This window comes from Drosophila willistoni, assembly GCF_018902025.1.
Source record: "Drosophila willistoni isolate 14030-0811.24 chromosome 2R unlocalized genomic scaffold, UCI_dwil_1.1 Seg167, whole genome shotgun sequence".
Taxonomy (NCBI): domain Eukaryota; kingdom Metazoa; phylum Arthropoda; class Insecta; order Diptera; family Drosophilidae; genus Drosophila; species Drosophila willistoni.
The window spans coordinates 8071714-8215892 of record NW_025814050.1 but is presented as its reverse complement, the minus strand read 5'-3'; the positions used below and the strand labels follow the sequence as shown (position 1 = coordinate 8215892).

The 144179-nt window shown below is 34.6% G+C and overlaps 11 protein-coding genes and 2 long non-coding RNA genes across 23 annotated transcripts in view; 8 read left to right on the top strand and 5 right to left on the bottom strand.

The window, feature by feature from the left end:
• LOC6644161 (zinc finger protein sens) overlaps positions 1–13949 on the top strand; it is a 24977-nt gene extending 11028 nt beyond the window's left edge. The window contains exons 2-5 of the mRNA XM_002066994.4: positions 2710–3472; positions 4084–4473; positions 4769–4950; positions 13356–13949. Coding sequence (XP_002067030.1) covers positions 2710–3472; positions 4084–4473; positions 4769–4950; positions 13356–13795 — 1775 coding nt within the window. The 3' untranslated portion in view covers positions 13796–13949. The remainder of the gene's footprint in view (positions 1–2709; positions 3473–4083; positions 4474–4768; positions 4951–13355) is intronic.
• Positions 13950–20779: 6830 nt separating this feature from the next.
• Positions 20780–22267, bottom strand: LOC6644148 (ubiquitin carboxyl-terminal hydrolase 14-like). The gene has a single exon (XM_047010715.1). It carries the CDS (start codon positions 22222–22224, stop codon positions 20806–20808), a length of 1419 nt encoding a protein of 472 aa, XP_046866671.1. The 5' UTR covers positions 22225–22267; the 3' UTR covers positions 20780–20805.
• A 1551-nt stretch (positions 22268–23818) lies between these two features.
• On the top strand, positions 23819–37481 carry LOC124460236. Its single transcript, XR_006954167.1, has 5 exons — positions 23819–23891; positions 25226–25439; positions 25506–25691; positions 36991–37091; positions 37164–37481. It is a non-coding gene; the product is annotated as an uncharacterized LOC124460236 (long non-coding RNA).
• LOC124460235 lies at positions 27276–28540 on the bottom strand. The gene is made up of 3 exons (XR_006954166.1): positions 28446–28540; positions 28081–28388; positions 27276–28019 (listed from the first exon to the last, which is right to left on the bottom strand). It is a non-coding gene; the product is annotated as an uncharacterized LOC124460235 (long non-coding RNA).
• A 7925-nt stretch (positions 37482–45406) lies between the features above and the next one.
• On the bottom strand, positions 45407–47148 carry LOC6644146. Its single transcript, XM_002066991.4, has one exon. It carries the CDS (start codon positions 47039–47041, stop codon positions 45716–45718), a length of 1326 nt encoding a protein of 441 aa, XP_002067027.1. The 5' UTR covers positions 47042–47148; the 3' UTR covers positions 45407–45715.
• Positions 47149–47328: 180 nt separating this feature from the next.
• Positions 47329–54150, top strand: LOC6644145 (HEAT repeat-containing protein 1 homolog). The gene is made up of 4 exons (XM_002066990.3): positions 47329–48604; positions 48668–48945; positions 49013–52765; positions 52830–54150. The coding sequence occupies exons 1-4, from the start codon at positions 47433–47435 to the stop codon at positions 53975–53977; spliced, it is 6351 nt and encodes a 2116-aa protein (XP_002067026.1). The 5' UTR covers positions 47329–47432; the 3' UTR covers positions 53978–54150.
• A 48-nt stretch (positions 54151–54198) lies between these two features.
• LOC6644144 (sodium/hydrogen exchanger 9B2) lies at positions 54199–71167 on the bottom strand. Of its 3 annotated transcripts, none has more exons than XM_023176543.2 (6): positions 70986–71167; positions 59408–59668; positions 58964–59072; positions 56177–56425; positions 55944–56116; positions 54199–55741 (listed from the first exon to the last, which is right to left on the bottom strand). In XM_023176543.2, exons 2-6 carry the CDS (start codon positions 59654–59656, stop codon positions 54461–54463), a joined length of 2061 nt encoding a protein of 686 aa, XP_023032311.1. In that variant the 5' UTR covers positions 59657–59668; positions 70986–71167; the 3' UTR covers positions 54199–54460. The 3 variants fall into 3 exon arrangements, with proteins under 3 accessions (XP_023032311.1, XP_015033533.1, XP_002067025.2); XM_015178047.3 differs by having other exon boundaries at positions 70990–71167; XM_002066989.4 differs by lacking the exon at positions 70986–71167 and adding an exon at positions 59812–59884.
• Positions 71168–80749: 9582 nt separating this feature from the next.
• On the top strand, positions 80750–119173 carry LOC6644143. 2 transcript variants are annotated; one of them, XM_002066988.4, is made up of 13 exons: positions 80750–81435; positions 106210–107204; positions 112526–112758; positions 113132–113527; positions 113591–113786; positions 115449–115550; positions 115628–115823; positions 115884–116072; positions 116139–116281; positions 116354–116694; positions 116757–116912; positions 116979–117140; positions 117759–119173. In XM_002066988.4, exons 2-13 carry the CDS (start codon positions 106495–106497, stop codon positions 118769–118771), a joined length of 3837 nt encoding a protein of 1278 aa, XP_002067024.2. In that variant the 5' UTR covers positions 80750–81435; positions 106210–106494; the 3' UTR covers positions 118772–119173. The 2 variants fall into 2 exon arrangements, with proteins under 2 accessions (XP_002067024.2, XP_023032528.1); XM_023176760.2 differs by lacking the exon at positions 80750–81435 and adding an exon at positions 105760–105797.
• Positions 119174–119719: 546 nt separating this feature from the next.
• LOC6644409 (DNA-directed RNA polymerase I subunit RPA43) lies at positions 119720–121004 on the bottom strand. Its single transcript, XM_002066987.3, has 2 exons — positions 120386–121004; positions 119720–120324 (listed from the first exon to the last, which is right to left on the bottom strand). The coding sequence occupies exons 1-2, from the start codon at positions 120923–120925 to the stop codon at positions 120124–120126; spliced, it is 741 nt and encodes a 246-aa protein (XP_002067023.1). The 5' UTR covers positions 120926–121004; the 3' UTR covers positions 119720–120123.
• Positions 121005–121088: 84 nt separating this feature from the next.
• Positions 121089–122034, top strand: LOC6644408 (YEATS domain-containing protein 4). Its single transcript, XM_002066986.4, has 2 exons — positions 121089–121683; positions 121741–122034. The coding sequence occupies exons 1-2, from the start codon at positions 121158–121160 to the stop codon at positions 121896–121898; spliced, it is 684 nt and encodes a 227-aa protein (XP_002067022.2). The 5' UTR covers positions 121089–121157; the 3' UTR covers positions 121899–122034.
• A 388-nt stretch (positions 122035–122422) lies between these two features.
• On the top strand, positions 122423–126149 carry LOC6644407 (interference hedgehog). Its single transcript, XM_002066985.4, has 2 exons — positions 122423–122725; positions 122803–126149. The coding sequence occupies exon 2, from the start codon at positions 122823–122825 to the stop codon at positions 125466–125468; it is 2646 nt and encodes an 881-aa protein (XP_002067021.3). The 5' UTR covers positions 122423–122725; positions 122803–122822; the 3' UTR covers positions 125469–126149.
• A 446-nt stretch (positions 126150–126595) lies between these two features.
• On the top strand, positions 126596–128203 carry LOC6644406 (FGFR1 oncogene partner 2 homolog). 5 transcript variants are annotated; one of them, XM_047010704.1, is made up of 2 exons: positions 126596–126784; positions 126868–128203. In XM_047010704.1, the coding sequence occupies exon 2, from the start codon at positions 126909–126911 to the stop codon at positions 127857–127859; it is 951 nt and encodes a 316-aa protein (XP_046866660.1). In that variant the 5' UTR covers positions 126596–126784; positions 126868–126908; the 3' UTR covers positions 127860–128203. The 5 variants fall into 5 exon arrangements, with proteins under 5 accessions (XP_046866660.1, XP_046866662.1, XP_002067020.1 ...); XM_047010706.1 differs by having other exon boundaries at positions 126845–128203; XM_002066984.4 differs by having other exon boundaries at positions 126596–126791.
• A 1633-nt stretch (positions 128204–129836) lies between these two features.
• On the top strand, positions 129837–143733 carry LOC6644405 (myosin-4). Of its 4 annotated transcripts, none has more exons than XM_023176571.2 (15): positions 129837–130138; positions 133938–134152; positions 134218–134288; positions 135567–135742; positions 135807–135997; positions 136093–137059; positions 137119–137331; positions 137396–137714; positions 139723–141370; positions 141425–141527; positions 141594–142229; positions 142296–142808; positions 142864–143091; positions 143166–143405; positions 143470–143733. In XM_023176571.2, exons 2-15 carry the CDS (start codon positions 133971–133973, stop codon positions 143533–143535), a joined length of 5553 nt encoding a protein of 1850 aa, XP_023032339.1. In that variant the 5' UTR covers positions 129837–130138; positions 133938–133970; the 3' UTR covers positions 143536–143733. The 4 variants fall into 4 exon arrangements, with proteins under 4 accessions (XP_023032339.1, XP_023032338.1, XP_002067019.2 ...); XM_023176570.2 differs by having other exon boundaries at positions 135549–135742; XM_002066983.4 differs by lacking the exon at positions 137396–137714 and adding an exon at positions 139255–139345 and having other exon boundaries at positions 129838–130138.
• The last annotated feature ends 446 nt before the right edge of the window (positions 143734–144179 follow it).

The following is a 144179-nucleotide window of genomic DNA, read 5'->3' as shown; positions in this document are numbered from 1 at the left end:
ATGAGGGTGGACGACGGCTATGTCTAATGTGCACAAATTTATGACTTTACTACCGTCAGTCAAATGGATGGGGGTGGGGGGAGGGGAATGGGCGTTTTGTTGTTGTCTGTTTACTTTGTCAGCCTGCAGCCTCCAGTTGCCCGTTGCCAGTTGTGAGTTGCCACCCTGAAGCAGCCTACTCTCTTTGGGCCACATGCTTAAGCTCATTATTATCATTTAAAGAAGTCTAGTCTATGCCGAGGGTTACGTGAGCCACTGAGGCCACTTGTCCTTGTCTTCCGGCTGTTCTTCCGCACTTTCATCGTTATTATTTTGGGGTGGCTTTTTGTACCGTTAAACGATTTCAATTTCAAGATTTTATATATTTATATGCCCACACATAACAGTTGGCCTTCTGGTGGCTCTTGCTGGTGGTTCGTATACGATTCGAATTGCTAAAGGAAAATGGTAAATGCTCACGGGACAATTGTGTGCATAATTAGAATGCAAAAGGGTTCAGCATATCGACATTTGCTTTAACTGGGCATATAATTAAAATTGAGCAAACCAATTTCCAAATATCACAAAAACTTATGCAATGAAATTTCACTAGATTTCCAACACCTTGAATTGGCATAAACTAAAACTTAAGATTTCCAGAAACACTAAAAATTCTTATCATATTTTCAACGCTAAACCTAGTTGAGAATTACAACTAAAAAAGTGGAAAAAGAAAAGGACTCACCTTCCTGAGTAAGCAGAATCATTAATGTAATTGTTAATTTTAGTTTTGAAATTTCCAGTAATTGAAAATTTTCTAAAGTTTGAATTACTCAAGAAACCGACGACAATTTGTTTTTAGTAGAATTATAAATAAAAATTTAGAGCATCAACATATATCAAATTAATGACCACAATGTGGCTGCTAAGCATAGACTTTATTCTAGACTTTGTAGTGAAGCAGGGGGCAATCTGTATAATTCTAGAGTGCAATGTGGAAGAAATTCAACTTTTGTGAAGCACTTGAAAACCATAGAGAAAAGAACATAGTACACACAGAGGCAAACAACAGAAGCGCAATAAAAACACTTGACACTCTCACTAGTAAGATGCGACGGGGGGATGGAAAATTACCCTCCACACAGCAAAAGCAAAAATTTTCATCATAGAAAATTTAAGCAACTAAAATTGGTATGCCTGGGCCAATGTTTATATTTATTTGGCTTTGCGTTTGCCGCCTCAGTGACTACAAGAATCAAAGTTGTTACACCTTCACCACTACCCTAAACCTCCCTCACATACCGCTTTCCTTCCCCCGCACCCCCTTTTTCCTCACCATCATTGTCATCATCATCATCAAGCGGGTTTGTGCCTTTGCAGTTTACTTTTATCTGCGTGGCGAATTAGAATGTTGTCAAATTGTTATTCTTTTGTTGCGATGCGGATTCATTCATTCGATTTGCCTCAGGCCACCGTGGTTTCATTCCTCCGTCCGTCCGTCCGTCTGTCTGTATGTCTCTCTGTCCCTGTGTCTCTACCCCTTTTCCTACGTGATGTGCGCGCAAGATTTGCGCCTGCGTCAAAACCCACAGACAAAGAGAGAGTGTCGCCTGCCTGATTCCTATATATGTTTGTGTGTTTTCTGTTTTGTCATGCTCCATTTAGCCGAGTGTGGACCGAACAGATGTTCTATTTAAACGCACATTATTATTATTTCATTTCGACGGGCCAAGTCTGAGGATGTGCGTTTCGCGTCTTTTTGTGTTCACCCCACAAAAGTTTCCAAAACGATATCGAACATAATGGGAAATCAGCGAAAGGTAGACAAATTTTCAATGAGCAGAACTTCCGTTTGGGATCTCAAGAATGATTTGTTTAGGTCCTTAAAACTAACCAGTCTTAAAGTATAGGAGCTTATATTCGTAGACTTTCTTTCTTTTAATTGACTCTGGAATAATATAATATTCAAAATTCAGTCGCGAGAGTCCATTCTCATTTCTACATCTTCTTTATGAAGTTAGCAATTTAATTTTTAGTATGGTATTTCAATTAACTGTATATTCAATAAAGTTTGCAGACTTTAGTAAGTTTTTAAGCTTTGATGCCAAATTTCTACATTCCGAAGAGTTTAATCGTAAAGATACTGAATGAAATTTATAAATTACATAATTTTAATCATTAAGAAGTCTGCTAAGTTTTTTGAAATCGTTTCAATGAATCCCAAATGTCTATATTTTCAAATATCTGGAACGAGTCCGGTTCCCATCGATTCATTTAAAGTGGTTCTTCCTTACACTTTAGAAGAACACAATGATATTGCCTTTCTTTCGGTTTTTTGGTGCAAAATGTTGTTGAAACATTTGTTGGGTGTATTGATTGTTGACAGGGGCGTGCCCTAACCCTGAGCGCCGGCGCCTGGACCGGAGCCTTGGGTTCAGGGTGACGATATCGAATGATGATGATGATGATGCGTTGATGTCAAATGCGGAACGTTGTACGTTGATTAGGGTGAATTAATGGTCATGTAAGGTGGATTAGGCGATTCAATACGAAAATAATTACATTTGAAATTTGATATGCTGCCAACTGGCATATGTGCTGTGTATGTATGTATGTGTGTGTGTATGTATGTGTGTGAGACCTGTACAGGTGCATGTGTGAGTGAGTGATTAATGGTTATGCCCTGATTTAGCTAAACGTTTCCTCTGTCCTTCTTTTTCTCTGTTGTAGATTCTCTCGCCTTTAGTATAAGCAGACTGGTCAAGACTGAACACCTGACAGCCATTGCAGCAGCGGCTGGAATAAAGCCATTACCTTCCCTACCGACATTAACATCTCTACCGCCCACCACCGAGGAGGATAACAACAATTCCATTTCCATGTTGAGCAAAAATCATCATCAATTGCAGCAGCATTTGCAGCGTACCACCTCCATCATCAGTGTCAGTGAGCAATTGCGTCAATCGCGATCTCGTTCCCGCTCTCGTTCGCGTAGTCCTTCGCACAGTTCTTCCCAAATCGATATGGATGATGCCTCCGATTCTCATCACTCACATCGTTCGCTGCACTCCCGCTCCAGGTCGCATTCCCACTCGAGTAACTCATCCGTGGAACTTGAGGTGGACTCGCCACCAGGCAGTCCAAGTGCCAGCTCACCCAGTGCCGCCTCTGCCTCTGAGCTCCTGATCACAGCCACCAATAATGGCATAAGCTCGAAAAAATCAGATTTATTCTCTGTATCCGCACTATTAAGACGTGATGAGCCCACCCAGAGGAGGGTACCACAGCGGAGTCCCATTCTCTCCGGTTTGCCTACATCAAGTTCTGCTCTAACAATGCCCACTAATCCATTGGAGGCAATGAGACAAAGTTACCCGCCCAACTATGATGCCAACATGTTCCCCAGACAGCTCTTCCCACCCACTTTACCCTTCTTTGCCGCCATTGCCTTGGGACAACAGCAGCAACAGCATCAATCCGGATTGGCAGCTGGGTAAGCATTAACTAACCACAAACACATATGTTAAAATTGAATTCAAAGTAGGTTTAGTACTTGAAAGTTGCTTAAAACTAAAGAAAACTTGGGTCTAACTCCCTAATATACCCTCTTATATACAAAAATCCTTTTACAACTTCAATATCTTTTATCCGAATTTCGGTCTTTTAATTGGTTCCAAATTAGTAAAAAGTCTAGGATCCTATAGAAGCTGAAGTTTTGATTATCGTTTAGGTTAATCTTTTCAAAAATAATGAAAATTTGAAATCTGAAAGTTATGGAAAGTGTTGGCAAAGAAATAAGGATATTTTGGGGGGGTCACCTAAAAGCATTTTCCTATATGTATATAGGAAATTATTTTCCATTTCATGATACTCTCTTCTTTAAAATCTTGATAATATTTATAAAGTGGTTTTAAGTAAAGCAATGTTCATCCATAAAGCAACATTAAGGATACTCCAACATGGGAATAGAAGACTTTTTTCATTGTTAACTAAAAACAACATCTACCACAGACGGCAATGTCTGACCAAGTTTTAGTCCCTTTCTTAATTAGCACGCCTCAATTAAGTGAAACGCTCTTCTATTTTTCGTTCATATATCCCCAGCTACCATCCGGACTCGCAGGAAAATCTTTTCCGTTTACGTAGCCTCATGGTGCCGCTTCAGTCGGCTGGACAAAATGGCTCCACAGCGGCTGCGGCTGCTGCCGCCGCTGCTGCAGCTGCTGTGGGTGTGGGCGTCGGTGTGCCACCCAATGGTGGCGGGCATTTGGGTCTGCCGCATTCACCACACCTGCATTTTCATCACATAGCCGCTAGATATCAGGGACTGCATCAATTCAGTGACCTGTACTCGTGCATGAAGTGCGAGAAGATGTTCTCAACACCACACGGACTCGAGGTGCACTCCCGGCGCACCCATCACGGCAAGAAACCCTACGCCTGTGAGCTATGTAACAAGACCTTCGGCCATGAGGTCAGCCTCAGTCAGCACAGGTATGTAAAGCATTTGGGGATTTTGGTGGAAGCAATTTCTATGTCCGTTGTCGGTCGTGGTCGGTGGGTGGCTTTTTGCATGCCTAATGAGTGGACAAGGACCAGACCGGACCGGACCGGACTGGACTCCATACTTGGGACATTTGTGCATTACTTAATTTAGCTGAAATGGTGGGATTTGTCCTGCTGGGCAAATGTTTGCTTTGCGGTTAAGGGAATTGGAGCTTGGGCTTAATTACAGATGTCTCACCTACTGCATAACTATAGTTCCGTTTCTTTTTTCCCGTTTACACAGGGCGGTACACAATGTGGAAAAGGTCTTCGAGTGTAAACAGTGTGGCAAACGCTTTAAGCGCTCCAGCACTCTATCCACCCATCTGCTTATCCACAGCGATACGAGGCCTTATCCTTGCAGCTATTGCGGCAAACGATTCCATCAAAAGAGTGATATGAAGAAACACACCTACATACATACAGGTGAGTTTTTTTTTTTGCTAAATAAAAGAAGGATTAAGTTAAGCGGGCACTTTGCTTACTATAAACTAATTGCTAAAGGGAAGAAAATGAGACACACCCAACTTAAAATGACGACAACCGACTATAACTTTGCATTGCATTGGCATAAATTTATAAATTTATGCAGTTGCTTTTTCAATCTAGTACTAGAAAGGGCTTACATTTGAGTTACAACCACATAAAGACTAAAATTGATGTGTATAGATGGTCTAAGAGGGCTGGTTTTCAGTTTTTCTACGATTTGATCTATGTATACAGTCGTCGGTAGGTGAGTTGACTGAGTGGTTCAGTGATAAAGGCAACTGAAAAACAAGGATTCAACTTTGAACATTTAGGCTAGTGTATGAATGTTGTTTGTTACTTCTGGTCTAAGTTGCTAGTGCTTGTAAATAATAGTTGAATTGTTAGTATAAACTTCCTCATTCAAATCATGCGATATTTAACTTATACATAGTGAAGTGACTAACCTTCATTCTCCAGTAACGGATAGGGAGAAAGGGTTATAACTCTTTTAATGGCGGAATGGTAAGGCTGTTATGAATTTGGCTTTTTGGTGGGGTGGTTAGTAAACTTAATGTGAGCTATGGCTAACCTTAAAGTCTCTTCCTGAATACAAGGATGTCCATGCTTGCGTGGGGAAGTTGAGGGTTAGAGTTTGTTCTGAGCATAAATTTGTATTTTTCTACTAGCTACCAGGGCTCAATTATTATTAACTATATGGTGATGTGTGATTGGTGTGTGTTTAAATTTTTATGCAAGAAAAGTCAGCTAGTTTTTATTTTCATTTAATTTATAGACTTTGCAAAACTTATCAATGATTCTCAATTGTTCTTCAAAAAATATTTAAACAGGATTGTGTTTAAAAAGGTTTTTAATAAACATAAAATAGAAGTACATGTTTTTCGGGGTCCCTGGATTGCATATTTCAATTTTTAATACAAATCGTAGATATATGTAGGAATATTTTAGTTATGAAGTGGTTACAGGACCTACATTTGGGAAGAGAAAATGCATGGAATTTCGTTTCTCACGTTGCTAGTAAATTAACAAAACATTTAAAAAGAACTTATAAATCGTTTGTCTGATTTTACTGAACCCTTAATGGAAATTTCATTGAAATTCTTTAGACTTTATTACATAAATCACAAAACATATCTCTTTATAAGATTTGGGATAGAATCTATTCCTAACATTCCTAAATGTTCGTCTTTTGGAATAACACTCGAAGTGAATTCAAGGGTTTCAAGGGTTTTGAAAAGGTTTTGACTATACTTAATGCGAAATAAGTATATAGTGAGCCAAATCAAAGTACAAGGTTCTTTAAATGGTCCCCGAAAATGCTTTAAAGAATCACATCGCGTATTATATGACATTTAGTTGAATTTGAAATGGGGTAAGCACGTTATATCTACAGGAAAGGAGCCATTAAAGCTTTTTGGTATCACCAGCACCAAAAAGCCACAGTCGCAGTCACAGTTCCAATTACAGTTAGCTGGTATGAATGGTGGTGCTAGTCAAGGGGAAAAGGGGGCCTGATAACTATGACTGCGGGGAGACAAGTAAGAAAAATGGAGCAGACAGCTGGAAGAGCACACAGGAGTTACTCTCCCAAAACAGAAAAAAAAAACAAAAACAAAATAATAAAAATCAGAAACTAGAATGAGAGAGCAAGAAAGACAGACAACAGATATATGTATGTATATATATAGAGAGAGAGAGGAGGAGTACAGAGATTGCGTGAGAGAGAGAGCGAGATATTTGTAAGACTGATAAGAGTTCTATATACAAAAACTTTGGAGCGAGACTGGAAGGTCTGCACACACACACGCAGTTCACTCACTTATACAAAGACAAAAATGGCTGGCTATGAAACGCCTTTCGCGAGAGAGTGAGCAACGACAGAGCAAATCACAGCCGACCAATGAAAAATTTAGTCAAGAGATTTTGATTTTCTGTTTTATACGCGACGCACACACACAGACAAACACACACACACACACACATACTGATTCTCTATGTATTGGTATACACACCCCTATTGAAACAGGAAACAACTGCGCTGCCGCTTGGTACTACGTGGCGCAGTTTGGGTTCGCTCCGCCATTATGAAGCCCGACGCCTCAACGTCCAAGGGGGGTGAAAGAGGGGGCCAGGGGCCAACGGAGGGAAGTCAGCATCGATTTCAATTTCTTTATGTCTACGTGAAATTTCTAATCTCGTATGCGATTTGTTTTGCTTTCATATAGATACATATGTATGTACACACACACACATACGCATTCTATATAGTGTATTGTTCTTTTCATGATTTTTGTTTTTCTTCTTGCTTTTTTTTTTGTTGTGTTGTGATATTTAAGATTGGGGATTTGAAAATTGAATTTTTGTTTTCTTGAAATCTGCTTTATCAATGCCAGCACGTGTGCAGGCTATCAATGGCATTCGCAATTCACGTGTTTAACAATTATAAATTCAATAGAAGCAGCAAATAAATAAACGACAAGTGGTCAAATTTATGATAGACTGAGTAATAACATTTCATTGACAAAGCAATAATTAAATCATAGAAAATCATCTAATAGGTATTATTCAGAAATTTAAAGTAAATAATCTGCGAGATCTCCCTTTTGGAAAATAATTTAACGAAATTCTATAGCTAAAAACTAAGGAATCAACAAAAATTGTATACTAAAAGTATATTTTATGTGAAGGTTAAAAGAAAGGAGTTTTTCCTTCTCAATATGTCGTTCATTTAACCCTTTTCCAATTTAAAGGGTATTTTTCATAGTGCAGCATACGAAAACGATTTCAAGAGTTTTTAAATATACACTATTTCATTATTTGCATATATTTTCGTTTTATTTTTTCCTTCAAAATGATTTATTGTATGTATGTAGTAAGACTTCTATCATGGTCGAATTCAGTGGGTAGTCGGCTCTTTATGCCTTCTACTCACTAGTCTTCGAAAAAGTGAAGCAATCCCGATAAATCCTCATACTGACAAAATGCGTTCGCCGCAAATTACTGAGCCGAAAATGTCGAATTTTTTATCGAACCATACCCAAACATATTTAAAATATATGTTCATACATATATCTTTCCATGATTTCTATAATAAATAATAAAAACTAAGTTAAAAGAGTCCAACTCATTTATTTTTATAAAATATAACTCAAGCATAGTCAATTCAAGTCAAAAAATTCAATTGAATCTCTGATTCATTTTCATTCTGATTATTTCATGAGATTTTCTTCAGATTTCGTAATGGACCATTTAGCATAAGTATAAATGAGTGAAATTCCCATTTATCCTGGCAAATCAGTTTTGTAAATGGCAAGGATAATAACCTCTAATAAGCAAAACTTCCCCTCGTCAGACATATTTAGCGCGCGTCTGGTTAAATCAGTTGAAAAGAGAAAAAGAGCTCTTGGCACACACACACACACACATACACACAGATAGAGAAATATTCCAGACATTTTTATCGTTTGCCGCCTTCGATTTAGGACGTGAACAAGACCCCACCCAACTGCAGTCCTAACCTCTCCACCTCATACCACAACCCGCTCCCATTCATATCCTCCTTCTCCTTATTGCCTGTCCGCACATGTGGCTATGGAAAAGCTTCGACGTTTCAAGATTTTGGTTTTGCTTTCACTCCAGTTTTGCTCAGACTACTTCTTCTTGTTTTTTATGACTATCCTTAATTTTCTTTCTCTTACTGCCTTTTTCCTGATTTCTTTCTTTTTTCTTGGTTTTTTTCTTACTGCTTGAGACGTGTTTTCATCTCCGACAAGCAGATTTTCCCCATTGATGTGATTTGCCTTAAGAATTTTTGTGTATTTTTTTCGTCTTTTCTTTCATTTTCGTTTTCTCTTTTAAGCCAAGGTTTTATAACCTTTTTTTGTGCGCCAAGTTGTTTTTTTTTTTGGCATCAGATTTGGCCTTTTTAAATTTATGCAACATGAGGCTAGAAGGGATAGCAATATATCCAAGTACTATATATATGTACATACATACACACCTCTATGTATATGTATGTATATGTCTGTATGTATATTTTTAGATGAACAATCTTTCATGATTTTTGTTTGGCAACGGATTGAGATTTACTTGTTTAAGACGCCTAAGAATACATCAATTACCTTTTAACTTGAATAAGGATTACTTGTTTTACTCGTTATATTAAAGTTTTGAGTTTACTATCTATTAAAAACTTACTAAAAGGTATTACAATTCAACACTAAACCTTGTTATTTATTTAAACAAGAATAAAATTAAACGCAGCAAAGAAAGGCTTAAAAATTACTTAGTTTCGTATTTCCAAAAAATGTCTAACTTTGGAATCAATTTCTTTCGATAATACATTATAGATAGTGAAGGTTTTAAAGGCAAAAACAAAACACTTTTCAGATAAATTTTGAAATATATAAGTGCAATATTTATACTGCGAATCCGCAAAAGGGGCCATCTTTTATATTGTATTGGGTCCATTGACTGCTCATTATCCAGGACTTCAACCATATATACGTTAAATTCTTTAATAATTTTAGAATTCGAGCAATTTATTTATATTTTAAACTGATCCCAATAGAACCTTAAAGTAATGTAAGATTAAAGCTTACCAAAAGAGCAAACCAAAAGAAGTTCAATGAACTTTCTACTAAACATAGGCTAACTTTATTAAAGATATTCCTTTTAGTACTAAATTTTAGAATGGTTATACATTTAGATTGTACTAAATTTACTATGTTTTTTTATATATTTTACATACTTTATCAACTAGTCTTAAATGTTTCGAAATATGCAGTAAATTCATGTTTTTTGCACATTTTGTCTGAACTATTTGTGGTTTTCATTTTGTTATCTATGGCACTTCTGTCTATATAGGAGAGATAATGTTCATAGACTTGGTTACATTTTATTTATATGTTTGTATGTGTGTACATACATACATACATACATACATGAATACACAGACATACAGACAGAGAAAAACGAGTAAGAGAGATAGATATAGAGATTTGGTTGGCTTGAGGGGGAGGGAGCTGACGGCAACAAAATAACGACAACATGCTAAACCATAGTGAACTGTGACTGTTACATACACTCACACACAGACACACACACAATACACCCACCCACACACATATATATATGTATGTATATACATAGATTCATTTATATATAAGCATGTAAAAAAAGGAAAAACGGCAGCTTTCTGTTCTGTATATAATGGAATTGCAGCGACGTGATTGTGAAACATTCGACCGTTGGGATGTGCTCTGATTCAAGTTTCAGGCTCCCAGGCACTGCTTGTGCCTTAAGTAGGAGCAGGAGACTGGAGTGGGTGATGGCGATGTAGATGGAAATGGGAGTGGAGTGGGTGTACCAACAGTAAAATTGAGTAGTCAGGCTAAAAGTTGGCTCTCAGCGCTCCTCACGGAGCATGCCTTGTGATGATGCTGCTGCTGCCGCTGCTGAAGGGTTTTCCGTTTTGGAGCATATAGCTCGGGGCACGTTCGTGCACTATCGGCACAAATAACGTCACGTAGTCGCAGAGATTATAGAGCAGCTTTTATTATTTATCACGGCAACAACGAGCAACGAACACTAACGAGAATCCCAACCAACTGAGAATCCCGTCGGCCGTCGGCAATTCTTGTTGGGCTTGCTTGGGTTGCTTGGGTTGCTTCACATGCAGGAGTGAGACGAAAAAAAGGACGACAAGGATATACTTTTGTTGGGGTGCTCTTGGGTTCGTATGTAACCCTGACCGGCTCGACTTTATATTCACAATATTCTAACGAGAGGAAAAACTTTTACTTGCTCAGCTTCCTCAGTGTTTCGTTGGCAGATTTCAAGGATTTTTATTGCATCACATTGTGGAAATTCTTTTAAATCTTTGCTTGCTTCTGACTTGCTTTCTTTTTCCCCTTTTACTTCTTCTAATATTTTATGCTTTAGTTTCGTTCAAGTGTTGAGTAAACTCAAGCAAATTATATATATACAAGCAGAAAAACATATCTAAGTATAAGTAAAGTATATACATATACAAATACATATATCTGTATACATATATGTATGCATAAAAAATGCCAAGAGATTTTTACAATTTTTTATCTCAAGGATTTCTTCTTTGATTTGTTGATGACATCAGAACAGAATGAAATCAAACATTGGTTTTTCGTATACTTGAAACATTTTTGTTATATTGTCTTAAATTTTTTATGGATTTCATAAGATTATGAATCAATTTAATCGCAGTTCAGCATATATGTATTTTAAAATGGTATCGATTGATGCATTCGAAAAGTTATTTTTTGGAATTTAAAAAGTTGAATTTCTGATCAATCCCAAGCAATCCTTTCAAATTTGGCCTCTTTCTAATCGAAGCTTTAAAAAAGTAGAGCAATTAATGCTTTTTATAGTAATAACCATTAAGTTAGCTTAGATACCACTTAGCTAGGTATCAATATTATGAAAAATACTATTGAATAAACTCGACTTGAATGATTTTTATAAGTGAAAATGTTTTTGATTTGCTTACAGTTAAAAAATTGTATCCATTAAACCTTTTAAAAAATTTTTTTGCAAAATATGAAGAAAATTAAAAAATTAAAATAAATATCTAGAAGATTCTCTTATTACTTTGAATTATTTACATATAGTTTTATTAATCTCTTCATGTTTTGAGCAATGTTCTTTTAATTATACGTCGTTTTTATACCCTTGCAGAGGGTATTATAAAATTGGTCAGATGTTTGTAACGCACAGAAGGAGACGTTTCTGACCCCATAAAGTATATATATTCTTGATCAGCATGAGAAGCTGAGTCGATATAGACATGTCTGTCTGTCCGGCACTGCCGAAGTTAGCTTCTTTGAAATTTTTTATCTAAAAAATCAATAATCTACATATACATATGTATGTATGATAAACCCATCTGAATTAGTAAATTTCTTAATAACTTACTAACATAAGGTCACTTTGTATGTCTGTAAATAATATAGGAAGATTAGTTATCATAAATATGGCTTTTTTTAAAGAAAACAGTCCAATCTTTCTAAATCTTAAGGGGTTTTTGGCTTTTAAATATGATTGTAATCACTTTAATAATAGTTTATATTTTTAAGCTATATACACTTCGGAGTTTAGACTTAATATATATCTTTTCAGCCGATATATTAGGTATTATTAGGAATTATGCTGTACCATGAGTTATGTATGTATATTTACAATGCAAAGGAAAAATTAAATAGAAATACCTTTTTTCATCGTACATATTGTTTTAACAACACACACAAATTAAATTTTGCTTCTTCTTCAGACTTTTGCTTGTGTTTTTTAAATAAATCTCTTAATAGATTATTTCTATAAAAACTGAAACTATTGATTTTTACCATCAGTTTGAGCTTAGACGCTTTAAATTCTGAATTTCATCGATTTGAATATTGAAATAGAGACCTTATACATAAAATCGAATTACTCGAATTACTGTATAACAAATGCTTAAAGAACTTTTCTAATTCCACAAACATTTTGAAATTTCAGATATTTCATATCTTCTTTAACATTATTTCATTTTCTCAATCATTACTCAGTCATCCACATGCCATTTGCTGAAATTTCTCCCCCTTAATATCTGAGATTTCATTACGAATCAAAATGTTGATAACTTTTTTGGCGTCATCATTTCATCACAAAAAAAAAAGAAGGAAACGAAATAAAAGATGGAGGAAAAATCCAATTAAAAAAAGCTTTCTGTCTACCAAAATCTCTAATCAAATATTTAACGCAACGAAAATGAGCTACAAAATGGTAGATGAAAATGTGAGAAACCAAAGAACAAGCCAAAGTAAAAATTCCTTTAATGACTTTAAGTTGTAAACCGCAAAGCACCACACAGATGAACCAAAAAGTTGAAATTTAAAAACTCTGCATACAGGAACATGAAGAAGAGGAAGAAGAAGAAGCAGTTTGGGTGTGGGTGGGTGTTGGGGTTGGGGTAGTTGGTTTTGTGAATGGAGAATGGCGATAAAACGGCTGAGATGGCTTACATGAGAGTTTCTGGCCAGGGAAGGTTAGTCGGCTGAGGTTGGGGGTAGAGTGGAGAGTGCGAGCATTGTGGTGCGGTGGAGTTTGTGTGTCTGGGATAAAAACAAAATTTTTTGGGGGATGACGACACCGACTATGACGATGAGTGAGAGCTTTTGCATGTGTGTGTGTGTGTGTGTCTAAAATGGCGAACTTTGGTTGAAGAAGAATATTACGATGGGATGTGAGGGTCTTATCGATTTTTAGATTTTTGCAACTTGCCTAATATCTCTTACTGACTCTTTCTTTCTCTCTTTCTCTTGTTGTTGCAGGTGAAAAACCGCACAAGTGTCAGGTGTGTGGCAAGGCATTCAGTCAGAGTTCGAACCTGATTACACACTCCCGCAAACACACCGGCTACAAGCCCTTCTCCTGCAAACTTTGTCACAAATCTTTCCAAAGGAAGGTGGACCTACGTCGCCACAAGGAGACCCAACACACAGATCTTCGTGTCCATTTGGGTAAAGTTGATTTCATGTCAGCGGCAGCAGCAGCAGCTGCAGTCGAACTCGGAGGAGCAGCAGCAGCGGCGGCGGCAGCAGCGGCGTCTACAGGACCAGGACAAGGAGCTGTGGTCAATGCTAGTGGCTTGCCACCACCACCAACGTCAACGGCGGCAAGTCATCAACTGCAGGCCTCCTCGTCCACGGTTGGTGGTCAACCGCAGTTGACCTCACAGATGAATTGCCAGAAGGTCTCATTGCTGGTATAACATCAGCAAGAATTCCAATTTCAATTCCCCAACCAAATTCAACGCAATCATTGTGCAATAGAAGGCCTTGGGAATTCTCAGTCGATAATTTCCATGGCCACCTCAAAAATTTAACATTTTAAATATTATAAATCACAAAGAAGACAAAGAAAAAACCAAAACCAAAAAATATAAACCTAAAACTTTCCAACGTTGCCAAAAAAATAAGAAATTAAAATAAAACAAGTTTAAAGAAAACATACCAAAGAATTAACCAGAAGCCCACAAAAGAAAAAAAAATCAATTTTATAGTCTTAAATTCTCATAGCACATTTCCAAAAAGAGAAATATTTCACCCATTAATTCTCTCCCGAAAAAAATTACACAAAATTCATTTATCTGTGTCTGTGCATAAATTATAAAAATAAAAAACAAACAATTTGAACAAAATAAAACAAAAACAAAGATTAAACTAATATTAAATAATAAAACAAAATCAAAAAATTCAACAGGTATAAAAAATCGTGCGTGTCGTAAGATTGTAAAATGTCAAAATGTTCCAACTTTTTTGTCGCTTCTCTAGATAGTTGTGAAATTAAAAATCGAAACCCAAAAACCATTTAACAAAAAAAAAAAAACAACAACAACGCTGTATTATGCAAATATTTTGATATTATATCATTCCAATGAATTTAGTCTAATTAATAAATTTTTAACTTATTTATACATATTATGTGTATGTATGTAAAAACTAAAAACCAAAAGAAACAAAAAAAAGAAAATGAAACCAAAACCAAACTAAAAGAAAAAATCAAACAACCAAAAATGCTAAATAAATATATTTTCATTTTAATGTTCCACACAAAAAACGGATAAAAATCTAATCTAAGTTATAAGTATTTTTATGTTTTCAAATAAATTAAATTTATTAAGCAAATTATAAAGCAAATTGTTTTAATTATTTCAAATGGAAATTTCATTTATGATATAGAACTCAAAACCCTTTCATGACCACAAAGTCGATCCAAATTTAAAAGAAAATGTGGAACATGGCATCTATCAAAACATCTTTTGAGTAAAAAGTTTTGACCTTATATTGATTGGATACTCTTATATATGTTAATTAACAATGAAATTAATAATACATTTCCTGGAATCTGCTGGAAATTGCAAATGTAGTAATCAGTCCAACTAGATTTCAAACCAATGTCGATTTGATAGGAGGAACTTGGGAAAAGATTCGCCCATCCCCAAAAAGGTTTGTAAAGAAACAAAGTGCAAGTTCTTCTATTCCACAAAGTTATCACCCATCAGAATCTTCTCTTTCATACATACAGCTTTCTCAAGTTATTGTGCTTTGATATTTTAATGAATTTGCTTTGATATTTTAATGAATTTTTCTATGGGAAACATTTGTCTACAATGAATAAATTCGTTAGCTCAAAATTTCTTTTCTTCCTTTCATTTCCTTATTATAGTTTTACGTTTATGTTTACATTTATGAACAATTTGAAAAATTTTTAAACTTATTTTGGCTATGTTCTCCGGAATAATTTCATTTGCTGCTTGTAGTATTACGTATATGTTTACATATATATTTCTGCTAGGGGTTCCCCGGAATAATTTCATTTCCTTATTATTGTTTTAAGTATAAAAAATCGGTACATAAAAACAAACAAATTTCGATTAGGGGTTCTACGAATTAATTTTTCCCAAGCGTTTGGAAAAATTTGTTTATATAATTTTCCAAAAACGAATAATTTCTTAATAAGAATGATATCAGTTTGGTTCTGTGAGTAAGCACATATGTACATAACATTTGATTAATCCAGATTAACAATATCTTTATTATACCATACACCCATAGGGTGAAATGGTATATTAAAGTCGCCAAAATGTATGTAACAGGCAGAAGGAAGCATCTCCGACCCCACAAAGTATATATATTCTTGATCAGGATCAACAACCGAGTCGATCTAGCCATGTCCGTCTGTCCGTCCGTCCGTCTGTCCGTCTGTCCGTATGAACACCTAGATCTCGGAGACTGTAAGAGCTAGAGCCACCAAATTTGGTATGTTGACTCGTGTAGTATGTAGAGTGATCAAGTTTATTTCAAATTGTTGCCACGCCCCTTTCCGCCCCCGCAATTTAAAAAAAGCGTTTATCTCAAAAACTATTCCAGCTAGAGACACCACATTTGGTATGTATATTCGCTTAGTAAATGCACACATTTTGTATGTATAAAAATTTTGCCACGCCCTTTTCCGCCCCCGTAATTTGAAAAACTTGATTATCTCCCGTATTTTTTTACCTTATGCAATCAAATTTGGCACACTTAAATTTGATACTAATATGTAGCAAAATACAAAATCGAGTTATGCATATAAACGTTTTTCTATAAGGCCGGAGTTGGCCGTTGGCTGGTGGGGGCGCTAGGGTGCTCGTATGATTGAGCGAGTTACTAAGATATGCTTGTAAAAAGCATGTGAAAATGCATTTGTTGAATAAAGTTGAAATATTTGCTTTACTGGTGTATGGTATACCTAAGTCGGCGAGACGACTTACTTACTTCATTTAGGATACGTAATGGTTGAAAATGTCTTACTTAAGTATGACATATGAAACCGAAGAATTTTCAATAGGAACGGTTTCATTTGGATCCGTCTCTGAATCTCCGTCTCTGATTCCCACAAACAAAAAAACAAAAATTGATCTAATAAATTGATGTATCCTGGCTGTAAACGTTATTTTTATGTAATTTTTTAGCTACTGGACATCAAAAATATATATATATTTAGAAAACAATGAATTTATCGTCATTCTTTTTTATAATTCTGCGGAACTTAATCCTTTTTGCAATCCATATGTTCGCCTTTGACTTAATGTACCTTATATACCTTTAGCAAGACACTTTAGTTTTCCAGACATCTTTTCTTTAATATGTACACATGTATTTATATATTTTAAAATACAAGTTTAACTTTCTTGTATTAGACAAACTAATTTTCTTTTTCCATATAAATATTACTTTTGTTTATTTTTCAATGATTACTAAGAATTTTACTTAGGTGCAGCTGAAAACATTTGTGTAGATTACACTTTATGGACTAGACTCAAATCAATTCTATCTATATCTTGACAACCACAAAATGAGAACCGTAAATATTTTATAAAGAAATAAATATAAAAATGTCAGTGAAAGACTGCAAACCCTTTTACATCCACCCAAAGCACTTGTCTATAACCCTGATCCAAAACTATGACAAGACATGGAATCATGGAATATGCATATATGTATGTACATACATTCGTATGTATGTTAGTATATACAAACACTTTTGATTAACCGCTTTTGCTCACTTTTCTGTTGCTGTTTATACCCTTTTGCAGAGAGTATATTGGGTCTAGTTTCAAGTTTGTCAGGAAATTGAACGTCATTAAATAATAAAAACTAATTTTTAAGAAGATGAAAAAATGGAGGTATGGATAATTATATATTATATACATATATATATATATGTATAGATAAAAATTGTACACCTCTTCTAAAATTAACTTTTTCTATGATGTGCTAAGTAGATGTTTCCTTTACAGATTCTAAAACGGTATTTGGGCAAAACTTGTTTTAAAATCATAAGACAATAGAACTTATATGAATATATTGAAATTCACATGTTTATGATATATGGTACATTCTGTAAAGCATTTATTCTAATATGAAAGAGTAGTGAAGCAACGTCATACTTTAGTGTATCGCGGTCTTCTAGTTTCTCTTCATTTTTTCTTTTTTTGGTGTCGCTTTTTTCCCCAATGTGTCCAGCCACGAAGAAGGATATCAAATATCACGTACGAGACAAGGGTCTAACACCGTCTACAACATTCCAGTGACTCGTGTCGCCTTCGCTCTAAACAAATTTGACAATAAAAATAATAATGTTGAAGTAGAGGAAGAAAAGCATACGGATACGGCTTTTCGCTATTCAGAATTCAATTCCCAGGTTTGCAATTTGGCGAGAAGCAACTTGCAAATGGACGTTGAAGTCAAAACCAATTTCATCAATAAAAAATATTTGTCTGCCCTGCAAATTATTTTTTTTTTGTTAACTCTTTACATTTTTGCATATGACAATATGAGTTTTGGCGATTGCTTTAAAACTAAAAGGAGTATTCTGAGTTGATTGTAAGTATTCACAAATAGTATGTAAAACACTTACAAAATTAAATGAAAGGAGCAAAAAACTGTTAAGGGATGGACATAAAGTTTAATATAAACTAAAGTTATTTTTGTCATTCGATGCCTGAAATAAAGTTTGTTTCTATTGATTTGTTTAGTAGGGTCACAGTACCTTACAATTTTTATTTTAAAAACTAGAAATTATTTTTGCAAAGTTACCCTTTAAAACATAGAAATATCTTCCCGGAGAGTTTGAATAGAAATTTGTTAAATATCGCTATACATTTTGAAGATTTTTTGAGAGATTTTTAACAACTTAAAGTTCGTAGAACATTCAAAATACCTTTTAATATCTACTTTCTTGCAAACTAATAAAATCAATTTTGTATATATAAAAAACCAAATCTTCTTAATGCTAAAAAAATGTTATTAACTTTACGATCATTGTTAATGAATCTTACCCTTGCCTTACCATCACAGCATAATTAACTGACATTGTCTTATAGAAACTGTGCACATAGCCAGCATAATTATTGAGAAAAGACAATGAAAGGGTATAAAAGTTGTTGAAAACTCTTGAGTCATCGTCATTGAATCGACGATTTTCTGTTTCATGACACGAAACCATTTAATAATGATGCCGGCCATAAATTCGCATTAAGAGTCGATGATGAAGTTACCACATTCACGCAGCTGTTGTTGTTATTTCTACATGATCTCTGACAATGACTTTAAAATCCAGATCCTGCTAAAAATTTCCCAGCTCCCCTAGTGGCGCCCTTTCTTCGCCTCAGTTTTCTGTCTTGTACCTTCGCTAATTGCGTTTAATTCGTTCAAAGAACCCGCATCCCAAGTCCATTAGCCTTTGTCTTTCTTTTATATACATGTACATTTATTTTTTGTTTGCTTTGTTTTATAGAATATACATACATATACGTACGTGTAATCATAAAACATATGTATGTACATAAATTTATTTGCTTTATAGTCGTAGATCTGTCTTTGCCATTGATCAAGTCGTGGACGGAAGTTGCTGATTTTCTGACTTCTCGATCGTTTAAAGATTGATTGATCAATATTTTTATGATCACCTACGTTTACCCGGTCATCGACTTGGGATACAATTACTAGCTTTGCTTTCGAGAAGGGCGGCAAAATATGTTTGTTGATTAAATCGCAGGATGTTATCGATCATTGCATAAATTAACATACGACTCTCGATTGGTAAATGCTCTATTCGTTGTCAAGTTTCTATTAATTTTTATTGCCTCTGTGGTAATTGTTGATAATCAGTTGACATACACATGATGGAAATGTAATTTGTACATAAGTATGCACATATATAATTCTGTCAGGGCTATGGGAGTTATAGGACTGATTACCAGTATAAGACAGGCATGCTTAAGATTTCATTAGGCGCGCTTTTTGTTAGACTGTACTAAATGTGGGAATAAAATAGAATTGGGAACTTATTTGTTACCGAGTGAATGGGCTTCTTCCCTATTTGCATTCTAATTTTTTCACTTCGAATTCCAGGTTAAATTTTTTGAATAATGTATGATATCTTTTTCTTTTTTTCTGTTTCATTATACATATATTTTTAACCCATGATAATACTGATCAAACTGCCACCGAAAACTTTTTCAGAAATGTCATCGATGACTTTTATAGAAATGTCAAAGGTATAAATGCTCATCGATGACTTTTATAGAAATGTCATCGATGCCTTTTGTAGGAATGTCATCGATGACTTTTATAGGAATGTCATCGATGTCTTTTTGAGAATTGTCATCGATGACTTTTACAGAAATGTCATCGATGACTTTTATAGGAATGTCATCGATGACTTTTTCAGAATTGTCATTGATGACTTTTTCAGAATTGTCATCGATGACTTTTACAGAAATGTCATTGATGACTTTTTCAGAATTGTCATCGACGACTTTTATAGGAATGTCATCGATGACTTTTTCAGAATTGTCATCAATTACTTTTATAGGAATATACGAACTTTCGATGACTTTTATAGAAATGTCATCGATGTCGTTTTGAGAATTGTCATCGATGACTTTTACAGAAATGTCATCGATGACTTTTATAGGAATGTCATCGATGACTTTTTCAGAATTGTCATTGATGACTTTTTCAGAATTGTCATCGACGACTTTTATAGGAATGTCATCGATGACTTTTTCAGAATTGTCATCGATTACTTTTATAGGAATATACGAACTTTCGATGACTTTTATAGAAATGTCATCGATGACTTTTACAGAAATGTCATCGATGACTTTTTCAGAATTATCATCGATGACTTTTACAGAAATGTCATCGATGACTTTTATAGGAATGATAATACTGATAAAACTGCCACCGAAAACTTTTTCAGAAATGTCATCGACGACTTTTATAGGAATGTCATCGATGACTTTTTCAGAATTGTCATCGATTACTTTTATAGGAATATACGAACTTTCGATGACTTTTATAGAAATGTCATCGATGACTTTTATAGGAATGTCATCGATGACTTTTTCAGAATTGTCATCGATGACTTTTACAGAAATGTCATTGATGACTTTTATAGGAATGTCATCGATGACTTTTTTAGGAATATACGAACTTCACAGGAATGACGTTTTCAGAAATTTTATCGGTGACTTTTCTAGAAATGTCAAAGGTATATAAATAAACTTTATCATAAATATCATCGATGACTTTTATAGAAATGTCAAAGGTATAAATGCTCATCGATGACTTTTGTAGGAATGTCATCGATGACTTTCAAATCAATATATTTATTTAAATTTTTGTTGCAAACACGAATTCCATTTCTTATATAAAACACAAAAAATTTCTAAATCTTTTGCAAACGTTTAGGTCCATAAAGCAAAACATATGCACAATGCCAGTCTCCTCCTCCAGAAAGACGTAAAATTTCATCTGTAGTCACGGAAGTAACATCGTCGTCGTCGAATTTAAACCAAACATCTTCACAGGAACGAACCCATGCCACGTAATGACCAGAGGAACTAGATCGCCCTTTGTGAGTTAAAACTGCTTGTAAAGTGTAGTAAGCAGAGTTGTTGCTTCCCAAGTCATCGTCAAACCAAAATTGTTCATAGTTCTTTTCTTCATTAACTTTTGATTCCATTAGACTAAAATCAATCTCCGTCTGTTTGTTATCATAGTCGTCAAACTTGGAGCGCATCAGACAAAGCTTGTTTTGTAACTCGGGAGTACACAATTCAAATGCGTCAAAATCAATTGGAAATTTTATATCTTTTAGTACTTTAGCATTTATACCTTTCTTTCCCTTATATTGAAATCGCACAAATTGAACGGTTAGATAGGCTGGAAGCCGACTTACTAAATACGTTCTGATGTAATGTGCTTCTCGCCCCAACGTCTCAGAGTACTTCACTAACTGCTCTTTCATTTTCGATTTTAGGCCACTTTGCATATACTTGACTTCCATGGAAATAAAACAACTAAGTTGCAAAAAGTTTTCGGTTGTCACAGAAGCTGGTTCATCAGAGACCTCATTTGAACTCATCGTAACATCAAATGTTCCACCGAAGAATTGTTCAATAAAAGAGGTATGTTTTTTTTTAACAAGATCTTCTGATGACCCTTCAATTATGGGCCGAAGTTTTTGTTGTAACATTTTAAGAATCTCAGACCAACACTCATTAGCATCCTGTTGTCTATAAGTACCGTTATTACCAGTCTGTGCAAATTGTGGCGATGCTCGATGCAAAGCTTGAAGTAAAATAATCGGAGTGATTGTTCCACCTTTTTCCATTTGAGCAAATACAACTTTCATGGCGGACGCAATCGAAAAAGCAGTCGAGTTACTATCAGGTTCATCATGGCTAAAATTACTTAGGGCTGCGCAGAGCTCAGGTACTGCTCTTAGACATTGAACAGTAGCGTTCATGTAGCACGTATTCCCTAAGTTCGTTAACCCTGCCGGAAACACTGTTGCTGCTTCAGATTCGTTCATGTCTTCGATAAATTTAATTGGCGTTATGGGAACCTCCGGAACTTCTTCTCTGCTGCCTAATAGCAGAACTACAATATCATCCTTCAGTTGCAAATTCCATTCATCATCTTTTAGTATGCCACCTTTCCACATAATCTTCTGACGTTCTGGATGAACACCAGTAAGAGCAAAAAGTTGCGCTTTAAATAGTATTGGCCTTTCATCCGTATTAACAACAACATCATGGTACAGTTCCCGTGCCCATTTTACTTTCACTGTATACGTCGGCATGTTGTAGTTGTCAGTGAATGATTTAGTTTGTTTTAAGTACTTTATTTTAAACAGAGAGTAATCCAACATCGATAAATGAATAATATTTCATTTATAGAAATGTCATCAATGACTTTTATAGAAATGTTATCGATGACTTTTGCAAAAAAGATTCTAAATATTGGAAGATTTTAATTTCTAAAAGTTTTCATTTCCAACAAGTATGGCTCGATTCGAGAACAGAAAAATCTGACGTCACATTTTTAGCCCATTTTTCAGAAACTTGTAAATCCAAAGAGCTTATGATTCATTTCTACAAGAGAGACCAATAAAAGACAAATCGATTGGGTAAATCAAAAGGGCCTTGTGATGATGTCTAAGAACTGGGGAGTTCTATAAATCCCAACCCCCTACATGTTGACCTCATCTTCAACTTTTAGCCAGGCAATACATTTAAGGCATACTCTATCTCTAGCTCAGTTTGTCACAGTTGTAGCACATTTAACTGTCCCTGCCCCCTCTCCCTCTGCACTAGATATATTCACTTAATGACAATTGCATTTTTATTACACAAACAGTGGACGGAAATGTTTATTAATGGGCCCAAACAGAGACACAGATACACACACGCAAAAATATATGTACATATAGAAGGGGATTATGGCCATCATGTGTTGCAGTTAAATTGATTTCGATTCCAATAACTGTAACTGTGACTGCGACTATAACTGTAAATATTGTTACAATGCATACGGAGCACCTGCTGACAATTTCAAGTGCAACTGTAAGTAAAGAACAACACGAACAACTGGAGTGATTTGCTCATGCCTACACCAACGGCTCATCCTCCCTTTAGATCCTTGGTAACCGCAATACCAACATCCGGACAGCTTCCCAAACTAATCGCTCTCTCAGCGGGCGGTGGTTGTTGCTATTGCTCATGCTCCCGCCCTTGCCCTTGCTCCTGCTCCTTCTGATTGTTTTTGGTGGTTGTTGCCAATTGAATATCTCAATTGTTGCAATTGTTGTTGGACGCCGCCGAGTCTTGCTGCGTGATTACACAAGAACAAAAACAACACATGCCCCGCTCACCCCTCTGTTCGATATAAGTCCGCCTCTAGTTGTCCCAATGGACTAATTCAACTGTAACCCCTTGTTATCCCCTCCGGCGATCCATGGCATGGAAAGCGCAAAGCCTGAAAATTGAGCAGTTAAATATTTTGGTGTCATAAGTCGACATTAGGGTGAGATCGAAGAACCATAGTCAGCCAGCATCTGTTTCCCAGAACGGTCAAATTTGTTTCAAAAAACCCACAATTTCAGACATTAAGTCAATGAGTAAATAGTCAACCAGTTAAGAAAACTCTATCCAAAATAAAAACTTTTAAAGAAAGCAAACACTTGAGATATCTACTTTTTAGAACAAGAAATAATCTCTGAATTAAATTTCACAATTTATAAAATTGTGCTACGGTTTATTTCTAAGTCTGTAGAAACTTTTTTGTTTTACAACTTTACAAAAGTTAATTTATTTTGGTGAGAAATCCAACCTATGAAAGGAAGGATTTTTTTTATTTTAAGTTTATATTATGCATATATTTTTATTAAATCTACAACAAGTTCTGAGATTTGACCCGAGATAAAGATATTTTATTCCATATTATTATTACCATTTGAACAGTACCAATGTAAGTTCAAAAACTTTGAAAAATTTTCAAAACTCTTAAAAGACTTTAGCAATTCTTAACCCAAATTTAAGATTTTAGTAAGTGATATTTTTTTTAAATATTTCTATATTTTTGAACACCGGTTTAAATTTAAATATAAGTCACGCTAATTATTAAGTTCTCTTGTCAAGCGGGACAAAGAATGTTAAAGAAGAACAAAGTGTATCAATAAAACTTAGTTCAATACAGCTTTTATTTAGTCAATTGTTTGGGGATTTGAACAATTCATGTCTTGAAAATCTAGTATAACTTAAAAATTATAAGACTTCTTTCAATCTTCAATATTGTTTCAAATTTCCAAGAAATTAATTTATTTTTTCAAATATCCAAGTATTTGATGATTGTGTTTTAAAATATACGAAGTGCCATTCAATTAAAATATATCTTTTTAATATTTGTCTAGATTTCGACCTTATTGAAGTTAATCAAAAACTGGGTTTTAGCGGGGCTTCAGGTCAATAAATCTTACTAATTTATTTGTAAGATTTTAAATCATAGGCAGCACAAAAGGTGAGCAGGTTGGTTAGAAATTGGCAAAAATACAGAGAAATAGGTCGAATTACCAAAAATTTTTAACAATTTTTATTCATGTCTTAACTTCCGCATTGGAAATCTTCTAATTTGGACTCAAGCTTTTATTTGGTTTCTTTGATTGCTCTTACCAAATAAAAGTTATTGTGTTTCAACTAAAGTTTAACAATTTAGCAAACTAAAGTAAATTTTTTTGTGAACCGTACTTTGCAAAAAAAAAAATCAATTAATTCGTTATTTCTGTTTTTTTTTTTAAATTTGATTATTTCTTTGTTTTGAAAAGATATACTTTTTACAACATTTAAAAAAAATGTACATTTTTCTCTGAAGATGCTAAAATAATTTGCATTTTATGATTTTAATAAAAATTAAAACCTACTATTTACATTTGATAATTTTCCAGACCATACCTTGGGGAAATTTTCAACTCTTTTAATCAATAATTGAGTTCGAAAAATATTATATACATATTATTATTACATTTGCTTCCCTGTTATCACAAGGCTTAAGTAAAAAGTGAACAACTGTCCGAGTTTGCAAAAATATAATTTGTAATTCAATGCGACTGTGTTCCTCGTCTGATTCTCTCTTCTTACAAATTATGACCATTTGTGCTAATAGATGACAATTTTCGAAACTCACCGCATAATCGGATTCACAATTTGTGGAGCTTCAGATTTCAGAGAGAATTGTTTTGTTTGCAACACTTTCCAATCGCAGCGCACAGAAACTAAAGTGAACTGATTTATGCACTTCGCTTTCAGCTGGAAATGTCAGCAACAATTCAAAGCAACAGAGCATAAATTAACTTCAATGCGAATCCTGAGACCTACTTGGTGAGTTCTAGCCGCATGAAAGCCGAGACGTGTTCCGTAATTCAATATATCTAACTATGTATGTACATATATCCCAACGAAAACCAAGAGACAAAGTTGCAGTGACTGTGGCACAGAGGTCACATTTGGCAGCCCATGGATGGTAAGTATTCCCCGAGGAACCGAATAATTTCCTACCCCAAAAGCACTAAGTATTATTGTGCATTAGAGGACTAATAAACAGGTTCACAGGCGCAGGCACAGCACAGCTTCCCTTATCGTCTTCCTCACCCGGAGTGTTTCATCCGGCTCGTCGTGAATTCATAGTTTGTCTGCCGGGTTTATACCCACTACGTGATTTACGGCAATAACTCATTGTGCCAAGCAACCAAACACAGGACGCAAATCAAGAGACGTATGTATAAATCAGGAATACCAAATTAATTTACTTTTCTTTTGTTTTTTTTTTTAATTAAAGCCCCAGAAATGGATATGTATCATACATACATACCTACCTATGTATATATATAAAGCAACTTGACTAGATTAATTGTTAAATATGAGAAATGCCTAGCTACAAAATTGCTGTTAAATATTGGCTAAGGGAATTATAATATGGCAATGGTCTTTAACCTTTGGAATATTTTATAAAAACGGCCGACATAAAAAAATTGTATGAACATTTAAATTATTAGATTCACTTCAAGTGGCAGTTAAAATGATGGTTAATAATTATTTGCCAAGTTTTTGTAATCTTAGTTTTCTTTTTAGGGGGCTAAACAACCTCCTGACAACCTCCCCCATGACAATTTATTCCAAAATTGAATAAATTCTCTGTTGGGCTTATTAGAAAGTTTCAGTGAATGTCACAAACAGAACCAAGAAGGCATGTACAGTTTCATAAGTACCTACATATATGAAATGTAAATCCAAAGCCAAGAGGAGGAGGCAGAGTTAGGAGATCCTCTCGTTCTACGTCCACATGTCTTGAATCGGGCGTCCCACAGGGATGGCACCTTTTTATCTTTACCATTTTCAAAAATGATCTCCCCACCGCACTTATAAATTCCTAACTTCTTGTGTTTGCCGATGATATGAAAATCGTAAGTAGCATCGAAGAAACAGAAGTTCTCTCCAATTTACTAGTTACTTTTTGGACAATTTCCCTCTAGAAAGAATTAATGCAACTTATTTGGTTGTCAAAGATTTAAGGATCATGATAGACCACACTCTACTTTTTTAAAAAGACACCATTCTTAGACATGTCTATCTTATCCTAGATCTTCATATGCTCCGGTACCTAGTTCTACTTTTGAGGTGGTCACTTGGCCGTAGAAGTGGCGAGTTTTTAATTGAACAACGTATATTCTTTTAACCAAAACTAAATAGAAGAAACCACTTCAATTAACAACTATATGTTTATAAATCATGATTTTCAATTCCCAAAATGCAATGACAATGCAATTTACTCGTTTTACACGGATACCCAGAGACAGTCAGATACTTTATGCAATAGAAAAATCTCGTTAATTTCGACGGGTTGAACAAGTGTCTTCCATTAACGGCGTTATGCCGGCTAGAAATCAAACAAAGTCATAAAAATTTGACACTCGCAAAGCTTCCCACAAAATCCACACGCGTCAAGTGTATCTCACCCATCTCTGTCCCTCTCCCTCTCTCTTTCTCTGGAAAAATATTCTGCAATCCGATATTTGTGCAACCGAGTTGTCTAATCCGTAACTGCCGCCCTCACTACCAGTTGAAACTGGTGATGGCTAATGGCTCATGGTGGTGGCTGGTGCAGAAGTTTGGGGTTGCTTTACCAGCGATGATAACCGGATGAATATGAAAATGGTATTGTGTGGACCAAAACCTCTCCGGCCTAATCAAACTGCGTTCGTCCGTATGGTCACGTGCCACTATGAAAGAAAAAGGCAACTGGCATGGCAAAACGGAGAAAATTCCCATGAAAATGATTGCAAAGATTTTTTTTTATACATAAGTGTTATTATGATTAGTATATTATTTTTGAACAAGTGCAGAGAGACAGAAAAATTGAAATCATAGGGTAAGCAGCTAAATACGAATGAGATTTTGAAACATATGCAAGGGGATTTGAATTGACAAAGGACTGATTGCAGGGATAACAGAAAATTTTTGAATTTAATGAACTTTTTTCATCTCACTTGACTAAAAATGTCAAGTGTCTGTGGCTGGCACTTAGTTTTAAGTGAATTTTCTGTCATAATTTGATAAATTTAATTAAAACTATTTGGTAGTTAAAATTTACGTACGGACATTTGCGGCCGTTGAAAACTTTAAATGTGCCTGCGGCAATTGTTGAAAAACTTTTTACACTAATTGTATTAAATTAGTTGTTAGTTGTTGTCCAGGCCCTTAACTTATCCTTTCGATGGCCATCCAACCCAAACCGACTCGAACCGCAGGCCAAACAAATGTAAAGTGCCAACAAAACCAGACGAAAAGTTGTCAACCGAAAACAAACCATTAAGTGGGTACAAAATACTGTGTCTCTTTGGAAATTAGCAATGGGAAAATTTGGTATGGAGAACATAATGTTTTGGGTCATATTGTCAAGTGTTTAGTGTTGGCCCTCCCATACCATTCGAAAACTGTGTCATCTGCATGTTGTTAAAGAGAATGTTTAAATGGTCCAGAAACTTGAAGAAAAAAGAGCAATTCCAGTTCCAAAATTAGAGTTCCGGGTAATATTCGAACACGTCTATAAAGAGATGAAAATGTGATATTCATTACCCATCTTGTCATAGTCTAATCCATCTTACCTAATGCCCCTTGATAACTAAAACTATTTAACTAGTTTTTAGGGATTATAATTACTTATTTATGTACATATTTTAGTCAGCTTTACAATTTGCCAAAGTTCTTTTCAATTGAACTGAGGCTCGTCATCAGTGTCCACTACGATGACATCCTCGTTTTCGGAATTCTTTTCGGCACGTTCTTCCTTAGCAAAATGTGTGATATAATCTTGAATGTCACTTTGCAGCTGCTTGATCATTAGCTCCAAGTAATCCAGTTTTTGGTCAAAAGTAAGATTGCCCAGATAAAAGGAATGTACGTAAGATGGATTCTGCAAGAAATTCCAAGATTTAGTCTATAGATTTAATTAATATAATTAGTTACTTACCATTTTTCGTAGCGCAAAAGAAAACTTGATAAAACCACGAGGTATTAAAAAGAAGGGTTTCTTTTCTTTGCAACACTCAGCGTGCAAAAGTTTTGAGTTGTGCAACACTTTTTGATGTCAAAAGCTATCGAAAAGGGTTGGGTAACGGAAACGGAAAGCCGTCATTTATTCATTTTAATAGTTTTTTAATAAAAATGAAAGATTGTTGAGTTTTTGTTAATTTTATATTATTTCTATCTTCATCGGCAAATATTTAGATGAAAACTATAACTTAAACTTACAGTTTTCTTAAAAGGAAAAAGACAGCTGATAAGAAAATCTCCAACTTTGCAACATCTGCAAAACTTTTATGGAAATCTAAATAAACCAATTTTTTTTTTTAATTTTCAGTTATTTGAATACTATTTGGATGAACACTTCTAGCAAACGAATGTATGAAAACTTAAAGTACTCTAAATGTTTAATCATTTGCATTAATATTACCTATGAATAAACAAACCATTAAATATGTGTTTGTAATAACTTATAGTTTAAATAATCTACATAATTCACATTTTGAATTTAGTATAATAGTCTCCTCCAAAAAGCATCCCGACCAACAATTACATATGTACATACAAGAAAGATTAGTCATCAATTAGGACTAGTTATTGTTTTTCATAAGAACTATTTAAAATATTAAATACTCAGTTACAACTAATTAAGATTGATTTTTGAATAAGCCATAAGTCTTCGTCACCTTAACCTCATTGCTCTCCTCACCTCTTTTCTTGTGTGTGGGTTGGGGGAGGGGATAAATGTTACGTGAATGTGTGAATCCCTTCTTAATACCATTAATGGCTTTTCCATTGCGTATAATTACGAGGGTTGTGTCTACACAATTAGAGTCAGAAGTTTTGCCTTTAAATTTGCATTCACACCCAAACGCCACACCTAAAATACGTACCCCACATCCGTCCAAGGAACACCGCAACCAAGCAACATCACCAACACCCAAAACCACCACCATCACCAGGAACAGAAACAACCAGGTCGTCTGAGTCTAGAGTCTTCAACCCCATCCCTAATCCTTTGAAGCCTAGAGAGAGTAAATCATGATGATGCCAGAGGAGTTGACAGCAACAACGGGGCGAATGGAGTCAAGTCGAAGAGTTGCGCTCGCTTTAGGAAGATTCGTCAGATTCGCATAATTAATTGCAAAAGAGCTTACAACCTGGTTCAAGCTGTGGAATTTTGATTGTGTATGTGTGTGTGTGTGTGAGCCATGTGGGGGGCTAGTAGAGAGAGGTGCGGCTATTGGGAGTGGAGTGGAGTGGAGTAGTAGGAGCACAGGTAGTTGTTGTAGCGATTTGTGAACGTAATCAGAAATGGTGGATCATCACCCCTTTTGGGCAGACAATTCCCTGGCATTTGCCAGGCGGCACACACAAAATTAATTGCTTTTGTCATTATACAGAATCTTGACGACGAGAACGACGTTGGAGACGATGGCAATGCCTCGTTTCTAAATTAATGTAGTGCAATGGGCATCACCTGAGTGAGTTTACCTTATACAAATTCTGGTTCATTGCTCGTCGTCGTCGTCTGTCTTCGTTGATGTTGATATGTGATTTATGAAGATTAATTTATTGCTAAATAGTTCAAGATAATTTATTTTACATTGATTTTAAATGCGATTAGACGTTGAACTTAAACTTTAATATTTGAGTATGAGACAAGTTTCTAGGGAAATGTAATAAATTACAGAAATGGAAATAACTTCAACCTATTGTTAGCCAATTTTGTTACTTACTAACGTTAGCTAGTTTTTAAAACACAATCTTTTGGATGAATCATTTTCTCAATCTACTGAATATTCTTAAAGCCGCAATGTTCTAATTAAAAAAAACAACTACCTAGCAGAGTATCTTATAGGTAAATATTAAATATTGTCAGATATTGTTAGATGTGTTAGAAGGAAAAATTAATTTGAACCGTTTTCGAGGATTCCAACTCGTACCAAAGTTATTAATAGCAATACTTTTTTCTTCTTACTCGCTGCTTTTATTTAGAATTTTTTTTTACTTCGATATTTATTTGGCAAATATCTTAAAGTGTTTTTTGTTTAGCACAAACTAAAAAGTTATTAGCAGCAAAGCTTTTACGCATAAAGTAAGTATGTAAATCCTTCATTGCCTTTTTTCCTTTTGATTGATTTGAAGAACATCTTAATTAAACTATGTAACAGAATTGTTTTAAATTGTCTATAGGACCAGTGAATCTTTAAGTCAGAATTGTTTGAAATTGTCTCGAGTACGAGTCGATCTTCAAGGCATTGTTAAATTAAATTAAATTTAAACCGGACTCCAAAAATTTTCAGGACAACGTAAAATTGGTTTAATGAAAAACAGCAAATGTAGACTTTGTTACAAAATATAACAAATTTTTTAATGTTTTTTACAGAAAAGACCAACCACATCCTAAAACTGTTTTGAGTGCTTCTTTTAATAAATGTCTTTTCTGTTTTATTAGATATTAGTAAAATAGAGTATCTAATTAGTTTTATAAATTACTTCAGAAAAATAACTTTTCATTATATACCTTAAACAAATTTTTTTAGGTTCGACAGAAAATTAGATAATTCATTTGTGAAAAATACTGTACATAAAAAGACCGCCAATGATTTAAACAGTTTCAGAAATTCTTTTTTATGTGTCTGTAACCTAAATTTGACAAGAACAATTGTTTTTTAATAATTTTTATTGACTATTTTTATTTTTTGGGTTTAAATTTTTCAATATACATGTATGTATGTATGTATTTAAAATTGATTTCAGTTCACAACAAAATGCAGAAACCAAAGGCGATTTAGTAGAAATGCCATCTAAAATTTTCTAAAACAAAAAATTACAAATTGTTCTGTTACGATTGACAAATAAATGTATCTTTAATTTGAGTTTCTCTGTTTTTTCAGATTTCTACAATTAATTTTTAAACTTTTTGCCATTTTAAACAAATCTGGAGGAGGGTTTTTTTATAACTGTTAATTTTCCCGTTATATATACCTACATATCTAAATGTAAATCTCGGCAGAGAATTACAAAATCTCGACAGCTCCGTCTTACTGGTCTTACCGTCGTTGAAATATCCAAAAGCATTATACTTTTCCCACCTATCAATCAGATCGTTCCATTCCTAAAGGATGTACTATTTAGTATCTTTTTTATGTGCCTATGTATATATTTATTAAAGTACAACTTCCCGATATAACTAATGAATTAACTAACTATGCATATTAATCAAATTTGAAATGGAAATTATATCGAATGCAATTACTTTTGGCCATGTGATTTAACTCCTTGCCTGCAGATGTCTTGGAAAGTGTTGTAGACATTTTCTTATACAAATGTTTATTCATGAAATCTGTAATTTAATGGAAAATTAAATGACCTCAAGAGCAAACAAAACAAAATGCAAGTGTTTCCATATGGTCAAAAGATGTAACGACTTAAGACTTCATTCCAAATTCAAATCTCCAAGTTGTGTTCATAATGGGAGCCATTTTCTTGTAAATGACAATTGGATTTGTCACTGGCCAAGCAGGAAGATAGAATTATGCATTCATTGAGATTGGGACAGATATGCAAATTTATTTGCCAAGTAGTCACTCCAAACAAAGTAAATTGCAAGAGAAAACATTAAGAATTATGCATAAATGGATTGCACTTTGCAACCGGGGGCCATGTGTGTGTAAAATTTTCTTACATGAAAATTACTTTTCAGTTCGATTTGCTGTTGCACTTGTCTGATGTCTGCCTACAGAGATTTCCAATTGCTAGCACAAACAACCGAATGGAAGGGTAACAAAACAATCAAATGGCTCTTGCCATTTGTTGGGATGGAATAAATTTAGAGACATACACACACAAACACACATATAAAGTACTATAGGCACTTGAAAGTAGGCTCCTCTGCAACACTTTTAAAACTTTTAATTGAAAAACCAACTAAAGATGCGAATACTTTACACAATCCCTACCAAGACACATTCCTTGGGGTTAAAAGGGCTGGCATTTAATTTATCACACACACAATTAAATGTAAGCATTTTGTCAAGGTAATATTAGAACAAGTCTTGGTTAGCGCACAACAATGTCAGATTGGCCCACATCACATTCTTAGGAGTGGAAAGAAAGGCAAATTGAAACATTTTTAATATAGGATTGTAGCAAACTTAGGATGGGTTTTTCTTATTGGCTGTAATATTCGAATGTGAGGTGGAGGATAAGATTTCCTTCTTTCAGTTGAAATTGGCAATCGAATTATTTTCTTAAGTCTTTCGAATATAGAAACAAACTTTAAAACAAAGATCTCAAGCTCCTCCAATAGAGTCCTATCTTTTAAAATTCCCCTACTTAATTATACTTTAGAAACTTTGCGCTAAAGCAGAAAGGTTAAACTTATTATTTTCTGAGCTATTGTCGTGAATGTTAGTGAGTTTCTTACGCCTATGAACGACTGTGCCAAATTTGATCAAGATCGGGTGACTATATCATATAGCTTCCATAGGAACGATCGATCGAAAACAGTGTCTTTAACTTCGTTATTAGCCTTTTTAGATAAAATGTTTTTTTTATGGCTATATGTAAGGAAAGAGTTTCCAATATAGTTGCAAGGGTATACAAACTTTGACGCGGTCAAAATTAGCCCCGGCCCTCTGGTTTTTAAAAAATTTGAGTACATAGTGATTTCTTTTTTTTAAAAAGATTTATATCCTACTTCAACTATTTTATTTACCAATTACTTTTCAGCCTTTTCGCTGTCAGTAACAAAAATATTCCTTCCAAACTTTTTTTTTAACTTTTATAAACATTAAGAAATTTTCACTTTTTGTTGTTTTAAAGATTTTCAAGCATCCAATATAAAAAACTAATACCCAAAATTTTATAAGGCCATAGCTCTGTCTTTGACTGAGTTGACAAATACATGTATATTCACTTTATTTATTTCAAAAATATTCATGTGTATCTCATAAAATCGTTATAAGGATTTTATTACCAAATGGAAACATGTATGCATAAGGGTTAAAACTCCATTTTTTTTTTTTTATGGAGAGTTACAAAATTATTTGTTTCATTGAAATTTTCAAACATAATTCTATAAGAAACAAATTCTATTTCCAAGCATTATTTAAAAATAAACAAATTTGTATGGTTTTGCTACTAAACTTTCAAAATCTTTTGACCTTAAATATATTTATCTGTATTTTCTCAGATCCCTTTTAGTTTCCAGCTAACAATTTCAATTAAGAAAATGCTTTTAACCAGCATAACTGTAACCGGATATTATAATCGTCTATAAGAGTGGATTACCTCATCCATATTCGCATAGAGACTGATCCTTGTGATGGGAATTTCATGTATTTGTTTGCTTGTCTGATTGATAAACGCCCTTTTTTCTCCTCATTGTCGCAGTCGCCGGGGATTGTCGGGGTCTCACCTTAACACCTACCGAAGGGTCTGTCCTTCCCTCTCTTTTAGTTTGTTCCCAGAGTGTGAATTAAGTGTTTTCCTTTTTTTATTCATTTAATCAATTAAGTCATCAACACAATATTTGTATTTATTTTTGTATTGTTTTTTGCCTGGGTCAGAGCGATGATGATGTCGATGATGATGGTGGTTATTCTGGTGGTGGCTTTGGTGGTGCCACCTCATATTGACTTTCCAATGACAGTCGTTCTATTGTCACACTATCTTCTTACTTAGGTTCCCATACTTATTGGGTATGGGGCGTGTTTTTTGTGTTGTCTTCCTTTCTGCTTCAAAAGCAGCACGTGTCTTGGCTGGCAGAGAGTGTCTCAGGGAACTCTGTTTTTTTGGACAGCCAAGCACTTAATTAAGATGAAAATGCCGCTGTTTTATTATTAGTACGGTAAATATGCCCATAAATTTTCCTAATAAAAACACTTAACGGACACACGTCACACAAAAAACAATGCGGGAATTCAATTTTTATTTACCCAAAATGATTATATACATAAGTATGAGGGGTTACATAATTCAGCAAATAGGTAGATACTTAAGTTAAGTTTATGAATATTAAAAAGGAATTGTAATTAGAAATTTTCGAAGAAAGGACCTAAAAATAAACAATCTCATTAGTTTGATTATAATTGATATAACTTGAAGTTAACATTTAGAAAAGAGATTTATTTTTATAGAAAAAACTTTACTAGAGTATACATAAATTAGGATTTTTAAATACTGTTGAAATCCTAGAAAAACTACATTGCGATGGACCAAAAGAAACCGCTCGTCCCGGCTTAGTAAGCTAATCCATATAATATGAAAATAATGGGTATTAATTTTAAAAATGCCACAATAAAATTGAGGTAACTGTGGCAACGGCTTTGATTAAACTTAAGCCATACTACTTGAATTTGTAGTCATAATAAATTTCGGCTGTTAATCGGACTGTTTTATCCAAAACTACATCGACAATCTCTTTTGAGATATCTCAAAAGAACATATGTTCGTAAGTAAAAAATTATTATTATCCTACTTGATAAAATCACTAAAATGACTCTTCTAATGTCAAAATCTCAGTTATATAAAGTACATATTGCTATTATACATATGTATATATGTAAGTATGATTTAAAATATGTTTCTAAAAAGAGTCGAAGTTGATTAAAATAAGATATCATCATATCCAACTCATCAAGGGTAACTACATATGTTATTCAGAACAAGGTTTCAAAAGATTAGTAAAGATTCGAAATTTTATAAAATGCTAAATGAGATATAACTGGTATAGAAACTATTGATTTAAGAATCTTAATCTACTGTAAAACGGGGGAAAAAAGCTGCTTAATGTATGCAATAGGAAGTGTTCAATATTTGCAAAAAGTTTATAACTTTTTGTATGCCTTGTAACATAAAAATGATGTACAAGCAATGGTCGATTTTAGAATTTTTTTCATCGTCAGAATTTTTAAAAACTTCTTTATTTGTTTCAAAAATCGTATTCTTGGTCCCTCATTTCCCCCGCCTACATCCGCCTATGACTGATATAAGTATCTTACAGTGCACATCTAAATCAAAATCTTGTTAAAGTAGACTTATTGAAAAAGTAATCAAAATATAACAAAATCTTATGACAAACAATTAAATTTAAAAACCCAAAACGTTTCCCAAGAATCCTTATTTTCCAATCCTTTTAAAAGAAATTAGTTATTTGGAGAATACAATACAAAATAACAAATATTTTAAAAATAATAAATTTTCATTTTACAATTGAATTAAAGTCTACAATAAACTTACATTTGTTAAATGAACGAACTTGATAGAGTCATCCGTTTATGTTTCTTAACCACCGTTTTCGAGATATTCGTGAATGGCTTGTTCATAGACATGTATTATTCAAATATTTGTAAAAACTTTGTAAATAAGCCATACTGTGTAGACTCATATGTATTTACACATATGTGTTATGTGTAAATCATGGGCAAACTTGATTAAAGTGGAAAAATTATACGATTTTAATAATAATATTTTATTTTAATGTAAGTAGTTATTAATTCGCCAACTATTCTATCAACTGAAAGGCAGGCCTGGAAGAATGCCTTTGGGTCAAAATTGTCTCTATAAAACGGCACGCTCGGTTAATAATGAAAATATTGAAATAATACATTTTTTAAAATGTAAAATGACACAGAATTTTAAATTGAATAAAAATTGATTAAAAGAAAATAAAACTATCACAAAACTACTAAATTACTTACATCATAAATTTCATTAAACCTTTTGAATCGATCATAACTGCAAGAAAAACAGAAAGATATTAGAAAATCAGCTCCCACTTGAAGAACTTTAATATTTGCGAAAAATGTTGTATGTTCTAAAAAATTCGCGAAAAGTGATTGATTTGCAATTGCAAAAGCATCAATCAATAAAATTATAAATTTTTTTTTTTTTTTGCCAATTGAAAGACACGTGCGACACCCATGACAAATGACAGAACTCAGATGTACAAAAAAAAAAAGAAAGTTGATATTTTTAATTTCAATTAGCATATTAGACACCATTTTCAGGCAAGACTTTATACATTTTTGTTTTTTCTTATTAGGTACTCGTTTTTAATTTCACATCTTGAGGCATACAAGTACAATTTGTCAAAGGTCGTAGGCAAGAGGAGAGAAAGGGTCAACGTTTTTTTGGTCATGTGAATTAATCATGGGCATAACAATTTCAATTTCACTTAAAAAATGCGAAAAGTACACTCAAAAACGGTTTCAATTTGAATAATATGACAAAAAGGGTAAACCCAAAAAAAAGGGTTAAAGGTGTCCATGTCCACTTCGAGAAGGTGGGTGGGGGGAAACTGTCACCCAGCTGCGTCTCATTTGGCATTCACGGCATGCACGATTCCTTCTTGCCAATTTCATTTAGCGGCTTCATTTCTTGTCGTGCCTCTGTCATTTTTTTTTGTTTTTTCATCTCAGCACTGGCAATGGGAAAAACAAGATAAATGATTTTAAAACTTGACTTTTCATTTTGTATATTAGCAGCGAACGTGTCTCTCTTCCTACACACATATGTATGTAAATGCAACCATGAAAACTATTTCAAAGGGAGCCAAGCAGAACAAAAAGCAAAAAAAAAAAAGGTAATTGATTTCTATTTATTTAACAAGGCCTCGATTTGTTTCATGACTTTAACACATTTCTGGTTTGATCAGCAAATATCACCCTCTATTAGAGGTCGACCACTTTCTGGACATATGTTGCGCCCTGCTGCCTGTCTGACTGCCTGCCTTGTGTGATGATATATGACCCTTGCCCCCCACTCTCCGTTCTCTCTCTCTCACTATATAACCCTGTACAATTCTTGATTATGGTGGCTACAAATGCCTCGAAGCATGAAGCAGAATGGTTGCATTTGCTGGTATGTTAAGACTTCTGTTTGCATATAAGCTCAAAACACATAATTAATTGAAAGATATGCATCGACATCGACTTTTTGGGGCAGTATTTGGAATATTTGGCTAGTATTTTGTTCAGAGCCTGTGAATTTCTAAATTAAGTTTTTACTTTAGTTATTGACATATTTTGTTAAATTTATTCTGAAATAAATTAGTTCAAATTGTCATTCTGTAACTCAACTAAAATCTATATATTTCTTCTTTATTCTCCTATACAAAAATATTATTATTAAAAACCAAGGTTAAACAAATGCAAATATGACGATAGGGTAAGCCCTCGAAAAAAATAAGATACTTACTGAAAGCTTACTGGACAATTCTATTTCTAAAGTATATTTTCTTTTTAAATTGCATTCTTCAAAAAGTTAACTAATTTAATAATTATGCAGTAAATCAGTTTGGTTATCTAATAATAATCCTATTAAAAATTGAAAATTAAAAGCAATTTATATTTTATTATTTATTAACAATAAATCTATATTTATTTAAAAAAACCAAAAATATTTTTTTTATCATTTTTCTTTATTAGTTTTTAAAAAGAAATCAATAATTAAAAATTTATATTTTTTTGATTTATTATCGAAACAATTATTTTTGTTATACTAGTTCGAAATGAAAACATTCCAAATGAACTATTTAGTTTAATAAGGGATTTTCGAAAATTGATTTTGATTTTCTTGAGTACCAAGTCACTTAGTAAACAATAATTTATAGTTATTTAGTTATTTTATACCTAAAAAGCTTTTCTTTAAATTTTGTGATCCAAGCTCTTATATTTGCTTATATCTATATTTAATTTATATTTTTAACACAAAATGACCCCATTAGAAAAAGTCAATTTATACCTAATTCTTGTTTCCAAATTATGACTTCCCATGGGCTTGGCGTCATTTTTTGGTATTGTCTTATTATTATTTCTTTGAAATACAGACGATAGGACGATAAGGAATTATTTCCCCCAACCAATAAGATATCTTTAAATTAAGTCCGCTAATTGACTTAGATAGACTTCATCATTATCCAAGAAGGAAAATATATGTTTATTTATATTCAGAAGTATTGTCAAATATTTTATAAGTATATTTAATATAGTGTTCTTTTAAAATATATTTCACTCCCTATTGATAGTTTTCACTACTTTTAATCAGATTTCAGCTAGAAATTTAGACCCTTTTTAAATTTGAGAATTGACTTTAGAAAAATGTCGTGTCTTTATAAAATCATAAATTTGTAGAAAGATCAATTATGGATTATAAAAGATCCCTGACATATACTCTCTTTTCGAACTAAATGTTTCATAAATTTTTAAGTTAGGTATATATACCTACATATGTACATATTTAGTGTAAGAAAACATAAAAGCATTGATAAAAGTTAAAAATTAAAATATGTGTGACCAACTTACAAAATGATGAATCTCCAGAGACAAGCAAATATCTTTTATAGTTTCTAAGTTTTAACTAAACTAGTTAAATAACCAAAAAATCGTTTCTTATGCAACCAATTCATTGGCATTAACCAAAACTTATCATAAAAGTAGTGCAAGCACACATCCTTACATATGTTTCTAGCAAAATATTTAGCTAGATATTACCATCAAACTGATTAATTTCACTTTTGTCGACTCGTAGGAAATATTTCAAAAAAATGACGAATGAAGGGCAAACGACAAACAAAATAAACGGGGGAAAAAGAAAAATGAGCGTCAATATTTGCACACAATCCGTACATATGCTCTAATTATTATCCTTTTAGCTAAGGGCAGTGGTCAGTATCCCCGAATACGTGGTGCTAGCCCCCTGATCAAACAAGTTCCAGTATCGTTTCGTAGCCAACTAATTATGGTAATTTCCAGGCGGAATGTCAACAAATATTTTCTAGTCCTGTTATTATATTGCACGGCCGGTCCGACCACGTAAAAAGGATTCTCAGTATCTATGTATGTATGAATGTTTGTGGTTGGAGTCGGTTACACGTCCAACCTCTTGACAAACGATGTTTACCTGAGGTGCTTGTTGGTTGCCTGTAATATAAAATGGTCTAGTTATTTTTAACCAAACAGGACATCAAAACCAGGACACTTCTGGGTGTGCAACCAAAAAGAGTGTAACTCGAACTCTGAACCCAATTCGCTTGATTGTGTTTGATTTTGGCCGCATGTTTTGTTAGCATTCTTTTTTTTTATGCCCTTTTGCCCAGTAATTCATTTTTAGCCAATAAATCGTTGGTTGGTTGCTTGGCTGGTTGGCTCGTTGGTTTCTTGTCTGGCTGATACCTATGTAGGTGCGGCTCCCAACTGATTACGGTATTAATTTGAAGGTAATAAGGAAATAATCGCTCTCATTTATCATTTTTATGCTTTGTCGTTTTTTATTCTTTTCTTTTGTATTATTTCTGCAACAACTCGGGCAAGTCAAAAGAGAAAGTTAAGTTAAATGTTATTTTAAAATTTACCTATGAGTGGCAAAAAGTATATCTATATATTTATATAAAAGAAAGTCGTGTTAACTCGAGATCTGCTGAACCAATCTTCATGGTTATTGATCCCTTTGGATTTCTTTGCCCCCGAATAGTAGAATACATCTTAAAAACAATAAATAATTGCCGGAAAACCCCTTAAAACAGCCAATTTCTTTTCCCATTACAAACGTTTTCTAACAGTCAATTTAAATAAAGTCAACTTTTGTTTTAATGTCATTGTAGTGCTCTGTAATATACAATGTGAAAACTAAAGGAAAAATTGGTATATTGTGTTTTGTGTAGTGTTTAGTAACCCATATTATCAAACGAAACACATTATCAATCTACGCATATTATTCGCTATAATAATTTCGAGATGTTTTCCATCAAACCCATGTAACCTGTGGCACAAATACAAGGATAGTATGTCAGAAGATATTTTACATCAAAGTCGTGTCAGTTCCAGAAATCACGATATGGAGATGAATGAGGAGATACATAATCGTGCTTTACTCTTGATCGAAGATATGTGTTACCTCATGTGCGGTCTATTATCTATTAATCTATCTATCTATTAATCAGGTTAGGAATGCCAGCGCCAAATCGTGAAATGAATGACGCGTTTAATCGAGAATTGGAACGGGAACGTGAATATGATCACCAGGAATTAGATTTAGTAGTTCAAAGGAATGTACCCCTGTTGAATTACCAACAAAAATAAGTTTATGATACTTAAATGAAGGCAATCGCTGATGAAAATTGTGGTTTATATTTCCTAGATGCCCCTGGTGGAACTGGCAAGACATTCCTTATGTCATTAGTTTTAGCAACTGTTCGGGCGAGATCCAAATAGCGGTTGCAGTTGCTTCTTCTGGTAAAGCAGCCACATTGTTAGAAGGATGCCGTACGGCTCATTCAGCATTCAAATTACCGTTAAATCTTCAAACTATTGAAGAACCAACGTGTAATATTGTAAAACATTCAGCAATGGCCAAAGTTTTAGCGGCATCAAAAATCATCATCTGGGACGAATGCACAATGGCGCGTAAACGTGCATTAGAAGCACTTAACAGAACATTAAAAGATTTACGCAATGACTCTAGATGTTTTGGAGGAGCAAGGATTTTACTGTCTGGCGATTTCCGCTAAATACTGCCAGTAATTCCAAGATCTACGGCTGCCGATGAAATAAACGCTTGCCTTAAATCGTCAAATCTATGGCGCTATGTGAAGAAACAGCTGACAACAAACATGAGAGTTACATTGCTTAATGATACATCTGCTGAAGATTTCTCGGAGCAATTGCTGACTATCGGTAATTTTGTCTCATCAAAATACGAACTTATCAACAATGTATTTCCAAATATTATTTCTAACTACAAAAATAATGAATGGTTGAGTGAGCGAGAATTTGTTTATATTACACTTAGTGCTTCAGCCGTCTCGAGGTTAATCCTTAAAACGCAATGTTTAATTTCCAACTTGATATTAATAATCACTAAAGCACTATACTTAAAACTTCATAGAAACAAAATCAATAGATAAAGTACCATATGTACAGTAGAGTTTCATTTATACAATGAAAGAAATACTTAAATGCATAATAGATAGAAAGTATTAACCCTCTATTTAGTAAATTTATTTCAAGATCATCAAATACTTTTTGGTAAGCAAGTAGGGTTAGTATATAAGAATCAAGTCCACAACGATTTGATGAAAACATTGCTTCTAAAAGTTACTCATAATAACAACCACAATTGTTGCCTTGGAATTTTCCAACATCTCTGAACATCATCTTTTAAACATAAATGATATTAGAACAAGATATTCACATTGTCTTTCCCTCAAATCATATACCACACAATTAAGTGTGAACCAATGAACCACAAATGAGTCCCTGTTCTCTCCTAGCAATTAATATGCCAGTTTCCTGCCGCGAAAGATGGAAAAAGAGCAGAGGGTATAGCGAGGGATTAGGACAAATCAAATGACTTTAAATTAAGCCGCAGCGGCGGCGACTGTCGATTTAATTAAAATCAAAACAAAATCTTTACCCACGTCTGGCTGGCCATCCCCTCACCCAGTCGTCGAGCGAGGTTAAGAACCATCTTCATGTCTATGAAAATAGACAAATAATAAAGGCATAAATAATGCAAAACAATAAATGAGCAAATATTCATAAATTATTAACGCCGACTTCTGGCTCTTGTACTTGCTTCTATTGCGGCGCCGACAGGACAAAAGACTGCACAAATACCCAAAATATTTTGCCAAAGCATTTAAAAGGACAATAAAGCACGAACACAGGGCCAGATGACAGCAAAATGGTGAATGTGGTGGGTAAGGGAGGGTGTGGAGGGTGTAGAGAAAGGAAAACCAAATCCCCGCAACAAATAATTGAGCCTCATAAAGGAAATATCATTCATTGATTTTCCTTTTCCAACAGTACCCAGCACTCACTCCCATTTCTCTCCCTCACTCCCTGTTCATTGGACGAGTTTCTGCAAGTGGATGAAGTTGTAGCCGTAGTGGAGGCTGTCACCACACACACACAGGGAAACCATAAAGACAGCTGATGAAACTATCTTTGGGGTGGCAGATTTTCACATGAATTCGAAATCTATGCTCTGGCCCTGGCCATGATTTGCAGAAAGAAAAAAAAGGAAGGAAGGAAGGAAGAAAAATATGAACTTGAGCTGGCAAATTTGTCAGCGCCAGGATTGGAACAGCAGGCGATACTCAGAATCGAGTCAAGTTTGTGAAGGACTGAACCTGAAACTCAGAACAAATGATAAATTATTAAGGGATTTCTGTTAATTTGATGACATTGATGCCATGACCAGATTATCCCAAAATGTTGTAGGTTAGGCGAATCATTATGATTTTGTGTGTGAAAGAAAGATGGCCCGCAAAGCTGTGTGGGGATATGTATGTCCTGTATCAATCTCTATGATTTGCACCTTTCAAATACTTTTTAATGTTTTCGTTCGAATTTAAAATAGCCTAAAGATAAACCATAGAAAAGAGGTAAATAGTAGAGATATTTGTGACTAAGTTATTAACTAACTTTGGCTAATTAGAAAATTATTAACCATCGAACTAACATTTTTTCTTACTTAAGCCACAAATTAATATAAAATTTCTTTGAAAAATTTTAATATTTTTTTTCGTTTGATTTGTCGTGTTTAACTCATCTAAGCGGTTGTTAGTTTAAAATTTTGATAATAATAAATAATAAATTTAAAGTTAATTTTATTAGTCAAAACTAGGGAATACAAAAACATGATTCCCTGCAGACTCAGTTTCTTTTCATTTTGAACTAAATGAAAATTTATTAAGACGCTTGATCAAAAATCAATACAATTTAGTTATACCCTTACGGTTATCACAAAATTAGTTTGTAACGTAGAGAAGACTAGAGATGTAGACGTTTCCGACCCCATAAAGTATATATGTATATTCTTGATCCGTCTGTACGTCCGTCCGTCGATGCAATTCAACTTTACACCTCCAATTTTAAAGCCATTAAGATGAAAATTGGTATTTAAGCCATTTATTACATCGGTGAGAAAAAGTATGAACATCATCCGCATCGCTAATTAGTAATAGGCGAAGGACTATTTTTTGTTTAGCTAACTAATTAGCGATGCGGATGATTTTCTGGATTTTTTTGAGTATTTTTATGAAATTTACTAATGAGATAGTTTTTAATGTAAAACATCAGATCTACAAAATTCAAGAAGAAAAATATTTTATTCAAGAATTGCAAGGGTATATAAAGGTTACCCTAAAGTTAGCTTTATTGATATTTCTTATCCCTTTCCAGAGGGTGTTAGTCAGGGGTTTGTAACGCCAAAACGGAGACATTTCCCGACCCCATGATCAATCTGACAAGCCGATTCGTTATGTATTCGTTACGTTATTCGATATGTGCAAGAGTATGATAACTTTGATGTGTCCAAAGTTACCTTCTTTGATATATATTTTATGTAATTTAATCAATTATTCAACAAAGAATAACAGTTGCTTTAAAAGTTTTTTTATTTTATTGAGTGAGCCTTCTTATTGGAAGCCTCTTGTTCTCCTTTTTTCCTTGGTACTGGGGCTGTTTAAAAAGTTCGTGGTCTTAAAAGTTAGCAGAAGATGTTGCATCCGGGAATGTTTTTTTTTTCTAAGTTAGTATAAAAAAATCCCAAAATTTCCCAACTCCCGATCGCATTTGTTCTCATGAAAATCGGTTCAAAATTACGGGATGTATATTTGCAGCCAGTTCGCGATAAATAAGTTTAAAGTTTGCTTAACATGACATAGGTATTCTAAAAAAAAAAAAAATATTTTAGCCAAGAAGACTTACTCAAAAAGATGCTTTACATATAAACTTAAACAAGATTAGTATATCAATAAATATTGAAATGGACTTGCGATAGTTATGGCAAATGCTATTCACTCATAGATTTTTTAATTTTTATATATGTAATAGTGGTAGAAAACTACTTTTTACATATGTACATTTCAATATAATTCGGTAAGAAAAACAAAACAATGGAAATTCATTTGTTTGATATTTGATAGACAACATATGTAAAATATATGCCTTAAAACCCCAAGTCGGTTGATCAATAGAGAACTACTAATTGTAAAAATAAATATAAATCTGTTGTTTTCGAACGCCACTTAAGTGACATTTTTTTCATCCCTATTAAGCAATACTGAAAGGTAGTTCATCCACTATAATGGAAGGATTGTGGTTTAACGAAATCTTATATTTATATAGAATGCCCATAATGAGTGGAAAACAAAATTACTAATATAAATTGCTTATTTGAACATAATTTGCAGCACACGTTCTTAAATAAAATAAAATGATAAAACAATTCTCAAGACGATCAACACATTTTCTAAATCAATTCCAAACTTCTGCATTGATTTCAAAATAAAGTGGTTAAGTTGGATTGCAAAGATACATAGAGGTGAGATCGATTAGTTTTGGGATTCTAAAAAAACACCGACTGATACTGCAAAAGTTTTCAAAACCACGAAAAACATCTGAGCCTAAAATAATCTCAACATCTCAAGCCGATCTCCTATTTAGACCGCCACCAGAAAATAAAGCTGTCCCATAAGAAGGGTCTAGTTTTGTAGGTTTAAAACTAACGAAAGATTTCAAATATAAATTAATCTAATGTAAGCAAAAACAAAAATGAAAGCACAATGTTTTTTGAACAAAGATAAGTACGCCACAGAGGATACAAAATGTTTAAAAATTTGTTATAGAAATTTCTTATTAAATAAAACTCAAAACTGCCATCTTTTAGATAAGTCAAAATCATTATTGTATTACTTTTAAGCTTGCAACAAATGCTTATTGTACATTAGACCGGAAGCGGTACGAACCCAAAAAAAAAAATGTTTTAAAGCTTTATCATCGTTCGTTCATTCATTTCGACTCTTATCAAAGTTTTTCTCTAAAAAAATGAATGAATAAATTTCTTGTAAAAACCTAAATATGCAAAAGTTTATAAAATACAATTATTACATGATTATAGTATAAAAGTTCGATTTGTTTATTTTAATAAAATTGTAAAAAATACTTAGGTGTCTACTTAATCTCACAGAGGTACAGAATTTTCGTTTAACATTTATAGAATGTGTGTGTGTGTGTGTGTTTGGTGTGGTGTGTGATAAACAGTGATTTAAAATTGTTGACAAAATGGAATATGAAACAGAACGAAATTCGAACATAGTTATAAAATAATACATCAATGAGATTTATATAAATTGTTGTTGTTGATGATGATTTAGTTTGTTCTCTTTCTTGGCGTGTAATACTAAAACGACAATTAATAAATTTAAAAACACAAACGTTTCAATGAGTTCTTTCGACTCAGCTTGGAATTGTAGTTCTGTGGCCGCTGCTTGGGCGGTGTGAATCTCTCACTGGGCATCATGACTTTGGATGGCGTACCGAGCTCGGTGACCAGGCATTTCTCGCCCGGATGAGGCTGAGAATAGCAATGTACGCAGAAACGGAATCTGCATAGGAAATTCGTGCATTCACCAAATTTATATGTCGACGATGATGAGGGCTGTGCATCCTCCTCCTTTGCCTCCTCTAGATCCAGCGAGAGAAAGCGCGCAAGTGGTGGAGCAGTCGATGAAGAAGCAAATCTATCTCTAAAATTGGGTAATGTTTGTGAAAGCAGGCTTCGATCTCCGCCACCTCCAGGTGAAGGCACATCTCTGAGATACACTTTGCTGCCTTTGCCGCAACGTGGACACTTGATCCTTTGCTTCTGTTCCACCAAGTGACAATTCTCCTCCTCTTTGTCCTGTGGCCGCTTGGCAATTGGATTCTCATAGGCTAGCGCTTTGTCATGGGTATTACTGATAGTTGATGTATGTAATGGCACAATTGTATTACTTCTGGACAAGATGCGTCCCCTTTTTGCTACATAAGGATTTTCTTTGGTTAAGTTCATTTTAAAGCGATGATTATGCAAACGCTCCACAGCAGCGGGAATCTTATAGAGCGCCTGTTCCCAGCGCTTGGATACACGAGTCATTACGTCCAGCGTTTGGGAATTGACATTGCTCAAAATGCACTGCATGGCGGGTAAAGTGTTGCTCAGCATGCCAATAATATCCAACTGTTCCATGCCATTGTAGTAGCGTGTTCGTCGTATACGATCCGGCTCCAGGGGAGGAGGAAAGAGTTGTTTTTTCGATTTCTTGGGACTTGTGTGCGATGCTTGAAAGTGCAGCTTCCTTCTTTTGCTTGCCTGATGCACCTGCTGGCAGTTCGGTGACTTGCAGGTCTCGTCTTCTCGTGCCTCGCCTGTTGAAAATTCACTTTCTAAGGCGCAGTTGAGATTCTTATCATGTTCAATGACCATGGGACAACTTTTAATTTTGTTCCACAAGTGTGACGAACTGCCGACCATTGGCCCACTTCCTGGCGTCTGATATTGTGTGGAAGATAAGCCCAAGCCCCTATTGGACACATTTTGACAATTCTCCAACTCTTCCTGGTCTATTAAAAATGGCGCCTCCACGGTTGAATTGTGCGTCGCTCGAAAGGACAAGTAACCAGATTCGTCCTCCATTTCCATGTCACTGTCCAGCTGTCCGAGGCTCATTTTTTTCAGCATCTGCATCTTTCGATTGTAGGCACTCATTTTGAATGAATACTGCTAAAATTTTCCTGGCTTTTTACGCATTTGTTAATTTTTTTTTTCGTTTTGCTTGGTCAAAAATTTAATTTATGTTTCTTTTTTGTTGGAATGATGCTAGAGATGAGCGGAATTATGTTTAGAGTTGTCGCAATCTAATTTGCCACAGTGGCGCCAGTATTTTAGTGCGGATAAAAAACAGTTCGTGTCGGATAAAAGTAGAGATGGGCAGTGGGATCGCTTGATAAAAGCGATGAAAAATATCGATTTATCGCACCACATCGATGGACTTGCAGCTCTATTCACAAGCACGTGGCGCGCAACAAGCAAGAACAAAAAAAGAGAATTAAATTAATATATTCCCGTTTAATTAAGGTTTTTAAAAGCTCGGCCAACGATGAGTACATCTTTGGCACAGCAGCTGCAGAAGTTGGCAGCGCCGCAGACGGCGGGAACACTAGCGGATGCTCACAGCAGAGCATCAATATTGTTTGACCCCAAAGAGGCGGCCACCAAAGACCGGCGAGCCATCTATGAAATTGGTTTAACTGGCCTACAGGAGCTTACAGAGTTTAATCCCGCCTTTAAGGAGTTTCAGTTGACCCTCTACGATGAGGCCACCTTGACATTGGAGCGTTCCGTAGAGCTGCCGGAGGTCAACAAAATGCTGGATGCAGCCATTGCCAAGTTCCTGCGTCTGCTTTCACCCTATATACTACTTCGTCCTGCACATATGGCCTTTGAATGGCTGCTAAGAAGATTTCAGGTGCATGAGTATAATCGCGACGATGTGATGGCTCTTATCCTGCCCTATCATGAAACAAAAATCTTTGTTCAAGTGCTCCAGACCATGCGACTGCGACAGTCGGATAACAATTGGGTATGGCTGCGCCCGTTGCAGCGTCCCGGTGTGACCCTGGCTAAAAGTGCCATCATCAATCGCGCAGCGACTAGTCCAGCCTTTTTGGGTTTCATTTGCAAAAGCACACGCAAAGCGGTCAAAGAGTTGGGTCCACGTGCTCACCAGCTGCAAACACAAATCAATTTCTACTCCACAGTCGTGGTAGGTGCCCTGCAGGCAGCGAAACCTGTTGAGGATTGGCATATAACCACAATACTAGAGCCACTGCTAAAAGGATTAGCCTCCGAGACTGTGGATTTCATGGCTGCGGCATATGTGATAGTTGCCCAGTTGGTGTCCCGCACCAAATTAAAGAGCAAAGTTTGCAATGCCCTGTTAGAGAGGATAGCCAATTGTCCCTTCGAGCGTCTGCATACCACATCGTTGCTTCTTCTCATTTGGATTAATGATAAGCAAAAAAGTGCCAACCCAGAATTCAAATCGGAAACCATTCTGAATTTGGTGCGCCAGAAGTGGCTTATTATATGCCTCGCCTCGCTGGCTAAGGATAATATAGCAATTCAACCAATTTGCATACCTCTGATACGAGGTTCCGTTGCCGCCATCAGGGAAAAGGACGAGGATTCTTCGCTTACATTTAAACAATTTTTGGATAGTCTCATTGGCGATGTACCCTTCTCTAAGGCCGGTGCTCAACAGTTGATCAAGTATGTTATACCATTTAAGCCCAACTAAAATGCTATCCTATTAAATTTCTCCTTTATCCTCAGCTGCTTTCTTGACACATATGTAGAGACTGAGATAGCCAATGCCACACCATCTATAGAAACCCCATCCAACTCCAATGAAGATGACGAAGACACAATTGTCATTGATTCTGATGATGAGGAAATGCCGCAAGAGAAGACCAATTTTCAGGCTTGGTATTCCGCATTTATGGAGAAATTGGAACGACGATTCCCCGAAGCTTTTGACTTGAGCGTCAAGGAAGCGTTGAGGGCTACATCAAAGACAAGCAATCGTGAAAAGGCTTTGAAGTTGGCTCTTGGTAATCCTTATTGTTATTCTAAATGACCTGAAAGTTTTTTACAATAATTGATTTTCTTTCTTTTTAGGTTTCCGTTTAAATACAACCGATGAAAAGGCCAAATTGGCCTATGAGAAACTCTATCATTATAGTGCCGATTGGCGTTTGAAAGGAGTGAAACAATTGTTACGCAACTTAAAAATTCCCTCTAAGCGGGAAAGAAGCTTAAATCTATTGGAAGAATGTCTATCAGATCGATTGCAAGATGATAGTGGAGATATTGTAGCCGCCTTGCTAACGCTTGATACCAATGACTTGATTGGCATGTTAAAGTCCCCAGCTACATTTGCTCAAATACTCTGTCGTCTCCTGCAACGTGCCCATAGAGAGACACAAGATTGGATTGCTGTAATACCGAAAGCCGTGCAACATTTGACCACAGCTAATGTGAGCGACCACTATGATAAAAATCTAGTGCTATTGGCCTTGATGCCCTTACTATTTCCAAGCGATGAATTTCGAAAGCAACATCATCAGGCTCTGGTTGCATTGCTAGAAAGTGAATTTGTGTTGAATCGTGTTCCATTTTTGAAACCACTGAAGGTGGAACGTGAATTCAGTAACTTCAATTTGGTAGCACATCGTCAGAACTTTTTGGATGTGATTGCGAGCAGCTCAGGAGATAAAGTAAACCTGGACAAGGGACTTCTTGAGAGTTTGGAACAGCATGGAGGAGTTAATTATCTAAAAGAAGCATCTCAATTTACACATTTACTGCTCCTGCTGACAGCCTATGCCAAGAGGCAGCTAAAGCCAGAAGAGAGTTTGCAAATGCTTGAGAAAATTAATCAATATAGTAAACGATTTAGTTTCAAATGGGCCGCAAAGCATAAAACACCTCATGTCAGGCTTCAATTATTTTTGGATTTCCTATTAACCTTGGCGAGTAATACAAGTTGGTCATCCAAAAAATTAGCAGCCCAATCGTGGACAGAACAATCCGCTGATTTAAAACTTTGCCTTCTCTTGATTGAGATCTTGGCTGGACATGTGTATGCAGAGAACTCCCATTCTGATCACAACGACCTAAGAGAGTGGTCAAATGCCTTGATGCAGTGCCTTAATTGTATATTCCACAAGCCTCAACAGAAATTTAATTTCCTAAGCAATTTCTTTATCTATGAAAGATTGCCGCAGGTGTGGCCCAAAGACGCGGATTATGCAATGATTCGATTGCAAGGATTTTGTTTGCTTCAGGCAGTTGTCAGGGGCAGAGATCCCACACTGAATTGCACCTTAATGCATGTGCTACGCGTGGCCAATGCCTGTGCTTCGCCCTTGCAGACTTTACGTCTCTTGGCCTTGGATTCGTTGAAGTTAATGAAACATCTTGTTAAGGAAAAACATGTTATACACCTGGTAGAACAATTGCTGCAAAGATCAAGCGAATTGGGAATAGATCAAGATCAATATGCCTTGATATTGTATACCATTTTGGTTTCGAGACACTCTAGTACAGAGACATTAGCCCAGGATAAATTAAATCAAGCCAAATTGCGTCGCTGCTTTGTGGAACTCGCAACGGATGAAAAGCAGCCTCCAGTTTTCACAATTGCCTTGCTCTCTGCCCTCAAACATGTGAATAACGAGGAATTGTTGACATCACTTTTGCCTTTGGGACTTTCGGCTCTGGAAAGGATTAGTTCCGGCGATTCTGTCAATCAATCGCAATTGAAACAACTTCCCTGGCCTTATAGTCAAATCTATAGATCAGTTGTGGAACGTTTTGAGGGTAGCATTGCCCTTAAAGTTTTATCGCACAAACCTCTGGCCTGGGATCTGTTTACGAAGAGTTTTGAATATCAGGATTCGTACATTCAATTGGAGCAGAAACTCCAGCCCATACCATGCTTGCTGCTCAATACTCTCACACCCGAAACCTTTGAGAAATTGCAGTCGAAGCATAAGGTGGAACTAATAAAGCTTTTAGTAGATGCAGCCACAAAATCTGATAATGATAGCATCTTTCTGGCCGGTCACAGACTTTTGAAACGTTGCAATTTGGAATGCCAGCCATTGGTGGCCATGCTACTGGAGATGGCAACCAAGGGACAACGGCAAACGGAAACAAAGCCAACAAAGCGACGCGTAACTGGAGCCACTCAATTGGATTTGACAAGTTCCGCTTGGAAACAGGGCATGACTCTCCTCGAGCTATTGGAGCATAAGAAACAGCTGAAAGGAGCTGAATTACTTATTCCCCCACTCTTTGAACTGCTTCAGGCTTGCCTCAGTTTGGAGGAACACAGCGCGGCCGAGTATCCCAAACAATTGATTCTGTCCAGTTTGTTGCATTGCTGTCAGACTGCCGAAGCAGCAGGAGTACAATTGGCCAAAGCATTGCCCGAATCTTGTTTCCGCATCGAACAGGTCGTACAGTGTCTGAGAAATACACAAAATCCTCAGACCCAGCAGCAAGCTTTGCTTTTCCTCACCCACTGTGCTGGGCTATATCCACAGCAAGTGCTGCACAAAATTGTGGAAATCTTCACCTTTGTGGGCTCATCTGTGGCCAGACATGATGATGCCTTCAGCTTGCATATTATTCACAATGTGGTCGAGTCAATTGTACCCATATTGCTAACTAAAGCTGGCCAACGGGAACAATTGGTCATTCCGGTGCTAAAGGTCTTCTCTGATATATGCACAGATGTGCCAGTCCATCGAAGATTACCTCTCTATGCCACATTGTTTAGGGTTCTCGAACCCAAGGAGCATCTTTGGCAGTTTTTGTGCATTGTTTTTGAGTCACAAGTCTTGATGGAGGAGAAAATTTCAACAGACAAATCTCGTTTAGAGTTTGCTCGCGAATTGACAATGATGTTTGAAAACTCTTCCGTGATATTGGAGACTTTTATCAAATTGCTTGACTATCTAAGCAAGTTACCTGTTCATATTGGCAAATCCCAGTCCAGTGCCAGCAAAGGAGTTGCTTCATATCTCTCCACAGAACATCAACTCTTTGATGTACGCACAAGAACGTTCAAACAACTCCGTCACTACAAATATCTTATAATGGATCATCTATCAACGTTGAGCAGCAGCCAGGAGTTCCAAACGAAAATGAGCACTGTATCAAATCCCAGTGAACTTTTGCCTCACTATCAGGATCTGATTTTAAAGACTTTGGCTTATGTTACGGTGGTTAATGATGCCATGCTTGGAGCAGCGGGAACACCGTCTCTGGAGAAATATTGGCGTGTCTTGTCCAATCATGTACACGATGTTTTGGACAATGCCATTGGACTCCTCTCTCCGCAATACTTCATCAGCGTCATTACAGAACTCCTGCAACATGATCTAATCTATGTGAGGATTAAAGTTTTGGAATTGCTCGTTCAAAAGTTGAACTCGACCAGCAATTACTTTGAGGCCTGCGAAGTTTCACATTTTGGAGTACTCTTCAGTCCTCTGGATGCCATAGTCAATGGTATTCTAGAGTCAGAGGGATCGAGTACTCCGCAACAGGCACAACTGCAGCAAACAGCCCTTCAAGCTTTGCAGCTTCTAGCCCATCGTTATGGACGTACTTACCTAGAGGAATGCCGCACCCTGTTGGCCACTTTGACTAGAATCACTAAGAGACGTTCGAATGTGCCCAAGGCCGTCGTGGGCAATGTAGTACTCACTCTGGTAGAGATTTGTGCAGCTCTCAAGGCCCATGCTTTGGCCCAACTGCCGAAATTCGCTCCACAATTGGTGGAATTGCTTAAAGAGCAAGTACAGCAAATGAATACGTTAAAGCAAGGTCCCGACTATCTATGCTCCACCTTGGTTACCGGTGAGTACAACAAATTTTCCATTTCTTGTTTTATTTGTTATTAATTCCAATACTTTTTTTGCAGCTTTCCATAAGCTATTCCTAGCTTTGCCTCTCTTTTTGGGTCCTTATTTGGTGGACATTATTTCGGGCCTCGTTCGTCTCTCTGTTCAATTGGAAAACCCGGAGTTGGAACGGGATAAACGAGCTCAGGCATTGAAGTTGCGGCTGAAAGATGTATGGACTGCTTTGGTTAACGGTGTGGAGGTGCGCATTTTGGTGCCCAGTTGTGCCAAGAGCTATAGAAGTCTTTTGGAGGCCCAAGCCTATGATGAACTGGGTCATCTCATGCAACATTTACTGCTGCAGTGCATTAAAATTAACACAAACGCTCAATTGGAACCAGTGCGGGATATATTGAGTGAACTGTTCCTACAGGCTTTGGAATTCCGGCTACAAGTTCGTGGTCGTTCCTTAGCCCGTCCACAATTGTCAGCCATTGAGGCCAATATTGGTGAAACCTTTGTCACTTGGATACTTAAGTTGTCTGAAACCAGTTTCCGTCCCATGTACTCCAAGCTGCACAAGTGGGCGCTGGAAAAGGATGAGCCGGAGACACGATTGACATATTTCCTTCTAACGCAACGCATTGCCGAGGCCCTGAAGTCGCTCTTTGTGCTCTTTGCTAGCGAATGTGTAGAGGAATCGTCCAAGCTGGTGCATGAACACAACTCTCTAAGAAGGCAATTTGTCGCCAAACAGGTCGAAGATGATGTTGAGCTATTGAAGGCTGTCCTCACCACCCTCCATCATGTATTCCTGCACTGCAATGACGATTTTATTAATGACCATCGTTTCAATGCGCTGATGCAACCTCTGGTCGATCAACTCGAGAATGAATTGGTTCTGCAAAGCGAACCCCTTCAGCAATCTCTTACTGATTGCATTGCTCAATTGGCTGTGGCCACCAACGATGTTATGTGGAAGCAACTGAATGCCCAAGTGCTACTTAAGACACGCACTCAAACGCCTGAGGTGCGGATTTTGTCGTTCAACACGTGTGTGGCCATAGCCCGCAAGTTGGGTGATAGTTTTGCTCCTTTGTTGCCCGAGACGGTGCCATTTATAGCTGAACTTCTGGAGGATGAGCACGAGCGAGTGGAGAAGAGTACACGATCTGCTGTTCAGGAATTGGAAACTATTCTAGGTGAACCTGTCCAGAAATATCTTTAAAAGTTAAATTGATTGGCTTTGTAAATAGAAATTGATTCTTTTTACAATTTAAAGTTTAACCTGAGTAATTTTTAAATTTAAAACTATCTTTTATTACCTAAAATTTATATTTTAATGCACATTAGTTTTATGTTCATAAATATAAAAGCAAATATGTTTCTACAAGTTTTAAATTTTGAAATTATAATTTGGAAGGACGGCTAAGGATCTACAAGGTGAAAGGCTAGATCTTATATATTTATATTAAAGCTTCTTAAATAAAAGAAGATGCAGCAAAATTGGTTTCCCATTCGCATTAGATGCCTTTTTTGTTTCAAAATTAAAACTTCAAACGTTGTCAATTTAACTTAAATTATATTTTGGAATGTAATGCGCCATAAAACTAAATATTAACAAATTTTCTTTATGCAACATACAACAGGCTGATCAACAGGTTAGGAGTAAGTTGGGGAAGTTGTAAGCATTATTTCCCCTGTTCTATTACTACTTATTGTAGGAATAGGATATGGTAGGAATATGCGCATTGTTATGCGTATTATCCTGCGTCTCCTTATCTTCGGGTATTTCGGGATCTTCACGTTCTTCTTCCTCGTCAATGATGCTAATATCACGAATGGACGGGCGATGACTGCGACGCCAGCCGGTCAGATCCTGTGGCTGTTTCGTCTTGGTGAGTAATTTAGTGCCCGTCACGGATATCAAAATGGCACCCAATGGAGCAGTGAGAACAATACTAAAGACGCAAATTGTCTGAACAATTGCGGCATAATTGCGTTCTTCGTCCGTGGAATTCTCGTCGAGATGCTTCAGGGCTACTGGTCCGAGAGCAGCCTGAACTGTGGCCTTGGCCATCCATGAGAGACCCACAAAGAATTTCTCTTTGACATTCAAGCGATCACCGAATGCGATGCCGGCTGTGGTCAGAATACGAAGAATAGAGCCTGTGAAGATGCAAGCGGCTCCAATGGAAACCGTATGCGAGTCCAGCTCGCGTATTTTGATGGTGGCTCCCGTGATGCCAAACAGAATGGGTTCAAAGATCATCCAGAAAATCTCAAAGGCGGTGGACACTGGATTATCCTCCACATCCCAGCCGTCTTTGCACCAGAAAAGATTCGACACAAAAGCTGAAAAGACCACAGCCAACGGGCCGGCTCCCTCGAATCCAACCTCCTCGCTGCCGTAGATGGCCATCAAGCCACCAGTAAAAAGTAGCAGGGTCCTTAGCGGCACCACAAAAGCATCGCCCTTTTCGGGAAAGATGCGAGCTAACATGCCCCAGACGACACCGAAACCTAATCCACCAATAATGCAAACTGGCGCCTGAGCAATCTGATAGCCGAGTCCCTTGTCCGAGAACATCACAGTGCTTATAATTCCAAAAATGGCCACCGATAGAGCATCATCCACACCGGCAACGGCCACCACCAGAGTGGGTATACCCTTGGCCACACCATATCCCTTGGTCCTCAAACGGAACAGGCAAGGAACCACTACTGCCGGCGATACAGCAGCTATTATGGTACCCAACAAAAGGGCCCAAATCCATGGCAAGTCCAGCAGAAAATGCGACATAACAGCCATTACCATTGCCTCCACTATCCATGGCACAATGCCCAATTTTAGAATTGTCTTGTAGACTTTCTTAAATGCTTTCGGCTCCATTTCGAGACCAGCTCTTGTTAGGATAATGGTTAAAGCAAATTTACGCAAATGTCCTGTGACTTTGGAGAAATCACCATCGAGATCCACCCAGCCAACGTTCTGCAAAAAAATTTAGAAAATTACTAAATTTTAAAATACCTTTTCCATTTCCCAAAAGAAGGTTTAATTTAAATAAGGGCAGAGAACTAAATTGATCTCTTTCGAGTAGATCAATTTATGAGTTTAAGCTAAATATGTATGCTCTAAATTAACTTTTTTTTAGAAATCCGGAGAGAAAGGTCTAGTAGAATAATTGTCTTACCTGAAATAATATGCCCACCATGAGCATACCAATTAATCTTGGTAATGTGGTCAATGATATCAAATAGCCACCGAAATTGGCTGCCACAGTCAGCACAACAAGACCAAAAAGCTGTCCACCAGGGGCAGCTGAGTCTCCAATGATCACAAAGGCCGTGACCCATATTAGGACACCTACAAACAAAGTTTTGCCAATTATTAAAGATAATTATCAGAATTTCGCTTTTAACTCACCAATAAGAATTAGGGAAATCAAACGTGATACAGTCCTAAAGGTAGGACACAAGGGATAGGGGAATACTTTTTGCCAGAATGGTGGTTCCCATGATGCTGATGGCTCTTCGCCGCGACACTTCAGACAGAATGTGTACATCCATGACTCTTCCACATAGTTGGCTCCATTGCTGCCTTGTTGTGAACTCTGACCCATCTGATGACCATTGTATTTTGCATTCAGAATATCCAATGCATTGCCTCTATAGTCTAGAAGGGAATATGAAATCGAAAAAAATGATTGATAAGCATATTGTTTACCAACAACAAAAATTATATCATCAACTCTAATTAGGTGATAAAATATGGGCAAATATTCGATCCGATCGATTTTTAGTATACGCCCAAGACCTGCGCAATAAGATCAGAAAGTCAGTGGACTTCTCCGGTGCCTTTGACTGTGCTAATTGATAATGTTAACCGTGTGGGCCTGCTCGATGATTGCAAATTGAATTGAAATAGACAAAGTTGATGTATTTGCCTTTCTGCTAAACATATATTGATTTAATTTTGACGTGGGCGGGCTTGAAAATTTGCCCAACAAAAAATTGATATTAAATCAAAAATTTTGGTAAACTAATTCACCCTGAACTAAGCCTAACGGCTATGCCAATTATCAACTAAATAACAGTTAGTTAACGCTAAATACCTTGTTGTTTGGTTATTAGGTAAATAGTTGGTATTTACCTTGAAAAATGCTTCGAATCATTATGGAATTTTCTCATATTCTACGTCATTTGGATCTCTGTTTACATCAGGTATAAATATTTTATTGTAAATTTCCACAACAAAAAAAAATGTATGTTTAAAAATAATTTGTGCTAATTTTAATGGGACTTAAGTACTTTGCCTGTTCAATTGCTTAGACTTGAAATATCTAAACGTTAGGGAGCACGATAAAATGTTTCATTAATCTTTTAAATGTTTTGCAGGATCCAAATAAATGTGACTAGTAAACATTTCTAAAGGATAAACATCACCCTGACTTTATTTACTGTATACACTTATCGAAACATTGTTATCGACCTTTTGGAAAGCACAAAACAATTGTCAAGTTCTAGTCCTTTGTAGAAATTTAAGATTTTTTTACAAGGAACATTTTCCAAAACTGTGTGAAGAATTATGCATAAAGTTTCTAGTTTCTTAAAATTTCTTCTTTTCAATTGTCGCATACTTTTTTTTGATTCGTTATATAGGACAAAAAATTGCAGAATTCAAATGAGAGTTTTGAAATGCTAATCATTTAGATAAGCTTTAGAGTTACCATAAATAAGTCAATGTTTTTGACTGTAAACTCTTATTTTCTTGACGCCCAAATAACTTAAATTTGTTGGTTTTCGTATTGAGATTATGAACCGAAAATGTGATTATCTTAGCTTTTGTCATTTTATTTTCTATTATAAAAATCGCTGATCAAACGTTAAGCACTCTTTTCTAAAATCTTGAATATTAAAAATACACCTACATATATGTTTGTACGCTTTAACAAAGTTTGTAAATCTAGGAAAACTAAGATAAAGTGCATACCATAAGGTTTTTAATAAAGCTTAAGCATATTTTTTGGAGCCAATTGAAAATATAAACTTTGCATGTAATATTTGACTCTTTTGATCTAAGTCTTATATGTTTAACGACTCTAATTTTTACTATAGAATAAATATGAATAATGACATCTAATTACTATACGAATTACATTTATATTTTTCATTAAATTCGGATAAATCTTATATAGTTTTTATTGGCCCAAAAAGACCTGTTTTGAACAATACATCCTGTATCTGAGAATTGCCATTATTTTTCTTTAAAAAGTGTTTTTATTCTATGTACATATAGATATGTACATACATACAGTGGTGCTCATAAACTTAAACCACAAGACTTCAACCAAGAATTTAAACGAAAATTAAGAAAAGTTTTTATTTCACAGCTCCAATTTTTTGTGCCACATTAGTTCTATATATCAGTGTTCTAATAGAAGAAAAGCCAAGTTATAAAAATATATATTCAACGACAAACTTGAAAATTCTGTACATAAAGTACGCATACCTAAAAAAACCAAGAAAATAATTTAAGAACGTTAATTTTTAGCGTGGTCAGGGTGGCATTTCCCTAACTTGATTCCAAAATGTCTAGACACTCGTTGGAACGCAATTTTTAATAAAAATGTTGTCCCCAAATTGTTAATTTTCACACATATGTATGTACATATGTTTAAATGTATATATATCTTTTATTTTATTTCGAACGTGCTTTTTGTTGATTGATGTAGAACTATTTAATTTTTGCACAAAAATGAAAAATTAAAACAATTTGGACAGAATTCTGTTGGCACTCAAAATTGCTTTATCAGTCTGAAACTTATGGAAAATCAAAGTTTGTTTAAGCGTTATTTCAAGTGTCGATATGGTGTATGGGCCTTTAGGTACTCAGTTTTAATCCTCATAAATCCTTTGGCACATTGTTCATGTAGAGGAAACTATTTCATTGAAAAAACTGTTTTTGCTTTCAATCAGGGCATTAGGAAAAATGGAAACTATTTTTTGTTTCTTGACTAAATAAATAGTATTTGTTATACATATCTGAAATTTTTACACCAAAGATTTACACTCACTATTTTAAAAGCATTTTTCACGATGAATAAATTTTCTAATCAACTTTTTTATTTGAGGTCTTTCACTTAAAGCACTCGAAGTATCTATTTTTCACTTTGAACTAAAGGGTCTGAGTCTTAAGACTCATATCACTTACCATAGCTATGTGTTGAGGCTCGATCGCTTTCATTATCATGAATGGGAGTGTCCTTGAGTATGCTTTTTCGTCGCGCCGGACCGATTTCTGTGTGCGAATGTTGGGAGCACTTTGGAAAGAAAGTAAAAAAATACAAATTATGAGTACTGTCACATACATTGGGCATTATCAAAACACGTGCGTCATGCGATAATCAATATATATATAGTTTTTCTGTGTTTTATAGAGTTTTGTCATTAAATCGTATATATATGTGGGCATATAGGCGAATGCGACTAAATCCAAATTTATGGGGGACCCCAACGAGCAAGTTAATTATAATAGCAATAGCAGCCAGTTACCGAAGCAGCGCCATGCACATGGATGGGGGCAATTGACTGAAATGTGGGTACGCCACAAGTCTAGTCCACTTAAAATCCTTCTCTGTCCCGCCAACCATCTCACCTGTGAAATTTTTCGACGCGGATTTTGCTCATAGGCAATATTGTCATAGCCGCCACCGATGACACCGCCGCCAGCGATCATGGGTGGATCCGAGATAATGCTGACACGTCGTTTGGGTTGATTCTCAATGACTATGGTGCTCTTGTGATTGCCATTGCCATTGGGCAAGGGTACATCGCTAGTTACGGGCGGATGAACGGGATTGCTGTTGCTTTCATCGCTGGTTGCTGGCTCACCGTGGGCCGTCATCGTTTTATGGCTCTACGAAAAACAAAAACGGAATAAAAAAGATTGTTTATTATCACAAATAACCGAAACGGATTTTATTTAAGGGGGCAAAAAGGGGTTTATGATGGTGGGCAAGGGAATTTTCGAGTGTATCTGTGTGTGTGTGTGTGCCTTACAATAAACATTGGTTCGAAACAATGCGCCGCGAATCGTAGTCAATGTCTCGATACGACGAAACGATTTTTACAACTATCTCGTTCGGCGTTTAGCAATGAAATAAATTCATTAGGCTACACCTGTCGCCGGTACAGCTGGTGTACCAATCCGTAAAATTTCAGTTGCCGTTTGTGGGGAACTTGTGAAAACGTTAAAGATTAACACAAATATTTATTTATCCCCAGCAACAGCAACAAAAAATATCAGACAAACTTCTATAAAAATTAACAATAATTAGCTTCAATTATATCACCAAATCGCCCAGTCGTCGACATATGTAAAAACTTTGTCAATGATTATCCCATCGGTTTCTCGCTTTGATGACCAAGATGGAAAAAAATATAAAACATATCAGCAAGATCTTAACGAATTCGTCATACTCTATATAGTAAACAACAAAAAAAAACACTGATTCTTATCAGAGTAGAGAAAACTCTAACAGGTTTTAGCTCATTCATACTAAAAAGCAGAGACTAAGAGCAAATTTTTGAATATATAAAGCTTTCAAATTCTAATTCTAATTCTCTGCTATTTCAAACTGCTTATGTGTCTTTGCATTATGAGTTCTATATAAATTTTAGCTTGGACTATCCCTTAAATAAGAAATCATATATCCCAATTCCTGAATCATTATTTAAATTTATTGAAACCAATAAAGTTATCACTTAAATATAAATTGCCTATAATAATTCTGTTTTACTTTGATCGTGGATTAGTTTTGAAATAGTTAAATTTCAATTTTAATAAACTTATTTTATTTCTGCTTCATTTTCATTAAAGAAAACTTGTGTTTTAAAGTGAATATGTATTTTTTTACTATTCCAAAGACAATAAATCTGCTTTATCAGCTTCTATTTGGATAAACCTAACTAAATAGATAACCAATCGAATAAACTCTTTTAGGCGATTAATAGAGTATTCATATTAAAGGAAATGTGTGTGTGTGTGTGAGTTTGTACCTTTTTTTGTCCCCTCTCACCTATCATTATGACGCATTTTATCTAAATAAATTCACGTGAGTTTTGTGTCTCGAAATAATGAGGCTGAATTGATTATTGTTATTGTTTTCTTTACCATTTTTTCCCTCCTCGTATATTTGTTTTTTCTTTTTGGCTATATTTATATATGTATATTATATCAAATTCAGAACAAAATGTGACATTTAGTCATGTGGTTCGTTAGTTGCAATCAAACAAATATCCATCCAGGGGAATGTTGATTTTGTGTGTGTGTGTTTTTTTCCAGCTACCAGTAAAAAGTTTTATATTTGTTTTTTAAAAAAAAAAACTTCTAAGGGTTAGCTTAGCGGTAAATACTACTACTTATATTAGAAATCTTGCTCTCTTTATTTATATAAATAATTAACAATTGTATTTTATATGCCACTATTATAATTCACAAATGTATTTAGGTGTGTATTATATTATTTAAGCAAATATTTACTTAAGTACAATGTATGAAAATACATTCCAGAAAACACTTTAGAAAGTCTTAAGTGTTAAGTTTGCACTATTCTTATGAACTCTATCTAGATTACGACGTTTTTGAAATTTTAAATCAAACCTTGCATTAAAGCCATATCTTTAATGCTAAAACTAGTTGAGAATTACAACTAAATGTAGCTAAAACAGATTGGCAAGAGTTCAAATTAGTAGGCATACCCTTAATCACTAGGATTATTAATGTAAGAGCTTTGCTTTTAACTGAATGAATTGCAAATTGTCGATATAATATTGAAACTGTATGTTTTCGATAGCAAAAAACATGAGTTAATGTTTCAAAAATCGTCTAAGAATTTAATGAAATAATACAAAAATGACTTACAAGTTATTATGTATTATTATTAAGTAAATTTAGGTATATCGGAGAAGAAAAAGTTTAAATTTAACATTGGACTAGTTGCTTAGTTTTACCCAAATCAATAAACAAATTTAAACTTATAATTCACCCAACATGTAACATATCAGGAAAAGTACTTAGACCTCAATTAAATCATGTTAAATTAAATCATATTAAAAAAACTGAATCATCACATCAAAACAAACAGACACAAAAAATTGAACTGAAATCGATTATGAGACATTCTTTATTATTTCATTCCTGGATTCTATACATAGAATTCCTAATCAAGATCAGCATTTGTGTTATAGTTTTTCCAATAAACCTTTTTTTAAAGTTCACATTTCAAACGTTATAATTGCGTATACCATCAACCCAACTTCATAAGTTCGGTGCCATGTTCCTATGGTCTTTAAATGTGATCCTACTATAGGTACATACTTATGTCCTTATTTTTAAAAAAGTTTCCAGATTTTCAAAGAACACTTAAATTAGGATTGTTTACCATATTAGCATATAGAATAAATATTAGTTTGAACTAAAATAACATTAAATTAACGATAAATTTCCATTCACATCTTTTGCTTTGCTCAGTTTTAGAACTTAACTTTGTAACTACTATTTGCAAGTGCTATACAAATACCAACAAGTGAGAGCTTCGAAGACTCGTTAAATGCAAAATCCCTCAATTATATATTCCTATTTATTTAATTTCACCGAATAATGTGTACAAAGAAGATCCATTTATTTACTGTTGAATTGAAATTCAATGCTAAATGAATTTGCATTGGCTGTTAAACAATTATTTGATATCCAATCAATCACTTGGACATTAAACAATGTGCAACAACTTGTTGTTGACTTTATTCACGCTCTGATTGAGACACTAAATATAGACATAGTCCTCGGTCAGAGTAAGAGAGTGGTCTACTAAGTATACACACATATATATACATACGTATCGGTATCAAAAGAAGGGGCAATAATGTCTATTTGCAATCACAACTGCATAATTGACCAGACACGCTCAATGTTTTCAATTTTCGCCTTTAATTAGCGCTCCATTTCAACGCCTTTTTTTCTCCCTTTTTTTTTGAGATATTGATATGAGTAATTTGCAAAAAGAGAAAGAAAAAAAAAACGAAGCGATGAAAATACACATCAAAAATTGCTATAGACAATATTTATGTACATACAAACACAGTCAGATGTCTGCAGATCAGGTGGTAGTAGTAACCGAGCCATAGACTAACTGACTTGTCTGTCTTGCCAGACCTGGCCAAAATCCACGCGTGTCTGGTCTGAACTTGGTCTTGGTGACAAAAAATAAATTCAACTTGCCTTGCCATCACGTGTGAATGGCAAACAAAGCTGATTAATTAGCATTCACGTATCATTTATTACTGTTTTTTTACTCACACACATAAATTATACATATCTACCTATATATAGTTAGTATATACATATATGTACTTGTATTTGCATTTGTATCCCGAGTTAAGAGTTGGAGTTTTTGGGGTATATGCAGTTAATGGAATATAGTAACTCTATTAACTATGTATGTATGTATATATGCAACAGGCGCTTGCTTTCAATTTAATAAATTTTGCAATTTAAATGTTACTGTTTTTTTCGCATGTATGTAAATTCATTTAATTTGCTACTACTGAGCACTTTAATTAATAAATCCATTATATAGGTACTTAATTTGAATTAATGTCCTTTATTCATATTTTTATGGTTTTTTTTTATGTTTTATTGAAAACCACACAATTGACCTGATTTTTATTTGTTATCTAAAATGAAGCAGATGGGTAAGTAAAAAAAGTATATACAAAATAAAACAAATATACAAATAAACCAAATTACAATAAAAATTATATAAAAAAGAACCTTTTGAATTAATTTACTAAAGTAATAATTAAAAAGAAAAATGAAAAATATGCTGTAGCAAAATGTAAAATAATAAATTTTTCAAACAATTTTCTAACAGGTTTGAATTTAAATTAAGAATATGAAAGTGATTGTTTTAAAAAAAGGAGAATAATCTTTAAATATTCACTGCTTAAGCATCAGTTGTTTTTATAAAAGAATTCCTTTATTTTTAATTTTAACTTATAGTTTGTTTTAAATTTAAGTATAAAATATGTTTCTTTTTTTTAATTTTTATAGTTAACTTTCGTTGCAAAAGCTGTCTGAAGCTGAGACAACACAAATGAAAATAAAAAAAAAAATAGTTAACTCTTAATGAAATCCCATTTTGTATATTTAAATATACATTGAACCGCAGAAAAGAAAGAAAGAGATTTAATTGCTTATTCAGATATCAATACGAATTTGTAGGGTTAAAAGTAAGTACTTATGTGCATACATATTTAAGTAGACAAAGTGAATGAATTAATGCGAGTCAACAAAACGAATAAAATTGCAAGACTTGAATTTAAATATACGTAATGGATATTTAATTGTTGTATTGTGTTACGTTTCAGTTTTTGGCGGGGATTTTTGATTTACATAATGTGTTTGACTAATTTTCATTTAACTTAACTTTCGCTGTTGTACACTTTTCAAAAGAAAGGGTATAGCCAAATTGATTGGAAATTTGCGACAAAGTAGGCAAAAGGGAACATACTTAAAATAAAAGAGGTATATAAAATATGAAGTTCATAGTGTTTGACAAATTAAGGCTGTCTCTTTCACTCTTTTAATTACACAAACTTTACTCTGTTATCTTTCTGTTCATTTAATGTTGGTCTAATACATTTGTACGTATAACTTGACTATTTTATATCAATTTTTTTCTGAAATTTGCTTATTTGTTGGATATTGATAACATATATTAGTGTACCAAATTTTATAATGATACGTAAAATATAAAGTGTGAAAGCTAGTGGACCTTGATAGAACCTTTAGTTCTTATCGACTCTAAGATCTAGATATTCATACAGACGGACATGGCTAGATCGACTTGGCTATGTAAGCTAATAAGGCAAATATATATAGGTTCCTGTACTTTATGGGGTAGAAAAAGTTTCCATACTTTCTTAAATGCATCTCAGTTAATCAGCTAGTTTTTTAAGAGTATAAAAGATTGCCCTCTGCTTTTGCTTTTTTTGTTTTTTGTTTCGTTTTACATTTACTTGACAGCTGTGACCTTGCTGGAGGTTGCCCATCACCAAAAAGCATTTTGCATTGGCACCGAAACAAAATGTAAAAAAAAAGAGAAACAAAAACAAACCAAGAACAGAAACGGATTCTACGTGACATGATTTTTGATCGGAATTGGCATAGGCGTAAGCAAATTTAATAGTTAACTTGGGTCAGTTAGGCACTGACCCACTCACCCACTCACCCACTCGCTCGCTTACTCAGTTATCACGACCCTTGCAAAACCATTTTCGACTGAAAAGGTTTTTCTCTTACTCTGTGTAGTACTTTATAAGCCTCGTTTCACAACTCAATGAGCGGCTAAGCATTAATTTTTGACACGGATTTTTAAAAAAAGAAAAAAAGTTACTCTGGCTAATTATAAATGGGCGGCGGGATGGTGAGGGGGCCAAACAGCTTTTGGTGACGTGATTCATTGACCTGGAGCCGTCGTCTAGAGCATTATTGTTATTTATTTGTTTTGTTTTTGTAATTAGTTTTCCAGACATTAAAATTCAAGTAGATTGTTGTTATATTAATCTAATCTGCTTTTAAGAACCCAAAACAATTCATTGTCTAACATATTTGATATAATACCCAAGTACATACATACATATGTATATATATAAATAAATTCTTAGAGTTACAATACTTGGGTTAATATCAACTTAAAGCACATGCCTCTATGTGCTAGTCCATTGACTAAAGAATTTGAATGGTTTTTGTTCTGAGAAGTCAGGTGTGTATATTCGTTCTTATCGCGTGCGTTTGTCACATGTTTCAATTAATAAAACAACAAAGTCCAGTTCAAAAAAAAAGGGAAAATTCCAAATTAAGCGAATCATGCTCGTGATGTTAACTGATTTGAGTTGGTTTTTCTTTCTTTTTGTTTTGTTTTTGGTTTCTCGATTTACAGCTAAAGTAAGTTGTTATCTAATAACATATGTATCTAAACTAATAAAATTAATAACGTAAAAACCTATAAAAACCTCTATCAAATTATCAATGACTATTGGTGCCTTCTGCTCATGAAGGTAACGAATCCAAAGGCATATTCAATTAGGGAAAATTTTGAAGTTTGTCCCCTTCAGCAGTTAGCAGATGCGTAACTTTAAAGTCGTCAAAATAACCGTCTACCGAAATCGCTGTTTAAACTGAGATCTCGACCTTCTAGTCCAATTTGATATGTTTGACTATGCTTTAATTTATGCACTTGAAACAGCTTTTACATTGCTGTTTCATCAATTGATGATTTATAACGAATTACACTAGAACTGATTTCGGTTTAAAGCCTTTTGCAATCAATTTCACTATCAAATAAACCTCTGTTAATTAAATTATCAAATAAATTTGACGTAATTGATATACGTTTTCGCATCCCATTTTCCCAATGAAATTGCATATTTGACTGGCTGTTTAATCATTTGTCTGTTGTTTAATGTATTTATTTTAATTTTTAAGTGCAACTTGATACTAAAATTAAACCAAATTTTTTTTGCAAGATACTTGGAATCAAAAGAAACAAACAGTTGAAATATTTTGTTCTTCGTGTTTACAAAATTACTCATTAATAACAATTTGATCTAACTGAAAATAAAACATGACGAAATTCTACAAATTTTAGAGTATTTGGATGCAGTCCTGGACTTAGCCAAAAGCTAAATACATATACATTTGACGGTATTATAGTGTAAATTAGAAAATTACTTTCTAAATTACAATTTTTAACTTGAATAAAAAGCGGTCAAAAACGATTTCCTAAGATAATGTTTTATTTTGAAACATATATTTTTAGTAAATCAGCCTTTTTTCAGACTGTATTTTAGCCAATTTCTAACTGATTTCCAAAAGTTTTTTAAATGTAATTAAAAATAGCATATAATACTTTTAGAAAAAAACTAATTTCGATATAATAAAATTGATTTCGATAAAAAAAACATTTTTTTCGATATATTTTATAAACAACTAATACGGAATATCGAAGGACATGTATCCCATCATCTTGGACTATTTAAAACACTAAATAACACTTATAGTTTAAGTAAATACAAAAGATCACCGATAATTCTAGGTAATATTCAGTATTTGCTTACTAAAAGTAGTAGACTATAATATGTCCATTGAAAATTTTTTTATTTATGGCACTGTGAAATTCCAAAGGAAAATTTTGTGTTCCCACATGACTAATCTTGGTTCACATTGTATTATTTTTAGTTTCATTGACCATTGAGCTTAAATTAAATTTCCCGTATAATTGTGACTACCTTTAAATTTAAGATAGCTGTTAACAAACTTTATTAAAGGGACAAACAACCATCTTTTTGTTTTTTAAATGATAAGTGCAGTAAGACCTGGACATAAAGACCATGTGCACCACGTGCCACACACCTGTTCTGCCTTGAAAACTTTCTTTATTTACCGACTACCTTCGGGTCAAGCTACAGTGTTTGTATTAGAGATTAAACAAAAGGGGGGAGAAGAGAATTTTTTAGTTTTTACCGACTCGCTTCAAGTTACTATATAAGAAGATGCCACAGCTCAGTTGCTGCAGAGTTGCCTTAAGCGACAGTTAGTAAGCGAACAAACCGGCAAAACATTTGGTAAGAACGATCGTCATAATCTCTCGTGGCTCTTTGTCTAACAATAAGATGAAGTAACTTTTTAAAGTGAAGTAATACCGTTTAATCGGTCAATCGTTTGAACTGTCAGTTGACGATGTTAAAAAGGCATTTGCAGAAAAGGAAAAGATACCGCTAACTAGGGCATTGCTTTGCATCAATCTCGTAGATAATTGGAAACGTTAACCAATTTATTGATTTGCTTTTTTTTTCCAACACCATGTGCTCTGCCTTTTATAACTTCAAAGTTTGACGTCAAAGCAAAAGTACTCCGCGATGGCAAAAAAAAAAAAAAACTGTTCAATTGATCACAATCAGATGGAGCTCAATTGAAACCGTTTATAACTCGTATTCGCATTTAAATGACTTTAGCAAATGAAGCGAAATACAAATTTATAATAAAGGAAATTATCTATAACTGGCTGGTTGGTGTTAACAATTGGCCGATTGAGACGCCAATTTTTATGGGCCTCAAAAATCTTTCACAATTTTATCAGAAGCCATATATTTGCAATAATTTATAACATACATAAAAGGCTTTAAATGATTGATCGCCCTACATATAATACATATGTATGTGTATATATAAATATATTTATTTATAATAATTTTATTGACTTGAAGCTTATCTCATGAAATTTAAGTTTAAAACTTGATAAGAAATCTTTGCCCTTAACGGCTATAGAAAAGATTTAACCATATATGTATGTATGGTATATAAAAACGAATCCATAAACTACTTGAACATAACCCATATAAAATTGTCGTTGTCGTTGACAATGAGCGATCGCCATGGACTGGCTATCGGAAATTGGGGCTCTCTTATCGGGGTCTAAAGAAACAGTTAATTGACTTGTATTGCCCTACTACTGTTTGCTGTTATTAGCATTGTGATTGATTTCGAATGCTGAATAGCCGATCAAGATCTCGAAATAATATTGTGATTACTCCACTTACGAGTGTTTCATTAAACAAAAGAAACCTATCCTCCACTTGAATACCAATCAGCCATGATCGGTAGAAACACTAAAAAAAAAACGCCCCTTCGTCCGGTTGGCCATTCAAGTGGTTATCTCTAGCAAAAAAAAAAAAAAAAACACAATCACCGAAAAAAACAAAAACCAAAAAACATTATCAATTTCGAGTAATCCGAATTGCCTATTTTTTTCTAGTTTTGCCAGTTTTGATTCATTGAACATACACTAATGGTAGTAACTGTTAATTGTACAATTCTTCAAGACGACTCCAACTAGATAACATTTTCACTTTTAATTATGTGTGTTTGTAAAATTTTGTCGTTTGGGGGTTTTGCCTCTTGAGTCTTGAGAATGACATCTAACCAGTTAATAGCCATTATCTGATTTGGTTTTGGTTCTCCATTGTTATTGGCGGAAGATTTTAAATTTAGTTCATGACACAATCTATCTTTTTACATATCTTTATGTCATTATGAAATATCTAATGATATGTAACTAACCTAATGTAAAGCAATGACTTGCATTTTTGATTAACCTATTATTGCTTCACTAGGAGATTTTCTTATTATAAAAAACTTATCAGTTTATCGATAAGAAGTTAACTCAAATCTGTGATATATAAGCGAAATAAAATTGACACCATTTTCTAGGCATTAATTATCACACTCGATTTATTTAAAGACAAACGAAAAATATGACTCTTAACATATTTATTGACATATTTATTGAAAATATGATACTCTTAGGTATCCACTGAGTATACAAATATATCAAATAATTCCCACTGAAATATGTGAATTGTTGAAAATAAAGCATATAAGCAAATGAAAGGCCCGGTCAACAAAAAACGAATAAAAATTTAATTCAATGCCTAATTCAATAAAAACTTCTTTGAAGTTTGATCGGCCTTTCTATATGTAAATTTATTAATTTCAAATAAATTTGTAATAAAAAAAAAATAGTAACGGAAACTGCTAGCAACATAATACAATGTGGCAGAATTGCTGGATAGTCGGCTCTGGGGAATTTAGTCTAGAAGAATACGTATACGCACCGCACGCCAGCTAAACTAATAACATTCTGAATAACAAATGTATGAATGTTATAATGAAAAAAAATGGTAATTAAACTTATTAAAAGTAAAATTAATTTAATGCTTTAAGAATTTTTGGGCTATTGATAATCAAAAGTTTTCTTATTCAGTAAAAAGGCAAAAATCTCAAAAGTTAGTTTATCAAAATTAAATTTTGACTATTGTTTCTTTTATATTCCCTATTTTTGCCCCCAAATCTGTTCCCAATGACTGAATAATCTTTCGATTAATGTTTTTAAAATTTTATAATTTTGGCTTTGGTCGAAATCATGTAAAAAATACTATCGTATTGTTTTACTCAAAAGTACCTAGTTCGTTACTCATTTCTAAGATTCGAACATGAATAAACGTATTAGCAATACTTGTTGTTTTTATTTATAATTTTTTAAGCTTTGCGATTTATGTGGCAAATATCTAAAAATATTTTTTTTTTTTTAGCCTAAGCCACGTAATTTAAAAGTGCATAATTTTAATGGCTCACTTGGGAGATTCTCAGACAATTGTATATATTGCGATTATTAAATGAATCAATATGTGTATAGTATTTAATCCACTACTAAAATATTTATTAAATAATTCTCTACACTTTCACTTTGACTTCGTTTTGACTCTCTAATTTATTTTACATCTTTTATTTACAGTCAACCAATATTCCTCCTCAAAAACATTTTTATCTACAACAAAAGAGAAACAAAGTTTTTCTCTTACATTTGAAATTAATTAAAAATGTTAACGAACTTTAGCTAGAAATATTAAAATTAAAAAACATTTAGAACAAAAAAAATGTACATAGAGAGAGAGAGAGATAATAAATGTATCGACACAATTATTCAATAACAAAAACAATAATTAATTGTTTCTTTTTCGTCTTTATAAAAATCTAACAATAAACATATTCATTTATTGTAATCTTTTGCGACAATGTTTTTAATGAAAGCATTTAATTATTATTATTTGTTTTTACTTTTTTTTTTGTAATAATTTATAAAAATATGTTAATAAAGTAATCAGCATTTTAATCAATAAATTGCCTCTCCCCTCTCCGTTTCTTTAAGCCATTTTTCATATTAATTGTTGAACTTTTTTGATAAGTTCATGCCATAAATTAAAAATTATATTCGGTGGCACTTGGCAAATTATCTTCCTGTTTTTATGCAAGTTTACGATTGAGTAGTATATATAAAATATAAAAAAAATATTCATATATATTTTTTTGTTTTTACAACACATCATTTGAATAAGAAACAAAAAACAGCATTAAGAAATCATTCACTTTCCGTTCATTTGCGGTACCTGCACTTGGTATGCAAATACACAACAATAACAACAATTTGTTATTGTTTATTAACATAAACCAAAAATTTTAATTTGCATTTTTTTTTAAATTTGCTTTGCTAACCAAAAAGTCACCAAAAAAGATGCATTCATTTGATGTAATGTTTAAGATTAAGGAAACCTACATACTTTGAGTTGAGCACACTCCAATCAAGAATTTAAACAATGTCACTAATGTATATCTCTCTATATATATATATAAGTTTTTATGATGTTCTTAAAACGATTCAAATTGCTTGCAATTAATAAGCGGAAACTTTTACTTTCATATTTCACGTAACGAGCGCGAAGACTGGAATATGACTGAGACGATCCGCGATTCACGGCCCGCTTTAATAAGACTAAATCGGTGCAAATTCTTGCCAGCAATTTATATAGACACGGGGCGCACACTTGTGCATCCGTGTATGTGTGTCTGTGTGTGTGTAAGTGGGTTATGCCAGTGACTGACTACATACATACATATATATATATTGAAAGGGGAAAAAGAATCGAAATTTGTTGACAATTTTTTACTCTCTCGCCCACTCGCTGGGCCCACGAAGAAGACCCGAAGTTGTTTTGAGTTAGTAAGTTTCATTTAATCTGATTGTGAGCACATAAAGGCATCAAGTCATAAGCGATTGAACATCGATCGATTTCACTCTGTAATATAAATCAAATATTGGTGGCAAAAAAAAAGGAAAAAAAACGAAAAATAAAGGTTTAAACAGAATTGAGTACTTAAGACTCAACTTGTCAATATTGAATCGCTGCGATTATTTCTTGAAAGAGGTTTTATATCAAATTCTATTTCTATATAACAATATATAATAATTATATATATGTAGGCGGTTTGCTTTAAATTCATAAGCAAATATTTCATATTAGACGCATTCAAGCCACTTGACTTTTAACTTTGCCATAAATTCAGTCTATCACGTAGAGGAATTTATTGACCCTAAATGCAATGTCACAACTTTACTTCATGCCACAATGCCTACATACAATACAATACAATAGAAAATTATCGTTATTTCTTACCTGTATACCCTGTAAATATATGGCACTAACGACTCTATATATTTAATGTCAAAAACTAAAACCAATTCCATAAGAGCATTAAATTTAACTAACACAAAAGTGTCTGTCGATTTAAAGTTATTGTTAGATTATTAATATATATTAGCATTTCCTTAAAAAAGTCAACCACGAAATCCAACTAAAAAACACCAAAAATATTGCTGTTTTTAATGAAAAATTTAATGATATATTAACTGAAAGTGTAAAAAATTTAATATTTTTGTGGAGAAGTAGAGTGAAGGAAAGTTCATACATATATAAAAAATAATAAAAAGTGAATTTGTTTTTGTTTGTATCTTGAACTTTGTACCTTTTATAGGCTTATTTCGTTAAAATATTGATCACCCTTAGAGTTTTCCTATCGTAGAGATTCTTTTCTAAATTTGTCGCTTAAGTTAGTTATTTGCATCTCATGGATATCTCCTTATTGTTTTGGCTAATGTAATAACTAAAATTGTAATTTTGGCAAAATCGAAGAATCCTTTTAAAAAAGAATACAGAAGAAATTTTTAAAAATCAGAAGTCTAATTTTAAAGATATGAGTTCAAAACTATAGTTTTAACCATATAAAATGTTATATGTTAATTAATATTAAGCGAAATAATTTTTTTAGAATTTTTTTAGTATTTTGGGAGTACTATAATATCTATCAGAGTATTATATGAATACATTCTTAATGCATTCATATTCATTCATAGAATACATGCTCTGTTATTTATGGCTAAATATGTACATACTTTTGGAAATTACTATCACTAATGATAAAAACATGACTAAAACATAGCACATCTGATGTAAATTCTTATTCTTATAATCTCAGATATACTAAGTATTACTGAGAAAAAACCCGTTTACTAACAATTAAAGTAGATTCCATTAGTTCACCTAACTTAGAGGGTATCTTTAAGTAAGTTGACCAATTTGGATTAACGAAAATTTCCTAACTCAAGTTGATCGAAACATGAATTGACTGATTTCTGTGACATTAATGAATATATTTAACAATATATGACTCGGAAAAGTATGCAATCGAAATGATTGATAGCTTTAGATTAAGATTATTTCTGTTCAATTCTAGCCAGTACTCAATTAGTCTGAGTTTAAAGCATTCAATCAATTGAATAAATGGATTAATTTATTACGGCGCTAATCGCAAATTATTGATAAGGTCTTAGAGCCATGTTCTTTGAATTGGTAAGTGGTAAGTTCTTGGGGATTTCTACACTTTTTTTCATTGGTACATATGTTTAAAAAAGTACCGGTAAAATTCTTTACTTACTTATAACGTAATACTATAAAATCTTAATACTTCGCAACAAAGTGATCGATTATCAAGGTATTAATGCAAATTCATAGAAATTTATTTTCATTCAAAAATTAAATGTTAACGAGTATTAAATCTTATTTATGAGTTTGTTTTTCTTCTAGACATTCTGTCTGGTAGTTTAATTTAGTCACTTGGCAAACATTTGCTAAATTAAAGTCATTTAATTCCTCTTTCAAACTAGAATGATATGGCAATCAATTACTGACAAATCATGACGAATCTAAATGATAAGAAAATATTTCCACTTGGATTTTTGGTAATATCATTTTGGTCTGATATCGGTTTAATTACATTAATAAAGTTTTTAAAGATATCTCCACATGAATTTGAAGAGTAAACAAATCATTTATGTAATTATACAATAAATATTCAACTTGATATAAGATCATATATTTTTGTTTTGTTGGGGGACATGATAATATCTCTCATACTCACGAGACTTGATATCTCCATTGAATCAACTTGGAAGTACCCGGTTTCAAAATTTACTTACAGTGTGTCTTTTTTTGAGGTTCCAAACCTCTTTGCCTTTGTTTCGGCCTTGACTTATGAGGCCAGCTAATTAGACAGAATCAGAAACAATATTTCTTGGCGGACCTAATGTTTCGTCACACTCTTGCAAAGTGTCTCGCCATAATCTTTTCTTCTACTTTTACTTTTAGCAAATGGTTTCTTTTTTCCCTTTTAAATTTTTAACATTTTGCCAAACATTTTCTTCAAGGCGAACATTCTGATTGGTTGTTTGCTTTTATACCAGATAGCCAAGAGTTTTTACTATCAATCAGCTTAAGTATTTGCGCTGATAAAGAATATTGTATGTATAATAAATTTAACTAACAAATGTCACTTTATATTGCTTGAGGTGAAATTAAATAATTTTTTAATAGCCTCTGCAAACATTTGTTATGAAAACATTCTGTTGGCAACAGTATATTTTGTGTTTAAGAGTCGCTTAACAAATTAAATACATTAAAAGCGATGCAAAAATTATTAAAACTCACTCCTTGTCTGGTTGTGGGTTGGGTTTTGTTTTTGACCATATAAAAGATAGACAGCTAAACCAAATGTTGAAAAGAATTTGTCATTGAAAAGCTAGATTCATTACCCAACAATTTTGCAAAAGAAAGCATATTTATTTTCAACGCATTTTGTAAAGACAATTTTTTTTGCCAAAATAAAAAAGGGGAGGAACATTTTAAAACTACTACTACTTTTTAGTATAAGCCTTTTCTTTTCAATTAATACAATGAATTAATTAATTAATAATTTGCCAACAGCCACTTAGAATGAATTCCTTGGTTTTTTTAAAGCTGCTATTTTATTGGAATTTTCAATGGTCTCCCTAGAAATTCTTTTGACATTTTAACGGTGTCAGTTTGCAATATAATAAAAAATAAAAAGTCTTTAAGAATTTGTGTGTTAAAAAGCATAGAATGGCTCAATGGCCCAAAGCCAGACCTACGATACCCAGCTGGATGGTACATATGTATGTACATATGTACATATCTAGTGAAAGTAATCGACTCCATAATCTAAAAGTATGTAAGTTCAGAATAATTGCTTGCCTTAAGTGGGGAACCCTAAGTAGTTGTTAGACATGAAAATTTTAATATTTTTATTATCATTAATTTTGTAAAATAAAAGTTTATATATTTTTGGGATATATTTTTTAAAGATACTTTGTAATTTTACAAAATTTGTCTAACATAAAATAAGCGATTAACTGAACTGCTGCCTTGACTTGATAAAATCAATAGTTAAAGCTAAACATAATCACTGCAAATATATATATTTTATATTAAAAGGCGTTTCATACAACAATGTTAATTATAATATGGATATGGATGGATAAATTGTTAACGATCCTCGTAATAAATATGGAAATGGATGTTCGAAGTACTTAATAAATATCCTCTTAAAAAATATGGAAATGGATGTTAATTAAGAGGATCGTTAACAAATCACTACTATAAAACAGATACTAGCTGCCAGGGCTTTTGGCTCATAAAATTTTATTTCACCTGTTTTACATGGTGGTTTTTACTGCTTTTATTAACCAAAACTTAATTCTAATGTATTTATTTTCATAATTATGTATTATTAATTCCCTTTTTGCAAATTCCAGGTCAATTTCGTTAATGATTTTTGAGTTTGTAGTAGGATAACTAGTTTAAACTATAACGAACACCGATAAGTATGTTGGAATTGCCAACACTGTTGTGGCAGAACAGTATGCACGTTAATTAACACTAAGCAATGACAAGAGAGACAGACAGACGAACGGAGAGTAAGAGTCATTCAAGGGGCTACGATCAGAGAGGACAGACGTATAATAAAAAGCTGTTAATAAGCCTGTGATTTAAAATATAGATACAAATTAAATAAAGAACATACATATTTGCTACTACAAGTTAAAATTTTAAAAATATTATTTTGACGTAGAGATTTTTTTTTTTAGATGGTTGCTATTAAATAAATATAAAAGATAATCCTTTAAACATTTACAAAAAAATATTTATAGTGTAAGCTTGAACCAATTAGAACACAATAGGTTTATATTTGTTTTCCTTAAAAATAGTTTAAATAATTTCGGTAGACTCCTTAAATTACACTTATTTTTAATTGCAAATTAACTAGGTACTCATTTAAAAAAAAGAAGCGCCTAACCTTAAATGTCAGAAATTTCATACCAACGAATGAATTTGATATAAATTTGCATATCTAAAACTGTTTTTTCATTTTAAAACTCTTTTTAATTTAATGAAATTTTTTTTTACACATTTATTGGTCTATCTAATTTCCGGTAACATACGCATTTAGTTTTCCTGTCTCTTTTGCATAACGCAAATCAATTTAATTTAGTTAATCTAAAAATCTAGATTTAAATGTAAACAAACACACACAAAAAATTAAATCAAATTCGAAAATCGTTTGCCTGTTTTTAATTAATGGGGGTCAGCTTCTCTAATTATTCCAAATTCAAAAGTGCAAAGCAAAAAAACAAAAAACCAACGACAAACAAATCTCCAATTGGGACACAGGACACGCTTGAGAATGGAATTTGGAGGACTAGTTTTTGGCGTGTCGGTAGGGTCACCATAAATTAACTTTGGCAAAATTACAAAACATTGTGCACATTAAAATCCAAATCACGACGCAGGACACAGGACCCCATACGCAGGACACGGCCGCTGAAATGGGGGAAAGGAGCAATTTCAATTAAAGCTAATTACAACCAATATCGACTGCCAACAATGTCAAGCGTCGAATTGCGACGAAGCCACCAAACGTGGACAAACGATGGAAATGGATGACACACAAGGACAAAAACCATCACCCACAGACACACACACACGCACACACACGCACACACACACACACACACACACACACACGCACACACACACACACACACAGATAACCAAAGTGAAGCAGAACGGATGGGTCCAGATAATGGCATGTCTAGAGATACACTGTGAGAAAAATAATATGTATATATATGTATAAGTTCAGTGAGACAAGGACGCTTAAAGTGGTGACACTTGTGGGTGCAAAAATCCGCTCCGGGGCGCATGCATAAAATAAATGTTGTTGTCACCCACCGTCGTTGAGTCGTAGCGGCAAGCAACTTATGGGTTGGACTCACTGGTTGGGTACATAGGACCCAAGTGGCGACCAAGTCTGATGCAGATGCACGGAATAATTAAAGCAAATTTGCACTTCAGACAGAGTCACCCGTGGAAAAACAACAAGCAAACAGCTTCAGCCCGCAACGCTGGCGACCCACAACAAGAGAAGCGACGCCACGCCAGGCCAGGCCAAGCCACGCCAAGCCAAGCCAACCCAAGCCAACTCAGGTACACGAGTTGGCGGCAGGGTGGTAACTGTGTGTGGCGACAGCAACTCGAGTAGATGGAGTCGCCACAACCACCATGCACCATGTTGAAGGAGGAGAATAACAACGTCAGTCAGTCAGCCGGGAAAGTATGCGAAAAATATATATATGTATGTATATATATATATAATATGGAACAGAGCCAACAATACGAGAAACAATGCCAGTGAGTGCCATACAAGAGAGTGTGGCGGCCACACACTTTTCCCAGTAGCGAATTAGTTCAAGAAATGGCCCAAGTTTTTAATCTTCAAATTTGAATGTCGAAAGTTCATTAATTTGTCAGAAATTTAATATGTGTAACTCGGAAGTTAGAACTTTCACAAGTTTGTACTATGGTACACAGTACATTTCAATTCTCATTCTCAAAAATAATCATGAAGTGCAATTATGAATAAAATAAATTATATATGTAATTTTCACCATATAACTAATTAAATATAATTGCGGTTCATGACATTACTACTTAAACCCTTATCAAATTCCAAATTATACTTTTAAGTCTACATATTTCTAATCGTAGTCGAATTAAGTTTTGTAAGCTTTATATAAAATAATGTCTTTTAATATAATAAATCACTGTCAAAATCAATTCCCTAATTTTTGGTTCTAATTAATAACATTTTTCGATAATGAAGTCTTCCTCTCTCGTTCGAGTTGGATTTAAAACACAGTTAATGTCAAATGATTTACCAATTTCATAACCCATTTAAATTAAACAAATCAAACAGTTGACTTAATCCAGTTATCTTAATTTTAGTATTTTTTGAATTTTTTTAATTCATTGATTTAATTGTTAACATTTTTTAATTAACAACATTTTTTAATTTTTTTAATTAAAGTGTTTACCTGACATTCTCTCGATATTTACAAATTTTCTGGAAATATCATAGGTAAGTTTACATTAGATTCGGTTTTCATTATTTTTAAATTTATTTAAATTAACAGCAATGCCCCAAAAACTTGTTAGCTTTAAAACTCTAAATGTTCTTAGTATTAAAACAATACTTTTGTCTTACCAACTTTATTCATACGCTTCTAATTTTAGAAGCTCAAACTTAGCTCAAACTAGTAATTAAATAATAATACAAATATATTATTAATTAATTATATTATATAAATATATTATTAATTAATTACTAGTTTATGCTAAGGCATACAAAATTTTATTCTTTTTTACCGACAAAATGTAAAATAAGAGTATTTTAAAAATAATTCTAATTAAATCAAAACAAAAATTCAAATAAGGAAATGACCTTTATTTAATAGTGTTAATAATCAAGTAAGTATAAGTGTTAAATACAAAATATTATTCAGTATTTAAAAAAAAAGAGTCATTATATCAACGTTTTCTTACTTTGACTAATCTAAATTTAAAAATTATTTTGAAAAGATAACGCTAGTTTGATTTCATGAGCAGTATGAGTTTATCTACTATTGTTATTTTTTTAAAATTTTATCTAATGCTACTTGAGTGATTATTATTTCTAGTTTAGTTCATTATTACGAAAAGGGAACTTACTAATTTTTTAATGTTTTAACCAAGCTTTGGAAACTATTTGTATCAATCTAATAAATCTCGCAAATCACGATTTCAATTTTCAGTTCAGATTTTGTGTTAAAGAACTATAAACCTGACGTTCATATGTAAAATAGGTTTAATATACAATTTTCAACTCTAGAGCTTGGGGTAATAAAATTTAATTTTTAACTTTAATTACGATTAATTTAAACTTTTAAGCACAACATAAAAGTAGGAAAAAACAATTTCGAAATTAAAAATATGGCCAACCGAAAAAACCGGTTAAAAAACATGCAAAACAGAAACCGCCAAATAAACAAAAAGTTCATTTTATGCTCTGATGAAAACTCAACAAATTTTCAATAAAGTTTTGCCGAGTTAATTTTTGCCCCAAAGGCGCCTAAAAACATGCTTCAACAAAAACGCTCGCGGACCCTGCCTAAACGTGCTGATAAAGAGAATGTGAGCGAGTGAGAGAGAGACAGACAGAGAGAGAGAGTGAGAGTGAGAAGGAGAATGGAAGAGAGAGCAAATTTAACACCACACAAAAAGCCGAAACGAAAGCAAAGCGAACCTACACACAGTGAGCACTCGTGAATGCTGCTGAGCGCAACAAGGACCAGCAACAAAAATGCCAACACAGCAGCCATCAGAAGCTGCGGCAACAACAATAAACGAATCGCAACAATAAACTGAGTTTGCGCCAAATAACGGACAATTCTTCGGGGCAAAGAGAGATAGAGAGCGAGAGCGAGAGACAATAGTAAGTGCGAGGCACAGTGAAAACGATTAAATAAAATAAACAAAAAAACTGCAATTGTTTATATTGAATAAAAAATGTTTTCTGCAGATTGTATTTCAACAAGAAAAAATAATACTATTATGCAGTATTCATTTCAAGCTGAAATTGGATATTCAATAAAGAAAGGAAAAAAAACTCGACAAAGGGATAAATCGCGAGCCAAGTTAATGAAATTTATATTTGTTTAAAGAAATTGTTTACTATTGCAGTTGATTTAATAGTAAACAATAGAAAATATTTTTTTGGTTTTAAATATTAAAATAAATTAATTTAATTGTATTTTATAAAACTTATAACTTCTTTTTGAGTTGATAAAAGATCATAAAAAGGAAAAGTAGATGGGAAATTTTATGAGCAAGTCATATTTTGACTTCATTTATTTTGTAAGTTTCTTTCTATGTGAAGTAAAAATGAAAGTTTATCAAAAGCTTATCGGGCAACATATATTTCGCTTCAAATGGTTGTAATTCACAACTAGTTTAAGCGTTGTAGTGAGCATAAAGCGGTGAAAAATTAGCCGCCCAAAAAAGACGTAAGAAGCAAAAAAAAGTAGTTTTAGATAAGATTTTCGTTTGAAGGACGAACTTAAAACTATTATTTACATATGTCCTAGTAAGAAAAATATTAGAAATGGTTTCGGAATCAAGTTTTCCCTTCAGATGCCAAAATACCAAGTAACGTTTGTGCCAATTACATGGCTAGAGCCATTGGCTAAATTTACTAATAAGAAAATTGGCTCTAGAGACCAACTGCTCACTTTTTCGACCTCGACCTTGTCTAAACAAAAGGTATGATGAAAGTGAAAAGGTCTTTACGTCTCATTAAATGAGGCAATATGCTTTCCACTTTAGTTGAAGCGAAATTTTCCCTATGTCTACCTACGGTGGCCATGTGAGTACTCATTCTCTACATCATTGATGTAAATTTTTAACGTTGTTTTGTAAGTGAACATCCCATTGTGCGATGAGATGATGATGGCAAAACAAAATCACATATACATACACACACAGAGATATTTTGGGCACGAAGTTTACTCTCCAAAATGCAAAGGAGAAAAGCAGAAAGAAAAAAATAAACCCGAAAAGTTTTCAACTTGAAATTGAACCTGAGCAAGAAGCAGACAAATTGGAGAGCGGTATCACACGCATTGTTCTTGTAGTTGTTGCTGTTGTGCGGGGAGCACAAAATATTTTAACGCAATTAGAGTCGGGGAGCATCCGACGGTATCGTCATCCATCCAACCAGCCAACCAACAAGCCAGGCCAACATCACAGCCTCACAGTCAAAACCAGAGCCAGAGCGAGCGCGCACGCAAACGGACACGGAGCTCGGATAAACTACGCAAAAGTATCCATAAAATAATACAAAAAGAGGAAAAAATACTAAAGAGAATAGGAAAGGAAAAGTCACAAAAAAATCGTGCAAAAAATATTTGATAAGCGCAGCAAAAATTAAACCCAAATCATAATTAGCAGACTTTATTAACTGTAAAAACTGCCAGAGCTAAGCAAAAAACTCAAAAATTAAACACAAGAGATAGAACGAGAATAGAATAGAACGAGAGGCTGTGAATGCGAATGTATGCGTGAGCGTGTGTGCCTGTGTGTGTGTTTGTGCGTGTGCCTGTGTGTGTGTGTGTGAATGCGTGTGTTCAAAAGAGAAGCGCAAACAATTTGTTGAATACCTCAGCCAGAGTTAAGGGCCAAAACGGAAAAACCCACAAAGAGCACTAACGAAAACGAAAGTGAAATCAAAAGAAAAATCAAAATAGAAATAAAAAGAAAAACTGCAACTAAAAACTGTGAGTGGAAAATTCCCCTGTCCCTTTAAGCTTAGTTGAAGAGAAAGGGCGAAAAATTGGCGGCGCAAAAGTTAAAAAGGACAAAGGCGATTAAGGAGCAGCAGGAGCAACAGCAGAAGCGGCAGCACCAGCAGCAGCTTGGCAAGGACGAGGCCCAGCACGAAAGGTGAGCGCAGCGCAAATAAGTCATGCAAAAAGAAAAATATGAACAGACCGAAGTTGCTCCTAGCGACACCAAAGAAACAAAAAAAAAAAGAGAAAAGCAAAAGAAAATAAAAACGCCCCAAACAGATTTTTCTTGAAAAGTGACAGTCGTCGTCGTAGTCAACGTCGTTGCCGTCGCCTTGCAACCGCCTTAAGAGTCTGAAGAGCCAAGATGCGGGGGAGGAGAATGGTTCGGGTCCCTTTTTTTTTATTTTGTTTTTTTGGGGTTGAGGCTAAGTTCTCAGTCCTTCTTCGTGGGCGTCGTTCGTGAGGACTCTACGAACATGGGTCTACCATCCCCAGCATACCGCACTTCTACCCACTTTACACGGCCATAGTGAGCTGTTGTTGCCGTTGTTGTTGTTGTTGTTATTTTTTGTTATTCATCAGCAAACACAGGCAAACAAGCAGAAGCAAAGCAAAGAGCAACCTGCGACAACAGCAACAGCAATAGCAACAACAAAAACAACCACAAACGAGGGCTGATCCTAAGATTAATTAGACCATTTGCTAAAGTTAATGACTTGATCAAAACTAAGTCAAATAGGCATACACATTTTTCATCATGCGTGAAACAGGCATTACATACAAAACTCAAGCACCTTCTCTCCCCTTTGCCTTAGTTTGATCCATTGTCGTTCACATACATACACACATATATTGTCTATTTTGGTTTTCTGTTTCAGTCAGCTTAAGTTATAGAGCTCTTTTGCCATACAAAGGATTGACTATAGAACTACCTAATGTATTTTTGGGCTCATTCTGTTTATTTATGAGCAACAGAATATCAAAAGATTGCGTCTTTAGCAGATGCTCTACTCTAGTTAATGATAAACTACGATAAAAACTATTTAGGTTAAGGCTTGTAACTAAACAGTGTTAATTAACTTGCCGCATCTCGTAGAAGAACTTTAAAGTAACTCTGTTAAGCTTTACCACGAGTCTCTGCAAATCTTAATTAGCAAAACTGTAAATGGTTTGTGCCTTTAAGTATATATTTTCTTAAAGTTAGAAAATACTTTATCCAAACTCTTGCCTTTTCGCGTTAACATTAGTTTGATACTTAGTTTTGTTCAGTTATGAGGCATTAGTTTATTGTTGGTTTAGCTTTGTTGTTTGATTTTTAACTATAGAAATGTAGGTAAAGTAGTTTCAAGCTTCGGTTATAGAACTGTGAAGTGTGGAAAATTTGTCCTTTAAAGTATGCAATAGGTTGCAAAAGTTTTTATTATTTGTAACAACATAGTCTAAACGTAATGTTTGCCTTGATTAATTTTTTTATCCACAAAAAATTTGTTTCAAAGTATCAAGAGGATTGTTGGGCCCCATATTGCATAAGTACTCTCCCATTTCTCCCCCCTCGATACAGCTTTGCTTTAAGCAGATATATGTACATATGTACCTATATGATTACTTTTTTTTTTTTTTTTTTTTTTTTTTTTTTTATTTAAGCGCTGAATCCATACATACAAAAATAGTATCATAACAACACAAGTAGATGTTTTAAAAAAAAAGACCAAACCTCATTGGTATACCCAAGAGGACTATAAATATTATTGTTAATGTTGGTTAGCTAATATTTTTGGCGAAGCCCTTTCTTTTTAACCGTCTAAGAGGCCTGGCAGGTAGTAACCGTCTTGCGAGGATACTGCGGTGTCTATTAAGCCGGTCGCTATATCTGCTGGTGTGTCTACCGATCTGTTCCTCCACTGTGTGCAGGTTGAGGTCACGGTGTAATGTGGATCCACGCACATACCATGGACAGTTCGTTATTTGCCGCGCAGCCCGATTTTGGAGCACTTGTATGCGTTTGTAGTTGGATTTAGCCGAAATTCCCCAGATCTGCACGCCATACAGCCAGATTGGAGCAATACAGTGCACATATACTGCTCTTTTGGCCCTGAGCGACATAGAGCTTTTCCTATTAATCAGCCACCTTAATTATATATGATTACTACTTTGAATATTGAGCGCTGACATTTATCTTGAATCCCTATTGCATACTTTTAGGATTAGCAATTTCGATTTAATTGAAAGATTAGAATTGAATATTGAAAAAGTCGCTATATTGTATCACTATATCAGTAATTAGTTATGGCTTAAAAAAGTTATTTTTACAAAAATAAAAAAGATATTCTATTTTATTTAATCATTATTATTTATTATTTGACTTTTAGAATTACGCCAGAGAAGTAAAAATGACCTCATTAGAGATTATCATTATTGGCTTACTTTCAAATAACTCAGAATATTCTTTAAAGAAGACATACACGAATAAACTGTATATTGTTAGACTTAGTATTAAGCATTATCGTAAAAAGGGATCAGTTTATACGCCAATTGACAAAAACTTGGTAAAATTATACATTTTAGACCAATTATACTTAGGAATTATTACAGAGCTCAATTTAGATTCAGAAGCTTACATTTTTTAGGGAACATTAACGCACAATGTATAGGAAATTATAATATTATAATATGGATCACTAGCATATTCAATTTTAAACAAAGTTTTGAGCAGTTTCGAATTTGTATGTAAAACTTGTTTATTTTTATATCAAATTTCTTTATGACTAAGCTCAAAGTTAGCAATGACCAAACATAATATTCAAAAATACCTTTCCATTAAATGTGATTGCAAATTCAACTTGCTGAAATATCACTTTTGCTTGACTTTGAAAACTACCCTCGTTTGACACCCATGCGGCGATGGCGGTCCAGTGATAACTCATGTCCCACTGACATTTTTGGGTCAAAAAACTAAAATATTATGTGTAACTGCTGCCATTTCGTTTCTCTGTCTGTCTCCCTGTCTGTCTCTGTGTCTGTCTGTGGGTTTGAGTTGTTATTTTCGGGTGTGAGTTTGTTTGTGTGTGCGTATCCTGTGTGTGTGTGTGTGTGTGTATTTGTTATACTTGCGGTTTGTAGTCATTATTTCATCTGTCCCCGGCTACCGATTATTCGTCTATTTTGTCCGCCATGGCATTCCGGCAGATTAAAATTGCATCCGTTGGTTGGGCAAACAAATGTGTTTTGGACAACACGAAATAAGACAAAAGAGTTAAAGGAAAAAAGAATTTAACACCTATTGAGGGCACCAGGATCTAGATCTGTGTGTCGTTTGGCAAAGGTTCAAAAGGGCGACACAAAACAACAACAACAACAAAATGAAACACAAAGAGAAAGAGTAGAAGAGAGACAAAATAAAACAACGACACACAAACAAAAAAAAAAAACAGAAAACGAATTCATAGTAAAAGTCTTAATTGAAATTTTTGCTTCAAATGTGTACTGAGGGATTTTGTATTCCTCTTTTTTCTGGTATCACCCAAAATGAAAGCGGTCTATGACTAAGTGAGTGTGTCTGTGTCTGTGTGTGTGTAGAAGCGTATGTATCCTTATTTGCCAAGCATGACTAAAAAGCAAAAGTCCTGCCCTGTGGTGTGAACTGAACTGAGCTTTCCCTGTATTCTTTGGCTAACTTTCTATGTATTTTGTATCATATTTTTTATTCAACTTGGCTTTGCGCCTTTGTCTACGCTTCTGTGTGTGTGTCTGTCTATGTGTGTGTGTGTATGCGTGTTGGAGTTTGTTCTTATATTTGTATTTGTATTTGTCTCCCATTTGTATAAAGCTCGTCCTTGTCGTTCATATTCTCTTGCTCGTCCTTTTGGTCGACGCCGACATCATCATCATGGTCGTCCTCGTTGTTGTCGTCGTCCTCGTCGTCGTCGTCGTCGTTCTCGTCTACAAAAGCCAAAGGCAATCAACGTGCCAAAGTGCTAAATGTTTGATTAGAATTCTCGCATTTTACACGTAAGGGAAATTACTTTTTAATTTAATTTAATTGTGTTTTGAGTTTTTTATAGCATACTTTTCAGCGAATGAGAACCGAGAAGGATTTACGACTTCGTCACGCAATGAGCGATTACATTGAAATATATTTTTAGCAATAATTTTCATAAAACCCATTTAATAAGTCATGGGCTCTTGCTAAAATTCTCAATTTATACATAATTACTCATACGCCCTGTATATTTATATCGTATATTTTTCATGTCATTGTTGCTTCTGGTCATGCAGATCGACTATTAGCACAAACTGTCATTTTTGGGTTCAATCTAGATGTCCTCGGTCTAATTCGAATGACCAGCATTCGTAACTAAATTGTCAATTCACGTGTCACTAAATAGGTTAAGCTAGCTTCAGCTTAGCTTCTCGATGCTACAACTGGATTGTATCCTGATTGATGTCCTTAAACTCAGCCGGCTTATAACTGTCCAATGCCACTAAGAGTTCAGATGGACAAATAAGAGGGCATCAATTTACTTTCATACCTTTTTTTATTTTCTTAGGTTTTTGTCAATTTGTTTAGAAACAAGAAAGCTCAGCTTGTTATTACTACCATCAATCGATAGCTACAAGCTAATAAACCTTGATGAAAAATTAATCTAATTTGTTAAGAAACCAAATGAAACTAGTTTCACCTTATAGCAAATGGCATTTTGTGGAAAAGATGATAAACCAATAAAAGATGATACAAGAGAATGGTTTATCTTGTGAGTATTTTTTTGGGTTAAAAAACTTTAAAAAGAATTTTTTTTTATTTTTTTCCAAATCTTCAACATTTGAAGAATATTTAGTAAAAAATCTAATCAAAACTGATAAAGGTATAGCGCTTTAACTAATGGCTTTTCATTTTAAGGATTCTCATTTTCAAGTCATGATTATATTCGATTGATTATATTGAAAATGTTTATTAAAAAAGCGTTACCGCTTATATTTTTGAACTTTTAGAAGTATTTTTGATTTTTTGTTTAGTTGATTTTGTAACCTAGCATCGTGCATACCGCACAGCCTCTGCGAATGAAAATATATATATAGAATATCCCTCGGATCGAAATGTATTTAGTACATACATATATAGAATTTATTTTTAAATTTTACCATTGATACTTAAAATCTCAATTAGTAACATGTATCTAAAATAAATAGTCCCAGATTATTCATATCGTCACCAAAAATTTTTGGAAATGTTTTTTTTTACGTTTTTACATTTCAAAAGTTTTTTATAATTTATTTTCAAATGTGAGTCCAAGGTCTGTTTACTATGGTATACAAATATATAGTGACATTTTTTTTATATTTCATATCCCGTTTTACATGATATAACGCTTTAAACATAAAACTACACATCAAATAACTAAAGAAGCTAAACTTTGAATCCATTGGTCTTTGTTTTTCATATTTATTATTATTTTTGCGTTTTATTTGCTACAAATGATGTTTTAAATGTATTTTCATATTGCAAATTTACGAAAAGTGTTATGACTTTACATGAATTACATGACTTTAATTCCTTGACACAGAAGGGTAGATAGGTAAAACAAAAATTTGATTTGTCATTTGTTAATATTAATATAATTATTATTATAAGTATAGGATATAGTTGTAAACTATCAACCTAACTATATTTTACAAGCACTGGAAACTAATGCCTTCGTCTTTCGTATAACTAAACATAGAAAGATGCATTTTTTTGGTATTGTGCAAAACATATTGTAAGGTGTTAAAGTCATGAATAAATTATAGACACAGTTAATAGAAATTTAGAAGAATAGAATAGAATAGAGTAGAACCCATGCTGAATTTATCTGTCCCGGATCAGATGTTGCCCTCGGCATTCCGGAAAATCCTGTTTATTATAAGATGAAAACTTTTTCCATGTGCTAGCCTAAAATTTCGTTCTTTTTTCTTGGTGAATCGAGTAATAGGAATATACAGTATAATGCGAAGTTACTAAAATAAGTTTTTCCAATTCAAGTCGAAACTGTTTCTCCTTCTTCATAGAGAAATGTAGCTCAAATTCGCAGCCCATGCAAAATCGGTTACCCAGTGACTGGTGTTGAAATCCTTTGAAATAGTTTTCTTTAGTACTTTCTTCTTTCGATTGAAGATGGTTATCTAGTCTTTGGGTAGGGAACCAACTAATCGCTCAATGTTCCATGCAAAATGTCTTATCGAACATTGTGAGAGCAATAATCTGATAAAAAGATGGGTCATGAAATGGTTGGCGAAATGAAATCGAATCAATATTTACTACTGTCCAAAGGGTTGCTTTTAAGAAATTTCTCTGATTGGGCATTAACAGAGTGAATTAGAAAATAGTCCACAAAAATAAAAATAAAACCAAAAGAAAAAAAGTGTCATTGACAAAATGTCATAAAATAGATATGTGTACCTAACTAGTATGAGTTGAATTCAACACTTTGAAAGAGTGTATGTGTATGTGTGTGTGTGTTTTTTGGATGATGTCTTGCCGTTGCCGCCCATCTTACATAAAAGTCATTTGCTTTGTTTGGTGGCGGGGGGGAATTTGAATCGAAAATTGTGTGTTCGGTAAATTCATGTGTCTAAGGCATAAGAAAGGATTCTATGTTGTTGGCAAAGGCGATTGCCGCAAAACGAAAATGGGCGAGAGAGAAGTGGCAAGATGTGGAGCTGAGAGAAAAACTGAAAAGAAAATTGTGTTGTATCAAAGGTGGTGTGAGGTAGGGTGGAGGTGTGGAGGGTGGGTAGTGGGAGGGCTTGCCACGCCTTGCACAGAAAGCAACCAGCAACCAAACGCCTATAGATAGACACACGCACGCAATTACACGCCCACTTTGCTTTATCTCTGTAACAGTTACAGAGACTTGGCTTTTCTATTTCTATGTGAAGCGTATGACGGTTGGAGGATCAGATGGAAGGGATGAGAGGTGGGGCGGCTTTCCGATGCGAAGAGGAGTGTTTATCTTGGCCAGGAGCAACATAGTTTATCTATGTGCATGTTTGCTGATTGTTGTTGTTACTGTTGTTGTTGTTGGCTAAACTGGTATACACTTTTCCGCACTTATTCCATATTTAAGAGGCAATTTATATTCCCTTTTTTTCCTTTGCTGTTGTTGTATTTCTCTTTGTATCTCCCTATCTCCCTTTCTCCCCCTCTCTCTCTCTCTCTCTCTCTCTCTCTCTCACTTCAATCTGTCCATTTCCCCTTGCCTCACCTTTCTCCATCGCTCTCTCTCTATCGCTCTCTGTGACTGCCATTCAACTTCATCTAGAAACAGTTTCCGTTTCACCATTCCTCACCATACTGAAATTGTGTGTTTTCTCAGATTCTGTTTCTGATTTAGCCGCCACAAAAACTCGGTCCTGATGTTGATGCGAATGCCGCCCACTCATTCTATACAGAACTTAAGCTGCCTCTTCCATCGTCCCCCCACACCTTTGCATTCCACCCTTCTCATATTCATCCTCTATACACTCTGTGTGTGTGTTCTGTTACTGTCAGTTTGCCATCTCTTTTGGGTTGTGTAGCCAATTATCATTTTTTGAAATGAATAAAAACCGCCGCTCGCCACGTACCTAACAGGATATATCTAAATGGCATTTCCATAGCCACCGTTGCCATCAGCCATGTCCTTTTTGCACCTTACGGCAATTGCAACGGTGTGTCTGTGTCACTCTCTCTCTCTCTCTCTTTTCCTCTCTCGCTCTGTCTCTGTATCGCTCTGTGTGGCCTGTCCTGTCCTGACTTTCTTTCGGTTTCATTTTTTTTTTTTTATTGTGTCATAAATTATTCAAACGTAAACATCATCAACAGCAACAGCAAAAGCAGAAAACAGCATCAGTAGTAGGAAGGTTGTAGGCAGCGGATCAGAATAAAGATGCGGCTCAACCAGCGCCTCCAAGCACTTCTCCACGACGTCCTTCTCATTATCAACAGCAGCCGTTTAACACACAAATACACGCACACACACACACATATACACAGACAGACAACCATTCGTTCTGTACATGTTCTTTATTTTGGTATTTTTATACGTTGCCTGTCCCCTACAGACATGATGAACCAAACCAAACCATACCAAACCAACACGTACATTGGTCAAGATTTTTACCCAAAGTGTTAGAGACAAATGGAATTCTAATTTATATGATTTAAAAATGGTTTTTCTTTTCTGTCGTAAATGCTGTGACAAACTGCATTAAAAGTTTGCATTTCGTGGCATTTTTATAGTCAGTTTTTTATAGTTCATAACATCTGTTCATAAAATTTGGCTACTTTGTGTATCAGTAGAAACGAATTAAACAGTTTTGTATCATTTATGCATCTACTTGTATTTCGTTATGATTTATGGCAATCGAAATGAACTTCTCTAAATTATACTTTGTATATAATTCTGTGAAAGTTTTCCATACAATTTGTTCAACTGTTTTCTCTTTAGGGCAAATTTGATTAACTGTTGATATAAATTAATTTAAGGTGGCAAAAAAAGTTATTTATCCTTAAGGCAAATCAAAAATTACCAGTCAACTTTAATGAATTATAAAATGAAATATGAAATGGATTCCATTAACTTCATTTTGTACATTAATTGCATAAAAGTTATTATTTAAATGACTGAAAATACATTTAAGCAGACAAATGTTTTAATTTATTATCCATCCATTGGGGCTTCGTCCTTCGTCCATTTTAGCCAATATTAATCCTCCACTGTATGGCATGTAGATTATCCAAGCTGAGGGTAATACAAGTTCATAATAAGAGGTCCAACATATAATATCAATATATCTTAAAAGAGTTAATCCAAACTACTTAAATTTATGTCTTACTGACTTGATGCCCTCTTGGCTTTTCAATGTTTGAAAGTGTTAAAGCATAACACTTTTTATAAAACCTCAAGCTGGAATTTCCATATTAAAATTGCTATTTTAAGGCCTACGCTTTTCTACATTCGAGTAGCTATTTTTTTAATTAGATGCATGTTCAAGAAATTATTTGAACTACGTACACAATTTGTGATTTTTTTATTTTTTCTTTCATATTTTGCAATACTTAATGCGAAACATATTTTCTGCCCCAATGTGCGATGATGCGGAAGCAATCGCCTGACCCAGCGGGTGGTGGGATATAGAGTGGTGGCATACACATACTATATAATATATAGAATGGATGGATGGATGAATGGTTAAGGACTGCGCGGTATGAAGGCGGCTCGGCGCACTCAGCGCACACTTCCATAAATAAAAGCGGCGGTGACGTTGCCATCACTTGATAAATAAGTAGTAGTGCACGTAGGCATTCGGCATAATGAAGCGAACGCCCTCCACATCCTGTAACCACCTACTTCCCCCTCTCTCTCGCTCTCTTTCTCTGTGGTACACTCGCCTTTTCCTTCCTTCAGGCACAGCAATTTGTTGGCCCATGCTGCGTATACGTAATCACGCATTGATATGCCATTTACTTGCATGACACGAGCAGAGCTGAGTAAAGATGAAACGGTCGGAACGAGCAGGGAACCATCATTTCGTTTCGGGCTGATTTATGCACTTGATTTTGCAGTTTCAACTTTATTGTTTTTTATCATTATATACGATATACAATTTAATTCCTTAAACGCTAAGAGTAAAGGCCCGAAAGGGATGCCCAGGGAAAGTAAAGGATTTCCGTCTGGAAATTTAATTTATGCCATTTGCAGCATTCAATTTCTGATATTTACGAGTAGCAAGCAACAGCAGCAGCCAGCCCAGTTGGTCGTTACAACACTGATTACATGTTAATTATCTTATGGTAATGAATTGCTATCGACCTTTTTGTACACTCATATATAGGTATATATTCGCAAATATGAATGAATGTATAATAAACCCAATCACTGATAACTTATTAATATAAGCATATAAAAATTTCGTTATGAAAAAGTATATAAATATTATTATTATGTTGTGAACGTGTTAAGAAAACAGAATAACATTTAATGCCAGCAAGTGTAGCATACTTTATGGGGCAAACAATAAGTCATTATGAAGCTCAACTTTGTTTATAACCATTTTTTCAAAACAGCGCAACTGCAATTCACAAACTTTGCTACATAAAAAAGATACGGGTTAATCTTTGCCCAAGACTTAAAAAAGTTCCTTAACCCACAATTCATTGGCATTTAGTACAACTATTTGATTTTAAAAGTAATAAACAATTCTCAGTTAACTAGTTACTCCTTGCCTAAGTCAGGTAAATAACAAAGAAATTTGACCCCTAAAGTATGCAAGGGATATATTTTATATATTTTAATTGTTAAGCAATTTATAGCTTTCACACTTCTCAAAAATTCTTGTTGGTTTTTTAAAGTGTTGAAAAAGTTAACTTAGGCTATCTTATATGGTTGCATTTTAATATGTAAATGGCCAATTTGTTAAAGATACTCCAATTTTTCGATCGATAACTCTTAATTCTCATATAATTTATAATTTTTCTATCTACTAAAATATACTTATGTATATTTCAATTGTTAAGCAATTTTTAACATTAATACTTTTAAAGAATTCTTGTTCGGTTTTTTAAAGAATATTAGGTTCGGCTATTAAATATGTTAATGGCATATTTGTTATCGATTCTCACATTCTTCGATCGATAATTCTTAATTCTACTCTAATTTATAATATTTCGATATACTAAACTCTTCGAAAACTTGACCTATGTAGGGAAATAAATAGCTTTTATATTGAAGTTCTGCTCGGATAGATTTTAAACTGAGAAAATTTACAGCAAAATAAAAAAACACTTCGACATCTTTTGCGGCTGACGAATGACTGTTCTTTGTCCGCTTTTCAATTATTTGACCAATTGTATTAGTTTTATCAATTTAACTTGATTTCTTCTTTGGGCAAACTTTTTCGGTAGGTCCTAATTTCGCCACTACAGAAAAACAAAAAAAAAACTACGGCATATATCCATAAGATCAAATCCAAATTGCAGAATTGTATTAACCATTGGCAAGTTTTAAATTTTTGTAGTTTGTATTTGTCATATAGAAAACTAAATTTAAATTTAACCAAAACTAATTAGTTGTTTGTGCTATGTATTATTTTATACACATTAATTCTAATCAGCTTCAAATCTGAGTCTATTTTTGATGCCTTTCTCATTTTACTTAAAGATGTTTGTGTGTTTTGCCAATTTATTATATTCTATTAATATACATACATATATGTACATATGTATGTAAGAATGTTCATTAGACACATTAGTTCTCTTAGTGACGAAGAACAAACTCTTATCTACAAAATGAAGGATTTATTCATGGCAAATAATCCGCAATTTAATTTTCGAGCTCATAGAATTTTCATTGAGCTAGAGCATGAACATCATTAGAAGGCTTAGGTTTCGTATTGGTATAGAGTTCATGTATCTCACCTCCACGGCAACTTGATAAGAGTTGTCTACAATCAAGAATTTTGCAAACTCAAATGCAAATGCTGTCAAGTACACACACACACACACACCATCACATCACCATCACCATCATCATCATCATCACGTACACAAGTTTTAATGCCTGAAAATTTGGCTATCTAAAAGATACACTTCAACTTTGCTCGGCACTTGTTTCTGTTTTTGCTTGCGTTTTGTTGTTTTTGTTTGTTTGTTAGTTGAGAACACATCAGAATAAAAACACCAAAAACAACAACAACAACCAAACAAGTATGAATACTTGAAACCGAACAAAAACACATTTACCTAGATACATACATAAATACATTAACAAACGCACCACACACAAAACAAGAGAACCCTATCGAAGTGCTCTTAAGAGAGAGAGAGAGTGTGGATGTGAATGTAGGTTTAAGTGTGTGTGTGTGTATCGGTGTCAGTATAGGTGGGTATGTATGTGTGTGTGCGCAGACTCCGATTAATTCCATTGGCACCGATTGAAACTTTTGCGCTTCATGGCAGCAATAAATTACGATTGAATATATATTTACCAACCAAGTGGTACACATATTGTAGATACATATTACCCTGTACTTTATATATATGTATATGTATGTACAAACATATATGTATTTATATGCTCATTGCATACTTTGGCATTTAAGTGCATCCCTTTTATTTGCATATTCATTAAATTACAAACGATCTCGAAAATAGAGAAACAACAAAAAAAGGAACCACACAAACGAGATTCCAACTACGAACTGCCAAGTGGCACGTCTGCGAATGCATGGCTTCGTTTGACTGGCTGGTTGGCTGTTTGGATGGATATTTGGATGGATGATGCATGAAGCGGTAGCTAGAAGAGTTGAAAGGGAGTTGAGGGGGAAACTCCACATTTGCATTAAGCCCATTTAATTATACTAAGTACATAGTAAATACGAACCAAGAGCAGAATCGTTGCATGTTTACATTTGCTCAAGTGCTTGCCAACGGTCCTCCCTCCAGTCCATCACTCTAGTTTTCCTCTCCTCTCCTCTGCCTCTCTGTCGTCTCCTTAACAACGCCTTATTACCCACTACACATTACACCATGTACATATGTGTGTGTGTTTGTGTGTGTGTTAGTGTGGCAACTATTCAGGAGTCGAGAGTATGTTTATATGTATATGGGCGAAATGTTTGCCGCAGTCATAAATAATTTATGCCTGCGTAATTTGGTCAACTTTCCTCCCAGCTCACAGCTTGGCTCCGCCTAGCCTAGTTCATGCCCACTCCCTTCACACTCACTTACAGGATATGTGAACATACATATCTTCATCTCAGACCCATCAGTGTCCCTTGTGTTAATCGCCTCCATTGCTCGCTTGTATTGTACAAATGTGTAAATCAACTTGGAATTTATATGTTTCAATTGACCACGTTTGTCTCATTTGCATTTTACATTTGCTCTTTTGGGTACGTCCTTTAAGGTCATTAGGCCACACAACTCGGCATTCCATTGGGGAGTAATTAGGAATTATAAAACATTAGCTACTTGTAGGCATAATTATTAACGTATGTATTTTAGGTTGCCTAGGGAGAGATTTATGAAGCATTCAAGTACTTGTTAATGTTGGACATTGCTTTAGTTCTCTTTAAATTATTTGTTTTGTTCACAACTCTTCCCAAACTAAAAAAGAAATTTTGAAAAAGTACAGCTAACTAAATAGAGATTAGTATAGCTTTCTTTTCAAAACTTGTAAGTACTTGTCTCTTTAAAACTTCTTAAACTTGATAAAATAAATTAGTTAATAATCAGGTTTACTTCAAGTCTGATTAATTTTCTCAATTAGGATTAGACTAGTTCATTTATCGAATCAGAAGTTTTTTTTTTTAATTAATGAGTATTTGCTAGTTGGAGATTCAAAAAAACGAAAACTTGTTAAATATGGAATAATTGAATTATAACCAGAGGGCCGGGGCTAACTTCGACCGCGTCAAAGTTTGTATACCCTTGCAACTTTTTTGGTAACTCTTTCCTTTTCAAAGTGGAAAAACTTTTTATCTAAAAAGGCTAATGTTTGCGAAAGAACGGCCTACAATCTTAGCATAGGAAATAACGAAGATATTGATCAAAGTCACTGTTTTCCACCGATCGTTCCTATGGTAGCTATATGATATAGTAACCCGATCTTTATCAAATTCAGCACAGTCATTAACAGATGTTTAATTTGAAAACAATCGCGTCAAAAGTAACGAAGTTATTGACAAAAGTCACTGTTTTCGAAAGATCGTTCCTATGGGAGCTATATGATATAGTCACCCGATCTTGATCAAATTTGGCACAGTCGTTTATATGTGTAATTAACTTACCAATATTAAATTTCACGACAGTAGTTCAGAAAAAAACGAAGTTATTAAGAAAAGTCACTGTTCGTGACTTTGTCATTTGTATGGGAGCTATATGATATAGTGATCCGATCCGGCTGAATCCGAGATATACAACGCCTGCAGTATATACAAGCTTACATGCAAAATTTCAGCTCTGTAGCTCTTACGGTCTAGGAGGAGTTTGCGTTGATCCAGACGGACGGACAGACGGACAGACGGACGGACGGACGGACGGACGGACGGACATGGCTATATGAACTCGTCTCGTCATGCTGATCAAGAATATATATACTTTATATGGTCGGAGATGCTTCCTTCTATGCGTTGCACACTTTTGACCAAAATTAATATACCCTTTTTGCAAGGGTATAAAAATGGAATGCTTTAAATAATAAAGTTTTGCCCCTAAAAGCATATGTACATATTTGGAAATGTTTTAAACACGTTTAGTACACAGTTCTTCTTTAATTTTAGAATACCTACAAAATATTCTACATCTTAAAACAATTTAAAACAATTTTTGAAAATTTTGTCACACAGTGTAATCAATATTATTGATAAATTAGATGTAAATTTAACTACTCGACTAAACTTTAACTACTTCATTCATAGACACTTTACCCTTAAGCAATTAGGCAACTTGTAAAAATTTACATAAATTTCTCAAGACTAAAGACAATTTATACACATTTGTTATTCCTACATACATATATATATGTGTGTACCTTAACACTTTCGGTTTTCAATATGTCTTAATAGTATTGTAAAATATTCAATCTGTGCCCCAAAAAGTAGGCAATGAAATTGTGCATACTTCTGGGCAAATCCATAGCTAAACTAAAAAGCCATTAAAAAGCAATTTCCCCAAGCTCAAGCGCACACACACACACACATATTCTAAACTTGTACAACCTTCAACATGTTTGTGCAAACTTTATTTTCGATTTCCGTTCTAGAGAGACAAAAAAAAAGAATATAAATTGAAATGAGAATAACTGGAAAGGTCAACCAGTAATAAAGTCCTTTGTCAACACAAATGCGGAAAATAGTTTCTAATTATCCAAAGCAGAAAAACAAAAAAAAAAGCGAAAACGAAAATATGGCAATGTTTCAGGTTTATTGACACACGCAAAACACACACAAACGAGACTCACACACACACACAAAGACACAAAAAGGGAAAATCAACAAAATTCGCCAACTTGACAAATCTTGAAAATGAAAATAAAAAATACATATAGACGAATATACATACATATATCAACATACTTACATGCTCATGTTGAACACACATTTAGATATATAATATACTATAACAAAGTTAAAAAATGAGAACACCGAAAAAAAAGAAGCTGAGTACGACCAACTTGTAATGTTCTGGTACTTTAATACCCTTACCGATTACTTGTTTCACTTTAAAGTCCATCTACAAACATACATACATACATACATAACCATCAGTTTTCAATTGAATTTGTCTATTTTAAACTTGTTTGAAAACTTGTAATTGGTGTAATTAAAAGTTTCTATTTTCTTAGGGATGACAGGCAAATTGTGATATGCCATCCCCAGTTTGATAAACTTTTTTACAGTACACGTTTGGTGATGATTCTTGCTGATATATCCTATCAATTAATGTTTAAAACAATATGGAGCAGCAAAGAAAACCAAATTGAAGGCTTGCTATATTTTGGTATCAAACATTTCTTAAAGGTTTCTTTCTTTTTAACATAAAGACTTAAGCCTTAATCGCCACAAAACACAGAAAACTGCTAGCTTTTGGTAGACTAACGACTACCAATCGACATATGTAGATATACATACATATGGATATATATTGCCTTCTATGTATATGCTTTCATCATACTCTTTCTGAGTATTTTATAAATGTATATAAATATCTTACAACTACATATTTAACATAACTTTGACATTTTGGTATATAAGCTTTGCGAATTTCTTAATGTATTAGCTTTGTCTGACCATCATAATAAACAAGACGTAGTTTGATTACATTTTTGTTTTTGATGTCCTTGGAATAAACTACTTTTCAAATTGATTCAATATTCAAAATCATATGTTCCATTTATCAGGTCTTGTAGTCATTTGTATAGTGATAAATTCATAGATATGCCAAAATTCTTGCTCTAACTTTTATACTTTTTAGCTAGTGTATACAAAGAGCAACTAAAAAATGCTTGGCAAGAGCTTTAGCTGCCCTCTCGTCCTGTCTCATTCGATGCTGGATTCAAGCAGCCATGTAACCTCGTTTATTTTGCAGCATAATGAAAGGGGGAAAGTTTCTGCAATTTTACCGCCCCTAGTTCCGGCATGTGTCTCTGTGTGTTTATGTGTGTGTGTTGGTGAGGTGCAACGACGGCTGGCACTAAATGGCATTTGAAATGTTTTGTAGTTCCACTTTGGTGCTTTTGGCCTGAGGATGACGATGACGACGACGACGACGACGACGCAGCTTACGCCTTTTGCCATTTAGAACAGACGTAGAGCCCGTATTCCCAAACACTCACACTCACACACCACACACACACACACACTCAATCATGTTAGCACACACACTCACACAAAAAAAAAAGGTCAAATGAAAATTATAATTTAAATAATAAAAATAAAAGTGAAAGAGAAAAAGAGTGAGCGTAATTCCTTTTTACGAAATTGAAATTGCCACATAGCCCCCCCTTTGCCCTTTGGTTCCACTTGAGTCCTTCGTATCTCAGCTGTCTGCTACCGTCCTTTGTAATCCTGGGAACCTTTCGGCCTTTTTTACGAAACAACAACAACAACAAAATAAAATAAACCAAAAGCGAAAAGCAAAAAAGAGAAAGCCAAATGCGTCCCTTTGCATTAGCAGTCAATGGTAACTTTTGAGCTAATTATTTGACCATTTTTCATGACCGTCGACAATTTCGACAAGGGTCATCGTAATTGTTTTTGTTGCGGCGCCAACATTTTGAAATTGGATTAAGATATCATCCAAATATGTCCCAAGAAAATTATGTGAAAATTTGCAACAAAAAACGAAAGAAAAAAAATGTTAAAAAACTAAAAGAAAAGAAAGTCGCTTACCGTATGCCAATTTCGATACTTTAATTATTCAAGTGCTTAAAAAAAAGTAAGACTTTAAGAAGGTTATAACTTTCAAGCCAATCAGTTCACAGGTGAAGTTTCCTATATATGTACATATACATACCAAACTATTTAATCCAATCTTCCAAAGGAATAGCTCCTAACATGCCTGGAATATCATTTTTAAATTTTACCTTATGATTTAATACGTCATAAATGCAATAAACAAAAGAGCGTGACCAAACACTTCTTTAAAAGAGCATCCTTTTTTAAATAAAATTAATTTTTTTCCTTATTTCGAAAGGCTTACTGTACATCAAACAGAAAAAGTTTCCATATTTTTGTAGCAAATATTTGTATTTATTCTTGTTTTTTCTCTCTGTTTGCCACATATCATTCACATTGTCCTGTACATTTTCGCCCTCTCTGTCAACATTTCACTCCCCCCACCTTCTCTACTATAAGTTTTCTGCCCATTAATGTATCTTTTTATGTAAAATCGGAACGCTCCAGTTTTGTACCGGTAGATTTAAGCATTTTACAGAATTGGAATACAAGCTTTTGAAAACTGTTGTTATTTAATTTATGTATTGTGTTGAGCCAAAATTTACATACCCAAATAGATTGTCCAAATATATAAGTTTTATTTAGGTTTTGGGTTATTGGACTTAAATAGGATGCAGACTTGTTTTAAATCTATTAAGGGAATTTATACACATAGAAGATCAAAAATAAGGAAAAAATTTTAACATATTTCCAAAGAGAACTAACAGTATATTAAATAAGATGTTAAATCCTTTTTGATATAGATACTTATATATAGGATATTGCGAAATTCCTTCAACTTCAGGTTATGTTTCCACAAAAATGATCGAATTTAAAAGATTTTGAAATTCAAGTTCTTACTTAACTAACTTTTTAAAGTACTTTTAGAGTAGTATCAATCGTAATAAAAATTTTGGGCCTCCTGTTTTTATCTGTTGAGAAAAAACTGCAGTCACTCAAAAGTAATCCCTTATAAACGTAGCAAGTTCACTATACACACAAACTCAACTTCTCTTACAAATATTTTGTACATGTGAACTGTTTTTCACTATTTCTATCCAAAAATATACAATTGGAACATTTCTTACTAATGTATAATAAAAAATACCCAGATCTTTGGTACTTTAAGTTTAGGTCCTGTGGTTGACCTTTTTCCGGAAATACCCATATCCAGTTATTGTCGTACAAAAATATTGATGTGCAAAGAGAAAGAAAAAATCAAGAATATCGTTACATTAGTTTTTTATAAATTATGGAATCGGACATACTTTTCAGATTTCCACTTTTTTTTTTTTGGAAATATATATAAATATATATATATTTTTGAGGTCTACATACATACATACGTACATATATACTCATATATTCCTACACCTAGTCGGTGGTTCAGTGGAGACATACTAAATCCACAATACTGGCTAGTGGCTTATCCTGTAACGATTGTGGAAAAAAAACAAAAAACAAACTCAATCAAACTAACTATAGTCATCTGCGGTCGAAGCCGATTAAGACTTCAAAAATTTATCTAAGCTGGCTTGATTACGTCATGAAAATGACAATTAAAAGCTTAAAGACTAAAGACGACAAACTATAAATAAGAGTTTATTTACTCTGATTTTACTATTTACAATGGTTTCACGACTAACAAATGAGGATGACGTTGCATATACTAAGAATAGAAAACATTTAAGCCACAACTATTCAGAGTTATTCCTCAGAGAAGAAAAACGTGACGAGAGCAATTTATTTTGAAACTAAATTCAAATTGGTTATATGAGTTATATTTAATTTAAATTGTAAATTTTATGAAAAAATCACAAGACCTGTTAGCAATTCAAGCTGAACTACTTCAATGTCTTCACCAATGTCTGCTGTTAACCCAATGGGTTCCTTGACACTCATTATAATGGGCATTATCTTATACCTTATTAGCTCTACCGAGACGTCTTAATATAAATCTATCTAATTTGATCAAATTTGCCTTAAGTTAAGTACTTTAGCAAACGGAGAGTCTCTTTTACGACAAGTGAGCTTGGCAAAAGGATTGTTGGCAAAAGGAACATTTTATGAAAAGGGGCAAAAGGTTTTCCAATGAAATTTAAGCCTGTCAATTTATTTTGCAAGAGAATGCGAATTTAACTGTTTTCTAATAAAGTCTCTTTCAAATATATAAAAGTGATTAAATTCTCATGTGCTTTCTACGTTATTGAATTTATTTGCCATGTTTTCCTGCTGTTTCCTTTGTTTTGCCCCTTACAAAAATAGTCAAAGATGAAATAAAGAAACTTCCTCATTGCTTGTTATTCAATAAATAAATACGGGTCTCTGTTCCTTTGCCGTTGGCAAAATTTCTGCAGCAAGTTTTTTTGTTTTTTGTTGTACTATTTTGGGGAAAAGAAAAATCAATTGAATGCTTCAGTAAACCAAATATATTGCATTGCATTTTGCTTTTCCTTGAACTATGTTTTAATATTAACAAAAGCAAAAGGGATAGCTCTTAGTCCTATTCTTACTTATATATAAATCCTTGATTCATGTACATATATATGTATCTATATATGGATGTATGTGTGTAATGCATTCATATGCAAGCAATTTGTTGTTGTTTCGTTATTTTTATTGCCCCATCTCTCGTTCCATTGTTGACCTCAAATGAATTACACAGCAATTTCATGTACATACATATCCTGAAATTCATCGCAAACTTATTAAAAAAAGAAAAAAGAAGTCAAAAGAAGCAAAATGAATGAAAAAACGAACAGAAGAAAGGGAAAACTGTTATCAAAAGAATTCAATGTGAAAATCCGCAACCAATGACAACAATTGCCATCAACATCCTTGTCTCGGCATTTTCATTTTTGCCATACCAACGCTCCTTATCTCCTTCATTCTTTTTTTTTTTTTTGTACCCAACAAACTCACATCTCTGTCCTACTTTGTTCCTACCCCTCTCCCACCCTTTATCTCTCACTCTCTCTCTCTCTCTCTGTCCCTCATACACATTGGCGTTCTTTTCGCAATTGCAAATTGTAAAATGCAACAATTTTAATGCTTTTGCAACTTTGATTTCGATTTTAATGCAAAAAGTTCCCCCAAGTTAAGGAGGAAATGGCAGCAAAAAAAAAACGCATAAGACCTGAGATTGTGTTGCAGTTTTCTTTAGCCCGTTTCACGATTTCATAAATACCCTGTAAAATGCGTAAAAGGGTTTATCAGAGATATGAAATTACTATCTTATATTGGATGAGATTACACCATATATAAATATTTATTTCTATATCTTCAAAGGATTTTTTCACATTCACTATTTGAAAAGCTGCCTAACAGTCGTGAGTTTTGGTTCGAAGAAACTTTTTTAAGATTAATTTTCTTATTTCTAATTTATTTATTTATTATAATTAATTGTTATAATAATACTTTATAAGAAAAATAAACCATGTCATTAAGTTTCAACTAAAAAGGCCATAAATATATTATTTATTTGTTTGGCTAAATTGGCTAGAAAATGTTTGCTTAGGAGGCTACAATAAGTGAAATTTATCAGAAAAATGTTCGGGAAAGTCATAAATCATTCCCTGGATTAAAAATTGTGAACTGTATTTGAATATGTTTTTTAATTATTTTATATTATATGATTTGGTACAATTTACTCTCATTATAATATTGATTCTCTCACTTCATTTAAATGCTGAGCTTATAATAATTTTTTTACTTCAAAAAAAACATCTTTTTATTTTTAATAGAAGATTTTTGATTAACTGGATATCAATAATTCGACACCTTGTATGACATTTATTCTCTTTTCTTATTTTCTTATGTATTTCCTTTTGTGTGTGATTTGCTTCTATGGTTACACCTTCTTCTTCTTTTTTCTATTTTAATATTTTTTTCCGCATTTTTTTTCTTCTTCTTCTTGGCATCAAGTTGAAGTTGGCGAATTGCACTGAGCGGCAAGAACGCAACATTTCCTGTTTGCTTTTGCTATGATTTCCAACCATATTCAGGCAGTTTCTGCTTCATCCTTCTGCCATCCTGCCATATGTGTGTGTGCGTGTGTGCGTGTGTGTCCCTTGCACTTCCCATTTCCATTTCATCTGCTCTGAGTGTGTGTGTGACTGTGTGAATGAATGTATGGAAATGGAATTAGATGGCATGGGTATGGGTCTATGGGATAAATGTCTGCGTGTCTTCGTCTCTTGTAGTCATAGACAACTTCCTATCCCCTCAGGCTGAATGCCTTTCATGCAAAAATATGCAATTTTATCGGTCTTTACAGATTTTTCATAAAAAAAAAGGAAACGGGCCGGGGCAGAGTGCGAGACGAAGTGGTATTTGAGGGGGTGTAGTGCAAAACGCATAGCTTTGAAAGACATTTGCCAAGGAAAAATGTAAATATTTATCATACCGGAAACATGCAGTTCTTCTACCATGTCTACTTTAATTTTTCTATCAAATAGTTAAACCAAAAATATATATATCTAGCTCTTTTTATGTGCGTGTGTGTGTAAGTAATTCCTATTTTCGTTTTCTCTGAAGAATGTCTTTTTAAGCTTTTAGTTAATTTAAAAGTTGAAATTTATTTCGAAATATTTTAGAATTTCCTTCATGCACATGACTCACAGTATTTGCAACGTAAAGTAGAATAAAAGAGATGGCACAAGAAGACGAAAAATAAAAAAAAAAAATGGAGAATTCCCGTTAAAAACGTGCCGACATTTTGGTTGTCAACACGCACACAGTTACACACAAAGCATACACACATACACAAAACCCCAAAAAAGTTGCCCTGATTCCTCTGTTTACTATAGAAAAATGTCAGAGCTCTCCCTGGTCCATAGTTAAACTTTAGTTTTATGGCTGCAATTTAGTGAAATTGTATGTTTATTTTAGCTTCAACGTCTCTCGTCTCGTCTCGACATTGTTTTATTTCTGTCAATTGTTTAGCTTTAGACATGCTACATACATATATACTTATACAAAGTATGGTATATACATGCGATTTAAACAACTCTCTGCTTAGAGCAAAAGATATATATCACCACTCACTCCAAAACAGGCCATCCACTCTTGGTAATGTAATGTGGCCAAAAAGCAGCAAGCAGGAAACAAAATGCTGGTACAACAATTGTTAATGAGCCCCACAAGGGCTTAGAGCAGTTCATATCATTTGTTATGTCTTCCCGGTTTTGTTTTGCTTTTTGGTTTTCTGGTTTTTTTTTCCTCCTCTTTTTCGCTGTTGTTGTTGTTGTTTTAAATGGCAAATTACAAGCCAGGACAATACAGCACACAACATTTAAGGGCAGGGCAGGGTAGAACTGAAGTGGGCAGTGCATTAAATTAACACCTAAAAGGTTGACAGATTTACACTTTGGGCCCAAAAACCCTCTCGCACACATACACACGCACACGGACACGCACACACTCATGTGACTGGGAAAAATCTCATCATATGCGTTAACAAAAGCAGTTTAATTTCGCAGGATTAGCATTGTAATGTGATGGAAATGATATGGTAATTTGGGTTACGCAAATTGTCAAAGGGTTACCAAAACAAAAAGGTATCAAAGCAAAAATACCAATGGGTCATCAGTCTATTAAAAATGAATCTATTTAAACTGAGCGAAAATTGCATTTTCATTTTTGAAAATGTTTTTACAAAAGATGAAAATCAATCTTTAAATATTTCATAACACTTTATTTTTCAACTCCAGGAATTTAATATAAAGTTGATGACGCTAATGAGAGGCAGTCCTTAAAAAACTATTAAGTATGGAAGAGTCATTTAGCGAGATAAGCTATCCCTTTGATTAAGATCGATTATGACTTATTTCCCATTCTATTTTTGCAATTAAAATCTCTGTCACCCAATGATCGATTAAGAGTCTTCTCTTTCTACACTAAAATCTTTCATGTATTTAGTGAAAAATGGAAATGGGACCTTAATGTGCTAATCAATTAGCACCAATTGAGATGGTCAATGGGAGTTGTTCTTATCACATGCGGTAAAAAAGGAAGTAACTTTAATTGTCTTTCTAACTGCACCTATTAATATGGAACACCTGTTGTGTTAGTAGAATGGAGACAAAAAGCGAACAAATTACATTAAACTTTATTCGTTAATTGAGCAAATTACTTTGTGGAAAAAAGTAGTAGAACAAAGTTGTCGTCAAAAAAGAGGTGTCTAATAAGAGACACTGCAAAACAAAGCAACAATAATGCCAGCTAAATATATTAAACGTCTTTAGTAATAGGCAAAACTTAAACACAAACAAACCTGACTATTTAGTCTCTAATGCTAAAGTAAACTCATGCCGACATCTTTAATGGACAATGGCACAATATGAATTTTGAAAGGTACATGTTTTAAAATGGTTGCATATATACTTTTTTCTTTTGTCAAAACATTCTGTTTGCGTTACATTACATTCTGATATTTTCTCACATGGGCCCTCAGGAAATCCCTGGCGTGGAGTGGGTATCATACCCTTTCCACCCACCTGTCATCAGGTTTGCTTTTCGAGTTGCTTGTGGAATATTTTGACATTTTTCAAAAAATTTGTTGCTCTTTGGCTATCTTTTGGTGGTTTATGAAAACGAACAATATTTTGTGCTATTCTTTTTTTTTGGCGTTTTGTGAAGACCACGGCCGGTTTTCCCGTAACATAAACAGGCCCACATATTTGAAATTGAAACGTAGATACAAAAATGTTTGAAATTTTCGATTGTCTCATTTTAAATTGTCGCGAGTCTGAAGAAAAAGTAATTTTTTATATCACATGATTTATGAAAATAATATATTACTCATACGACTTATTGGTAGTCAAGCATATAAACTAATATAACAAATTCTGCGGCAGAATATGATTTCGAAATAAGTCTTCTTCTTATAGCTATGGCAATTTGCAAATCCCAATTCAAAATACGCTCTGCGATAAAAAGTTTTATCGTCATTAGCAGCTTCAATTATACTTCCTCTCATTCTAAACTTCTTCCGTAGCAACTAAAAATCTGAGCCGAAGGGTTTTGTTTCTTTTTTCTTTACACAACATTTAAGGCATCACCATAGGGCAGCTCTTATTATCAGCTAAGCACATAAATGAATAGTTAATGAAGTTCTTTGCACTAGTTAGTTCAAACTGATTCAAACCTCCATGCTTAGAACTCTGATCTGCTCATTTTCTTCCTCTCAGCATCACCTTATTTCGCATAAAAGGCAGGGCAAAGAAGAAAAAAATTACTAGAAATGGAAAAAAGAAATCAGGCAGACAGGCAACAGTTTTGCACCTGGACCAGCAAAAAACACAGGTAGTACAAAGTGGGTGGCAGGGGTGGTTGAATGGGTCGTTGCCAGGTTAGGCCCACATTTACGGGTACATGAACGAAACAAACCGGCGCCCGGATGCATTGACCAAAAGCTATTTAAGGATGCCACGCTCTGATGCGTTGCACAGTTAAGACCAGAACTTGCCAGCGGAAAGGTGGACTGCGTCTGTGTGTGTGCAAGTACGTGAACGTTTATCTATGTGTGTGCGTGTGTGTGTGCGTATGCGGTGTGTGACGTGAAAGGTGAAATCTTTTATAATCTTCAAGGTTTAGAATTTCTACACTTTTGAAAATTTCAATTTAATGAGATTCGAAATTTATTTGCTTATATACGTAGAATTAAAATTTAATTAAAATATTTAAGCAAGAAGAAGAAGAAGAGTTAAAGAATTTCGTGTTGCATTAGAAATATTTAATACAAAAAGAGACATTTTTTGAAAAGTCATTGGATGTTTGGGACAATTCCAATTTGCTTTTCAAGTGTTATAACTCATACGCACTGTGTTACCCATGCGGAAACGGAATTTTCCCAGCTTGAGCTTAATTTTCGTTTATTTCGAACTTTTTCTCTCACTGTATACACTAAAGACTGTAACTTCATTTTGGCCAACTAAAAGTTAATTCGCAATTTCATTTTTTCTTGCACATTTTGCAGATATTTTCACATCAGGAGCAGCAGTCCAAGCAGCAATCCAAGCAGCAGACCAAGGATAAGGCGTGAAGGTGCATTTATTATAGAGACCACGTCCAGTGTATAATATTTGAAATCAAAGCATTAGGGTATGACCATGCCAGTGCTAGACGTGCCGCACAAGTTAACCCAGAGCACTACAGCTGTGAAAATGAAAAAGGAAACCAAACCCAGAAACAGAAACCGAAACCGAAAAAGAAAACTCACAGCACTGGGCAAGCGGAAAAGGAGCATAGAAGCCAATTGATAATGATGACAAATCTAAATCGAAAATCAAATCGAAAACCAAAAACAAAACGACACATTTACTCTATATATTTTCTCTTTGGTTCCTTGATGTGTTACATTAGAAACATTTGTGCTGCAATTGTGCAGCAGCAAATGGCAACAACGGAAACGGAAATAGATGAAACGGATGCGGATGCGGATACGTATGGGAATGTGGATGTGGATATGGAAATGGAGGTGATAGCGGATACGGAAACGGATGCCCGCACTATGATGATGGGAATTTGCATTATAAGACTGATAACATTAAAAAGATTTCTAGAGATTTCTTCTTCAACACACAAAAGAAAAACTAACATCAACGACAACAACGACGATAAAGAAGACGAAAATGACGATGAAAATGAGGTTGAGGAGAACGAGGAGATGGAGGAGGAGGAGAAGGAGAACGACAAACACAATCAATGGCAATCAGCAAAGCGACGACATCAACTATACACGCATCCACAATCCTGTTGGCGACACCAGCTGACGCCTAGCACGATGATAATGCTCTTGCTGTTGCTATCCTCACACTGGCCGGATTGTTGCCAGTGCCTGCAGGGTGGAAGTAACACGGTGAAAACCAAATACGGCCTACTACGGGGAATAGTAGTGCGCTCTACGCCATCGCCATTGGTGGAAGCATTTCTGGGTATACCATACGCCTCGCCGCCGGTGGGCAGTCTCAGGTGAGTGCTTGGTGACAAAGATTACGAGTATATATATAAATACTCACGGTGTGTGTGTGTGTGTGTGTGTGTGTGGAGGTACGACGACGGGGTCACCACATTGGCGCCATCATCTATCTTGGGAGTTATCTCTCTCTCACTCTCTCTCTCGTTTCCACTCGCTATCTTTTGGGTGACTCTGCGTTTGGCAGGGCAAAAGTTTTCTCCACCAACTTTATGCAAAACAATTTTAATAATTATTCTTATGAAATATATGAGTGTGTGAGAGTGTGTTTGTGTGTGTGTGTGTGTGTGTGCGGTCCCCATTGCTTCCTGTGCCATCCTGCTGTTGCTCTTATCCAGCTCATGCGGAAGTATTTACGCCTCTCTGGACATTATTTTTAGGATTTAAGGTTCCCAGCAGCCGCAACATCAGCATCATCAGCAGTAGCAGCAGTAGATTTTGTAATGAAGCCAAAGTGCTACTTGGAATTAATCCACAACTTATTTTACAATTAACAATTACCCAAAGTTTGCGACAATTTGGGATCCAAACTTATTAAATATGCGGCATCCGAAAGAAAAAAAAAAAGGAAAAAGCGAAATTTTCTGTTGTTAAACACAAAGAAAAGCAAAAATTATCCCTCAACTTTGGGTGAATTTAAAATTTAAATGAACTCCACCAGAGAGACAGTAAAAGTTTGCTGCAACTTTTAGTTTTTGTTTCATTTTGTTTAACTAAAATCAACATCAATTACATATACAAACTATATACTATATATTTGCAAAATAATTTTTCCGTTTTGATTTTTGTGCGAAATGAAATTGTTATTGATATGCCGTGTCTATAAATAAGTGATTTTTAATTAAAAATATATATTTGCAATAAAATTGAATTTTACAAAGCACAAAAAACTATACCTATATATATATATGTTTATGTAAATATCCGCATAAATATATATACATATATATATAAAAACAGCAAATACATACATGCATTTCGATGTGATGATTATGACTAATATTAAAATGACATTAGAATTGATTGCCGAGTAAATTTATTTATTTAAAGACTACATTGTGGGAGATGATTTGTAATTTCAATTTCAATTTCATCAATTTGACAACTAAGTAAATTTAAAACAAAATTTTATTACACCACTTAGTTCATATTTATATAAAATAATTATAGACAATATTTAGACAAACGAAAATTGTTAATTTCCGTTCAAATATTTGAAATGAAATTCACAATTAAACAAAAAAAAATTCATAGACGGATCCAGAAGGGGAGTCCTGGATACCCCCCCAAAATTTCAATATTTCGAATCATTTTCTACTTGTTTCTGCTGTCCTTACGCCAAACTAGTAAATCTTCATAGTCGTCGGCCCAAAAATTTATAAATTTTCCAAGTCAAACATTTTAATGATTCAATTATTTTTTCACTAACAATTTTCTCAACAAAAAGATGCCAAAGATAAAAATAAATTGCTAATTTAAATAGTATTTTATCCAGACATTCCTCAACAATTAATATTCGTAAACATATTATATAAGTTTAAGACTTTCTTAAGGATTAACTTAAAATTTTAGTACTTCTTTCTTTATAGCCGAAATCGTCTGTTGGACAAACTAGAAAAATTCAAACAGCTTAACTCTATGCCTCTTAAATCTAAAAATTAACATACAACTTTTAACTTATTTATTTTATATTATTTAAGCTAACACAGTGGAATCTTTAAATTCAGAATCCTCTCATACAATTTATAAAATTTGACGTAATTAATTAATTAAATATAGTTGTCAAATTTTAAATATAGAAAAAAGAAATGGATCGGCCTAAGTAGAGGGGCACATTTTCCAAAACCTTAAGACTCTAAGTGATAAGAATTTATTAAAACTTTTGGTGATATCAAAGACAGAAAAAGACATTCACATTTTGTATGAATAATCAAGCAAATTATTTTGTGAAAATTGTGAAATATTTTGCCACAAATGGTTTCAATTAGCCAAATGAGAGTTTGCAGCGTTAACCAATGCTTTTCATGTTATTCTAACTAAATTACACAATTAGTGCCAACAGTTCACGCTCACTTTTCAAATAAAATATTCAGCAACCTTTTGCCATAGACCTCATCCCTCTGCTCCTCTCTCACCTCAATTAAATTTGCACCTTCCTAACTTACACAATGGCAAGGTGAGAGTTGCTTCCACTTTACACCTTACCTAACACAGGCCGCTCAGTCACCTCACATTCTGCATTTGAGCCTCACACAAAAGTTCGATAAGCCATTTAAGCATTTGATGCCATTAAATGGCAAACGAGTTGGTTTCCCCCGAAAAACCCAAGTTTGCGGAATATTACAAAAGTTTCGTCCTTTCCCAGGCAAAAGTGCTAGCAGCAGCGGCAGAAGCAAGGGAATAGTAGGTACTTGAGTATAGTATAGAAAATTTTCTTCCCCAAAATACGAAGACGAAGAAGTGAAGTTTTATGTGACACGCATGAACAACAAGTGTGTTTGATGATGTGATTGGATGAGATGTACTTCAACCTAACCCACTCTTTACCACACTCCAGTTTTGGCCACACTTTTCGAAGAACGAAAATTGTTCTTTAATTACTTCCTGTGGCAAATGGTATATGCCCATCATATGACAGACCCCACCCCCCTCCCATTCGACACAGACCAGCCCCATGCCATGCCCCATTCCTATATACATTCACACCCATATACCATCCCGAAAAAGTCAATGAAGTTGTTTATGAATGCGGTTCATTATCATGCAGCAACAGATGCCAAAAACGTTGCCACAAGACTTAATCAAATGCCAATGAGTTGGAAAGCTTAGAAATGGTCATGACTTGCTAACAGGAGCGCATTGAAACACTACTAAAATTTGACTCTAAAAAATTTTGAAATATTTTCCCACAAATGGATGACTTTTAAGCAAATTCTAACAATTAATTAAGAATAGGAAATAACTAGAAATCATTTCAATTGAATTCGGTTCGTTGTTTTTTAATACGCAACTACTTATATCATCCATTCTCACATTGAGTGTGTTTAAAATCTTTCAAAATATGATTTCTAATCTTTAACATCGTTAAACTGGTTTCTACCAATATACATAGTGGCATATGTAAATATCCGAGATACTGAGAATATTTTAAAGAGAAACCTAGAGGTGTAAATCCAGTTTGTCCCGTAAATTATGCATCAAGATTTCGAAGTACCTTGAGTACAGTACACAGAAAAGAAATTCTTCGTATGTCTATTGCATACTTAAGGGGGGTAAATATACCTATGTGTACCTAAATAAACGCCTACTAAGGCAAATGGTCAAATAGACGTGTGCTTTGCTTTTATTTTTTTAGGGCCCCTTTGGTCCAGTCAAAGCACAATGTGGTCCTGGCTATGCTCCAGTGTGGTCATGTGAATGTGAATGATATTTGACGAATTTTTTATACGGTTGACCGAGATGGAAAAGCTAATTAATCATTGCGGCCAAGCGCATGTGTCGCCAAAGTTCCTAATCAAAAATTCACAAAATATTGACAACGAAAACAAAACCAGAATATGAAACGTGAATTTCTTGTGGGACCGTTCTGTGGTTTTAGATTTAAAATCTATTTTAGTTGATAAAAACAAATATAAAAATAAAGTTTTTTTTTTTTTAAGGTGGTCACCATTTATTTGTTTAGCATTAAAACGTTTGACGTATATGAATATTTAGAGGTACATATGTACATACATACATATATATATATTCAAGTGATATATATATTTTTCTTTATGTACGTTAGGGAAAAATTTTTAGTCAATTATAAATGGAAAATATATGCACATCGCAAGGCTTTAAAGGATTTAGACATGAATTTCACAATTTTATTTTGCCATTTTAATTCAATTAGATTGTCTCTATGTATTTTTTATGCTTTTGTTAAAGTATTTTGTTACGCTTAATTAATTATTTTCATTTACTCATATTATATGACTATTCGTTATTATGAAACTTGTAAATTATTTAACAAGGGAATCAAATTTCTGTCAAAGGAATGAAGATTGCAAATCGCAATGATTTGGGAATTTTGATTTAACACATTTGTATATTTAAATCGTCTTAACTTACAATTTATTCATATCAATTGCAAAGTTTGACTAATTAATTCAATTTATATGAAATTTTTGTTATTCAATCAATGTGTGTAAAACGAACTCTGACTAAGAATATTTAATGCAAAAAATGTTTCCCTTTAGATTATTAGATTTGGAATTTATTTACAACATTAATGCATAAATATTGTATAACTGCAAATGCAAATAATCAATGCTTTCTAATGCAATAACAATATAAAAGGTCATTCATACAAATTGAAGTTGTGAATTAAAATAAAAGGCCTTAAGATTGTAAAAAACTCGGGAATTAAAGTTCTTTTATGCAGTAGGATATGAATATCTCTATATTACTCTCAAAGCAATAAAAATCAGATTAGAAAAGTTGTGGTTGTTTTTGCAACAATCAGTAGTTTGTTTGATCAATTAAGGAATAACGAATGTTGGAAAATGAAAATAGCAATTGTTTGAATGTGATGCCAAAAAGTATGCTATGCTTAAATTGATTTTAAAATAAAACATTTAGTTTGGTTTGCTCGTTAACTTGCTCCATTCAAAAACAAAAAACAATAATGGCAACCAAAAAATTTTGTTATATTCTTTTATAAATTATTAAATTCAAACTTTTCTTGCACACGAAAAACTATTAATTTCCTCCTTTGTCTGTACAGGCAAAGCGAAAAACTTTGAAAACTAGGTCTGTGTGATGGTGTGTGTGTGTGTGTGTGTGTGGGAGAGTGTATTTAAGTGTTTTGAGTGCGGGTACCCACAGTCACGTAGAACTGAAAAATTATGCTCGTTCGCAAAATGTGAGCTTTTTGTTTATGCGGTTCATTGTTGTGTTGGCAAAGGCATAAGCGTTAGCCTTAGCTTCTGATGGGCCATCATGGATGTGCAAGCGGAGGGATAAAACAATAAAAACGTTTCGCGTCAATTATCGTGTCATAAAATCAACATAGAAAATCGTCAACCCACACACACACACACACACAAAGAGAAGAGATATAAATTTTTCGCTCTCATGTCTTTCATTTTGATCGATGGATTTCAATGCGAAACAATAAAAATGAACAATTAATCAAAAGCTGTTTCCAATTTTGGATTGATGGCCAGTACTTAGTTTCTATGCCTGGCGAATCCTTTCCACCACAATTCACACACACACACACTCACACCCACATTAAGTTATATATTTACTACAATTGTCTTGGCTATTTTTGCAGATTTATGCCACCAATAACACCATCAACGTGGAAAACAGTACGTAATGCGGATCGATTCTCACCCGTCTGTCCGCAAAATGTGCCCATACCACCAAATGGGCCAGAGGCTCTATTGGAGTTACCCCGCTCACGACTCGCCCAGCTGCGACGATTATTGCCGCTGCTTAAGAACCAATCGGAAGACTGTTTATATCTTAATATCTATGTGCCCTATGAGACGCAACACCTCAGACGTAAGTTTAAAACTTAAGATTTGACGAAATTTAATCCAAATTCAAGGCATTGTAGCTATCAATTCCGTAGTGCATTGCAGTTGGTACTAGAAAATACTGCAAGCGCTGCGGACTTGCTAACTCTGATGACCATAAAACCACCTAAAAGCAATTCCTTAGATAAGTTACGGATCTTGGAATGTCAAATCGGGAAAATGAATCCCCGAAAGTAAAGTACAGTTTGTAGCCAAAGTTTATACAGGAGAATTCTATGTTTTTGGAAGTCTATTGCATACTTTAGGGGGCAAATTTCGCCCAATTGTACACCTTCATATCCGCCTATGCTTCAAATCGTTTGCAAATCTAAAAGAATATTTCTCAAAAAAATCAATAGGTTACACAAGCGAAAGACCCAATCAGGAGACCGATTCTACAACAGCTGAAGATTCCGCTGAAGATAGTTCACCAAAGCTATCGACTGTGGTCTTTATACATGGCGAATCGTATGACTGGAATTCGGGTAATCCCTATGATGGCTCTGAACTGGCAGCCCATGGTAATGTCATTGTGGTGACAATCAATTTTCGCTTGGGTATCTTTGGTTTCCTTAAAACTGGAGGCAAAGAGAGTGCCCAGGGTAATTTTGGTTTAATGGATCTGGTTGCCGGTTTACATTGGCTCAAAGAGAATTTACCAGCATTCGGTGGTGATCCACAGAGTATCACACTATTGGGCTATGGTACGGGCGCTGTGCTAGCCAATATATTGGTTGTCTCACCAGTGGCAAGTGGTAAGCAATGGAGAAAAATGATTATAAATGGGAATTAATCAATGAATTTTCATTTCTTTTTAGATCTTATACAGCGCACTGTATTGATCAGTGGATCGGCATTGTCTCCTTGGGCCATACAAAAGAATCCCTTGTTTGTGAAACGTCGTGTAGCCGAACAGACTGGCTGTCATGGTGATATGCTCTATGATGATCTAGCTCCCTGTTTACGTACAAAAAGTGTTGCTGAATTGCTGGCAGTTAAAATTGATCACCCACGGTAAGAAAAACTCTTTAAAAATAAAAAAAAACTGGCATCAGATGGTAGTGAAAGGTGGAAGACAATATTTTTCGTACTTTCTTTAACTTGCAACGTGACTTGAGCTTATCTTAAGAGCCTTTACTAGTTGCTACATAGGCGTTGCTTTCCTCAACTTGCTACGTGACTTAAACATATACTTATAGGAAGCCATTCATGCGAAGGCATGTGCCATGTAGTCCCCCATACCATTAAGTTGCACAATAGAATTTCACCAATTGCTTCTAGACATTTTTGTTGGAAATAAAGCAATTGTCGATTAGTCAAAATGTACCTACATACATATGTGAGTGGATGTGTCTGTTGCTGCTGGCTACAAGCCAAAATGCCAACTGAATTCCGACTACTACTTACCTATGTTATCTGTCCCAAAAACCTTGATGCACTAATTACCTCTGGTAATTTGATGAATCTGTTGTGCATTCCTAATTGTGCAGTTACTCAGGTATAATCTAGTTATGAGAGAGATTGTCCTTACTGGTTGTCAAGGAGCTGACCACATATTTGAAGAGCTAAATACATGTCACACGGTTTTTGTTTAATTAAATCCCATGTAATAGCCTCAAGTCTATTTAATGGAAGTTAAAGCAAAATGTTTGTTGATTGTTGATGATTGTTCAAATATTCTTCTTAGAACTCATTTGTTTTCACAAAGAAATACTTAAAGCTGTGAGGAAATTATCCTTTGTTAAAACCTTATTATAAACTAGATCTCCCAATATTTACTTAAGATTACTGATAATTTCATTTTTTTTAGTCCATATTATCATTAATTATTATTTAATATAATTAAGACTAGAAGCACACAAAACAGGAAAAAAAAAAAAAAAACAATTAATAGTTGAGTTTTCAAGTCAATAATAAAGAAAGAGTTCAGAAAAGTATAGATCCGTAAATTTGACCCGTTTATGATATTTAAAGTATAATATTGATATAATTTTCTAATTAAACAGATGGAACTTCCAATTCTAGTGAATTCTTTTCATGGAACAATACTCTTCCTGAAATAAAACTCTACTTTTTTGCTACTAGAGTTCATCAATTCAATCTTTTCAAAATTTAGAAATTCACAACTTGTTAAAGTCGGGTTCTTTTTAAGAAAGTTGGCCATCGGGTTAGTTTCAATGTGCCTGCAAAGAAGAATTTTCGAAATAACCAAATTGCACCAAATATGCGCGAAAAGTTTCTAATCAAGACAGTTTAAACTTTAAAGTCTGTTTATAGCACATTTAATTTATGATTAAAAAACTTTTTAGAAAACATTTTCGAAAATATTACGGCCTTAAAACTTTATAAGTATCTTAAGCTGCGGTTCTTACTTTTCTCACTTTTCTTAACCAAGTCCTAAGTAAGACAAAGAAACTTGTCGTTCTGTTTATGGGCCAAAATGATTCATGAGTTTTGTTACAAATATTTACATAAAGTGCAAACATTTGATTTATTTAACTTACTAAAGATTACATAGGCCGATTTAAGTTCATTAGGTCTCTTATAATAGTTTAGAGGTGTTAATCACGGTCCTGTATTAATTTTTTGTCCACCACTAATTTCCAATATTAGCCATTTCTCAGTCTTAAAATTTATCTTACTTTATTTATTATTCTCAATTAATTTCCAATTCAGTTTCCTGGTGGGTTTTGCACCATTCGTGGATGGAACTGTCATATCGCCTGGTGCCAATCCCATGGGTAGCACCACTCTACCCATGGGCTCAGCTATTGTTAGGTAAGTAAAGAGCAATTTACAAAATGTTTCACAACTTTGATGATAATCTAAAAACTCATTGTCATTGTGTCATACAGTACTTCAGGAATTGAATATGCAAACTTTCCGAAACGTGACCTCATCTTCTGCCTTACATCTGTGGAATCCTATCTGGACTTGAGTGCCCAAGACTTGGAATTTGGTTTTAATGAAACGCGACGTGATCGCATTTTACGCACTTTTGTGCGCAATAATTTCCATTATCATTTGAATGAGATATTTGCCGTCTTAAAGGTGGGTTAATACTTAAAATATATATACTTAACTTTATTAACTCCAATCTCTTACAAATAGAATGAGTACACCGACTGGGAGAAGGCCATACGCAATCCTTTGAGTTCCCGCGATGCTACTTTACAATTTCTAAGTGATGGTCATACAGCATCGCCATTGATTAAGTTAGGGTATATGCATAGTTTGCGTGGTGGTCGAACATATTTTTTGCATTTTAAGCATAAAACGATCGAAGAAGAATATCCACAGGTGGGTTAAATATAAACCATTAATGGATTTACCAATTAATTCTATTTTATTTTTAATGTTATTTAGAGAACTGGCTCAGTACGCGGTGAAGATGTCCCATTTTGGTTAGGTCTACCCGTTTCACCGCTTTTTCCACATAATTATACAACACAAGAGCATCAAATTGGTCGGCTTATGCTGCGTTATCTATCCAATTTTGCCAAAACTGGGTAAGAATGTCGAAGAGAGTTAAAGACAACTGAGTTCGGTAAATTAATAGAGTGATTATTTTGTATTTGTAGAAATCCCAACCAATCTACGGCAAATGCTCCATTACCTCAACAGGGTCTAAGCAGAGATGCTTCAGTGGCGACTTCACATCAGCTACAGAAACGTTCCACAGTCCATGCATCTGGAGCAAGTGAAGCCATGAGCCTGGCTGTTCTATATAATCAACGTCGCAGCAATGCCATGCACGAGAAACGAGGCTATGTTAGAAGACGATTGAGGAGTAACGATGCAGGAGCTGGAGTTTTCACCCAATTGGGCCTGGGCAATGGTGGGGACACAGGCAGCTACGATGGCGATGAATTACCATTCTGGGATGCCTACGATGTGGTCAATCAATTATATGTAGAGTTGGGTAAGCCAAATTTTAAAGATTTTGTTCTTTTTGAGATGCATTCTTACTGGTTTTTCCTCTAGGCAACAAAGCCAATATACAAAGTCATTATAGAGGACATAAGCTATCCATGTGGCTAAATCTTATACCCCAATTGCATCGCCATTTTAACATTAACGACCAATCTATGCGGCATCATCAGTTTCAGGACGATATGAATAATAGAGATCTCTATGAAGGTTGGTACTCCGTCATACGATCTTCCCAAAATCTCAACTTCATTATAATATTTATTTATTTTGTAGGAGTTGTTCGACCTCAACTGCAGATAAAACCAGCGGATGATGATAATATTCTGCTCATACAATCAACGAGGACGACAACTCCGCCACCAGCTCCATCCAAGAATCATAGTCCAAATGCCACACAGGCCGTGAATGCAATAACCACGGGAGTGACCACTACAGGTACCAAAATTTTGATTATGCTTTGAGAACCTTGGGTATTAGCTGGCTTAAAATGTATCCCTCTGCTTTTTACTACAAAATGATAGACAGCTCAAATAATGTGGGCAACAGGTTGTCTATTGATTTGAGTTCTGCACTAAACTTTAATGGTAGGGCCTTTGATTTTTGCAAATTCATTTAAGCGCTGAATCCATATATATTTAACACAAAGAAATAATAGAAAAAAAGAACCAAACCAAGAGGACTTAAAATATGCTAGGACTAGTTGAGAATTATAACTAAATGAAGTAAAATGAAATAAGCAGAGCATACCATAAGGCGCGTGTCTATGAAAAGTGTGTGTCTATATGTTTCTAATATTTCTTGCAAAAATTGTCTTCTACCTCGCTTATAGCCAAGATTCTATCAAATTTAAGAAAGTCAAATTTTACCCAAACTTAATGTTCAAAACTTTTTCATCTTTGTTTATTATTCTATTATGTATTACTCACATAACTTTAGGCACATAAGTTAGGTGGACTCGTTTTTTGATCCTTTCGTATCTCTTTCTGTATTTAAGTTTCCAAAATTTTCATTCTGCGACCTTTTTGACTAAAACTGTTTACATATTCTTTGCAGAGTGCAATATTGATGGTGCTATGTCCGTCTCCGAATTGACCACCACTCAAGCGCCTAAAGACAATCGCACTGGTCAGACAACACGCTTGGAAAATCAAAAGGATTTGGCCACTGCATCCACTGGAATTATAGGGAATCTTGAGTTACTGCGTCGCTTGAGCGGCAAACAGTTTCAGAGTTATACCACAGCCTTAATAGCCACTGTGGCAGTTGGCTGCTTTTTATTGATCCTAAATGTTCTGATCTTTGCCGGAATCTATCACCAAAGGGAGAAACGTGCTCGGGATGCCAAGACAAAGGAAGAATTACAAGAAGGCGATACGAGCAAGAATTCCAGTGTCCTTAAATTGAATGGCGATGGCAGTGATGCCTATACGTTAAGTGGTGCGGTAGTTGATAGCAAATCGGGAGGCAGTGGAGCCGTGGCAGGTGTGGGCGTTATCTTTGGTGAATACAGTTGCTATGATGAGAAGACCAAGCAAATGAAAGAGGAGAAACTATTGGTGGAATTGCCACCAGCATCAACATCTAGTGCTGGACAAACATCTCTGATGATGGATAACTGGGGACCGTGCTCGACGAGCACTTTAGATCTGCTGAAAACGAAACCCATAGAAATGGTGACTTATAATCCATTGCCGACGGTTATAGAGACAACATCGGGGTTGAGCAGTAAACGTGGATCATTTGTACTGGATCCCGGCATGCAGTTTCCAAGTCCACAGCAATTCGATTATGCCGTTCAATCCTCAGATCAAATGTCTTTTAAGGCCATTGAAGAAGCCGTTAAGGCGGGGGTAACAAGTGAAGCTGATATAATGCGAGATGATGATATACCTGAACCACCGCCACCACCCAGGTCCTTTCTAGCTGCCCAACAGCAGCAGCAGCAACAGCAACACCAGCAGCAGACTGGAATCCTGCGTCAGACCACCTCTGGCGGTGGCACGGTACCAAGTTCAGGGACTAGTGGAGGCAAAAAACGTGTACATATTCAGGAAATCTCTGTCTAACCTAATATACCCTCCCAACTCTACTCGTATATACCTAAATATAGTACTAAACTATCTATTTCTGCCCCTCCCCCAACCTGATATATACTCGTTTGATTTAGTATTCTTCCTAATTTCAATTCCTCACTCCAACCCTTTATAGACAATGCAACAAAATTAAAGTGGGGAAATAAAATCATTATATAATTATGTATGTATGTTTGTACATTATGTAAATGTTCCTTGTAGTGGTATATATTATATGTAGCATTGATTTTCCTTACCTTTTCCTTAACCCGCCCAAAAAAATTGTTATTTGTTGTTTTTTCACCTGCCCCACATGCCTAGAAAATCCCTATAACTAAATAATTATATGTTATATGTGTGTATAGTTTATTTTAGGATCTCGTATTGCATTTGCTTGTTATTTAATAATTAGCGAAATCAAAAATAAATAAATATATACTTATATGTGACAAGCTTTTAATTATTTATAAAAAACCAAAACAAAATGAGAAACTAAAAAACCAAACAAACAAAAAACGAATAATAATAAAAAAAACTAAGTACTATAATAAACAATATTGTATTTAATGTATTGTAAAATATTGACTCTATTTGTATGAAATACATATGTAATAAAAAAAAACAAAACCAAAAAAACATTCCAAACTGGCGATTTTAATTAGTTTGGTTTCAAATATCACACGTAGGCAACCAAAACGAATCCCCTCTGATGGTAAGTCTAGACCAGAGCTAATTGCTGAGACTAATTAACTAATTTAGACCTCCATGTCCGGAGCACCTTGCTATATAGCATCCCAAAATTTGTATCAGATTACTTGACTGCTTAATATTATTTGCCTAGACAATGATAAATTCCTATAAATTCAACCCAAATACAATTTCTATGCAGTTCGTATAGGTTACTGAAAAGTATTTTTTGAGATTTTGCAATTTGTTAAAGAGTTATTTACCAACGATGACTTTACTTTCCAAGTACTGACATGACAATAATGTGTCTACAAATAAGTAAAGTGATTTATTTGAGATTTAATGTTTTAAACTACTTATAATGTACATACATACATATATACATTAATTTAATGGAAGTCAGAATATTAAAACATTAGAAAAATGTTGAAGTTTGAAGATGTTTTTTAGGACATCTTTTATAAAGTGGATATCTCCACTTATTAATGACGAAAAAAAATAATGTTCCCATACTTTCAAGATATTTCTTACGCATTTGGAATTAACAATATAGGAATTCAAACAGTTCCAAATGGTTCCCTTTTGTCTTATAAAATGCTTTACATTTTATAAAACTTGTACTGCAGATTTCAAAAATTTCAGTTGATTTGATTTGAAAATTAGACAGGTTCCACTTTTATTTGTTTGACTTTTTTTAATTTTGGTCCTTCAGCTTCGTCCTTTTTCCGCTTGGTTGTCTGCTTCTTTTTGGGTGATTCTGGGATGGGTTCGGTTTTAATTAATTCTAAAATAGCATCTAATTCCACATTTAGTTTGTTATCCTCCTCGGGTTCGTCGATGTCAAACTTGATAGATTTATTCTAGGAATTCAAAAAATATAGTTACATAGAAATATTTAAATAAAGTTAATAAAGAACTCACCTGTTGCTCTTCCTCCAGTAACAATTCACCCTCTATATAAGGCATGACATTACTAATATCAAAATCTTTGATGCGAAACTTGATATCTTGATCCATTGTTATACCTTCTCGAGTCTGTTTCTTGTTGGTGAACCGAATGGTTGTGTTAAAGACTCTGTATATAACGGCGCTAACCTGATGCTTGGATATGTGCCGAACCACACCATTAAGAACTGCACCAGCCACAGGGCGAAACACATAAAAGTCCGCATTGATAAGCAAATGAAGTGTAGGATCATCTGACCGCAAGGCTGCAGTGTGACCCAAAACCTTTATATTCTTGATTCCCAGCACAATTCCTTGTAGATTGGCATTGTAAATGCCCACCTTTGTGCGGATGAGGAGCTCGTGTAGGGCACTTTTAAAACTGGCCATCCCATAGGGACCCATTGAGAGATGCATATCGGTGTTGATACAACGCACACAGGACTCTGTATTGGCTGCATACTGTTCAAGCTCCTTTGAGGAGAATTTTGTATACTTCTGCAGGATCTTTGCCATTTATAAATCAGAAGAAATTAAGTATTTCCAAAATTAACAACCACATGAGTTGGGCAATCGTATATCGATTAAATTCAGTGTGGCCGTATTCATCATGATTGTACAGCCCTGACTTATCGATAGCAATTTGGAATCTGGCAGCAATGGCTTAATGTTTTTGTTATTTTTTGCAAATTTGTTCAAATTTGATATTATTTGCAACAATAAATAAAAAAATAGTTATTCTCCGAAAATGGCTGAATTTGGAACAGATTCTGGTGGTCGGCTCAAGGGCGTAACTATCGTCAAGCCTATTGTTTATGGCAACATTGCCCGCTCGTTTGGAAAAAAACGGGAGGAAGATGGACATACACATCAATGGAAAGTATATTTGAAGCCCTATTTCAACGAGGACATGTCGATATATGTGAAAAAGGTGCACTTTAAACTTCACGAGAGCTACGCTAATCCCAATAGGATTGTGGTAAAGCCACCCTACGAAATCACGGAGACCGGATGGGGTGAATTCGAAGTGGTCATCAAAATCTACTTTAATGATCAATCCGAGCGACCGGTGACATGCTATCACATTCTCAAGCTATTCCAATCGCCTGTAGTCGATGGCGAGCTTACTTCATCCACCACCATGGATACGAAAAAAGGCCTAGTATCGGAATCATATGAAGAGATTGTGTTCCAAGAGCCCACCCAAGTTATGCAGCATTATCTGCAGTTATCCGAACAGAGTGCCAATGGAGTGTCTAGCCATGATACAGATTGTAATTAAAATTTGACTATATAGCCATTCATGATTTTAATATATTTCTTTATTTCAGTTGAGGAAAAAAAGATTAAAACACTGGACAATATTGTAAATGTTAAACAAAAGGTCAAAGGCGAGATAGTTAGTTTAAAAGACAAACTAAAATTGGCTCGAGAAACGATTTCGAAATTTAAAGTCGAATTGGCCAAGGTGCAAAAGCCGCCCGCGTAATCCCCCATTTACATATTTAAGTACTGCTACTTAAGAACTGATTCTAAAATAAGAATGTCCAATTTCAAAATACATATAATATATAATTGATTTAACTATTTCGTACAACAAATTACAGAAATCTCCTATAACTTAATCATTGTAGTTTGTACCTCACTTTCTGAAACTTTAATATGTATATAGTATATTGACTTCATTTCCGACTCCATTTAGAATGAGTTCTTATACTTTTGGTTTAATTTTTAAAGCAAATTTACAAGTACTATGCGTTTATAGCAATGATTAAACTTCCATTTAGAGTCGATTTTTCATAAGTTAATGAATTATATTCCTATTAAATTATTATTCAAATTCATTAATTGCTTTCTAGCTGGTTTGTAGACTATTTGGAAACGACAACATAATTTTATAGTTTTATCCCGCTTCATCCTTTTATGCGAGTTTACACTGTAGACACCCGCACATGATCATGTACCTTGATGGAACCAGTTCCGATCAACAGAAGCAGGTACCGAACTCAGTGGCACCCAGCGTCACACAGTACCAGTTCCAGCATCCGCGATAAAATACTATTGTTTATTTGCTCTGCTTGTTGTTGTTTAAGTGGTGCTGCATGTGCAAGTGTCGTATATATCGTCGGTTAATTAAAATGAACATTAATTTTAACGACTTTTTTTGTTATTAAGGTAAAATGCATTTCCATTATAAGCACAATGAATGAATCTTTCGAGTGAAAATTTCATAACTGCGCAAACGCAACGCAACGCGCATCTCAAAGGGATAGCAATTGAGAAGAAAAAGAAAAAAACGAAATACTTATAGACAAGGTGATGGTTAAATATGATAAATTATAATTGAAGGATTTCATTTTAAATTACATTTTTACCTACATCTTACACCTTAGAGCCAACTCTCAGCCTCCCAATGTCGTCGTCGTCGTCGTCGCTGCTGCTGATGATGCTCTTGCTGCTTCTGCTGCTGCTGACGTCGAAGCTTGAAGCAATTCCGGTTTTGTCCTCCACCTCGCCCTCGCCTGGCGTGCGAATTCTTCGCTCGTCCGAATCAATTGTGGCGCCCCTTGATGATGAGGTGGTCTTTGAATGCGAGACCAGTTTGCCGCCGGAGCGTTTCGAATGGAGCTATAGCAATACCTCCAGTTCCTCATCGGCCATCTCCAGCAGTTTTATCTATTTGAGTTCTGTGGCAGGAAAGGTGAACATCAGCCATGAATATGCCATTTCCCGATTGGCCATTGTCGTGAGACCAGAATCATTAGGTGAATATCGCTGTGTCGGATGGTTTGGTCCATTGGTGGTAACTTCGACCATAGCCCGCTTAGATTTGGCTTCGATTAGTTTAGCCACGAAAAAGGAATCTCATTTAAATTGGCGCACTGCGCCAGGAAATTCAATTATTTGGCCATGTGGCCAACAGGTGCAAGCCAATCCCCTGGCAAGTTGGTCATTTTATAAGAATGGCAAAGAAATCCAACCTCTTAATCACAATGGAACCTTAATATTAAATAATATTTCAAGTGAATCCAATGGCGTATACTCGTGCATGGCCACCAATACTGCCTCCGGAGTGAGATTACCCATTCCCAGTTCTATGGAATTGCACGTGACCAAGCAGGAAGGTAGCAAATCACCATATTTACTGTTTGGACAACCAACTAGGCAATCAGTTACCACAAGAGAAGGTCAGCGCCTTCTTTTAGTATGTCCTGGAGTCGGTTCTCCGCCCCCCATACCTGTATGGAGTAGTCCCAATGTTACCGCCGCTGTGCCCAATAAACGCAGTAAATTACTATCGTATGGCTTGGAAATAAATCCCGTACAAGTAGAAGATGCTGGCATTTATATTTGTTATCTGGATAATGGAATACGTCCACCTCTGGAGCTATATATCAATGTGAGAGTGGAGCAGGCTCCGGTTATTGTCCAAGCCCCCTGGGCTGGAAGCTTAACCAACGAAAGTGATCGCCTGCAACTGGAATGCCAGGCTAAAGGTGAACCTAAGCCCACAATTTACTGGCTACTCAATGGCAAGAGAAGTCACGAAGTGAATCAATCGCAATTGCTATCAAATGGTCGATATCTAGTATTAAAGAAGGTCCTTAAAGAACACGCCGGATATGTGCAATGTTTTGCTCGCAATCATTTGGGTGAGCATAGTGCTGGAACATTGCTTCAGGTTAATCCCAAGCTAGTCAATGAGACTGATTTAGTTGTGAGTAGACCACAACGTCCGAAAAAGTTACAGATAATGGTTCCACCATCGGCTCCAAATGTCACCCGCTTGTCCGATGAGTCAGTAATGCTTCGCTGGCATGTTCAACGTAATGAAGGATTGCCCATTCAATTCTTCAAAGTTCAGTATCGTCTAATCAATGAGGGCAAGCGTAAAATGTGGCAGACGACCAATGAAAATATACCTTATGGCAAACCCAAATGGAATTCAGCACTTGGAAAGAATTTCACTGCTTCGGTGACTAATCTAAAACCTCAACGGACATATCGTTTTCGTATTATGGCCGTGTATTCCAATAATGATAACAAAGAGAGCAATACATCGGCCAAGTTCTTTCTACAACGTGGCTCATCTTTGGAGCCCATGCCGGTACCAGAGCTTGTAAAGATCGATGAGTATTCGGAGACAGCTGTGGTGCTTCATTGGCGCCTTTCGGATGATGCGGATGAGCAATCGATTACTGGCTATTATGCCTACTATCGTCCTTCGTCGTTTGCTGGAGAGTATTCGAAAGCCACCATTGAGGGGGCGAAAGCACGAAGCTTTCACATCGGCAGTTTGGAAGTTGGCACCATTTACGAGTTCAAATTGCAGTCGTTTAGCGCAGATTCCGCTTCGGAATTTAGTGCACTTAAACAAGGACGAACACAGCGGTCGAAGCTAACAACTACGGAGCAACCCATACAACAGAAGGGTGGAGATCGGAATGTTAATACCACTCCGAATCATAATGAGACCTATAGCCTAAATCCATTGCTCACAGGCACCATAGGAGGAGGAGCTTTACTCCTGCTTCTACTTATCGCTTTCAGTTTTTGTCTGTGTCGCCGCAAGAATCGAAACGGTGGAGATGGAAGAAATTCTCAAAACAAACCGCGTTTAGCAGAGCTACGTGAAGATTTCTTACCATTGGCCGGTGGAGGAGTTCCTGGTAGTAAGCAGCGTCAGCGTTCGCGTCACATTCACATTACCCTGAATCCCCTCGATCAGCAGCAACAACAACCATTAGATGAGAAGAATACAAACACTAATTTAAACTCCCCACACCTTGAAGCAGATCCGGAATTGGTGTATTTTCAGCGACAACAACAAAATCATCCCACGACATACGACTATGATCATGGCCAGAGACGTCTATCGTCATCATCGCTAAGGCGTTCACAACGCACCCTGGAACGTACACCGGGCAGCAATAATAATCTTCAGCAAATCGGTAGCGAAACCACAACCACCGGGCAGCGAGTTATCCTTAAGCGTCCACGTCTATCGAGTCGCTCCGAGAATCTTTCGTCGGGAAGTCTTAACAGCGTGGGCGTGTAAATCTAAACGTGATCTTTAGTCTATATGTAATACATAGCTTATCTCTAGATAATGCATTTGTCTTCAGACAGAGCTTCTCCTTATCTCTGAGATGAATTAATGTATTATTTACCAAGTATACATATTTCTCTACCTCTACTTTAACTTTAATTTCAAAACGACAACGCGCATTGCACAAGTTGAGAAACTTTTTATATCTCTAAAATAGAAATCTCAACTTTCGAATCAACAACTCCACGAACAAATCTAATACGAAAAGTGATTTAACAAAGACAAACGAACAAAATTTAATTTAGAAATTAAGACAAAACATCCGAACATCAGGAAATACATCCTTAAATAAGAGGATGGTTAAAAAATAAAACAAATTAGCCATATATAAAAGCAGTCTGATATAATCATAACAGTTTACTATAGGGAAATCCTGTATTTTTTATATAATTTAAAAAAAAACAATAACTGCTTTTTTGCATATTGAAAATGTACTTAGAAATTTACAAAAATTGTCGCTCTGTTCTCAGTTGTGCATGCATGTTTTATAAATTTACACAAGATATAAATTACAATTTTAAGTACTTAATTAGATATTACTAGACTGTGTTTATCTAAAAACCCTATTGGTCTATATTTAAGTCTTCCATGTTTTGACATAAGTTCAAATTCTGTACTGATAGTGTTTTAATACAAAAAAAAAAAGACAATAAAAAAAATTTCCCTTTTTTTTACTAAATAAACTTTTATTAAAAAAATAATCCTTTAGATTGTAGAGTGAGATAAATTTAAAACCCGATTTTAGAAAGTTTTTGCGATATAATTTACTTAGTCTCCACAGTTTGAACGATCAAGATTTTTTTCTTAAATGGTTTTATTTTTAAAACTCGCCCGTTTAAAGAATTGCTTAAATGTACGTACAAAAAATCAAAGCTATTGTTTAAAGTCTCACAATAGAAGAAATTTTTAAGACTTTTCTTAAACTATCGATATCTCAAAGTAATTTTAATCACATTTATTATAAAAGAGTATATCACATAAACAAAAATTTGTATTTTTTACAAATTTAGTAAAATATATTTCGTTCACACAGAAGTTTTGCAGCCCTAGCTACGCCCCAGATTGGCAAAACAACTGGAACTAGTTCGTCAAACTGCAAAAACGATGGCAACTTTGTCAGCTGTCAGCTAAAATAAAATATAATTGGGTCGCCAAAATTTCTATTAGCATTCTTTTATTTTATTCAAATCATTTATTTTGCAACATAAATTTTAAATGAGTTGCAAAAATTTCAAATCACAGACGGCAATGCACTAAAAACGATTGTAAGCAGTAGGTAGAGTTGCAGAGTGATACAGAGACATGCTGGTTCCACTTTTTTTTAGTTCAATTCATTTCATTCTTGCAGACAAAAGAAACGTAAAATTTTCAATTGGATTAATACACACCATGTCGAATCTATCGGTGGGTCAGATCATATTGGACGCTCAGCGTATGGCCAGTCGGGTCAAGGACTTGGATGTACTGGGCACAGCCTTGCTGGAGGAGGCAGAGACCAATAATCGGTTTGTGGAGAGCCTTCGACAGTATCAGGATGATATTGAGTCACTCAATCGCATTTCCAACAACAAGACCAATGCCGATATGGTAAATCGCATCCAGCAGCAGAATATTAACAGTTCCGAAATTCTCAAAGAGAATCGTGAGCTAAAGATCTGCATTGAGGATTACGAACGGGCCATGGAGCTAATGATGCAAAAGTATCGGGAACACACAGTGACCAAGGTGCTGGATAGTAAAATAAATTTCAAGGAGCTCTATAACGAGCGCCTGTATCAGGTTATACGGGATCAACGGGAGAAAATCAATGAGATGGCCGCCGTCATGCAACGGGCAGCCACTGTGGACGATGATTTGGTGCAGCGGGAATTGCAGACCATATCTCAGTTGCGTCTGGAAAATGAAACGCTACGCGAATTACTGCAAATATCTCGGCAATATGGTTCAGCTCAACGGCCCATAAGAGAAATGGATCATTTGCTGGAGGAGAAGGCAGTGCAAACTGATAGCCAAGCCGATGATTCAGCTGATGATCTATCCATATCGGGGGCATCAGTAGAGAATATGAACAACAATTCGGTTATACAAATATATAACAATCCGGAGCCAAGCAAAACGCAAGCGCTCTCAATTCCGCCGACACTGCCAGTCGATGAGGATCAACAGCAGCAGCAGCCGCAGCAGCTAGTTAATCCAGTTGTGACCAATGAGAATAATAATGGACCCGCTGCGATAACAACGACAACGACCACAACGTCACCATCCCCAGCACCCGTTGCCGGTGATGACCAACAAACAGATCAGCATCAGAATCAGGCACCAGCGAACAATCTAACATGATAGACGCCTATTTCGGTTCCATTACCGATTACGGCAATACATCAATCCTTGTCATTGTTAATTTTTAATATATGCCTTTTGCTTTCATTTTTTGTTTCACAAAACACACTTCCTCACCAGCTCATATATACACACTCACACACATACATACATACATAAGAAAACATCCATCTATATATACATACACATGGATACTCTGCATTAGTTCTTAGCAACTAATAATCTTTAAGTAATTTATACATAATAACAGGAAATTACACACACACACACACGAACGTACAATATGTATGTATTCCGTGATCTATCGTCTTTATGATTTCTGAATAAAATTCCATAACTTGAAACATATTGTTAGTACTTTTATTCGGTAAACAAACTAAGAGCGAGATAATATATGACTTTATTAAACAATTTAAACATTTGTATAAGAAATATACAAGATATATTTTGTATCTGTATGTGTAGGGCTATAAACATGAATGAAATCGATTGTGAATCTAAATTAATTGCAAAAAATACCTATATATTTTAGTGTTTCTTCGGTGTTCTTTGGGTAAATTAATGATTTTGCAACTGTTACAAAGTGTTTGCGAGACAAGATCCTAATTTAATCTTGTTGTATAATTCCAAGTCTATCACTTTAATTAAACGAAAAGGACTAACGATTCGTTATAAACGAATTCTGGGCTAAAATGGTTTGAGATGCTGTCATTTTGCAATAAATGGCTTGCTTTCAGGTGGTTTAAGCCATGGGAACATTTCTCCCTATAAAGAATCTTTTGAAAATAACAGGAATAGGAATTGTGACCACTTTTCCTGTCTTTAACCATGTCTTATTTAAAATATTTTAACCAATTATACATGTACAATATACATAAACGATCACTTGCAAAATTATTCAAGTTTTTTTGTATATAATTTTAGGAACTACAAAGTTATTAAAGAAACATATTGTTTACTCCAAATAAATCAAAATTACCAAAGCTTTTTCGCTCACATGAAGTCAAACTGTCTTATAAGTAGTCAGTCTTGCAACATGAACAGCTAGCAACATTGTTGTTGAGCAACTTTTGAAAGCAACACCTTTTCCTGGCATCATTTTTGCTGCCTTTTAATTGACGATTGTAAAGTCTGAAGAAATTTGGTGGGGCCTTCGAAGTACCTATGTATATGCTGGATTTATAAATTACCATGACATGCAAACCAATTAAATTATTGATAGCATGGATTATAAAACAATATTTAAATGCCAAAGCAGAAAAAAAACTACCTTTGGATCGACTTCTACGTCATTCCATCGTCTCCTTACTATGTGTCATTTCTCAATTTTTATCTTTTGGGGAGGAAAAACTGCTCTTTCTTTGCTCCACTGAGAGTAAAAGAGTGTGCCGGGTGGTCAATTGATTGTACCTACATGCATATATCTCTATATACAAATTTTTTGGTTGCTTGAAGCTTTCAAGAATTATTTAAATTTAGTTTCTCGTCGATTTTCAAAGCGTTCGCAAGCCAAAATAAAAGATATGCAAAGTGCGTGGCCTGTGCAATTGGTGCGAAAGAGATGCAGCTAACTATATAAGTATTTTCGAGTGCTCGATCAATGCTGTATCAAAGATATATACATATGTCTATATATACACATACCCCTTGTATGTCTGTGAATGTGTGTGAATTTCCTAAGTGAAAAATGTAAAAAAGGGGAAAAAGTTGAATTAAATTTAAAAAAAAATAGTAAACAAGAAATAATATTTCTGAATTCGTTAAAAATTTATTTTTATTACAGAAAAAAGAAATAAAATGTGCGCTGCCATTTAAAATGCAAAGAAAAAACATATATAAATTGTGTGTGTTCTATTTATAAAATATAGCAAAAGTTTCATTTAATCGCAATATATTCCAAACGAAAACTGAAAATCAACAACTAAAAATATTCGCAAAAAAAAAACCAATTCCCAGTGGTATCCCCTAGATTGGGATAGATTGCAAAGAAGTTGCTGAGAATTAATTCTATTTTTATAGTAGTTATAGTTAGTTTTTGTGAAAATTGCGACAATAAAACGAAGACAAAAGGCAAAATCTTTTAGTGTTACGCAACCCTAAACTAAAAACTGTTTTTTTTTTTGTCTTTCGTGCGGCGAGGTAAAAGAAAAAGTTCCGCACAATTTGCGGGCGCCTTCGGCATCGAACTCATCCATTTTCGAAGCATATGCAGCTGGGCCCTCCCATTCGGCGCCCCTCAACTACAGCTAGAAACTCTTCTAAATGCGGAAATATTTTGTGTAAGTTTTAAATATTTAAATACTGAATCACTATGAATATATATGTACAAACATACCTATGTGTACCTAGGTATATATATTCTAAATAAAGTCTCAATATTTTTTGCAGAATACAATAATGAAAATAGGTTAAAATGGTTGATAATTATTTTTAAACGTGCTAGGGATTTGCAACAGGGCGCATTGTGGTCTCTTCTATATACATACGTACATTTATATATACTCAATCTCTTTATTTCCTTGTGCTCTTTCGCTCTCTTTGAGAATTTTCATTTCTTTCGATTTTCAAGTTTTTGTTTTGAATGTTTTTAATGGCCAAAAAACATGCGCAAACGATATAGTCAATGGATGCGCAAATGATCTGCCCACCTGTGGTCAGTTCTCTTTCTCCAAGTATAGTCTATATATACAAAGATACAAATGTATGTACATATATGAGATTGAGTATGTATCTAGATACATTTTGTTATTGTTTATATTTACAAAACTTTCTATGGGCTGTTTATGGAAAACTGTTTACTCTTTCAAAATAGGGAAATCGTTGAAAATGCTTGCATCAAAATTATATTTCCTCGTTCAAATAGATCTAAAATCGTTTTACTTTTCTACAATAATTGATAATTAATTGATCAATTCAAGTTTACGTTCGAAATGGTTTTATTTTTGTTTATTGCTTGTGTTTAGCTGGAAAACGAAATAAATGCGGGTTTAACTTGGTTAGAAATGAAAAAAATTCGCACCGTAAAGTATTCAATAGCCTGCGAAAGGATGGATTCTTTTCATCTCATGAACATTCATACATACATACATACGTCATTTTTAAAATGTCCTTTAGCGAACGATTGCTTCGAGAATCGCATTTTGTTCAAAGGACATTTACAAATGTTTTTTTTATTTTTTTTTTTAAGGTAAACAAATATTTATTATATAGAAATTAAAAAAGGACCCTGTTTTTATTCATGAAAAATAATTTCATGATATAAAAAGGTTTAATAGTGTATAATTTTAAGTCACTCAATCAAGTTAAAAGAATTTATACATTCGAATCAGGATATGGTGCACACGAAATATAATTATTACCTATATATATACATATATGTATATAAAAATATGAACATATGTATGTGTTTATATCACTAGAAACTGATTTGTCTAGATTTCAACCTTTTTGAAGTTATTTAAAACTGGGTTCTTATGAATACATATATTAGATTTTTAATCCTTGGTAGCAAAATAGGTCTGCAGACTTAGTTAAAAAATGCAGAGATGTATTTTCGCTAAAGTATCCAGAGTTTTAATGGACATTTCATATCCTCAACTCTAAAACTAGTTGGGAATTCAAACTACATGAAGCGAAAAAGCTATGCTTGCAACTAATGAACTCCTATTTTTCTGTGTGTTGTAAAGTTAAAAAAGTTAGTTATGTATATAAAATTAGCAACAAAAAACGGTTCAACGTGGGTACGTACATGTGAACATTGAACAATTAAAATAATTATAATAAAGTATTTTTATTATTATTATCTGTATTCCATATAGTATCGTATAGTATATCGACCTAAGTATATTTCACCAGCAATGGGAACTATGGCCTTCGGCTTAGACGAAAACTACATACATACACTAGCCTGGTATTGCAACTCTAAGTGACTGGGCCATTGGACAACTCATCTACCGAGGACTGCTATAATAAAATAATAACCAGAGGGCCGGGGCTAACTTCGAGCCCCCCCAATGTATACCCTTGCAACATTTTTGGTAACTCTTTCCTTACCTATAGCCAGCAAAGTGGAAAAACGTTTAAGCTTAAGGCTAATGTTTCCGAAAGAACGGCCTACAATCTAAGCATAGGAAATAACGAAGATATTGATCAAATTCACTGTTTTCACTGTTTCACTGTATATGATATAGTTACCCGATCCTTATCAAATTTGGCACAGTCATTGACAGATATATTAAACTAACAAATGTTTAATTTGACAGCAATCGCGTCAAAAGTAACGAAGTTATTGACAAAAGTCACGGTTTTCGAAAGATCGGTCCTATGGGAGCTATATGATATAGTCATCCGATCCGGCTGAATCCGAGATATACAACGCCTGCAGTATATACAAGCCTACATGCTTGTCAAAGCCAAATTTCAACTCTGTAGCTCTTACGGTCTAGGAGGAGTTTGCGTTGATCCAGACGGACGGATCAAGAATATATATACTTTATATGGGCGGAAATGCTTCCTTCTATGCGTTGCACACTTTTGACCAAAATTAATATACCCTTTTTGCAAGGGTATAAAAATTTAAACCTTGATATAGTCAAAAGACTCTGAATAGGCCTAGTTAAAATTAGTTTACTGAAAATACCGATTGTCACTATATTTCGAAAATACTTTTAGCTATGTAGATACATACATACGTAAAAATAATCCGAAAATCAATCCTAACAAATTAATTATGGACTTGATTTTGTTCAGATCCAATATCTACCAATTTGACAAAATACAATCGAATTTGGTCAATATTATTATTTCTTTTTACCCTTTGGTAGAGGAAATAAAAAACTTAACTATACTTATTTGGCATTTAAAGTTAGTTTTCGGTGTTTATGTTTAATGTCACATATTGTTATGTATATCTAAACTGTAGAAATGAAATAATTAATACTAAATCTTGACTCAAAAGTCAAAGGATTATTGACCTTGAAGTCTGCTGATTGGGGGTTCTTGAAATAGCTATACAGAAATAATTGAAATAATCTAATTTTGGAAGATTGACCCTGAGCCGGCCTAAATGCAAGGTTTGACTTAAAGTTTATCAAAATTTTTAAGTTTCTCATCTTTATTAGCCACATACATGTATATATACTGAAAATCGAAATTCTCTTTCAAAAAAAATACCTAGAATTTTTTTTTAAAAAGTTTGTGGACGATTTCCTGTTGGCTTTCCAAAACTTTTTTAACTGCTAAAATTTGTTTATAAGTAATTTTTCAATTATTTTGGTTTAATAAATTTTGCACGAATGTTGTAGACATTATTTTACGGATTCTAAAGATCTTACTAGTTAAAAATTTTCCCTTCACCTCAAACGTTGAAAAACAACTAAAGTTATATACAATCGTAAAAAGTTTATGGTTTTGACCTTAGTTGTTTTTATATTTAATTAATTTGGACCTACGAATATACTTACGATAGACCGTGTATCGTATTCAATACCAAATCTTTATAATTTGCAAAGGAAATAAAATAAAATATATGTAGGTTCATTTATTATAAGTTAAAACATTAAAGTTGAACTGAATATGATATAATTTATTGAATACATCAATGTTTACTGCAAATATAACCTTATTAATGAAAACATTTTGTGTTTTTAGAGCAAAGTCAATATAAAAATAAGTTGACCGCAAAAGAACTTTTTTATTGTTTTACATTTTCTTAAAAAAAAAAAGCCTCGAATTAAAAGGCCGCGAAATGGGATTTTACAGAAATGAAGTCTTTAGGTGAAAGATAATATTATACTACTCATGTACATGTATACATATATGTATATATATACTCTATATGTGAGATATAAGCGGCGAATGGTCTACTTATTGACGTATGTACAACATTCTTTTGTTTACTTGGATTACTGCCAGGAATTCCACTTTTGTGTTCAAAATGCAGAAAACTAATAGGTTTAACACAAATTTACACTGTGCAATAAATTTTATATCTATTGGTAAAAAGCAAAAAATTTTAAAAATTGTTCTCATATTAGTTCAATTTCATATTCATTTTTCTTTTCTTTTTGTCTTTCACAGAAAAAGAAAAGCTGATCAATTTCATAAAAACAGATGCATCATCTGTACCCATCGCTGAAGGGCGATCAATTGTGCCCGCTCGGGTTTCATCCACAAACACGTTATCCTACGCGATGTAAGCGCTGCTTTCGTGACTATAAGGAACATGGAGCTCGGAGACCTGGCGAAGAAGTGGCCGCTTCTTCGCCAAATCTCTCCGATGCCCAAAATGCGCGGTAAAAATAGTAGTAACTTTTATTTACCTTAGTTTTAAATTATTGATTTATAAACTTTTCTATAGGCCATCTTCGCGTACATGGACATCAACGCAAAATTTGACCAGCGTCAATTTAAATAACAGTAATGATATAGGTATGATTTAATGCCTTAAATATATGTATAAGTAATTAGTGTTTTAATTTATAAATCATTGCAAAATCGAAAAGAATCAATACCTTGATTTATGTTTGGAAACTACTATATATTAGTAAAACTCTAACTAAGATCTAACAAAATTGGTTAAAATGTAAGAAAACTTTTTATGTTTTTTCCAAATTAAATAATGTTTAATGTTGATTTTGTGAAAAAAAGAATAACCTTCTAAATTGTTTATTTTTGACTTACTAAAATTTATATTCTATGCTTAAGACAATTTTTTTATATTTTAAGTTGATATAAGTATGATTATGATTACCTTAAGTGGCGAGTCATGGAATGGATTCATGATCAAATCAATGAACTTTTAAGCAATAAGAAAATGTTTTTTAAGCACCGAACCTTTTGCGTGTGCCAGTTCCTTTAAGTGCATTTGTTGACCAACACTGCTGCGTTAACTGACCAACACTTTTGCAAAGTGAGACCATATAATGTCATTGCAATGCCAATACCATTTCCAAGGCAGTTTATTGCTTCAATATTTTAATCATTTTGCAACATTCTGTTCAGTATTCCATAAAATTTTAAATAAGTCTTTTCTTGATAAGTGTTTTCTTTATTTAAATGCTCTCGTTGACCAACACTGCCGAAAAGTGGGACCATTACACACCAACTCTTTTTACAATTTTTACTTGATTTTCTCACTATTTTTTTTCATATTTGCGCTTTAAAGCTAAATCGCTTGCAAGAAGAGAAAGTCAAGTTCTTATTTATAAATTAAGTTAACATTTTTTGGTAGTACAATTTTAAATTAAAATTAGCTACAAACCATTTCAACAATTTTTCAAAATAATCAAAAATAATAATAGATTTATTTTTAAGTATATTTATTTTTCTTAAATTACGGTCTACCTGTAATTTCTATTACTAAATCATAATCATAATTTTTAGTAATGTTTATTTTTGTAATTGTTTAATCGATGTGTTTGTCTATGTATCTCTCTCACTCTCACGCTGCGCTTGCACACAAACTGCAACTGCACCATGCGTGCTGTGCTCGTCTCGCTCTCGCTCAACAACTAATCTACTACATTACGCATAACGTTATTTAAACCTAACCAACAACGTACCACAAAATGTCAACGTCCAAAAAAAATGTGTGTGATCTGATCTGTGATTTGTGATCACTTCGTGGTGTCTGACTCTGACTGGCACTTTTGCATGCCCCTCACTTGATGGTTTGTCCACTCAACTCAGTTGTTCACTTCAATGTAGAGCTAAAGAAACGTCCCCAATCCTGGGCCTCGACACCGGACATCGATGAGGTGGCCGATCAGGCAAAACGTTCCACTATCACCGGAACTCGAACAGCCGAAGATCATAATGTGGCTGTTACGGTTAAATTGCCCGTGGCACCACGGCGTCATACGACTGCCTTGGACATCAAAGAGGTACGTTCCAAGGGTAATAATATAGAAGAATCTAGTCTTTAATATAAAAATTCAAACATTTTAGGTGGAAAACACTCTTACTCATAATCGAGTTACCGCCTCCCCTAGTAAAACTTCAAGTATTCCAGATGAGCTTGTCATCCTATCGACGGACAGTCTTGCAGAGCGTGTACGCAAAATGAATCTCCTGAAAAAACAGCGTAGTTTGAATTCAAGGGAATCAAGCCGAGAGCGTTCTGTTCCACGGAAAGAAGAGTAAGTCTTGATAGAAAAGAAAAGTAGAAATTTTCAGAATTTATGTTAAATAATAATGTCACACTGTTTTATTATTTAAATTTCCATATTCGCAGAGATAGTGAGCCAGCAGCACCACCTCCAGATCGACCCGAACGTAGCAAGTCAGGAACATCACTCAATGTACCGGCGGAATTGAAACGTGCTTCTCTGCCACCTAAAAAAGTGTCCGTAGCCACTACAACAGCAGCAAGCAGTGCAATGACCAACAGCAGTTCATCATCTTCGTTGACCAACAACGAAATGAAAGTAGCAGCATCCGCCACTTCCTCCACATCATCCTCAGTTTCATCATCCTCGACAACACGCCGCAAAGAAGTGAGTGAAAGTGTGACCAGCAAGGAAATCAAAAGACAGACTCTACCCGCCATGACGCCAGCGAAATCATCTGCCCTAACTTCAAAGGTAGAGAGTCATACGGTGCAGGAACAGATGACGAAACTACAAGTCGATCTGGAAGCCATGAAATCACGGGCCGAACGTGCTGAACGTGAGAAAAGCGATATACTACTCCGGCGATTGGCCTCAATGGACACTGCTTCGAATCGTACTGCCGCCTCGGAAGCTCTCATTCTTCAGCAAAAGCTGAACGATATGAAGGAGCAACTGGATCGGGTTACCGAAGATAAACGCAAGCTGAACCTACGTCTGAAAGAGGTCGAACACAAAGGCAATGAATCGGAGCTAAGGCGTAAATTGCAGGCTGCCGAGCAAATATGCGAAGAGTTGATGGAAGAGAATCAGGCTTCCAAAAAGGAAATACTCAATCTTCAAGCTGAGATGGATGAGGTGCAGGACACATTTCGGGATGACGAGGTCAAGGCCAAGACAAATTTACAAAAGGATCTGGAGAAGGCAACCAAAAATTGTCGAATTCTTAGCTTTAAGCTGAAGAAAAGTGATCGCAAAATAGAAACGCTCGAGCAGGAGAGACAAAGTTCCTACAACGCGGAACTTGCTGCCAAGGTCAAAAAACTGGAGGAAGAATTACGATTTTCCAGTGAGCTTACCAGAAAATTGCAGGCAAGTATGAAATCATATAAACTAAGATTTCTTTTTACCAAATTTTCGATAATTTTTAGGCCGAGGCAGATGAGCTGCGTAATCCCGGCAAGAAGAAAGCTCCCATGCTGGGTGTTTTAGGCAAATCAACCTCAGCCGATGCCAAAATTACACGCGAATCCTTAACACGTGGTGGCTCTCAGGAGGATCCACAGCATTTGCAGCGTGAACTTCAAGACTCCATTGAGCGCGAGACTGATCTAAAGGACCAACTTAAGTTTGCCGAAGAAGAGGTAAACTACTTAGAAATACCATAATCACTTTTAAATGATTTCACTATGAAAATTTCTCGCGAAGATTCGTAGATATCGTCGTCGTTTGGCAAAGCCAAAACTATTTAATCGCGGCACTCAAACATCTGAATTGAATGAGGAGCCATTAGCTTTTCCTCGTTCCACACAGACTGTGAGCGTCAGCTACACGGATGCCGCCACAGGCATGGAATATCATGAATCTCGATCTAGTGAACGCGAAACCACTCCTTCTCCGTTTGTAGCTCTATTTCCATCAACAGCACCAAACACTTCCACATCTGCCAGAGGAGTCATTCGCAATTCCCAGTCCTTACTCTTTCCTAGCGCCATTTCACATATTCTTCTGACTGGGGCAGGGACAGGTAGCATATTCTATATAGCTGGGAATATAAAAAGGTGATGGCCAGATCAAAAATTTAAAAAAAAAATCCCTCTCGAAAAGTAAACGAAAGTTCATAACCAAGATTTAGGTAAAGATCAGAATAAGGTCTCAGAAGTACTCAGAAAGTTTTTATTTTATTATAATATTTAAGAAAAACTTAAAAAAATTGGCTGGAAGAAAATTAATTTAAATGACAAATGATACCAGAATTTTCGAATCAAAATTTTTTGTTTTAGAGACGAGAATCTGCAAAAAGAGGACAAGGCGGTAGAAGGGCACTTGGCTAATATCTTTAAATTCCTAATAGATGATTTGATCATATTTAAGTTTTCAATTAATTTCAAAGCATACTGGCTTATTCCAAAAAAAAAACGTATTGATCGACATAAAAGTCAAAGTTCAACGGGTACCGGAAGTAATGTTTTATGTATATCCAAAAATATAAAATAGACAAGATAAAATAGACAAGAACTTCGGCAGTTATAAAATAATTGTAGACTTTCTTTTAAAAAGATTTGACTTACAGTGTTGGAAGAAATAATAGAAACGGCATCCTTTTTGTCTTTTGAAATTATTTTTTAAGTTTTGGTAAAATTATTGGGCCTGAAAATCAGGTTTAAGAAAGTACTACCACTGTTAATTTCATATATTTTTACACATATTTTCGCAAAAATTTTTCTTTCGGTAATATTAAAGAAGAGGATTGCTGGTTATAAACCAAAAATTAAAAAAGATTTATGGGAAAAGGTCCAGGCTAATGGTATTCCATAAACCCAGCAATTTGTGCCAAATTAGTTGATTCCATAGGACGTCGTTGCCGCGAAGTATTGAAAAATAAGGGTGGAACGACTAAATATTTTTGTTTAAAACAAAAATTATTATGTGCCTTGAACAACAATATTATATTTTTATCGTTTCTATTTTAACATAAACCATTATTTTTTTAATACTTGGAACAGTGTAACCATTCAGCTTAAAAAAAAATTGTGTTCTGCCAAAGATAGACTCAAAGAAAAGTAAATTGTATGCCGTTTCTATTATTTGTTCCAACCCTATATTAGTTTTATTGATTTGGAATTAAGTCAATTGAAAACTGTTGTAAATGAGGACCCTGATTATAAATCAAATTATAAACGAGGAAAAGGAAAGGACAGATTAAATGATTCGAAACTATCACATTTTATGATATTTAAAAATATTGGACATTCTGGCCATCCCTTTTTGATATTTGCTTTTATGTTAATACATTCGTAGGCTCCATTTTGTGTATAATTATTCGCTCAAACCTAACTTAGTGTCAACCACTTCTGTATAATTCACTTTTGTAGATTTTATATTATATTTGTTCGTTATTTTTTTGTGTCCATTTCAAACTAGGCTAAATTTTTATCCTCGAATACGATGATGCAAACTAAGCTGATTAAACTATACATTTCTCTTAGCTAATGCTTCTTAGGGCAATACAAATATATCCGTATCGATGTGAAAATGAAATGTTTTGTATATTTTATACATTTCAGGCTGAACATTTGAGGAAAAAGGTGACTCGATTCGAGGATGAAAATGAGTCTTTGATGATGCAGTTGAAAAAAATGGCAACACGCTCAAGAAGTACGATCAAAATTCAATAAAATATTACTATAAATTTTCCAAGACAAACTAACTAATACATATACTATAAATGATTAAACATTAATATCATTAATATTTTCATTTACTATCAAAATTAAATAATGCAAAACTAAAACCGATTTAGATAAAGACAGTTTCAAAATAAATCGTAATTAAAACTTCACACATTCAATTTCTCAGTTTTACTAATTTAATTTTAATTTGTGCTTAATAAAGACTGAATTGATATAGTGATTTGCCATTTTTTTTTCAATTGCTGCTTATAATATTGTGACTAATTGTGGCATGTAACCCTAAAACAATAAAATGTTTTATAATGTGCTAAAATTAATATATGAATTATTTTTTTAATTTAGCTGGTCGCAAACTCAGTCCTACACCACATGCCCTTCATCGCCTGGCCCCCGAGGTCCACGCTGAACGTGATGAAGGCATCTCTGATGAAGACGATCCAGCCGAGCTGCGTATTCTCCTAGAGCTAAATGAACAAGAAGCTTCCATATTGCGCCTCAAAGTTGAAGATCTGGAGAAGGAGAATGTTGAATCGAAAAAATATGTTCGGGAATTGCAAGCCAAATTAAGCTCGAATGGCAATGCAAAGCCGTCGCTTCTAAGTTTTGGTACTTCATCCAGTGCAGCGGATAAGAAAGTAAAGTTATTGAACGACGAGTTAAGCCAATTGAAGAAAACATTACAAGAGCGAGAGAAAACTTTGGAATCCATGAAGGATCAGCTGACCAAAATAAGTACTCTGGAGGCCGAGAATAAGCGACTGCAGAGCAAAGGCGATGGCGATGCAATCAAATTGAAAGAGTCTTTAAGCCTGGTCCAAAAGGAACGTGATGAACTGACGGCACGACTCAAGCGCATGCAATTGGAGGCAGAATCCAAGCTGCCGGCTCGAACAGCCAAACGTGTAAGTGACTTGACACCCAAGAGTCATCTTAAGAAATGGGTAGAAGAGCTCGAAGATGAGATCGGTGAGCTGAGAATAATGCTTAGCTCAACTGGCACCGATCAAGTAAAGGCTCTGCAAACAGCCAAGAACTCCTTGGAGGAGGAATTGCAAAAGTATAAGCAAAAACTAACACTGGCCGAGGGAGATGTACAAAGGTTAAAGCAATTGAAACTCACCGAAATGGAACAAAAGGTCAAGAAGAGTGATGAAGAGTCCAAGAAGTTGAACACCAAACTTAAAGAACTCGAAGAAAAGCTAAAGAAACAGGATGCACAGCTTAAGCTAAATGAAACCAGCAAATCCTCTCTGGAAACACAAACAAAACGTGAGAAGGAGAAACTTTCAACCGTAGAGAAGGATCTCGAAAAGCAAATGAAGGAAAAGGAAAAACTGGAAACGAAAATCAGTCAATTAGACGCTGAATTATTAAGTGCCAAAAAGTCGGCAGAGAAATCAAAAACCTCGCTAGAGAAAGAGATTAAAGACTTAAAGACGAAGGCCAGTAAATCGGATAGTAAACAATTGCAAGAGCTCAAAAAGCAAGTGGAGGACTCTCAAACCGCATTGAGTGCGGAACAGAAGCGTTATGAGGATCTCAATACACATTGGGAGAAATTGTCAGAGGAAACCATTTTGATGCGTGCCCAATTAACCACCGAGAAGCAATCCCTGCAAGCCCAGCTCAATAGTCAAAAGCAAAAGCTCTCCGAAATGGATACCATACGCATTGAACGCACTGACATGGCCAGGAAATTGAGTGAGGCTCAAAAGAAAATCAATGAACTCGAGGTCAAGACCCTGAAAACTGGCAATAGCAGTGAATACGAAAAGACTGTCCTGAAGAATAAGCTATCAGAGAAGGAGCATGAATACGAACGTCTGCGTAGAGAGAATGAGATGAATATTGATTTAGTATTTCAATTGCGCAAGGATAATGATGATCTAAATGGAAAACTGAATGATTTTAATCGGATAGAGCAGGCTCAATCATCGCTAAATGGACACGGTGCCCGACGTGAAGCAGAGATTCTGGAGCTCAAGCAACAGTAAGTTGTATAAAACGAATCTCTCAGCTGATCTAAACCAAAAATCTCTATCAGATTACAGAGCACAGAACTACAAATGAAGTCAGAGGTCGCCACAACCCGTTTACGTTACGAGCAGCAGGTGAAAAATCTTAGTGGTGAGCTCAATTCAATGCAGGTAAGTGTCTTAATAAGATTTGCCTTTCAAAATAGATTCAACTCCAATTACTATATCTATTCAAAGCGCCAATGTGAACGCTTTAAGAAAGATCGCGATGCCTTTAAGCAAATGTTGGAGGTGGCACAAAAGAAAATTGGCGATCTAAAAGCCAATAATACGGGTCGACAGAGTCGTGGGTCTATGCATAGCAGCGATGATGATGACAAGAGCAAGATTGCTTATCTGGAGCAACAAATTGGACACTTGGAAGATCAATTGGTGGAGTCTCGACTAGAGTCGAGTAAAGTTAAGACCGAACTTGTGTCCGAGCGGAGTGCAAATGAAATTAAAATATCCGAAATGCAATCGAAACTCAATGAGTTTGAAGAGGAGCGAGTCATTGGCTCGGGCAGTACCAAATTGCCGGGCATGAAAACCAAACTGGAGTTATCCTGGCAAAAGGAGCGTGAGGATCAACAGCGTCTGCTACAAGAGACATCCACATTGGCCCGCGACTTGAGGCAAACTCTGTTTGAGGTCGAACGTGAGCGGGATAAGGAGCGTTTAGAATCGAAGCGAAAATTGGATCAAATCAAACGTGCCACCGAAGAGGAAATGGAGGAGGGACGCAAGAAGATAGCCGAATTGCAATGTGATCTATTGGAATTGAGGGATGTTCATGCCAAGCTGCGAACCTCCAATGAGAAACTACGCCGAGAGGTAAGTGATGGAGAGACAAAAATCATTGGCAATTAATTCATTATTGATCATTCAATGTAATTCCAGCGTGAACGCTATGAAAAAGAGCTAATCAAGCGGCGTCTAGAGCACGACGGTGGCGAACGAAAAGTGGGAGCACTTCTACAAACGGTCGACGAACTGGTTAAAATTGCACCAGACCTTAAAATGGTTGGTGGGGCATCTTCAAGATCAAATAATACGCCTGCCTATGATAATACCTTAAGACCCGAGCAGGCAAATGTGCGACGTAGTCGCAGTCCATCGCCTACACTAAATAGCTCTCAGATCACCAGCGTATTGGCCCGTTTGGCAGAGGCCTCCGAAGAACTGCGCAAGTTCCAGCGCCTGAACGAGGATGAACAGGAGCGTAGTCGGATGAGACGAGGTAATCTAAGACGTGCTGCCTCACAGGAGAATGATCATCATGGAAGCACCAGCTCTGTGGCCAGTGCGGCTGGTTCACAACGTGGCGGAGGACGTTTATCACGGAATTCCTCCAACAATGGCAGTCTAATACGCAAGAGTTTATCTCTCGATCACTCCATACAAAGGGATCAGGTGAGTTGCCAATAATAAAAGGTAATCTTCACTTGATTAACTTGTCTTCTTTTAGAACATTTGGCGACAAGATGATGGTAGTGTATCCTCAATGCAATCTATTGACTCCGAACTGGGTGGATTGGTGCGTGATTCCAGTTTGGACTCACGTTTAGACTCCCGCCTGTCGGGCGGCTCCACACAAAGTGACATACCAAGAGGACCACGTAAGAAAAAGAAGGGTATTATGGGCAAGCTACGCAGCCTGACAAAAAGTAGTCGCAATTCCGAGAGTGAAATATCTGTGAGTCAAATATCAGAAAATTTTGTTTCTTGTTCAAATGACTTTAATAAACCACATTAATTAATCTTCCATAGATTCAAGGATCCGATTCTGACATCAGTGTTGCTAGCGACATGAGATCCAGTAAAAAGGATATTCGTGGACGTTTCTCTGGCATTTTTAAGCGTTCGGGTTCCAATTCCCGCAGTGAGAGCATAGAACGCGCTAGTTCTGAGCAAAGACCTGTAGCAGTCACTGTAGTTGGCCATCCAGATGGTCCCCAACCACGAGAGCCGCCACCTGCCAATTCCTTAACACCCAAACCAATACGTTCGGTAAATTGGAAATATTTTGAAATCTGTAATCACACAATTAATATCATTTATCTCTATTACACAGATGCCAAGACCCCCAAGTGGCACCACACCCGTCACACCAACCACAAGACGACGCCAAGCCAAGTAGTCCATCGACAGTTTTTGAATAGGTTCTCATTTGTAATCATAGCTTAGATTCGTTTGTCGTTATCCCTCTCATACAAGTTCCAGTTCATTATTTTTTTTCAATTTATATAGTGCGTAGATTTGAATATTGTTTTTGCTTTTTTTCTCATCATAATTTCTTAAAATAAAATAAATGCATCTTTTTATGAAATCCGTAAAATTGAATTTGGTTTTTTAGTAACTTCATTGAGTAAACTAACATGTTTATAGGCCAATCCAGCGCTGATTAAGCATAAACTCGTAATAGTACCTAATTCAATGAAACCTTCCATCGACGTGGGTTTCTCAACTTTAGCCAGGAAAAAGGTCATCGAACTCAAGAGGAACAATACAACTAATTCCAGCATTACTCTCAATTAATTTTAAAAATTTTGAAATTTGTTCCAAAAGGCAATGTGATGTAACATTGATTACTACGGACTACATTTTAACGTATACCTGGATGAAGGGGTCGCTAAGGATAATTATTTAACGGATAATTCAACTAGTTTTATACAAATCCTGTGCCAAGCCGTCATAATTTTTGATTTAGTTCTTATTTTACTGATTAAAGTAAGAGTTTGATATTGGAAAAATCAAACCGATATTTTCACCGATATTTTTATT

Excerpts from the sequence above, each read along its gene's own strand:
- LOC6644407 (XM_002066985.4), top strand. The coding sequence starts at position 122,823 with ATGTCGTCGTCGTCGTCGTCGCTGCTGCTGATGATGCTCTTGCTGCTT.
- LOC6644144 (XM_002066989.4), bottom strand. Across the intron at positions 56,426-58,963 it reads AGCCTCAACACATAGCTATG|ACTATAGAGGCAATGCATTG; the intron begins GTAAGTGATATG and ends ATTCCCTTCTAG. Across the intron at positions 55,742-55,943 it reads TGGTGGGCATATTATTTCAG|AACGTTGGCTGGGTGGATCT; the intron begins GTAAGACAATTA and ends ATTTTTTTGCAG.
- LOC6644145 (XM_002066990.3), top strand. The coding sequence starts at position 47,433 with ATGAGTACATCTTTGGCACAGCAGCTGCAGAAGTTGGCAGCGCCGCAG. Across the intron at positions 48,605-48,667 it reads GGTGCTCAACAGTTGATCAA|CTGCTTTCTTGACACATATG; the intron begins GTATGTTATACC and ends CTTTATCCTCAG. Across the intron at positions 48,946-49,012 it reads GGCTTTGAAGTTGGCTCTTG|GTTTCCGTTTAAATACAACC; the intron begins GTAATCCTTATT and ends CTTTCTTTTTAG.
- LOC6644408 (XM_002066986.4), top strand. The coding sequence starts at position 121,158 with ATGGCTGAATTTGGAACAGATTCTGGTGGTCGGCTCAAGGGCGTAACT. Across the intron at positions 121,684-121,740 it reads GTCTAGCCATGATACAGATT|TTGAGGAAAAAAAGATTAAA; the intron begins GTAATTAAAATT and ends TCTTTATTTCAG.
- LOC6644143 (XM_002066988.4), top strand. The coding sequence starts at position 106,495 with ATGATGACAAATCTAAATCGAAAATCAAATCGAAAACCAAAAACAAAA. Across the intron at positions 116,073-116,138 it reads TCGAAGAAGAATATCCACAG|AGAACTGGCTCAGTACGCGG; the intron begins GTGGGTTAAATA and ends AATGTTATTTAG. Across the intron at positions 116,282-116,353 it reads TCCAATTTTGCCAAAACTGG|AAATCCCAACCAATCTACGG; the intron begins GTAAGAATGTCG and ends TTGTATTTGTAG.
- LOC6644148 (XM_047010715.1), bottom strand. The coding sequence starts at position 22,224 with ATGCCGACGTATACAGTGAAAGTAAAATGGGCACGGGAACTGTACCAT.
- LOC6644409 (XM_002066987.3), bottom strand. The coding sequence starts at position 120,925 with ATGGCAAAGATCCTGCAGAAGTATACAAAATTCTCCTCAAAGGAGCTT. Across the intron at positions 120,325-120,385 it reads TACTGGAGGAAGAGCAACAG|AATAAATCTATCAAGTTTGA; the intron begins GTGAGTTCTTTA and ends TTGAATTCCTAG.
- LOC6644406 (XM_047010704.1), top strand. The coding sequence starts at position 126,909 with ATGTCGAATCTATCGGTGGGTCAGATCATATTGGACGCTCAGCGTATG.
- LOC6644405 (XM_023176570.2), top strand. The coding sequence starts at position 133,971 with ATGCATCATCTGTACCCATCGCTGAAGGGCGATCAATTGTGCCCGCTC. Across the intron at positions 134,289-135,548 it reads AAATAACAGTAATGATATAG|TTGTTCACTTCAATGTAGAG; the intron begins GTATGATTTAAT and ends CACTCAACTCAG. Across the intron at positions 142,809-142,863 it reads ACTCCATACAAAGGGATCAG|AACATTTGGCGACAAGATGA; the intron begins GTGAGTTGCCAA and ends GTCTTCTTTTAG.
- LOC6644146 (XM_002066991.4), bottom strand. The coding sequence starts at position 47,041 with ATGAGTGCCTACAATCGAAAGATGCAGATGCTGAAAAAAATGAGCCTC.